Below are 144179 nucleotides of genomic sequence, written 5' to 3'. Positions count from 1 at the left end.
GAGCTGGGTGAGTGATTGGCCCATGGTTGACCTATGGTGCCGGTCACCTGCCTGGCAGCAGCTTCCGTTCATCCCTCCCCTCCCCGCTTCCTCCTTAAGCCATGCCAAGTCTCAGCATGCCTGCTAGTGCTGTAAATTGTCAACTGGATACACACCCCCACTGGCATAACCCAATGCTGAACTAGCCCCTGGTTGCACCTGACCACAGCACTCGGTGGGCCGTGGGCCCACACACAGACACTACGTGTGGTAATGTGTAGATGATGTGTAAATATTTTGATGTGTGTTGGGTTGCTTGTTGTTGTACATAGTTGATTTGTTGGGAGAGGGCAAACACGCATGCACACTGCTGGTGCCACCATGTGCCTGGGGCCCTGTATGGTTTCCAGCAAAGATGTGGTGGACCAGACACTCTGAGGCATTTCCTTCCCCACAGGCAAAACACATGCATTGCACACAAAGAGAAGAGAAGAACCAGGTTTGTGTTACTTTAAGTTCTCCTTCAGTGTGCTGGTGTATTTTTGCCTTGCCCCTCTTTCTTTGCAGTTTGTGTGCTGGGTTGGTTTTACTGCCTTGTGCCGTCTAGTTAGGTCTTGCTGGTTTGTGGCTGTTGTTTTGTAGTCTGTGCTGTTGTTTGGTTTAGTCCCCTTGGCTTTGCAGTTGTGTGGGCACAGCAGCAGGTCTGTTTCTGTGGTGGTTTTTTGGTTTCCAGTTGGTTGTTTTCTTAGTTGTGTCACTGTGTTTTGGTATGGTGGCCCGCTAGGGGCAAAAAACTGGGGTGAGTGGTGGACACCCAAAGCAATTGGACACTTCTTTGATTTTAGATTTTTTCAATTTTTGCATTTCTCCCATAGGGAATAATGGGGATTTGAGGTGGCCCAGCCGGCCAATTCTCCCTTTGGGGGGTGCCAGGGCACCCCAAAGTGGGTCTGGGGGCACAGTGGGTTGTACCACAACTCCCCCCAGGCAGCCCCAAGCCAGTGGGGCCCATGATTTTCCCCCAGGAATTTTTTCAGTTACTGTCCTTTAAACAAGTCTATCTCTATCAGAGTAGCTTCTCTGGTGCGTGTGTGTGTGTGTGCGTGCATGCGTGCGTAGAGAGAGAGAGATATCTTGATAGGGATTCATTGAGAGAACTCATATAGCCACCAAGAATCCAATTTGTGTTTGGACTTGCTGTGTATGAGTTCTCTCAATGAATCCCTATCAAGATCTCTCCGGACTAGAGAAGCTACTCTGATAGAGATAGACATGTTAAAAGGACAGTAACTAAACAAATGTTTTTTTTGGGGGGGGGGGACCATGAGCTCCATGGTGGCCCTGGCACACCCCCCCCAAAGGGTGGGAATGGGGCTGCCTCAAATCCCCATTATTCCGTATGGGATAAATGCAAACATTGGAAAAATCTTGAAAATTTCATTAAACATCGCAGGAGTGTCCGATTGCTTTGGGGTTTGGTGAGTGGTTGGCAGGGTGCATACCAGCCACCCTGGTTTTGGTGCCCTAGGTGCTCTACATATGGAGTAATGGGCTGGTTTGAGTCCCCATTATTCCCTATGTAGAACCTTTTAGAACTGGTTCAAACTGGATTCAAATTCAAACTGAACCGGGGGGGGGGAATTCCAGCAAAACCAAACTTACCCACCCTGGTTCAAAACTGGTTCAAATTTGAACCAAACAGGCCAAGCCAGTTTTGTGCAAATCCCTAGTCCATGTCATGTTAATGATTGTACTTTCAGTCAGTGCAGACAGTACTAAAATGGATTGACCTATAATCTGACTCAGTATAGGCAACTTCCCATGTGTGTGAGGATTAATTTAGAATATAATTTTACTTGGAACTACGATTACTGGCAATTAAAGCTGAAATTAATTTGCTTCCTAAAAATTTTCTGTGTGGATTTTGATGCTGAATATCCACCAGGTGCTAAGTCTAACTGAATATTGTGTTAGTACCTTTGGCATCCAATCTTATATAATTTCTGTATTTGGTGCTGCGCATGCATTGTGGGACTCAAGTATGGCACAATCTTTTATCTAAATAAATATCCCTCCCTCCCTTAAGTGTTTTGAGAAGGCGCTTCCAAACAATGACACGTTCCAACTTCATGACATATTCCAACAATAAATAAAATGAGAAATCCACACCGCTATGTCACACAATATTCTCAGTGTCATCTGCTGGCAATATGCAACCATCTGCGGATAAACGTTTTCCCCCCAAATAAAAATAAAAGGAGTTTTAAAAGGCACAGTTTATTCATGGAATGCCACAGATTGCCAGCAGATGGCACTAAGGATATTACGTTACATCCTTGTAGGTCATGTGGATTTCTTGTTTCATTTATCATTGTAATTTGTGAAGTTGGAATATATCACTGTCTGGAAGAGCCCAGAGAGAGGAGAACTTCATGAGCCCATAAAGAATTGCTAGATCAGGAATCTTGTTTTCCCCTCTTATAAACGATTTGTTCTGATATTTAGCTGAGAAATGTTGCAATAGCTCCTGAAGAGTCTCAAAATATGACCCACATGGGATACTATTGATTTCAATTTCCAAGCAGCAGTTCATTAGATAAAAGCAATAAAACTGATTGGTTAAAAATAATCTTTTACTGGGAGGCCTTTGAACCTTAGACTAGGTTTTTTTATTCCAAAGTTTTCTCCCAGACAAAGCTTATCTTTGAAAATGTGATTTTGAATATCCTTCAAGCAAATGTTCATGTTTTAATCTTCTGAGCAGAATAGGTGGGGTTTTTAAAAGTTAGAAATTTAGAGTTATCATTTGAAAGGAACAACTTGCACCTTAACATAGCAATATGTGTTTTCAAAATTCCACCAAATCCATGAAGATTATCTTGTGGATACTCTTGATTTTTATGATTTTAGGCAGAGGAAATTATGTGATTTAATTCTTTAGGTGCACTTCCTAACTTCTTATTACACTGAACATTTTATTTGGCTCCAGAAGTCTGATATAGTTATACATTCAAACAGTTTTCATCTTCAAGAATTTAAAATACATGTTTTTGATCTCTGATTTAGGAGTGAGGTTGTTGGTTTGTTTTTTCCATTTACTGTTCATCATTCCTAGTTCAAGTCAGCTGGAAACCTTTCATACATGTTAAATCAAACAGTAGTACAAACAGTGCCCACCCACCTCCAGGATAGGATACCCTGGGGTGGGTGGGGGGATAGGGCATCAGTGTAGAAAAGGTCTATCACTAGTTTTCCCCCAGAAGGTTATTCATCCATCTCCTGTCTCTACTTTTTGGGGAAAACTGGAGGAAGCAAGATGGTCCCCAAATCCTATGGAACTTGTGTTGTGGTTCTCATTCATTCTCACCAAGGAACCCTGCTCACATATTCATGTCTGCTATGAGAGAGATGCACTTATACATGGCATTGATTTATTTCATACCACAGAGACTCTTGCAGTATTCCAGTTTGATTTAAATCTGTCCTTCCTAGATTACTTGGATGCAACCAAGATGTGTGATTCTAAAAGTTCACATAAGGTTTCTAATTTTGTTTAGGAATTAGATGTGCGTGAGAAGGATTTCTAGACAAAATAATAAAGGACATTTTTTTGCTGCTCATTTTTCCAAAATAGCCACAGGCACTTGACCATATTAGACTTACAGGAATAAAACAAACATCTGCTATCACTGAAGTACTTTGCCTCTGTGCATGTGTGTGTGGTCTGATAAGTCATAGACATATCTCAGGTTGATATTACAGTTTTGTAGTTCAGGCAGAGGTTTTGTTGCAAATAGAGCTATCTGAAGGCCAAATTGTGAACACATGGGAAGTTTTGCACGATATATTAGCCAATGCTAGGAAAGTAGAAAGAGTAACAATAGAACTTACTCTGTTATTTATGGTAGAATGGATATCCAGTGACTCCTAAGCCAAATCCCTAGGAACCTATATACAAGCCTTTGAGATAGTCTGTCATGTGCCTTATTGCGATCTGTGTACTTAGATGGCTTCTTGCGGATACCATGTGGCACATCTAAATAATGATGACCAATTGACCAGTGTTCTCTGTAACTACTCCATGGCTTTGGAATTATCTTTTTCCAGAGGACTGACAAATTCAAAGCATGAGTATCTTCCATGTCTAAAGGATCAAAAGAATTGGCTGTTCTTGAATGAACCTACCAGCTCTCTTGAATTATCCCTTCACTCCCTTCTCCAAGAGCTCCTGCTTTCAGGTTAGGTGGGTCATGATTGGAGACAGGCCTTTTTTTGTGGTGATGCATCAATAGCATGGTACGGAATTTGATGTTATGGTTATTAATGCCAGCTGGAAGCTCTCTAAGAGCTCATTTTACCGACCTCGGAAGGATGGAAGGCTGAGTCAACCTTGAGCCCCTGGTCAGGATCGAACTTGTAACCTTCTGGTTACAGGGCGGCAGTTTTACCACTGCGCCACCAGGGGCTGGCCATTTCACTGGCTATTTATCCAGGAGACCAAATCACTGGCTATTTATCCAGGAGACCAAATCACTGGCTATTTATCCAGGAGACCAGGGGATGCTTCCGAATGTGACATTAATGGCTCTGAAGTACTCTGAAGTACTCTGAAAGGTGGGGGGAGCCATCAAGAGTCTTGCAAAAAAAACAACAAAAAAACCATCACCTATCCCTCATATGATGCAAGGGGCTGATGTGAGAGTGTGAGATGACTCATCCTTCCTTCCCTCTCTCCATACCACAGACTAACTTGTGGGTGTTTGATGAGTAGGGTTGCCAACTAGGGACTTTTATAGCGGACAAGCAACTATTTTGCAAGTGGGCTGCTATCTTGCGGCACCTCTTCACAAGAGCAGCCAAGGCAGTGGCAGGGCCTTTCAGGGGGAGGCCTTGTCATTGCCTGGCCTTAGCCTCCTTAAATGTCCCAAGACATTTAGTGCCCTTGCTCCTGCTGATCTGTGCCCTGTAGTGGGTGCAGGCAGCATGTGTAGGGTCACCATGGTGGAGCACAAAGTGGCCCCACACCATGCTGCCAGCAGAGCCAGTGGTCTGGCTCCATTTCGGTGATGGTGGTCCGAATGGGGCTGCTGGTTCCTACTACTCCTCGGGCGCCCATCTCCACCACCGCCCTCGGTCTGAGACTGAGAAGGTCCAGGACGTGCGATGTCTTCCTCATGCTCATCCTCAGTCTCAGACCAGGGAGACATTGCACTGTCAAGGGGAACTGGGGAGGATGGTGAGAGTGATCTGGCTGAGCTAGTAGCAGCCAACACAATTAACTCCCCCCCCCCCCCCGCATTCTTCCACAGCCACTGACACCAACTGCACTGCAGGAACACCCCCCCCCCGTCCTCCAAATAGAAGAGCCTGTGATGGGAGTCAGCGATGGGAGCACTAGGCCCCCCTTGCCCATGCCCACCCCTCCCTCTGCCTGCTGCTCTGCTCCTTGCTCTGTTCTGCACCCACCTGGGGCTTTTAAATCAAAGCCCTACCTCTGTTGTAGGAGGAGGAAACACCTTTCAGGTGCGTATTTTAAAAGGGAGTGTGGGGCCAGGGAGTGGGGAGTCTATTTATGCTGTGTGTGCCACACACAGTGCTCTCTATAGCCCTGTAGAGCACACACAGAAGCTAGAAAAGTTTTTTAAAAACCCATAAAGAAGCAAGCTTTATTTAGTTGGGGAGGCTTGGGCAGGGAGGGGAGCAAGCAGCAAAGGGGTAAGTCTAAGAGAAGGGAGGGAGAAGGGATTACTGTGGCTTAAGCTACCCTCCTAGCTCTGCTGCTCTATATAGTCCTAGGACCTAACTACCTACCTAAATCTCTTCCCCCAAAGTAGGCCCTATTTAGAAGAAGGAACTCTAATCTAACCAAGGGGGGTTGTCAGGGGGCTCACCAATCCAACGTCATCTTCTTTCAGTGTTTTCAGCTAGAATCTAACCAGGAGCGAGCACACACTGGTACACAACAGCTGTGGGGAGGGTAGATGGAGGCCAGCAGGTGGGCCATCCACCCCCAAAATCAGAAAAGAACAGAAAAGCTGGGGGATGGGGACCACCACCAGCAGCAGAAGAAAAACCACAGCAACCAGTTAAAGTCATGGAGTGCTGCACTGTTCCCTCTAATAGGGATTTCCAGATGTTGTTCACTACAACTCCCAGCATCCCCAGCTGCAATGGCCTTTGGCTGGGGATTATGGGAGTTGTAGTCAACAACATCTGGGAATCCCTGTTAGAGAGAACACTGGCTGGGCTGCTAACTTCAGGAAAAACAAAAAGAAGCTGGTACTGCAGAAGAAAAAGGAGAGAGAGAAGCGGGGGGCAAGGCTCTGTCTCTGTCTCTCTCCAGCATCAGGCCCAACAGTGTCTGCTGCAGTGCAAAGTAATTCAGCTAGCTAGTGAAGTGATTCAGCAAGTGAAGTGATTTCAGTTCTGCAGTGATTCAACAGCTCTTTGGTGATTCAGCACAGCAGCCTCTTCCTCTTCCAGATCCAGAGGCAGTGTCTGCCTGGGCTTTAAATACAGTTTGAATTGAAACTCCCTCATTTTGGCTCCCCCCTCCCCCCTCCCCCAGCCAATGGAGGCAGAGTTGCCCTTGCAACACTTGATTTTGAATGACAACAAGCCAACCAAGAAGAAAGGAGATTGCAAGCTAATTAGAAGGCAGTGGCAGAAAATCAATCAGCAAGGGGAAAACAAGACAGCAGCTCCCCAGAATGGCACCTGGGGCCACCACAGCTGCTCAGACCATTGAACCAGTTTGCTTCTAACCAGGTTTGATTCTGGTCAATCTCAGCCCCCTTCCCTGAACCGGCCCCCTTTTCTGAAGGGCGGTCTGGTTCACAGCCCTTAATTTTATACAATTAAGTTGGGGAGGTGGGGCTCAGCCCCCTTCCCTTGGGGGCAAGCACAGACTCTATGGCATCACTCATGAGAACCATCCAGGGCAGGAGGGGAAGACACAGGGAAGTGGAATTGCTAATGATATATGACATGCCCTTCTCCCAAGGATCGCTTTCTCATGTGAGTGAAAGGCTGTGGAGACACACCTTTGGGAAGGACAGCAGCTGCTGCCCAGCCTGGTTGCTCAACACAAGCAAGCCACAAGGATGGGTACCCAACAACACGTTTCCCTCTTTTGATGACTGCTGTGGTAAAGCAGTCCAAGTAGTGCCTCTGCCAGTCTGGGCATCCATTGACACATATCCATGTTTGTTTTTGCCCAGTACAGCCACCCTACTTTCCCAGGATCGCTGATAATTTGGGCTCCCCTCTCCCTACGGTGGCCAATCTGCATATTCCACAATGTTGGTCCAAACCTGGGAAATTTGAATAAGAGCAACACTCTGTCCCCGGTCCTGGTGTTTCCCTAGTCTGCCCACCCGGGACCTCCCGGACACATGGAGTGGTCACTAGGGAGTATGAAAGAGTTTCCTGGAGAGGAGGGGGTCATGGTGTACAAGTTATATTATTTACCAGAGAGAATGGGGAACCCACACAAGTGGGGGCCCCTTGATTTGGATGGTCTAACGCACGAGAGTGCAGTCCGATGGAGGACCATAGTTCTTGGAGCCTCTGGTCTTCCCCAGTGGACTGGCCCTCTTATGAGAGGACTCATTCCTGATGGGTAAGCCAACTTGGGGGCAGGAATGTGTTCCTGGACTGCTTTGCTGGGGTATGCCATCACAAGAACACTCTTGGTCACAGTGAACCAGACCCCAGGATCCTTTGCCCTCACTCGTATACACATTCCTTCCTAGTAAGTCATGATGCCTTCCCCAAATAACAGAAAAATAGTGTCCCTCAGCATCCCCTGTAGTCAGAAATTGTGCTTGTGCAAGACTCTTTTGGTCTGGGCTCTTATGAGGTCATTGATGCAATTGCTGTCAAAATAAGGGCTTGTGTGCCATTTAAAGGGATTTAAATGTCCTTTCCCTGCCAGGGGTGGATGGATCACACTGGGCCCCTTGAAGATCGTGGCCAGTGGCTACTGCCCTGCTGATGTGCTGACGTCTTGCCTTATAGGGATATGCATGAACCTGTTCGGAGGCCCTTTTACGGGCCTTTGAACAGGTTTGAACATTGGCCAGTTCAAATAGTTCTACAGTGGGGGTGGGGTAACTTTATGTTGGAAATGGAGTTCCGGTGCATTGACCTTTTGCACCAACTATCCTAATGACTACTAGGGGCATTGGGAGTAGAGACAGTAAGTAAGGGTCTCCCTATCTGTCTCTGCTCGATGACTCCTGATCTGTTTCTTCAGCACTTCCTGTGCTGAGTCACAATTCTTCCTTTCCTCTTAGAGAGTAGATGGAAACATCTCTCCCTCCCTCCCTCCCTATTCATTATGTAGTCCTTTAGATTAGGATTAGGTCTTTCCTATCCAAATGTACTTAACCAATAAATACTTAGTATTTAGTTCGACAAGGATCTCCATGTGTTTTCTCTAAATAGCTGCAACAACTAAACCATCCTCTGCTACCTACTCTGTAACTGGAGTGTGTGTTCTCTTCCTCAGTGCTCTGCTGTTTACCTACTGGGGGTAAAATTAACAACCCCCAACACTTTAAAGGTAGAGGAGGGTGCACTTATCCCTCCATCTGCTTTTCCCCACTGGCACTAGCTGGAAAAGCGGTCCAGTGGAGCAGCAGCATACCTTCCTGCCGCTGGATTGGAAGTAGGCGGAAGTAGTGAGCATGCATTCGTACGTCGGCATGCGTACACACACACACACACCCGACATGCGCATGCATGCTCACTACTTCCTCCTACTTTCAGTCCAAAGAGCAGATGGGGCAGCAGGGAGGTATGCTGCCACCCCGCCAGACCACTTTTCTAGCCAGTGCCAGTGGAGGAAAAGTGAAGGGAGGGGTAAGTACACCTTCCCGCACCCTTAAATTTACTCCACCCCCACTATCGAACTGGCCCCTGCTAGTTCCATGCACATCCCTATTGCCCACATCTGCACAATGTGATTCACAGTTACAAAAATTAACCTTGGGTTTATCCACTCGCAGTTTGTTGTTACATGTAAATGAGGCCTCTCTCAGTCAGTAATATTAAGGATCAAGCAGCTTCCCTCTCTGGTGCAGCAGCCATTTTGGACTTGTCTACAAAGTTACTGAAGTCATCAGGATTGGAATGGGGTGAGACAGAGGGATGGCCACCTCTTGGTGACTCCCCTGTCCTTTAATGTCTGGATCAATTCCTACCACCATGTATCCCTTTGCTTGACATCAATCCAATGGTGGCTACCCCAAAGTAGCACCCCTGATTCCGTTATCCATGCATTTTTCAGAGAACAAAGTAATAAACATGACATCCCTGGTTGTGCATCCCAGGCCAATGGAAGGGAAAAAGATGGAAGGCTAAAACCAACTCTGACCTGTGCTTAAGAAGGTAAAGACAGTCAGAATTGGGAAAAGGATAGTCTCCCATCTACCATCTCCTGCCCCTGTGTCAAAACAAATAATAACTGTATGAACCATAGTGACTATTTCAGGAAGTGGGTTATCAAATGTTAATAGAACTGCCCTGGGGTGTTTAGTCAACACCCCAATGTTCAGGCTTTGTGAGGGAATTAGCTCTTAAAGGGGATCAGCGCCACCAGTTTTAATTTGTGCAAATGTTTGGACTCAAGAAATGACTGGATTGAGACGAGGTTATAGTTTCAAAATAAAAAGATATTTATTGTAGGAGGGGGAACAAAAAGAAAGAAATATATGGTTAAAGCAATATTTCTATCAAAAATGCATTTAACTGCAATGAGGCATTTTAACTTAAAGTCCTAATTGTGTAAGTTCCCAGGCAGGCAAGAGAAAGAGGCTTGCGAGAGAGATAATGGGTAACTTAGATCCATGAAAGAGATAGAGAGGGCCCAGTTGCAGGGCAAACATTCACCTTCACCTGATCTGGATGACGGGACCTCAGGACTCCAGGAAGGGCTCCAGAATCTCATCCTCCAATACAGCATGATTGGGAGGGTTCCAGAGGTTAGCAGAGGGAGAGGTGCCCACGAGAATGGTGCCTCCATGGGGCCAGCTTCCTACGGTGTCTAGGCAAGCTGGATGGATCAGCAGAAGGACCAATCTGGAATTTTGCACAAAAAATTGGACACCCCTGCTTGCAACGGCAGGTGCACAGCAGATTGCCCAAGCTGCTAGTGATTTCAAGCTCTTTGTAGGAGTTTTCAGGAGAGCACAAGGAATGCTCAGTGGAATCCCAAGTGTAAAGCACATGATGGAGTATACAGGGAAGCACTAGTTGGAGTCCCAAATAGAAAACCCAAGGGAGCACACGATGGAGTCCCAAATGTAAAGCACAAGGAATCACGAAGATCACAAGAGGCACTTGTTGGAGTCCGGAGTTGGAAGTACAAGGGAGCACTGTGATTCATAGAAGTGGGGGTACTTATATCTCAAAACATGCCTTGCGGTCAAATTCCTCTTGCCCTTTCCTTCTGATTAGAAGTGCCCAGGATGGACCTGCATGGAAGGCATTGTGTCTGATTGCTCTTTCCTGGGTGAAACAATGTGGTAATTGCCTTCTGTGTGCAAGGCTGATTGTGAGGAAAATCAGAGTATATAGGTGCACAAAAGAGTATCCATGCCTAGATGGGCTCTCTAGTAATCCTAGCAATAATTTCAATAGATACACCTCTAGGTATTCATCACTGATTCATCTTCTTTGTGATGGGGAGACCATTGCTTCACCACCTTATCTACTTTTTCTTCCTTTTGGCATAATTGGCTCGTTAGCATGTTGCTACCTCTTGTGAGAGGAGGAGGGGAGTTAAGGCTGTTCACTCTGAGTTTAGAGTGGCCTTGGATGCCACTCTACAGCAAAGTTAACTCACTGTAGTTAACTTCTGGAGTCTGCTTAGCTGGGGCTCCCACATAGGGAGGGGGCATGCATCTTGATCCCTGTTCCAAATTGCTTTGTTTGTAGCCAAATCTAGGGGCGACTAGCCCATTACCAACTAAGTGACCTGTCCCCCATGTGTACCATAAATGGAGAACTCACATTGCTGTGAAGCTCCTAAGCATATCCAAAGTGTAATCTCCAATCTTGGAGATGCAACTGCAAACAGGGAGGCTCCTCGGAGCTGGACAGAATAAGCACAACTAGCAATACACAGTAACCATGTTTCTAGGAGAGGAGAGCTGGTCTTGTGGTAGCAAGCATGACCTGTCCCCTTAGCTAAGCAGGGTCTACCCTGGTTGCATATGAATGGGAGACTTGATGTGTGAGCACTGTAAGATATTCCCCTCAGGGGATGGAGCCACTTTGGGAAGAGCAGAAGGTTTCAAGTTCCCTTCCTGGCATCTCCAAGATAGGGCTGAGAGAGATTCATGCCTGCTACCTTAGAGAAGCTGCTGCCAGTCTGTGTAGACAGTACTGAGCTAGATGGACCTATGGTCTGACTCGGTATATGGAAGCTTCCTATGTTCCTATGGGTTAGAAGGCTTAGACTGGTGATACCAAAAAAGTAGGAAATCCACTTGGCTGGAGAGACTAGCCAAGAACAGTAAGAACACTTAAGCATGAACAAGCAAAACCATTCATAAGTTCATTGTTGCCTAATTTCATTATAGTCTGATGCATCTGCATGCATCAAATAGATCTGGCGGAAGCATTGGGATTGTTTTCAGACAACTAAAATCATTTTTCCCCATGGCTGAGTGTCGAGCAACATATTTTTAATGTGTTAATAATGCAAAACTACATGGATTTTTCAGTGTTTAGTCTTTGTATCTCTTCTTGCTTATTGCATCACCCAATGAAAGCTAGTTCACAAAACTACTTGCTGCCTTTCACAATGTTCAGTTTGTCAGGGTGGACTGTTCTGTACCAGTGACCAATTGGCTCTCACAGCTAGGACACTAATGCTTTTGAGGCAGTGGGGTGGAGGTGGAGTTGAATATGGCAAAGGGGTAGCTTCCCAGAATTCAGTGTGGTAGTGGAGAAAAGAAGTCAGAATCCCAGAATTAATTAGTTTTGAAAGGAACTTGCAAAAGGACACCACAAGAATATACTAGATACTCCAGCATTTGTTCTGAACTTGATTCAATGATACTTAGGGCCAAACCTCAAGTGACATTAACCATGTCATTGCCCTTTGTGTGTGTTTTTCAAGTAGAAATGGCATCCATGGGGGCATCAAGACTGAGCCTGCAGTGACTGGGAAAGGGTTTTAAAAAATCCTTTATTGTGGTCCTGACAAGAATGCCATCCTGAAACTGCTATTTGCCAGTTGGTACTATTAGTGTAAATGGCAGCTTCCTTCTTGAAGCAAACAGCCAAAAAGAAGGCATTTTCATTGGGACTGGGTATTGGGAGTAAAAGAAGAAGAAAAATATCCATGGTCCCAGTCCACCCTATGGTTGCTATTTCCACTTGAAAACACACACACAAGGATGGTCACCTTAAGTGGCGCAGCAAGTAAATGCTTGACTAACAAGCAGAAGGTTGCTGGTTCGAGTCCCTGCTGGTACTATATCGGGCAGCAGCAATATAGGAAGATGCTAAAAGGCATAATCTCATACTGTGTGGGAAGAGGCAATGGTAAACCCCTCCTGTATTCTACCAAAGACAACTACAGGGCTCTGTGGGCGCCAGGAGCCGAAATTGACTTGACAGCACACTTTACTTTTACCTTACTATTAGTGTAAATGGCAGCTTCCTTCCTGAAGCAAATAGACAAAGAGAAGGCATTTTCATTGGGACTGGGTAAAAGGAGTAAAAGAAGAAGAAGAAAACTCTCCATGGTCCCAGTCCACCTTATGGTTGCTATTTCCACTTGAAAACAAACACACACAAGGACCAGTGACATAATTAATGCAACATCTAGTGTGGCCCTTAGTCCATGTCTAAAATATATCTACATATACACCCTGTGTAAAGCTTGCAGTCTTCAGTATAATTTAATTTATTAATTCATATTTATTTACATTTATATTTATATACTGCCCTTCATCCTAAGAACCCAAGGTGGTTAACAACAAGATAAAACAAAAAAAAAATCAATAAAATATAAAAACCAGATGAAACAATAAAACTCAATAAAAGCCATTAAAACATAACAAAATGTATATAAACATTTTAAAAGAGCAGGGGCAGCTCATTAACCCAAAGCCCAAGGGCAGTCTTCACTCTCCTCCTGATCTGATGCAGCCTAGGCATGTACTAACACAAAGATAATTTAATACACTGTCTTTGGGAGCTGGTTCAGACAAAACAGTTTTGAGTTTCCAAGCCCTGTGCTAGTTTTGCCCTGTGAGATCTGTTATTGGCTCCCCTGTGGACAGGAAGATTCTAAGAAGCTTCCCATCTGAAGCTGACCTTGACTCAGTATCAAGATTCCCTTGGTCTGATGTGTTTGTCCAGTTGCTTTTCCTGTCTGTTTGGCATGACCTCTGGCTTCTCCTTGACTCCTGATTACTTGCTTGACCTTTTGGCTCCTGACTGTGGATATGGCTTGACTCCTGGCTTAGTCCTGAGTCTCAGCTCCTGTCTAGATCTGCTGGCTCCTGATCATCTATCAGGCTTTTGACTCTCCATGTGTTTTTGCCTCTCTAATCCTGGCTTTGAACTTGCACTCCCTAGTGACTGCTGCCCACAGCAAAACTACTTGACAGTAAGCTTTCTTGACTGTCTGTTTCATTGTACCGTTTGCATTACAGATATGCAGGAGTATCATTCAAGGTCCTGTAGAATATTTTAACTGAATGGTTACTTAGATAGAATGCATCACTACTGCAACTATGATTACTAATGCCATTTTGTGCATAGTTAACATTCACTAAGGTGGTTCTCACAACTGTTACTGGGGAGGGGAGGGTGGCAGTGTTCCCTATAACAGGGATTCCTAGATGTTGTTGACTACAACTCCCAGAATTCCCAGCTGCAATGGCTTTTGCTTGGGGATTCTAGGAGTTGTAGTCAACAACATCCGGGAATCCCTGTTAGAGGGAACACTGGAGAGCGGGTGGTGGGGGAAGCAGGGTTGAACTCTCCTTTCCCCAGACAATCAATTGTCCTTTGTGGGGTGAGCAGCTTGTGCACCCACCACACAAAAGCTGCTCTGAAGGTCAGGAAAATGAAGCTTAGCTTCCAAGTATCCCTAAATGCACAGTGTGAGGAGTGTGGTGCAATGAGGGATTTCCCTTCAATTGTCTGTTCAGGCTGTGTGTAGCTCAAGCATACACATGACCCCAGACCTGGGTAAAAGGACATGCTTGTGTCCAGGGTGGGTAAAAATGCCGGGCTAGCTGGGAAGGCAGCGCCAGGATCAGCCTCAATATGAGTGCTTCACACAAGCAGCCCTACCCAGGTAGGACTGCCCAAGCCTATGGGTTGCCCATGTGAACAGGCTCAATGATGTCTTCTAGGAACTGCACATAATATAGAAGTGGCACAATATGAATATGTACCCAGTGGGAGACAGGGTAGGAAGAGGAAAGAGATTAAACATTATGATTAAGATTGAGCAAAATGATTGCAGTCACAGAAATGATTTCTTGTTGCTTCAGGCTGTGGTCTTCCAATGAATGTTGATTGTGGAGTCTGTCATGCACTGAATCCCTTCAGACAACTGGTTTCTTCTTGATTCATAGCACTAAATTGTTGTGAAAATCAATATTGGTTGAGAAAATACTGACTCTTGGAATTTATCCTATGCCCCATTTCATACTTTCTGTCAAAGGAGGTGCTGAAATAGCACAACGAAGGAATGACAGTCATAAATTGGGTCCTCCATATGAGTGCTCTGCTGCCTACAGGCCTAGTCATGTGATTACTCCCTTCCTGTTTGAGAGAGAAATTGCACAAAGTGGGCCTCCACATGTAGGGCCTGGTTTTCACAGAAGGTCATCCATGTGGTGAAAGGATAAAGGGTTTGCTCTGCTCCTCCATTGTTACCTCTGGCAGAAAGTATGAACGGCAGCCAAGTCTCAAACAGCTCATTGCAGATTCAGAAAACAAGCAACTGCAGTCTAATACTTCGTGCTAAAAGGGCACTGCGTTTTCTTAAGCTATTCATCTTTACTGTATCTTTCATATTATTCTACAAAATCTAGCAGCATCGACAGATAATCTAGTTCTCGCAATTATTTATGGAAATGAAATGAAATGTTTCTTTCACTTGCATCATGAAGTCTTACAACATGGCATATCTATCTTCAGTTCATAAGTGTAGCTCTCCAAAAAGGCGGGGGGTGAGGGGGACAACACTGCTTCAAAGTAGGAATTTTTGATAGAAATTTCATGATTCCTCCATCCTCAGTTAACTTCACATTTCAAGATTACCTCTGTCTTCCACTTTGGGTCCCCAGATGCCCTCCACTTGTTCATCTTGTACGATGCATTCTTCTTCCATGTATTCCACCTTTGTTTCAGCCAACACATTTTCAGTTTTGCTAATCCAAGCCTAAGAGATTGAAATGTCAGCATCACTACATCGCCTACATTCATTTTTCAACATTGGCTCTTCCTATAGGGCTTGGAGATCTAGCAAGTTGATATAGAAAAAGTTGGTGACTGACATCCATATCAATCTTGCTCTGATGCTACAGGGAAGGGGCCATTTTCAGGGGAAAGTCATGCAATCCTTGGGGACATATTTTTGGGGGGCACAGTAGGCTTCAGAGAAAGGGGAAGAAAACTCCCCCTTCTCCCATAGCACCAGTGCAGCCTTTGTCTGGACATCAGGCTCAGTTTCTAACGAAGGGCAGTGCAAGAGAAGGTCAGTTGTTCCTTTGAAATGAATTCAACTTAAGGTAATATTAGATGTCACAGAAGTATGATCAGTATATGCAGGCCATGCCAACTTCCTATAAAATGGGGCTGAAGGAGATGGAGACCATTTAAAGTGCAGCCCAACCATGAAACTTCCTCCTGCTGCCTTCCCCACCAGCAAACCGCTTCTCTGCAGTTAGGTCATTTTTTTTTAACTCCTGGCAGAAGTTACTTCTGCTCTTGGAGTCCCACCAGGAAAAATAAATGGATGGAGAGAGTAGTTTCATGGATAAATCATAAGTACAGATTTTATTTTCCATTCCAGAAGGCAGGGAGAAGAAAGTATAGAGCCCTCACCAGTCTATGGGTACTATACTTTAAATAGCTCTATTCTCAACTCTTTTCTTAACAGGAAATCAGGTTGATCCCACATAGCGTCACATGGGTCCTGACACCATAATGTCTGGTTTGGCTCTCAGGCAAGCAGTTAAATCCCTTTAGTTTCTGTAGGACCTAAAATTCATGTTCATTTAATATTTTGTATTCAGGTATGGATACCCCTGGATAACTGAAGGAATGCCTGCTCCCAAGGGTTTCTGCCCATTTGACAAGATCATGGGTGGGGGGGACTCTGCTCCATGTGCTGACAGTGAAAGAAGATTGGCTGTCAAGCACATGGGACAGGGCCTTCTCAGTCATTGCCCCCAGGCTTTGGAATGCACTCCCAGTCAGCATCCCTCTCCTCAGCTTTCACCACCATTTTTAGAAAACAAGTATGGACCTGGCTCTTAGCCCAGGCTTTTAAATGAGATTAATTTTTACTTCTGCTGCTCTGTGTTTTGTGTATTATTGTTTTATATAGGTTTTTAATTTTTTAAATAGAGATGATTTTTCTATTTATATTAATAGCTGTACTTTCTGTAGTTTAATTGTGTATTGTTTTAACTATGTTGTAAATCGCTTTGAGATTATTTTAATGAAAAGTGGTATATAAATTGAAAAATAAATACATAATACACATATATAATAACATAAAGCTCCAGCTAGATTTGAAGGGCATGTATGCATTCAATGTATCACATTTCTTTAAAATACTTAGAAAACAGGGTCCTGGTCATTTCTTACTCGCTGCTCCAAAGTATTTGATGTTTTGATTTATCTGTTTATTTCTTTGTCCTATTTATAAACCTCCTAACATGGGAATTTCCAGGAGGTGTAAAGGTAAAGTGTGCCATTGAGGCGGTGTTGACTCCTGGAGACCACAGAGCCCTGCAGTTGTCTTTGGTAGAATACAGGAGAGGTTTATCATTGTCATCTCTCACTCAGTATGAGAGGATGACTTCCTATATCGCTGCTGCCCGATATAGGTGTTTTGCATAGTCTGGGAAACATACCAGTGGGGATTCAAACCGGCAAGCTCTGGCTTGCTAGTCAAGTTATTTCCCCGCTGTGCCAGGTAATGTACAACCATTTATTTTTGTGCACAAATAAAACAGTTAAAATTATAGCTTAGTTAAAATTTAATTAAAAAAACAATTGAAAGCAATTGAAACAGTTTTAAAATTGTAGCAAAAAAGAGAAAATCAGAGTAGACAATACTGTGCTAGACTGACCGATGGTCAAAAAGTAGCTTAATTTTTTTTTTTTTTGGTTTGGTTTGGTTTTTTTGCTTTTGTGGGTGGGGGAAGGCCTGCAGTTCAGCCATAGAGTGCCTGTTTTGCATGCAAAAGGACCCAGGTTCAATCGCTGGCATGTCCAGGGAGCCCTGCTTCAAACCCTGAAGAGCCACTGCCAATTAAAGCAGGTCAGGGTGTACAACTTGGCAGATAGACCAGCAGGCTGTCGCTCTATAAGGCAGCCTTGTTAGTGAACTTTTCCAGCTGTGGACATGAAGTGTGTCTACCATTTTCATTTAGAAAAAAAGTTTGACCTATCTATCAAAAGCTTGGTAAATACTGTTCTAGGACCAATCCTCCTTACCAAGAATATTGGAAGAACGAGAGGACTGGGCAAGTGCTGCAGTCTGTCTCCTTCCTGGAATCTGAACACTCCTTACAGACTTCGCACAGGCCCTGAATGGGGGTGAGCCTTAGAATGTCCTCCTCTACTTTACCACAGAGAAGATACCTCACCCCTTGATCTCTATGTAGGGACCACCAGCAGTTTTGCCTAGCAGACTCCCTCATAAGCCACCATTGGCCAGACCTTGCTTATGGAACGTTCTGAACACCTAGACTCTTCTAGACTCTTCTCTGTGCTTCGTATCCTTGCATTTTGTGCATAGAGGACGCCAAACAGAAATCTGTTTGACCTCGAGAGCCAGCATGGTGTAGTGGTTAGAGTGCTGGACTAGGACCGGGGAGACCCGAGTTCAAATCCCCATTCAGCCATAAAACTAGCTAGGTGACTCTGGGCCAGTCACTTCTCTCTCAGCCTAACCTACTTCACAGGGTTGTTGTGAAAGAGAAACTCAAGTATGTAGTACACTGCTCTGGGCTCCTTGGAGGAAGAGCGGGATAGAAATGTAAATAAATAAATAAATAAATAAATAATTCTACAGCATCTGTGGGCCAAATGGCCAAAGTGGTATACCAATGTTTTTCAGTTGTTATGGCAACTGCTTTGTGTGTGTGCTTGTTCAAGAAACATATGCATTTCAGAACTGAAACCTGGATGTTAATCTGTTCCTTCAACTGGTGTCTTTTCTTTGTCGTTTGAATTAATGGCTTTGATTGCTTGATGTAAATCTATACAGCCTACTTTAATGTCTGGCCAGTAGATGATTTTTTTTTTTAAAGTGCATCCTATACTGATTTTTTAATTGGATACAACACTCAGGGAAATTGAGAAAGGTGTTTTAATATTTCCTGCACAGTGCGTCAACCAGGAAGGAAATTAAACTCACTGCCACAGAATTGGGCAGAAGATCAGCAGCATAGCAGGTTTGCTGGTGAACCAGAGATAGGCTGCTGCCAGCTGCCACTGCCGCCACCACAACCACCTGTGCATATCGGCCATGTCCCTTGCGCTGTCAACACAGGGGCCATGGCTAACACCAGGAAAAGGGGGAACATGCAGCCCTTCAGTCCTTCGCAGACAGCTGGCACTTTGTTTGCCAGCTGCGTGCTTCCTTTCTCTCCCTCACTTGGAGTCAGGGAGCAAAAGAAAGCACCCAGCCAGCAAACAACATGCTCACTGGCTTGAAGGGACCAGTGTTCCCTCAAACAGGGATTCCCAGATGTTGTTGACAACAACTCCCACAATCCCCAAGCAAAAGCCATTGAAGCTGGGGGTTCTGGGAGTTGTAGTCAACAACATCTGGGAGTCCCTGTTAGAAGGAACGCTGGAGAGGACAGACAGGCCATATCCACAACAGTGAGCACTTTGATCACTGGCTGGCTGTTTTCTCTTCCTAACTTGGAGCAAAGGAGGGGAAAAAAACACCCAGCTAGTGAACAAAGCACATGCTCACTGGGAGTGGGTGAGGGGCTGAACATCCCATTTCCAGCCAGTAAGAGTTTCATTTGCCATCTGGATGTGTGAGGATGGTGAGAGGTCACTGTGGCAGACCCCCCCTCCACTGAATGCAGCAGCCCAGGGATATTTGTCTCCCTCCTCTCGTCCAATAAAAGCCACACCCCTGCTGAAGATGTGCCCCGACTTAATCTGGTTATCTTAAACCAGACATGTTCTACTAAGAAGGAAACACACAGCTAGGCAAACACTGGCAAAATATCTCAAAGATGCTTTCACATGTGACAAAAGGTCCCATCTCCACCCCTGCCTTTGGGAGTTCTATCCATTATGTAAACTAGGACTATTGGATCAAAACAGGCATGTATCATGGTAATATTGCACAGCATGCCTAATACCAAAAATGCAAGTCCTTTGTTACAACAAGACACACTCATTCTTCTAGATTTACCTCATCTCACAGTCATCAAAATCTCTTGGAGGCAGAAGGTACTACAAATCATTGTAAATGTGTAATTCAGCACAGAAGAAAGCATATTCATTTCAGGTGAGATAAAAGTCTATTAAAATATGAATAGGAAATGAAAACATTAGGGAGAAACTCTTAAGAAAATATTTGATACTTTACCTGGAAGTTCCCATTGTGATCACTGAACAAATCAGAATAAATGTGTTTTGGATCTGGTATATCAGGCATTATAGTCTTCCTGATTCTGTAGAAATCATTTTAAAAATTAGGACAAAAACTCACTAAAAGAGAAAAAAGAAGAAAACTCTGGATTCCAAAAATAAGTTATATTAAGATTTAATGAAAAGACTTCAAATGAAAAATATTCCACATTTAGAAGTCTTATCCTCTAGCTCACTTGCAATGTCTTTTTTTTTTTTTAATGAGCTTATTCTAAAATTTAAAAGGCATATGTAGCAGATAAGGTAGAATTGGGGGTGGCATCTTTCAACTCATGAGGGAGAACACAGAGACATGGGGAGACTAGGGCTTAAAGTCCAAGGTCAGGCATTTTAAGAAGAATTAGTGCAAGCAGTCCATCAAGTTTGCTTACAGAAAGGCTGGATGGGGGACAGAATTGATAGATTGACATCCAGACAAAATACTCAAGCGTAGTCCCATTTAAATTAATGGGACCAGTTAGTCATTACTAAGGCTGCACAACTTTGGCCCTCCCGTTGCTGTTGTGCAACTCCCCAGCCACAGTGGTTAGAGCTGATGGGAGCTGTAGTCCAACATCTGCAGGAAGAACAAAGTTGTGCAGCCCTGGTCACCATGGTCAACTTCGGTGGGATTACTCATGAGTAGTTTTGCCTAGATGTCAGCTGGGCAACTCATTTTAGAAGCTGGCAATGAAGCTGCTACTTCAACATTGTCCCAGACGCAAGTGCTTGGTGTTATTTCATATGAATGAATGGCACTCGGGGCCTTATTAGCTAGGAACAGGGGTCTCCAACTTGGGCCCCCAGATGTTGCTGGACTACAACTCCCATCATCTCTAGCCACAATGGTGGTGCCTGGGGATGATGGGAGTTGTAGTTCAACAATATCCGGGGACTCAAGTTGGAGAACCCTTTATTACTTATTACTTCAGCAGTAGTTTGACAACAGCTCTACCTACTACCTAAACATATATTTTATCTACTCATTAACCACATTTTAGAAGACGAACTACTATTTTTTGACTGCTTTTGACTACTCAAAACTAGTTGAGTAGTTTTAACAGCATTAGCCCCTGCTAACTTGGCAAAGAGGCACCTTTTAACGTGGTGATTCTCTTTATTTAGCAGGGGGAGAGTAGCTGGCCCTATTCAGCCCCAGTGCAGTACCTCCAGTGACTGTTGCTGGTGTCTATCTTATGTTTCTTTTTAGATTGTGAGCCCTTTGGGGACAGGGAGCCATTTTATTTATGTGTTATTTTTCTGTGTAAACCACCCGGAGCCATTTTGGAAGGGTGGTATAGAAATCAAATTAAATTAAATTAAACAAACAAACCAACAAACAAACCTCCCTGGGTTGAGAATTAAAGCATTGTGTTAATAGAGGGGTACACAACACAAATGCCCTAGTGGGCCAGAAGCAACCATGACAATTTTCAACACATTAATTATTACATTCAAATTATTTAAAATATTAATGAAAATGTAGGGGCAATGGGTTGGAATTGGGGAAAGGTGAGGGGAAAGAGGGCTGATGTCAGTGGGCTCAAGCCTAAGAGTTGGGGGCACTCAAGGGCCAACTGCATTGAGCTGCTGCCGCTCATCAGCTGGACAGGCCAGGAGATGTAGCTGCAAGATATTTCTACCTGGGGGCCAGCCAAAAAAAAGTCCCTGTGGGCCGGATTTGGCCCCTGGGCCTTATATATCACAGGCCTGTGTTAATGGGCCCAGAGCAGGACTAAACAACTTTGGCCCTCCAGCTGTTTCGGGACTTCATTTCTCATCATCTCCAGCCACTGTGGCCAATCATCAGAGATTGAGAGTTGTAGTCCAACATCTGCAGGAGGGCCAAAGTTGTGCAGCCCCAGCTAGAGTCTGCAGTGTGGTTTATTGTACTAATCCCAAGGATTTATTTGGTACCTGATACACCTAAGACTCAGGGCTATATATTCTACCATTTCAAATTTCATTTCTTGAGACAATCACATATCCCCATGATCCAAAAGAATAACTTATTTTCATAAATGTTTTCATAAAAATCACAATAGGGCCAAAAGTACCATTTAAACTACTAATTTAGCACTCTTGCCCATCCCCACTCCCTGTGCCACCACTTGGTAGCCTAAATGCCATCAACTAGCACCCCATGAGAAAGATGTAATACATCTCTGCGTCAGAGTACACACAGCCATGCAATGGATCCACAGAATGTATAGGCCTTTCCTCCACACATATCCTGCCAATCATCATGATGGACATTTTGGCAGTTATTGATAAAGAGCTGTCAAAAAAAGAAAGAAAGTACTTACCTTTCCAACCTGCAAACACCCACCAGAATGACAAATATTACCAGGAAGGCAGCCAAAACTGAAGCTAAAATGCTTACAATGTTGGACTCAAGTTCTGATACATCCTTAGCACAGGAATCTTAGAGGAATGACAAGAACAAAAAGTTGAAAGTGATTCCAATATATTGAAAAGCAGAAAGTTCAAATTCTTTTAAGCATACGACACTGGAAATACCCTTATATGTGTGAAATAAAACAATGGTTTTTGCTTTTGCATATACTGGTATGTGGTTACACATTTTCCTGCATGGTAGTTAAATAGAAATAGCTTATACTGTCATGTGCACCTTAACCACAGTTCTAACACAAAGTTGTAGTGTACTGGAATAGAAAAAAATGGGGATGATGTGTCAAAACCAAACTATCACAGACTTGCTTTTTGGGAGTGATTCATCTCTGATATTAGCCTTTAGCCCTCTTCAGGAATTAAGGAACCATATATACTATATGCAGTTCCAATGCCTCCCAGCTACATCAACGTGCTCCACACAGATGAGGGGTCTCCGAATTTTCTTTTAAAAATGACTGGCTAATAATTTCAAATTTTACATAACTGGGGAAAGCAAAAAAACCCCAACAACAACAACAAAACCCCACCCCTCTAAATCAGACATGATTATTCTGATGAGACAAAACAATGTTTAAATGGCTACGGGCTACTCATTTATCATATTGAGTTTATACATGTGAACATTAAATGTACAGAACCTGTACATTAAAACTTCTTATAAATGCAAAGAAACAAATCATAATGTATTTTCATTTAAAGGTATTCCTAATGGGAATAGGCTTATTGCAAGATAACTATTTAGTTTGATTTTTCGTTTCTCATTGCATGTTCTAGATGCTGGGGAGGAAGGCCTCATGCAGAGGCTTCCAGAGAGACATTGCTACTGTTCTACAATTCTGCTGGATGCTACTTCTGCTAGATGAGTGTGAGCAAAGGAGAAATGATGGTGTGGCAGGGCAGGGTGGGGAGAACCTAGCTGACAGGGTGGCTGTAACAAACCTCAGTACAAGTCATATTTGGATTTGGAAGGGGCTCGCCTCAACTCAGATTGAATGAGATTATTTGAACTGGGAAAGCTGATATACAACAGTCACCTCCAGTGACTGTTGCTGGTGTCTATCTTATGTTTCTTTTTAGATTGTGAGCCTTTTGAGGATAGAGATCCATCTTATTTATTTATTATTTCTCTGTGTAAACTGCCCTGAGCCATTTTTGGAAGGGCGGTATAGGAATCGAATGAATAATAATAATAATAAATATACGGTACTAAACTTCCTCAGTTTTCAACTGGTATCTTCATGTTGCCTCCCGCCCAACCCCCGTTCTGTGTTCCTGATAGTTGCAGTGAGGGCATCAAGACTTGTATGGTAATGGTTCACTCCTTGCAGTATTTTCAAAGGTTACCGCAAAAAAGGGAATCAGTCACCATGAAAAGCCATTGTTTTGTAGCATCTTCATAGAAAATATAAAGTGTGCTCCATCCCTCAATCTCCTCCATAATTTCTATCACTGAGACAGCAGATAGGTTCTGCTGTTTCAGTGAGGGGTGTTCTCACTTCCAAGAGACTGAGGTGTGGGGTGTCCCAGTGTCACATTTCAGGTCAAGAGGCAAGACCGATCTTTCTTGTAGATTCAAGGTGAGGAACAAGGTTTTTGATCCAGCTTCCTTTCCTGGTTTAAATAAACTCCAGTTCATGTTCCTGAAAATGGGTAAGCCGCACGGTGGCTGACATGATGTGATGTGCAAAGTTAAAGAGCCATAACACTGTACTCCAGGACTGCTGCAGAGTCCTGGGACAGCCCCAACACCGTTAGGACTGGGTGGTTGTGCAAGGAGGCCTTCTGCAGTGACAATGGGGAAAACTGTAGAAGTGCTGCTAGGACCAATACCCATGCTTAACAAAGTTGGGACTGCTTTAGGACTCTGCAGCATAGTGTTACAGCTCCATAAAGCTGTACATCATGTCAGCCACTATCAGTGTAACCTTGTAACAAATGCTGAGCTACTGAACAACATTATCTCTGTTTTGCAATGTAACATTCACAGAGTTGTGCAAGAGCACTATTGTGCTACATGCAAGAATTGTGCAGAAGCACGTGTGCAATTGCCAGCCTTTATTTCCATTGGCCAGCAATTGTGCAACTCTGTGAAATTCTTGCATATAGTGCAACAGTGCTCTTGTGCAACTGCATGAATGTTACATTGTAATGCTCATTTAACATTGTGCAGTATGTCAGCCAACATCAACAACAATAATACAGTTTTTACCCATGCGAGTGCCATTTTCCCAAAATGTTTCTTCTCCCCATTCACTGGAATAAGGAACAAGATTGCATTCATCAGCATTCAGTCTGAATCGAAACGAATAGCACTTCACTGGATCAAACCCTCGGTCTCTAATCAGGCAACATGATTTTTCTTGGTCTCTGTTGTCCCAACATGCTTTGTTCCTGGACTGAATGGCAAGAGGGTCAATCATTATTTTTGTTGTTGTTGTTCAATGCACATTTTTAATCTTCCAAATTATCCTAATTTGATACTGTAGCAACCAAGACAGATACCAAAAGTTTGGTTCACAGCAGAGATTCACCATTTGTAGTCAGCTGTGCCAAAAGCCATTAACAGATTAAACCAGACAGGGTAGAAGATCCATAAATCAACGCCAGAAGTAAAACTTTGGCTGCACAGCCAAATCAGACCTCTGACTGGGATGAATCAAGGCACCCAGCAACATTCAAATGTGCTTGGAGCTGCTCAAGGCTACTTAAAGTTTAATAACCATTTCCCCCTGATGGGAGATCCAATCCAGGGAAATCGTTGGCTGAAAACATAACCAGGAGTGGCTTCTTGAAAAGGGCTAGACAGCTAATGACTTCAAGCCATCAACTACCAATCTTTACATTTTTGTTATATATATATAACTGCAGTGAGGCAGAACTAGATGTTGTACTAAATATGTGTAACAAAAACCTTGGCAAATACTTCTATTAGGGAGGAAATGGCCAGGGCATTATTTGTAGTGGATAATCGTTCCTCAACTGCTGCTCTCCCACTGCAACTTTCTCTCCAGCCACTCCCAATGCCTCCCCCCCCCCGCCAAACACACATAAGTGTCCAGCAAACAGTAGACCAGAACAAGCTGTGCTGGTATGCTGAAAGGTGGCTTTGTTCAAAGACCCTGGCACAAAAGTTCAACACATTTAAAATAAAACAGCAGGTTGTGTGAAATTTGCACACAGAAATGCTTTGCCTGCACTTCTTTACAGTGCTACAGTGAACATGGTTACAGTATACACAATGTACACAATCACAGGGTCAGACTGTCCACTAAACAGACCTAGGCAGTTGCCTAGGGCACCAATTCTTGGGGGGGGTGCAGGTGCCACCTCCAACCCACCCAAGTAAATTAATCAAGTTTTGGTGGACCTGGGTCAGTGCCATGTCACCTATGCCACAGTATGCCAGCCAACTAACCAAGTTGGGAGGTGCCATGCTTTCTCACAATGAGTCCCTATGAGGATTCATTGCACACCTTCATTTCTTCTGTTCATTTTGACTGTCATTGGACAGTGCCAACTGTCAACTGCCATGTGTCAACTACACCCCAAGCACCCCAAGCACCCCCACATCCACTGGGATACTGTTTATTTTTTAGGAATTTTTGAAGTATTTAGATTCTTTGATGTCTTCATTACATACCTTCATTTTTTCTGTTCATTTTGACCCCATTGCTTTATGGGTGGGGTGGGGAATTAGTGGGATCCCATGTGCCAACTAAGCCCCCCACCCACCCACTGGGTACTCAGTTTATATTTTAGGGTACTCAGTTTATATTTTAGGTATTTAGACTCTTTGGTGTGTAATGAATTCTCATAGGGATTTATTATGAGGAAAGGTTATTAGAGACCAAAGAGCTTGGTCTCTTGAAAAAACTGGTTTCTTGGTCTCTTGGTCTCACTTGAAAAAATTCCTAGAACAAAAACCTGAGTAGTACCCCCCTGCCTTACGGGTGGGAGGGGGGGTAGTTGGCACATGGCAGTTGACAGTTGGCACTGTCCAAAGACAGTCAAAAGGAATAGAAGAAATGAAGGTGTGTAATGAATCCTCATAGGGATTCATTGAGGAAAAGTTATTATACACCAAAGAATGCAAACTCTTGAAAAATAGTGGCCACACATTTTGCTCCATAACTCCACTTCAAAAAGGGCTAGAGCTTAGCATTTGTTTGTTTTTTGTTAAATGAAAGCTGAGAATCTGGGGAAATTAATAGGAGAATTCCGAATCTCAAATCGATTCAAATGGAATCTGGTGTGATTCAATTTGGTCCTGAAACTAGCCAATGGACCACAGGGGTGATTTATTCTGTCCCCAAATCACCTGAATCAGCTAGATTTAGGTACAAATTGATTTGTACCCAAATCTTTTTGCACATCCCTATTTAATAGGTCTCTGACTATATAACTTGGGGCTGACACCACTGAGCTTCAGCAATCCATTTCTCATCAGGAGCGTCTCAGCCAAACATTTTTATAATGTAAGATAGTATTTTCTTACTGCTGTCCTCACAAAAACATTAATTCCCCAAGAGATTTATCAAGTGTACATTAAATGGAAAACCCAATGGAAATCCCTAACAAGCAAACTTTCCCCCCCTGTACTATGGAAGAAAAATCACTTTCCATCTCCACTTTCCGCCTATGTAACAGAAAAATGCAAAATCTTCCTACCTGCCATTCATTGTCAAATGTGCTTTTGTACTGAAGTCCAAAGTTCAAACAATGGGAAGAGTAAAATTTCAGTGGGTTGCACCATCGTGTAGTTACTTTGTTATCTTTCCATTGGAAGGTTACATTTTCAGGTGGGTTGGGCTTGACTGGAAAAGATAAAATCAACACAAGTTGCACACTTCCTAGTTACAAGTGGGCTCATTTTAATTGCTTATCTTTCTCAGTATGCTTGTTACATTCTACCAAAACATGTTTGAGCAAATCCAAAAAGTTTCATTTCTCTTGTACAATGCAGTATTTTCTTCTTCCATACATTTGAAAAGCCATATTATATTTTAAATTATATGTCACAAGCTACAGTGTAGCAGCTGGAGGCACACATATAATAAAGCATGCTCACTGGATGCTCTAGGAAGCAATGCCATTTGAAGCTGTTGGCCTAGCTGAGAGCCTTGCACATGCTAGGAGTGTGCTGAACACATTCGAATTGAACCTGGTTCGATTAGAACTATCTTGGTTCAACTGGTTCAAACGCAAACTGAACCAGCCTCAAAAAAAAAAAGAAAAAAAAAAAAAGGCAGCCATTCCAAGTTCGAACCAAACCTGGTTTGACCTGGTTCGAGGGGCTATGCTTGTAAAGGGGAATCCAATGGCATGACGGCAGCGTGGTGGCAGCTCCTTTAAACCCTGTTGCTGTTCTCCCCGCAGCAAGCAGGTCAGCAGAAGCCCGGTTCTAGCCTCCACACATGCTGGGGGCAGTGCTGCCTTTGAGGTTTAGAGGAACTGCCACCATGCCACCATTATGCCACCGCCGCAGCTGGTGCCCTCTCACCACCACCCCGGCCATCCTCAAAACTCTTCTAAAGGCAGGATCCTTAGTGGATTCCCCTTCACAAGCATCGCTGAACCGGGTTGAACCGGGTTGAACTAGGTTGATCCGGTTCAGCCGAGCAGACTAGACTGCCAGGGATTCGGTTTGAATTTGAACCGAACCGACAAAACAAGTTCCGTGCACCCTCCTAGTGCATGCTGCAGTAAGCACACGGAACCAGGAGTGTAGCAAGGGGAGAATAGGCCCATTTCCACATAGTTAGGGTTGCACAGTGAACATAGGCAGTCTTCCCACTCATGATGTTGCCCTCATTGTGTCACACATGCTCATGCACACAAACACATTTATCCGACCACATTCACTCCCCCCTCCAGCTGAATGGTTGCCTGCCTGGCTGGTGCCACCACTGCTGCCAGCCGCCGCTGTCTTCACCTTCTGTCACCCAGCTCCCAGGTCTGCTCTCCTTCCATCAGCCCATTGGGACTGCATGTGCGCCATCTTTCCATTGGCTGGGATGAATGGAGCCCAACCAATGGAAGCAGGATGGGCCTGGGAGCTGGGCAAGTGGCTGAAAAAGGCAGCTGGTAGCAGTGGCAGGTCATTGGTGGCAGCAGAGGCAATGGAGGGAGCTCGGCAGCTCCTCCCAGATACTCAGTGGCTCCCAGACGCAGGGAGCAACGGGTTTTTTGAATTTGTCTGCCCTATTACAGTGGTACCCCTGCACAGAACTCCTGCACTCACAAGCTATCCTATTAATCTCCACAGAAGGAGCAGATCTGTGCAACCCCTGCTAACTTGGCAAAGAGGCACCTTTTAACATGGTGATTCTCTTTATTTAGCAGGGGGAGAGTAACTGGCTCTATCCACCCCCAGCACTGTACCTCCAATGACTGTTGCTGGTGTCTCTCTTATGTTTCTTTTTAGATTGTGAGCCCTTTGGGGAATGGGATCCATCTTATTTATTTATTATTTCTCTGTGTAAACTGCCCTGAGCCATTTTTGGAAGGGCTGTATATTATTATTATTTCTTGTTTACACAGTCAGACAGGTGTTGACTGGTTTGTTTTATCCAGACATCGAGTCCTTCCCAAGGACCTGGGATGCCAGAATTTTATCATCAATACTGTTGGTTATTATAGATACTGTTGGTTATTATACTGTTATTATACTGTTGGTTATTATAGATATCATCGCAAAACATAGGCTATTATTATTATTATTATTATTATTTCTTGTTCACACAGTCAGACAGGTGTTATTGACTGGTTTGTTTTATCCAGACATCGAGTCCTTCCCAAGGACCTGGGATGGCTGAATTTTATCATCAATACTGTTGGTTATTATAGATATCATCGCAAAACATAGGCTGTTCCCAGTAAAGCTGCTTTTTGTAATTGGCTGATGGTGATTTCTGTGGCCCCTATGGTGTTGAGGTGCTCTTCAAGGTCTTTTGGAAATGCACCCAGGGCGCCAATTACCACTGGGATTATTTTGGTCTTCTTCTGCCACAGCCTTTCACTTTCAATTTGTAGATCTTTGTATTTGGTGATTTTTTTCTATTTCTTTTTCTTCTATTCTGCTATCCCCTGGTATTGCTATGTCGATTATTTTGACTTGTTTTTCTTTCTTCTCGACTACAGTTATATCTGGTGTATTGTGTGGCAGATGTTTGTCTGTTTGTAGTCGGAAGTCCCATAATATTTTTACATCTTCATTTTCAACAACTTTTTAAAATAATAATAATTAATTTATTATTATTATTATTATTATTATTATTATCATCATCATCATCATCATCATTATTATCATTATTATTATTATTATTATTTTACACAGTCAGACAGGTGTTATTGACTGGTTTGTTTTATCCAGACATCGAGTCCTTCCCAAGGACCTGGGATGGCTGAATTTTATTGTCAGTGTTGTTGCTGTTGTTATAGATATCGTCGCAGAATATAGGCTGTTCCCAGTAAAGCTGCTTTTTGTAATTGGCTGATGGTGATTTCTGTGGCCCCGTTGTTGTTGTTGTTGTTGTTATTGAGTCATGAGTTCCAATTCTCATTCAGCCATAAAGATTGCTGCATGACCTAAGGGCTGGCACTCTCTCTCAACCTAACCTACCTTACAGGATTGTTGTGAGGACAAAGGACAGGCCCTGTATGCTGCCCTGAGGTTCTTGGAGGAAGGGAGAAATTAAAATATCAGCTGATATCCAGACTAGGTTATTCAAGAGTACTTCTCAGAGGTTACTCATAAGGTCTATTTCATTTCAATAAGACATCTGTCCAGTAATTTAGTCAGGATGCTAGATTAAGTCAGGTTCCCAGCCTGACTAAATTATTTGTTTCATTATTCAGTTTTTGAAAGAATAATTTTGAATTCAAATATATAATTGGCTTTTTGGATGTTAAATTTTTGCCACTGAACCTGAAATATGCATGCTTTTAAAAAATGTAGTATTCATTTATGTATTTATTTTATTACACTTCTATACTGCCTCATACTTATTTCTTGTGGCAATTTACAAAAGACTTGTTTCCATCTCTTGATTATTTTGGCGGCTTCAAATATAAAATCAGAGACATATGTTTTGAGCGGTATAAAATATGTTAAATAAAATAAAAGTAAATAAGCTGTCAGATGCCAATTTCTCATTGCATGTTATCTGTCTAAAGCTATAAGATGAAAACTACCACAAGGTGTCAATTATCAAACACCACAAACTATTAAAAGGCACCACATGCCAATAAATAAATATTTTTAAATAGGATGCACCCATGGTTTTTAAACTTTCTTCTAGGAAATTCTGGGATTCCTCACAGGTTTAACGATGGTCTTCAACAAGTAGTTTACTAATGGCAAACAGGCCTCCCTGGAAAGTAATTTGTCCCTGCCCACTGTAGACTTTCCTCTACAGTAATGAGAAGCTACAGGTGAATGTACTGGGTATGTATTAATAATCTTCACACTCACATTGGGTTAAGATGGGACCCCAAACAGCTCTGCATGAGCTGAGTGTGTACCCTCAAACTTTCACCACAATCTTCTCAAACATTCAACAATTCTAGACAAGTCAATGAGGAGAATATTTGCTGAAGGTTAAAAAATCGAAAGGCAGGTGATACAGCCTGAGAATCATTTCTCAGAATGAACAGATATTAAATACTAGGCCTGTGCACCCCCATGAGTTATTTTCTTTAACTTTCCTTCTAGGATCTGTGAGTGATGCAGGTGCTTCTGGGATTGGTAGCTTTTGGTAGATAAGATATGCTCACTTACAGAAATCCAAGCTGGTTTGTTCATCAAAGTAAAGCTCTTTCCCCCCGGTTGTATCCCGGATGGAAACATGAAGAACTTCCCCTCTGGTCTCAAAGAAACATCCAGTGTTGTATCCTCGGTCAAGTATATATTGGGGGCACTGCTCAAATCCACTTTTATCAAATCTGTAATTGAAATAGTGATTACTAAATAAGGAACAGCACTAAATAATGCGGCACAAAGGGATCTTGTTAACCAGGGCATTTGGGAATGCTCTAAAAAATGATCTGTGCTCATCCACATGCACAAGATTGATGGCTGGTCCCCTCTATGGAGGGACATAGCAAGGTTGGAATGGACCCTGAGACAAGAAATTAAAATTGGCCCCTGACCCTTGTCCCCACTTGCCTTCTTCCTCCCATGCCTTTGCTGCAGAAGAACTATAAGGATGGTGAAAAGCAAAATGTTTTTGACAACCCCTTTTTCTCATTGCTGTGCAAATAATATCACACATACCCCATGCATGAGAAAGAGCAATCTGTTGTCTAGCCGGGGGGGGGGGGCTCCTCAGGGGCCCAGGGACAGCCGCAGAGCCAGCCGAATGGTGGCCTGGGTCTGGCCGTGCATGGTGGCTCCCTCCAGTTACGCCCGTGTGTGGGATGTCACGTGCACAGGGGCGTGGCTTGGGCTCCAGAGGAGCCCAAAACAAACTCTCCCCTCCCACCTGGGCTGCCAAGAGCCCGGGCAAACTCTCTGTTTGTTATTTCAGGCAGTGCCGGCTGCCCGATAGGACATTTTCCCCTTTCTCTCCTGAGGGAGAGAAAGGGGAAAACGTCCTATCAGGCAGCTGGTGCTACCTGAAATAACAAACAGAGAGTTTGCCTGGGCTCTCGGCAACCTGGGCATGGGAGTGGGGAGTTTGCTCTGGGCTCCTCTGAAGCCTGAGCCACGGGGCTTTGGTGGTCTTTTATTGGCGACCCAGGTTCTTTGAACCCATTCGCACAAGGGTGGCTACGCCCCTGCCCAGGGACATTTGGCCCATCTTGTTCAATAATAGCTACACCCTGGCCTGTATGAAAAGAAACATACAGCATGGCCTTCAGAGATGTACAACAATATAGTATGCTGTCATCATTATTCACTATGGGCAGATTCACCTATAGTGAGGAACCTGTGGTCCCCCCCAGCCTGAGATATGGAAGGAACCTGAAGTTGGCCCTGCAAAGGGAGCTGACTCTCCTGGAATGAACCACAGGTTTATTTAGAGTGTGGGTTCAGATTTAGCACACACCTCAAGGGGAGCAGCACTAAGGTTGACAAGCCAACTTCAATTCTTGGTTACACATCTAGGTTTCTCCCCCACCCCAGGAAACATGCGGCTCCTGCAACCATGTGCATTCCACGACTGCAGACAACTCGGTAAGAGAGATTGCAAAGAGGCTCCATGTGCTGTCTGGACCCACCCTGTCTGTTTAGGAACAAATACGGTTGACTGCTTCTCTACCTCAAGTTTAAGTACCAATGGGCTGTCTATGTTTAATAAATTTAGGAAGCCACTTCTACTTTCAGATTTTTACTTTCTCAACTCAGTTAAGAGAATCCATTTTACATTATGTAGATAATCTTCTTTGCTTGCTGGTTCTGTGTGGGCTGCCCTTTAAGGATACCAGATAAGGATGTGCACAAATGAAGGTCTGTGCACTGGTTCAGCAATGTTGGGAGGGGATTGGAAGCAGGATCTTTTAAAAAGATAATAGCAGATCTTTATCAGCTCTGCACTGCTGCATGGAGCTTTCTGCTGTGACGGCACTTACCCCAAGAAACCATGCACAGTGCCAGCACACATATGGTGCTCGATTGAGCCCAATCCCAGCACTGCTGTGGCCTCAAGCCCGAGTTTTGTACCTGGCCTTTTACTAGGGTTAGAGGGCACAAGTGCACCCTCCACCCTGGGGCTGGAGCACATCGTGAGTGTGCTCAGGCTGCTTGCCTGAGCATGCACAGAGTTGGGCACCTAGAGCACCCAACTCCTTGGGGATTCCCCAAATGCATTGTGCTCACCCTGCGGTGCATTGTGGGATATCCAGAGGCCGGAACACATTGTCCTGGCCTCCGGAGATTCATGCTGCTCCAAGTAGAGCAGATTGTGTGGGCAGGTAAGCTCACACAGCCTTCCCATCACCGGCCTGCCTGCCCGCCCATGTGAATAGCCTCAGCAGATCCACCCACCCCCAGCAACAATTGGGTTTGCATCTTTTGCAAAACTTTAGATAGCATACTGAGGATCTGGAAACATAATCCTTGGGGATTTTATAAGCTAAAAACTGAGGAAATCCCCTGCTTGCCAGCTGATTGTTCTGACTCAATTTTTCATTCATTGTGGTGATTACTTGCCCATGATTAGGATTTATCTGCATGAGCTTTCTTTGCAGAGATCATATATGCATTCATTGCTCTTCTTCTGATCCACACACTGCACTTCCTGTGCTGATAGTTTGCCCTCCTGATAAAGATATAATTGCATGCAGTAGAGAAAACCCACACAGAGGCAGAAGTGATGACAGCATAGATTTTGTTCACATCATGTCATTTCAATTCATAGAGGGGTACATACCCAATCTTCTGCTTCTCCAATCCAGTAAGGATTTCCCTTTACAAAAAAGGGGGGATCCCTAGCAACTAAAATGGGGTTGAAAAGGGTGGGGTGGGTGGGAGGTCACTTACTTACCAGATTCCCCTTTACAAGCCTCCTGAACTGGTCGAACTGGGCTGAACTGCTGGTTTGATCCAAACTGGGCCTGGTTCAGCTTGCACTCTCTTTTGGTGTGCCTCCCTTTTGGTGGGGCAGTCCAGTTCAAGCTTGAACCGGTCAAATCAGGCCAATTCAAACTGAACCAGGTTTGATTTGAAATCATTCTGCACAATCCGATTGTGCTCTTGAGAACAGGGGTGTCCTTAGAGAGCTGCAGCAGGGTGTAGGGCCTGGGACAAATCAGCCAGTGCAGGGGCTTCTTCCAGTTAATTTTAATAGCAGCCACAAGAGTGGGGCCCGAGCCATTGCCCTGCTTGTCCTGCCCTAAGGATAGCCCTGCTTGAGCAAGACCCCTGGTGTTACCTTGGGAAACTGCAGCTGTGTGGGCAGCTCAGAACCACCTGTGCTACTGCAAAATGTGGACAGTTGCAACCAAGTATTTTCAGTGAACTTGTTGAGGTGAAGCACGTTCCTAAATAAGGTAAGAAGAATATAGAATCCATCCAGTCCAGTATTCTGTTTCTAACAAGATATGGCTGCGCTTCCCCAAGCTTTCCTTGGATTACTGTAGCTTTCCCATGGTCATCCAGCCTGTGTGCCACTGAGTGAGGCCACACAGAGAAAGTGGGTGTCATGTGCCTCTCATGGGTCTCAGAATTGGAGCGAGGTGGCTGTGTTCACCATCTTCTCCCTTCTCCTGCAGCTGAGTCTCTCTGGGTTTCTTAGGCTGAGGTCTTCGAAGGCATCACCAGGTTCAGTAGCATTTCCCAGCCCTCTGCCTCTGACCCCTCATTATTGGCCCTCTTATCTTTTAAAAGGGCCTGACAGGCTGGACACTCCCGGTGGAGGGGAGACTCCTGGCTTGAGAGACTGTCCCCTCCTGCAGCAGCCCCTGTTCTCTGCCTGACTCTGGACTCCCAGTCCTACCTTCCAAATGCCCAGCTGGCTCATTTGCCAGCATACATCCCTCCCCCATAGCTGCACTTGTGATTAAGGATGTGTGGATAGGGCTGGTTTGAGGGCTCGCCTGGTTCAGCTTGAGGTCGAGCCAAAGCCCCCAGGCGAGCTCAGGGCTGGTTTGGGGTTCTAAATTAAAAAAAAAAAAAAACAAACACAAACCCTTACCACTGAGTCCAACAGCCTCCAGGAGGTGCTGCTGCAGCCACGGTAGAGATGGTATCCAAAGATAACCCCTCCCCCCAACGGGCCTCCCCCCTGAAATTCTATGGGCTGGTTCAGCCCATTTTGGGACTGTTTCTGCCCTTTCTGATGTGGCGGTGGCCATTTTAGAGGCCCCTGTGCATGAGCCCTGGTCATTTGTGTGGCCAGGTCATGACTTACCCGGGCAATACGTTTTTTTAAAAAAATCTATATGTTTAGAACTCTGAACTGGCTTGAATTTGAGCCAAGCTGGGGTTCTAGTTAAGGGGCACAAAACCGAACATGCCCGTCTGGTTCAAGTCCGGTTCAGACTTGAACCGAACTGGGCAAACCAGTTTTGTGCACACTCCTACTTGTGATAGCTGGCATGTTGGGGATCAGCTTCCTACCCTAGTGGTGAAGCTATGCACACCTGCTTTTCTTGGCACATATCTCTAATCCACAACAGTGGAAAGAGACAAACATTTTCACTCCCAGCGAGCCAGATGCCTTTGGGTGCTCATGGGCAGAACATGAAAGTGATGATCCTGTTACTTGTTCCCAGAATCATCCGATGTTCAGAGGTGTCTCCGCTTGTGAAGTCACATTTAGCTGAGGATTTGCAATCTGCTTTTCACTCAAATGAGTTCTCAAAGCAGAGAACAATATTTTAAAATACATTCTTCTTATATCTACGTGATGGAATATATTGCCGGGTGAAACATTTTTCTGCTGACTTCTTCCCACTTTGCATCATGCTCCTTTTCCTATTTTCTCCCTTGCCACTCTGACTCCCCTTTCATAGTTGGAAATAATGACAGGACTTCCCACCATTTCCTCACAGGAGGTGTTCTCACTCATATGCATTTGTACAAAGCAAAAAGTGAAGGCCAAAGTAATCTTCCGATTGCATGATTGGGACCTGCTTGCAAATAATGGCTGTACAGGGCCCCGATTCAATCCTGATCCAATGCAGTGTAGAAAGAATCTAACCCTTTCCCCCTACTGTCCCTATCTGGATTTTCCACCACCACTTTGTGGCTGCTTTTGACCTTTGCAGGGGGAAATGCCTATTGGTTCCAATGGGAGATTATTATTTTTTTCCCCTTTGTCAAATACCAGCCACAGGAAGGCTGTTGATACTGGAGGGGAGACATTTTCCTCCCTAACACTATCTTGTTGATGTGGATCAGGCTTGTCCATGTGCAGCCCCTTCCTTTGATCTGCAGGCTCGTCCATGTCCAGCCCTACCCTGTCCTCTAAGCCCAGGACTATCTTTGACCCTGCACAGGCGGTGCGGAGATTCCTGCCTGGGGTCTCCCTGTCTCCACTGCCACTGGCCCTGGAGCACAGCTGTGCTCCAAGCCAGCTGGGGCCTCACAGTGTGCTCTGCTCAGCTGCATGCAGTGGCAGCTCTGCCTGGGCTGATCTCCTCTCTGGGTCGCTCAGCTCCACCAGAGCCACCGCCACATGCAACTGCGCAGAGCATGCCATGGGGACTGGGTTGGAGTGCAGCTGCTGTGGTGGCGGAGCAACGCTTCAGGGCCAGTGGTGGTGGGGACAGGGAGACTCCAAGCAGGAGGCTCCACCCTGTCGCCATTTTGCCTCACCAGGGCCCAACACTGCCATTCATCCTCGGCCCCACATCCCCCTATGGCCAGCCTTGCCCATGCAACTGCTATTTACACTGGAAAAATCAAACATGCAGGCCCCATGGCTTGATCCTTACTATCCCATCCCATAATGGAACACCTCAGTGGTCTTTTGCTGTTTGAACAGAACAAGCAGGACAAAATGTGGCATTGACTCCCCAGCCTTGTTGCCTGCAAGGGATGTTCCTCTAAACTGTAAGAGTAGCAAGGAATCTGCCAGACCTCTCCCAAGTTAAGAGAGTCTGAGAAGGAGGGGAAGCTGTTGGAGCCTAGGCACTAGCATGGGATATTTCTCCACTCTTTCCTCAGCTTGGAGAAAGAGCAAGGAAACCTCCTTTGCTGGTCTCCACACTCAGAAGCTCTTCAGAATAAAAGCTCCTTACCTTGCAAGGCTTCCAGAGTCTGGGTACCAGCAAGGCAAAATGCTCTGGTTTTTTCCCAAGCCACCAGGACTGTGTGGAAATTTCCCTTGCTGGCTCCAAAGGCAGAGTAAGAACTTGCATTTACACTCTGCCTTCATGCAGAGGGGTTCCATACTTCATAGTCTTCTTCTTCTTCTTGTTTTGGGGGAATGTGGGCCCCTTAATGGGTCTCAGTGTTGAATGCAATATACTACACCGAGGTTCCCTAGATATTCAGAAACCTCCCTTCTGTTGGTTGGTGGTCCCATTTTGCTTCCATACCAGCAACACAGGGCAACTGACTTTGCTTTTAGAGGGAATCATGTTGACTCCTTTATAGTCCCTTCTCTGTAGGCTGGTTTGGATGATATTTCCTTGACCCATGCACTAAAAGGGGGATGCGTCAAGAGCACATCTATTGTGATGTCTTTCTCAGACATCCCAACACTCTCCTGGTGCATCCCTTTATCACATGGGGGTGTGGTGTTTGTCCAAATGGAAGCTCTACACCTGATCAAGATACTGGTTTAAACTAATAGTTGGGTTGCATGTAAAGCTGCTATTTAGATGAAAGGACCCACCCCACATGATAAAGAAACATGCCAAGAGGGCATGCTGATGTCTTCAAAAGACATCACAATTGAGCAAACTCTTGGTGTGTCCCTCCTTTAATCACATGGAAGAATTACTGAAAGTAGTCCCTTTGAAATTAAAAGGCATCACCTAATTTGCCCATTTAGTTTCCATGGGATTACTTTGAGTAATTTCCCTCTTCCTATCAGTCACTAATGCCTTAAAAAGCATTTGGTGAGGGAAAGGAGGTGAAAGAAAGAATATTTTACATGGAACAAAAAGAAGATTGGGTGCCAGGCACTACAGGAAAGTCCAACAGTAACAATTATCAAGTTTGCAATTTAGAAATGAAAGTTTGCAACTCTAAATCCCATTTAGCCTATAGGTTGATAAAAGCATTATGAACACAGAATTTTCAACAGGCAACACAAACATACTGTCTGGTTATGTGGCATAGAATAAAACAGGGCTGTACAACTTTAGCCTTCCAGCTGTTTTTTTGGACTACAACTCCCATCATCCTCCCCAGCCACAATGATCAATGGGGATGATGGGAGTTGTAGTCCAACAACTTCTGGAGTGCCAAAGTTGTGAAGCCGTGGAATAGACATTGATTCTGCATATCAGAAGAAATTCTTCAAGAAAACAAGCCTAATGCTCTCAGCAATGTTGGAGTTACACTTCCGTAAGTAAAAGAAGGCTTGTCATTATTTCCTACTTTAATTCCTTCTGGATACCAGAAAATGACAGGAGAGGGGAAAGGGAGGTAGAGGAGAAGAACACGTTTTATTTGGAGTATTGTTTCCTCTAATTTTAAGGAATTCAGTCATTCAAATTCAGAATCTCAAAGCTAGTACAATTGTTAATACTTACTTGTAACGCATTGTCACGTTCATGTCAGGAAAATTCTTCCTAGCTTCCCATGAGACCTCCATATGCTTGTTATTCAAATTTATTATTGTGTATTTTATCTGAGAGCCATTTTTATCTTCCAAATCTGAATAATTGTAATGAAAAAGAAAATATTGCATCTGTAAAATAACGTACTATTAGCGCAATCCCATTTAGTTCTCATAAATGTATACATTTTTGCCACACACTGTGCTAGTAAAACCAGAATATGTTTTCAGAATTCAACATTCTGTGCATGGAGCAAAGAGGAAAAACATAGAAGTGGATCCAAGGGGATGCATGGGGTTATCCATTGGTTTAGGAGCTCTGGAAACTCCCTTTCCCATCTCAGTGCTATGCCATGCCATTTGCCACTGTCAAAACTCATGGGAACTTTGTCATGGTTTTGGGGGGGGGTGACACAAAGAACTATGGCTGGAAAATAATCAATGAAGTCGAAATGCACATCCAGAAGAAATTGCACATGCCTGAGAGTTCTATTGTGCTCAACTACCATAGAAACATAAAGAGGTGACTTGCACGTCCCATATGCCATCACAAATCAAATACCACAGTTAGCAATAGCAATAGCACTTACATTTATATACCGCTCTATAGCCAGAGCTCTCTAAGCGGTTTACAATAATTTAGCATATTGCCCCCAACATTCTGGGTACTCATTTTACCGACCTCGAAAGGATGGAAGGCTGAGTCAACCTTGAGCCCCTGGTCAGGATCGAACTTGTAACCTTCTGGTTACAGGGTGGCAGTTTGACCACTGCGCCACCAGGGGCTCATCACCACAGTTAGAACAGTCATATGAGTTGTACCCAAAGAAAGTTAGTCATTAGGTCTTGAATGGAGTGCCACAGAGCTCTGTTTGAGCCCTGTGCTGTTAAATATTTTCTCAAATGTCTTGGAAGAGGGAGTAGAGGGGATGATGCCTATCAAATATGCAGATGACACGAACCTGAGCAGTTTGAATAGATCCTAAGGGGACACTTTAGAATCAAGATACATCTGATCTGGCTTCGATAGTGGATCAAAATCAACAAGATTAAGTTCAACTGAGTGAAACATAAAGCCCTGTATTTGGGTTAGGAAAACCAAAATGCACAACTACAGGATGGGGGAGACCAGATTTGACAGCAGTATATGTGAAAGGGACCTAGGGGACAACAAGTGGAATATGAGCCAACAGGACAATGCACCTGCTAAAGAGTCTAAAGCAATCTTCAGCTGCATTATCAGAGGTATATAGTGTCCAGATCACCAGAGGTAATTGTGCTACTCTATTCTGTGCTCGTCTGCCTTCTCTTGGAATCTTGACTCACATTGAAAGATGTTAATAAACTGGAATGGAATAAACTGGAAGAGGAGAGGAACGAAGATGGCAAGGAGTCTGGAAACCAAGTTCTGTGAGGAACTGTTGAAGGAGATGGGGAGATGTTTCACCTGGAGAATAGAAGTTCAGGGGAGAAATGGTTGCCATCTTCAAATAGCTGGAGGGCTGTCCCATTAAGGAGGAGCAGTTCTTTGTTGCTCCTGTGGACAAGACTAAAACCAATGGGTTCAAATTACAAGGAAGCCAATTTAGGTGAAAGGTTAGGAAGAATGTCCTCACTGTGAGAGCTGTTTGACAGAACAACAGTCTGCCTCATGCAGTGGTGGGCTGGAGGTTTTCAGAGAGTAGCTGGACAGTGTCAGGGTTGCTCTGCCAGTTTCCTGAACTGAGCCCAGAGTTGTATTAGATGACCTCCAAGGTCCCTTCCAACTCTAAAATTCTGTTATTCTAAGTCCCATTGAAATCAGTGCAACTTAAATCAATCACAATTAACTCAAGTCCCATTAATTTAAATGGGATGTAGTCATGACTGCCTTTTTATGGATACAACCCAATATTTTTCCATAGAGTCCGTTCACACATACAGCAGCTAATCATTAACTGCTAAGTGATCAAATCAATGATGCGAAATCAAGTGATATGCATACAAGTGTGACTCAGCCCCAGTTAGATCAAGCTTCTGTCTTTAAAAATTGTAAAGTTGACATGGTGAAGACTGAATGAAACAGAGATACGCATGAACCCCATATTGTAGATTAATGACAGAGGAAATTTGTTATACTGGATAATGTGCTGTGCAATTCAGGATATTATCCTTTCTGTAGAAATGTTTGCTTGTAAGTTCCCACCCTGCAAAACCCAAACAGATAAGAATGCATTTACCTTTAATCTAGTTCAGTAAAATTCTATTTTCATGTTACAGGTCTCTGATTTTGTTATTCCTTGTCACTTTTTCTACTGAATTCTGTCCAGAAAGTTTTAACTTCTCATTTGATAAGTTTAAGTCCTGCTTACTTGTCATTATGCTCTAAATCAGGGTAGGCTACCTTGTCTACATCATCATCCCCAGCTACAATAAATGGCAGCTGGGGATGATGGGAGTCATAGTTCAGCAACAGCTGAAGAGCTAAGGTTGACTACCAATCCCATTAATTATTAAATTAATATCCCATCTTTAATGCTACTCATATTCAATTCAATTACATTTTTAAAGACAGTCTAAACTCATAGTTGTAGTAGTGGTCAGAAAATCATTGTCATGTTGAAGATTAATACAAGAGCCAATTTTCATTAATGTTTTGCAAGTACAAACACTTGAATAAATAAAACCATTACAGAGTTGTTAATCATGGCATTTGTAACAAAGATTCATATCATCCCCCTTCAACTTACATTGTGCCCATGACAGAGAAGCCAACAGGTTGCTCCAGAGAAAGACGGCAGCATAGGCTTGAATATCCATCACCACACTCCGAAATATGGTCTATGATCAAATGATTATGAGTGTAAGTTACAGCAATACTTTTCTAGAACTAACTTTAACTACTGGGTATTTCTATTTTGTATCACACACCCCCAGAAATCTAGAGGAAATGACTATAGGAAACCTCTGTGATAGTGAGAACATGACAATAATATATCCTCATAAAGCTAAACGGTTGTTCATGTAGGCTCTCCTTTTTCCAAGTGGATGTGGCTCATCCTCAGAACTACAACCAGGAAGACGTCATCACTCAGTCATCCACATCATTTATTGGGTTGTATCCTGACCCTGCATGAGTGAAAGGAAGCTTGATTAGGGAAACTCCCCAACCCCTCCTTGCCAGAGCAGCCTCACAAAAAGGCTAACCTTGGGGAATAGCAGACCTGCCAATGCCAGAAGGGGATGGAATAGAGAATGCAGTGGGAGGGGGAATTCTGTTTAAACTGGGCAAAGGTAGGTACTTTCCTGGAATTGAAGCTGACAGGTATCAGAAACATTACTTTTTCCTACCTAATTCTTGTTATATTTTCACTGTCTAACTGGCCAATAAAAAACTATTGGGGGTTGAAGAGGATTAACATATTCCACAACTGATTTAAAATACTGAAGCCAAAGAGATATGCACAATATCTTTTGACCTTTCTACATGTTCACCATATGTAGCAGTAAAGTCATCTCTCCCCACATAAAACGTGGAGAAACTGAATCATACAAATATCTGGAGGCAGTGAGTTTAATGATAAGATGCTGTCAAATAAAATAGATGGAGATATGAGGGGAAAGTTGTAAATTTTGATTTAAATAAGAGATAGGTATCAGAAGAATGCAAAGCTATAGAAGAGCATGGTGATGTCTCACCCTCAGGTTCTGAGACGTTAATCACCCACTGCTATCTGAGCCCTCAGGTCTCTCAGGGTGCCGCTGTGCCACCTTTGCACCACTATTCTTCTGTCCTCATGTGGGATCTGAGAGAGAATAATGCCACTCAGGATAACCAACAAACAAGGATTTATTCTTGTTTGAACATAAATATAACACGTTGATCTTTATCACAGAGCTACTATCCAGCACATCTTCCTACCATTAACAGATCAAGTCTAACTCTCTCTCTGACTCAAACTGACCTTAACTGTCATAGACCTTCTCTCACCCAATCTGCATATGGAATTCGCACTGCCCAATCACCACAGTACTTTTGCTGCCTCCTTTACCTTCCATACAAAGTCTCCAATCATATATTTAATACACTAAGTTCATACATGGCAAGCCCCGCCCACACAGTGCTTTTCCAATTGGAGGTAACAGAACAGAAGCGCCCTGGTGGTTGGGCAGTGGGAATTCCATATGCAGATAGGGAAGAGGAGCAGGGAAGGGGCAAGGGGGTGAGTAAGTGGGGGCAAGGAAGTAAGTGAGTAGGGATGTGCATGGAACCGCGGAGGCGTGGTCTGACATTGGGGGGAGTGTCACTTTAAGGGCGGGGGGGTAGTACTTACTCCTCCCGCCACTCTTACCCCTCCGGCGCTCGACTTTAAGGTAATGTTTTTGGGGAGCCAGGGTTCCTCCCTGCCGCCCCGCCCCCATCGTTGGCTGCAAAGCTCCAGAGCAAGCAGAAGATGGCACCACGCATGTGCCCATCATGGTGCGTGTGCGCCTGTCACCGCTGCTGGCGCACGTGCACCGTATATGTCACACATGCGCACCAGCGACGGGCGTGCATCGCAACGGGCACATGCATGGTGCCAGCTTTTACTTGCTCTGGAGCTTTGCAGCCAATGATGTGCGCAGGGGTGGCAGGGAGGAACCCTGCCGTCCCAAAAACATTACCTTAAAGTCGAGCGCCGGAGGGGGAAGAGCAGCGGGAGGAGTAAGTACTACCCCCCCGCCCTTAAAGCGACACTCCCCCGCTGCCGGACCGCCGGACTGGCCGAATTCCGGTCCAGTCTGGAGGCCTTTTGCATGGCTTCGAACCGGTCCGGGCACACCACTATAAGTGAGCAGCAGCAAGGGGTTAGTGGGTGACTGAGTGGCAGTGAGGGAGGCGTGGAGCCGAGCGAGCAGCAGAAAGGGGGCAAGCATGCAAGTGGCAGCAAGGGGGCAAGTAAGCCAGCAAAGAGAGGGGGAGTGAGTGAGCGAGTGAGCAAAGGGAGTGAGTGAGTGAGCCAGTAAGCAAAGGGAGGGGGCAAGGAGAGCAAAAAAGTCCTAGTGCACAGATGCTCTGTGCAGGATAAGCTAGTTCTTAAGACATTTATTTATTTGTTTATTTATTTATTTATTTTATTTTTACACCTCCTGCTATGTACATCTCTAGGAGGTGTACAAAATTTGTACAGATTAAAATACATGAAACACAATAAAAACAATAGTATAAAACAGTTATAAAAACAAATTATTAAAATTATTAAAATTTTAATTAAAAGCTTGCGAGAACAGGAGAGTCTTGAGGGTCATCCTGAAAACAAATAGAGAAGGAGACACTCTTATTTAAGCAGGGAGCATATTCTAAAGCTCTGAGGCAGCCACAGAGAAAGCCTGGTCCTGGGTCGCCACCTAACAAGCTGGTGGCAACTGTAACTTGAGCCCTCCAGAAGATCGTAACAGGCAGCAGTGTTTTTGACAAAGGAGATGCTCTTTTAAACAGCCTGGATCCAAGTCATTAAGGGCTTTGTAGGTAATAACCAACACTTTGTATTTCACCCGGAAACATAATGGCAGCCAATGCAGTTCTTTTAAACTGGTGTTATGTGGTCCCTTCGTGTTGTCCCAGAGACCAATCTGGCTGCTGCATTTTATAACAATTGTCATTTCTGGACTACATACAATGGCAGCCCCACGTAGAGCACATTAGTAGTCAAGCCTGGAAGTTACCAGCATATGTACCACTGTTTTGTCTGTGTAGACAATACTGAGCTAGATAGACCAATGGTCTGACTCAGTATATGGCGGCTTCCTATGTTCCTGTGCCTCATCTCCCCACAGTCAGTACCTCTGTCTTATTTGGATTCAACCAGATTGTTATCCTTCATCTAGCCCATTACTACATCTAAGCAGGCATTTAGAGAAGATATGCCATTTCCTGATGAGGTAAACATGGAGAAGTAGATCTAGGTGTCATCGGCATATTAATAACACCCAGCACCAAACCTCCTGATAATCTCTCCCAGCGGGGTTCATGTAGGTGTTAAAGAGCATTGGAGACAGTATGGAGCCTTGTGGAACTCGACACTTATGTTCTCGCTTTGCAGAACAACAGTCTCCAGGCAATATCATCTGGAATCTACCAGAGAGGTAAGAGCGGAGCCACTGTAAAACAGTGCCACCCACCTCCACCTCCCTCAGGCAGTCCAGAAGGATACTATGGCCAATGGTATTGAAAGCTGCAGAGAGATCCAAAAGGATCAGCAGAGTCACACTCCCTCCATCAATAGCCAGTTGGATATCATACATCAGGTCGACCACGGCAGTCTCAACCTCTTAGCCCACTTTAAAGCCAGTTTGAAATGGGTCCATCATCCCAAACTGCTTAGAGCCACCACCCGTCACCTTGCCCAACCATGGAAGCTTAGAAACAGGTCTGTAGTTAACTAACTCTGAGGGATCCAGTGCAGTCTTCTTCAAAAGTGGTCTAATAATGGCCTCTTTAAGACAAGGAGGCGTCCTGCCCTCCCTCAGAGAAGCATTTATAATATTTACCAGACCCTCTCTGATAATATGATTATCAGATGAGATAAGCCGAGTCGGGCAAGGGTCAAGAGAACAGGTTGTAGGGTGCACTGTCTGAAGCAGTTTGTCCACTTCCTCAGGAGTCACAAACTGGAAATGATCCAATCTAATCCCATAAGAGGAGTTGCTGGACACCTCCACAGTAGACTCTGCAGTAACTGTGGAATCCAGCTCAGCCTGAATCTGAGAGATTTTATCGGCAAAAAAAAAAAATTAAAAATGTCACAGCAAGTGACCGATCAGTCACTCATGTGTGTTAGATCATCACTAACACACATCCTTCAGAAGCTACTGCAGGGAACCTATTGCAGAATAAATAAATGTCATCTTCCATAAGTAGATAAGATTCTTCAACCATGTGCAAGTGCAAAAATTGATGAAATATCACACAAGAGTAAATCTATTGTTTTAAATGGACTTACTCTTGTGTAACATAATTTGCACAACTTGCACGCACACAGTGTTACTGGACTGACATACCCTTGTGTGGTATGTCAGCCATTGTCTTTTATATTATATATATTATATATCTCCTTTTATATTAGCACAAGTAGCACAACAGAAGTAGATAGCTTTAAAAAGTTTGCCTTTAAATTTCATTCCCACTTGATTAAATTTTTCCGTCACTGATTAAAATTGGCTCCTAGTAATTCATCAATTAATGCCTTCATAACTAAAAATTACAGATTCAGCTGATTATGGCTGCAAGCTATGTATTTACCTGAAGGTATGCCTCTTTGAACACAATGAGACTTACTTCAAAGTCAACTTGCTTAGGACCAGTATTAATATTGCAACCCTAATAGAAGGTGTTTTAAGCTGAGATAAACAGTACCTACCAGGGGTATAGCTATAATTGAATGTATGTGTTCAAAGAACCTGCCCCTCTCCAGCTCCTGGGGGCCCCCAGCTCCACCTCTCCCACTCTGAGGGGCTACCGGGGAGGGTGCAAACACGGGGCCCCTCTCCCCTAGCTACGCCCTTGGTACCTACTGTAGCATGGTTCGTGACTGATTCAAACCTGCTCTATGTGAGATAAGAACTGAAAGAAGCTAAAGGAAACATCAGTGATCTCTGATAAGTGCATGTGTGCACCCCAATCATGTAGAAGATCTCCAGAAGACTCGAATTATGCTGATTGGTATGTTTGAAAGCAAAATAGGAAACTGATAAGCTGTTTTTTCATGGGGGAAACATATTCTCAAATAAAAACCAAATTACTGATATATGAAAAGCTGCATCAGCTAACGTAAGACTGAATCTGCTCTGCAAGTCTTCGGCTAAAAACATGGGCATGACGAAAAAATGCACATAAAGACACACCCTATTGTTCCTTGCGCTAACATTTTTCCATTTCATTACAATTAGATTTAGCACTATTATTATTATTATTACTACTACTACTACTACTACATTTTATATCCTGCTCTTCCTCCAAGGAGCCCAGAGCAGTGTACTACATTCTTAAGTTTCTCCTCACAATAACCCTGTGAAGTAGGTTAGGCTGAGAGAGAAGAGACTGGCCCAGAGTCATCTAGCAAGTATCATGACTGAATGGGGATTTGAACTTGGGTCTCCCCAGTCCTAGTCCAGCACTCTAACCACTACACCACGCTGACTTCGCATGAGTCAATACAAGCATGAGTATTCATGGAACAAGATTGTGTGCTGAGAGTCTTCCCTTCATTTTCCCATTTACTAAATTTTGTTGTCCACATTAGAGTTAATCTCTATCACAGTTTTTGAGCATATGTCCATTAGAGGGCTAACTATAGTACAAGTGTACAGTTGTTCACCATTCAAAAATATCACCAGATTATAGGAGTTAAAAACAGTGGCTGACATATTGTGCAAGAGTATGTCCAGCCTAGGAATCTTGCATTTGCCTAAGTTACCCAACTTGCTCAAACACAAAACCACTGTACATTATGTTGCACAAAAGTAAGCCAATTGAACATAATGGGCAGATTCTTGTGTAACACAAAGTACACACATTTTGTGTTTGTGCAGTTTACACAAATGCAGCATTACAAGGCTGGTGTACTCTTGATCAGTATGTCAGCCAGTTAAAACAGTCATCAAAAAATCTGGTTTAAAAGATGTGTTTTTTAGAGATCTCTTGAAGGCCATTTCATATATTGGCTGGGAGCATATTTCAGAGTTTGGGAATGGCTACAGGGAAGGTCTGACTCCAAGCTGCCATCAAATAAGCTGGCAGCAACTGCTGGTGGACATCTCCAAATCACCTTAACAAGTGGTTGGAATCATGTAGAAGAAGGCACACGCACTTAAATAACCTGGACCCGATCCATTTAGGGCTTTATACGTAATTACTAGCTCTTTGTATTCAACACAGAAGCATGCCAGAAGCCAGTGCAATGCTTTCAAAACATGTGCAACATGGTCTCTCTAAGCTGTCCCAGAGACCAACCTAGCTGCCACATGTTGTGTCAAATGCAGTTCAATGTAAGCAAGTGCAAAATTAATGCTTATTGGGTTTTTTAAAAACACCAACTTCACATGTACGTTGATAGGGACAGAGCTGTCAGTGAATGACTAGGAGAGAGATCTTGGGGGTCGTGGTGGACAGTTCATTGAAAGTGTCAATTCAGTGTGTGGCAGCTGTGAAAAGGGCAAATTCCACGCTAGGGATAATTAAGAAGGGGATTGAAAATAACTGCTAATATTATAATGCCCATTTACAAATCTATGGTGTGGCCACATTTGGTGCAGTTCTAGTCACTGTATCTTGACATTGTAGAACTGGAAAAGAGGGAAACCAAGTTTATCAGGGGCCTGGAGCATCTTCCTTATGAGGCAAGGCTACAGCATCTTGGGCATTTTAGTTTGGAAAAGAGGTGACTGGGGGGGGGGCATGATAGAGGTGTATAAGATTGTGCATGGAGTAGAGAGAGTGGACCTAGATAATTTTTTCTCCCTCTCTCACAACACTAGAACTGGGGTCATCCTAAGAAACTGAAGGCCAGGAAATTTAGGGCCAGTAAAATAGCACATAATAACAGCACATAATTTTCAGACAGCACATAATTAATCTATGGAATCTCTGCCACAGGATGTGGTGATGGCCACTAGCTTGGATAGCTTTAAAATGGGCTTAGACAAATTCATGGAGAACAAGTCTATCAATGGCTACTAGTCTGGTGGTTATAGGCCACTTCCAACCTCAGAGGCAAGATGCTTCTAAATATCAGTTGCAGGGGAGCAACAGCTGCAGAAAGGGCATGCCTGTGGGCTTCTCAGAGATATCTGATGGGCCACTGTGTGAAACAAGATGCTGAACTAGATAAGCCTTGGGCCTGATCCAACAAGGCTGTTCTTATGTTCTTATGGACTAGCCCCTTTAACTCTCGTTGACAGCTTCCATTCAGGCTGGATGAGAGTTTTAGAGGAGCAACTCTGGAATTGCAGACTCCCCACTCCCCCCGTCCTGCTTCTCTGGGCTATTCAAGAGCAGAGACTACCGTAAAACAAGGGACATGGTTTTACAAAGGGACAGGTGTCTGGCCTCCTGTTGTTTGGAGGTTGAAAACATTAGTAAAGATTTCTCCCCAGGAAATACTGGAGAGCTTTCACCTTAGCTCAGCTTAATGCGCTGCCATCAGCTGTACTGGAAGGGAGATACCTTCAAGTTCCTTATGCAAATCAGATTTGTCATCGCCAGGTGGGGGAGGTTGAAATTGTGAACCTTATAATATTATATTGCCAGTTTTATAGACATTCATTTTCTTTTTATAACCCCAATTTTAAAGAAATTTCCAGGCAGGTCAGATAAATTTTATACCTCTGGTCTTTCAGACTCTAACACAGGCATTACTCTTAACGTTGCAAAATTTTGCTCCAGGGCCTGCTCTGTTAGGAATCAGCTGGTTAAATCTGCAGTTTGATTCCCTGGGGAAATGTTGGTCTCTGAGTATTGATTTACTGTATCTGCGATATTGTAAATGGATGAGATACAGCGATGAGCTGTATTAGTTTTTCTGTAACTCTACATTTCCCCGCCCCATTTCTGTTTCTGCTTATTTTCTGGTCTTGGGCTGTAATAAACTTAATCTGAATCAGAATACAAAGGCAGCCCTACATAGAGCTCATTACAGTAGTCAAGCTTGGAGGTAAGCAGCATGTGCACCACTGTTTTAAGGTCATTCTTTTCCAGGAATGGCTGTAGTTGGCATATCAGCCAATGCACATAGAAAGTATTCCCGGCTGTTGTCTCAGTCTGATAAACCAGAGGGAGATTTAGAACCAGGAATTCTCCTGAACTGCATAGCTGTTCCTTCTGGGGGAGTGTAATCCTATCCAGGACAGGCAGTTCTATTCCATTTCTCCAGTTACAACCCCTTAAAATGAACACCTTTCTCTTGCTCAGCTTCAACTTCAATTTATTATCCCTCCTTCAGTTTATTATCTCAATTTATTATCCCTCCATTACTGTCTGTAGGCAGACATTTAGGGAAGCTATACCACGGCCTGATTATCACAGAGAAATAGATGTGGGTCTTATCAGCATAATGATAACACCCAGCTGCAAATCTACTGATCATCTCCCCCAGCAGTTTCATGTAGCTATTAAAAAGCATTGGAGACCAGATGGAGCCCTGAGGGACTCAGGACAATAGCTCCTGTTCTGAGGAGCAACAATCTCCCAGTGATACCATCTGGAATCTGCTGGAGAGATAGGAGCAGAATCACCACATGGCAGGGCCACCCACTTCCATCCACTTCAGGCAATTCAGAGAAATACCAGTGGCATAACCACTGTGGAGTGGGGCAGGTGGGGGAATGGGCTGTTCTGGGCTGCCCAAAACAGATGATATAGATAAATGATATAGATGATATAGATAAAGAGCCCCTGGTGGTGCAGTGGTAAAACTGCCGCCCTGTAACCAGAAGGTTACAAGTTCGATCCTGACCAGGGGCTCAAGGTTGACTCAGCCTTCCATCCTTCTGAGGTCGGTAAAATGAGTACCCAGAATGTTGGGGGCAATATGCTAAATCATTGTAAACCGCTTAGAGAGCTTCGGCTATAGAGCGGTATATAAATGTAAGTGCTATTGCTATTGCTATTGCTAAATGCCATGCCAGACTTGTAGATGCTATATTGCATCTGTATCATGTTGAACAAGGGTCAAGAGATATGTAGAACTCTGAAGAATTAGCCTTCTAAATACACACACGCATACAACAAATATTTATAAACCACTTTTCAACAAAAAGCTCCCAAAGTGGTTTACATAGATATAAATAGATAAATAAAATAAATGTGTTTTTAAAACAATTGGTTTCTATTTATATTGTAACAATGCTCAACTAGAAGCCTGACATTCTTACATTGTAAATCAATGGGGCTGTGCACTGTTTCTACATACAGAAACCTCTATAGAAAGAGCATGCTATTATAGTTACTATTATTTATTTATTTATTTATTTGATTTATATACCACAGTTCCAAAATGGCTCTGGGTGGTTTACAGCACGATAAAAACAATTAAAACAAGTTAACAGTTAAACTATGAAAACAGAATAAAACCAATTAAACAATTCAAACAGCTAAAAACCCTTGGAAATCAGGGCAGCAATTTAAAACAATTTGTCAATCATTTAAAAACCAAACCAAACAGAAAAGTCTTAAGGGCTCTCCGGAAGGCCAATAATCTATATTATTAATTCTCCAAGACGGGCCAAGCATGGGGACGTGGTAGAAAGGAGGCAATTGGCTGACAGAGTTTGCAAGCAGAAGCATCTGATTGGGCAGTGGGGATTCCATATGCAGATAGGGAGAAGGAGCCTGTGAGAGCAGAAGCACCATGGTGATTGGGCAGAGGGGATTCCATATGCAGATAGTGGGGAGGAGCCTGCGGCACTGTGGTGATTGGGCAGTGGGGATTCCCAATGCAGATAAGGAGGAGGAGCCTGTGATGGTTAAGGTCAGTTGGAATGCAACTGTTACTGGTCCGAAGATGTGCTTGATTGTAGGGAAGAGGAACCTCTCTATCTATCTATCTATCTATCTATCTATCTATCTATATGGATAGCAGCCAGGAGTCTGCAAAAAGACGGGTCATGAGGGAGGAAAGAGCCCCTTCAGGAGAAGGAGGCTGCTGTTGTGTGAATTAAATGAGGAAACAAGATGAACGAAATCTTTTAACTCAGGGAGAGAGGGAGAGAGAGAAAAACATGAAGGGAGGGGGAAGAAAGAGTGGGGAAGAGCGAGTGGAGGAGAGAGAAAGAGAAAAAGAAGGGAGGGGGAAGAGAGACAGAAGGAAGGGCAAGGGACTGGCCTGAGGGGAATGAGCGGCCATGGCAGCACTAGCAGCAAGGAAGGGCCCAGTCGACCACTGCTGCTGTTTGGGGCTACTGAGGACATTGGCAGAGGGAGGCAGGCAGGCAAGGGATGGGTCTGGGCCTGACAGCAGCCTGAGGGGAATGACCGGCCATGGTGGTGGCAGCAGCGAGGAATGGCCTGGCCAACCACTGCTGCTGCTCCTGTGGGGAGGAGCAGGAGTGGGGCTCGGGTGAGTGTGGGGAGGTCTCTGGGGATAGGGGGTTGCAGCTTGGCCAATAGGGAGCAGCAATGCTGCAGCCACGACCAAGAAGAGTGAGGGGGATGGAAGCAATGGGATGGAGGAGGAGGAGGAGCAGGAGTGCAGCTCAGGTGAGGGTGAGGAGATCTCTGAGGTGAGGGGAGCTATCAAGTGCTAATGCACAGATGCTCTAGAGCAGGCATCCCCAAACTGCGGCCCTCCAGATGTTACTGAACTACAACTTCCAGCATACCCAGCCACCAAAAATTGTGTCTAGGGATGCTGGGAGTTGTAGTTCAGCAACATCTGGAGGGCAGCAGTTTGGGGATGCCTGCTCTAGAGCATGCAAGAGTTCCAGCATTGAAGCAAAGAGAAATAATGGTGGTGGTCAGGATGCAGAGGTGGAGGGCTGGCAGGCGAAACCCCTCCGGCCGGAAGAGGTGGGTGGATGATGGGCGAAGCCCCGCCGACCAGGAAGAGGAGGCGGTGGTGGGGAGAAATAATGGCGGTGGTGAGGAGGTGGGCAAACGGCCGGAAGGAGGAGGTGGGAGGCGGCGGCAAGATGGCCTGGCCCTGGCCTGCCCAATGGGGAGAGAGCTGCGGGGGGAGAGCGAGCGAGCAAGCTGCGGGGGGGGGAGAGCGAGCGAGCGAGCTGCGGGGGGGGGGGAGAGCGAGCGAACGAGCTGCGGGGGGAGAGCGAGCGAACGAGCTGCGGGGGGAGAGCGAGCGAACGAGCTGCGGGGGGAGAGCGAGCGAACGAGCTGCGGGGGGAGAGCGAGCGAACGAGCTGCGGGGGGAGAGCGAGCGAACGAGCTGCGGGGGGAGAGCGAGCGAACGAGCTGCGGGGGGAGAGCGAGCGAACGAGCTGCGGGGGGAGAGCGAGCGAACGAGCTGCGGGGGGGAGAGCGAGCGAGCAAGCGAGCTGCGGGGGGGAGAGCGAGCGAGCAAGCGAGCTGCGGGGGGAGAGCGAGCGAGCGAGCGAGCTGCGGGGGGGAAGCGAGCGAGCGAGCTGCGGGGGGAGAGCGAGCGAGCGAGCTGCGGGGGGAGAGCGAGCGAGCGAGCTGCGGGGGGAGAGCGAGCGAGCGAGCTGCGGGGGGGAGAGCGAGCGAACGAGCTGCGGGGGGAGAGCGAGCGAACAAGCTGCGGGGGGAGAGCGAGCGAACGAGCTGCGGGGGGAGAGCGAGCGAACGAGCTGCGGGGGGAGAGCGAGCGAGCAAGCGAGCTGCGGGGGGGAAAGCGAGCGAGCGAGCTGCGGGGGGGAGAGCGAGCGAGCGAGCGAGCTGCAGGGGGATGCCACAGGCTCAGTGCACAACTGCACAGATGCTCTTTGCAGGGTCAGCTAGTGAATTCAAATTACAGATTTCTGCTGGGAGTGCATTCCACAGCCCAGGAGCAGCTGCAGAGAAGGCCCGCCTCTGCGTCACCACCAAACGAACCAGTGCTAACTGGAAACAGACCTCCTCACAGGACCTTAACATTCAATGGGGTTCATGTACAAGAAGGCGCTCTCTTAGATAACTCGGACCTAAGCCGTTCAGGGCTTTAAAGGTAATAACAAGCACTTTGTATTTTGCCCGGAAACATATTGGCAGCCAGTGTACCTGTTTCAAAACAGGCATTATATGGTCTCTCCGGGTTGCCCCAGAGACCAGTCTGGCTGATGCATTCTGAACTAACTGAAGTTTCCGGACTACGTACAAAGGCAGCCCCGCGTAGAACACATTGCAGTAGTTGAGCTGGGAGGTTACCAGCTGATGCACCACTGTTTTGAGATCATCCTCTTCAAGGAATGGGTGCAGCTTTCAAATCAGCCAAAGTTGACTGTAAGCGCTCCTGGCCATGGCCTCCACCTGAGATTCCAGGATGAGGCCTGGGACCAGGAGTACTCCCAAGCTGTGCACCTGCTCCTCCTGGGTGTATGTAACCCCATCCAGCACAGGAAGATCTAACTCACCCCTCAGATTCTGAGCCCCCACAATGAGCACCTTCGTCTTGCTTGGATTCAGCTTCAATTTGTTCCCCCTCATCCAGCCCATTACTGTCTGTAGACAGGCACTTAGAGAATGAGTGCCATTTCCTGAAGATGAAAAGGAGAAGTAGATTTGGGTGTGCCAACCAAGCACACATCAGGCCAACCAAGGCTGTCTCAACCCCATAGCCAGTTCTAAAGCCAGTTTGAAATGGGTCTAGATAATCTAGCAATTTTTTGATTGCCTAAGGATATGGTGCCAATTATAGCTAGAGGTTTGAGAAAGCTATAAGCTTGCAACAGACTGGAGTCCTGTTGAGACAGATAGGGCCAGCGGAGTTGAAAAACCTCTGCAAATGACTGCCTATTAGGGGTATATGAACCAGTTCGGTTCTAACCCCAGGTCGAATCGAACTGGCACAGTTTGAGTGATCCGAATTTGAACTAAACCAGCCCCCCAAAAGTGGGTGCCAGTCTGATTTTGGACCAGACCAGCCCCAGTTTGAACTCGATCAGTTCAGACTGATTCATGGGTCTACATGTAAAGGGGAATACAGTGAAGATTCCCCTTTATGAGTAAAGGGGCTGAGAGGCTTCAGGGTACTGAAGGGGAGTCAGGGCTACTTACTACAATGGTTGGCAGAGGTTTGCGCCTCTGCACATGTGTGGAGGCCCAAACCAGGCCAGAGAAGGCCCCAACCAGGCCGTAGCTGGCCTGAGTTTCCCTGGAGGAGACTGGCAGGACTCAGGGGGAGCTGACACCACCCCCAATGCAAACACCAACGCCAATGCCAAATATTGCAGTAAGAAGCCCTGACTTTCCTCCCACACCTCTTAGTTCTAGGAACCCCCCTTGCCCCTTTACTCACCGGAGGCGGATTCCCCTTTATGAGTAGGCCCCCGAACCAGTCCACAAACTGGTTCAGTTCAGTTTGGCAGTCAAAACGGATCAGGTCTGGTTGAGCAGAACCGGAACTGAATCAGCCTGGCCAGTTCCATGCACATCCCTACAGGCTGTCTAAAAATCTGGGCATGTAGATTGGTCAACAGGAATTATGTCTGGGGAGATTGGAAGGAGGCCCTCAACATTTCAGCAAGAGGACTAGATAGAGGGCTAGAGGGCCTCTGCAGGATTTGAGAAGGGTCATGTGGATCATTCATTGGGAGATACTGATTTTAGGAAGAGAATTGAAGATAGTGTCAGAGCTAAAGAAGGCAGGGTAGACAGAAAGAGTGATTCAACTGGGAGCTGAGTAGTTTATATCTCTAGACATAGTAACAACAACAACAACAAATATTTATATACCGCTTTTCAACAAATGTTTCCATAGTAAATAATATTCTTTGGCCACTGTTGGTTTTCCTAATATTCTTCACCTGGGCAGGTCGGGGCGGGGAAGGAGAATGTGCAAGGGAATTATTTTCCAATTCACAAAAACTCACCTCATTAATTTCTTGACACAAGAAAAAATCACATATCCATAGATGGTTATGACTAGCAGCCTCCAGAAAATCTTAAGGAGTATACTCAAGAAAAAAAATGAATTGAGACTTCTATTTTTGTTTTTTGTTTTTTACAGTATGCACAAGCAGCTGATAGAATCTATTTAATTTTATCACCATTTATGAACAAAAAACAATGTCCCTCATTATCTTGATAAATCTTACTTTCTGTAGGCTAGAGTAGAAACCTGTTGATTTGCAATTATAAAGGCACCTGAGCAGTTGAAAATTATTTTGCAAACCAAAAGGAAGAGTCATTAACACTATCAACCCCTCTTGTGTCTCTCCTTTCATTCAGTAAGGCCTGTTGCTGAATTAAGCATAAGGTAAATGTAAAATGTGCCGTCAAGTCAATTTCAACTCCTGGCACCTACAGAGCCCTGTGGTTTTCTTTTGGTAGAATATAGGAGGGTTTTACCATTGCCTCCTCCCATGCAGAATGAGATGATGCCTTTCAGCATCTTTCTATATTCCTGCTACCCGGGGATTCAAACCAGCAACCTTCTACTTGTTAGTCAAGCATTGCCTCACTGAGCCATTAGGTGGCTACTGAATTAAGCATACGTACATACTAAGCACATAATGAATGTAAGGCTGCATTCCACTCTGCATGAAACTAAGTATGTCCCCTGTTGTTGAGCATGTGCAGAGTTATAAGCCTGTTCATAAACTTGTTTATAAAATTAAACCAATTTGATCAGCTGCTTGTGGAGTGATTGTCTTGCCTTTTAATAGAAAACAAGCAATAGTCCAATAAATTTCAGTTTTTTCTATCCCCCTCAGCCATGACGATTGGTGACTACTTTGATTTTTCTTCATTTTTCCTTCTGAATAAGGATCATTCTGTGTGTGCGCGGGGGGGGGGGGGCGGTATTTCTGGAAAGTTGGCTGCTGCAATGAAGAAAAAGACCCTCATGTGAAATTTGGAAAATATTTAAAAGTTCAGTAGAAATTCCTTGGGGTTTTGACCCCCTCATATTCTTGCTCTGAAAAAATTTGGAGAATATTTGGGGGGCACATTCTCCTCACATCTACTTGCATCCCTTTGGGAAGAGAGTTCACCAAGAAAGGGAGCCATTGGTGGCCTGGATGAAGGCTAGCAAGCAAAGAGAGAACCAAAATGAAAACTGCAGTACTTCAAACAACCCTTTGAAGACAGCGGGTGAGCTGAACAGAACCTTGAAAGCTAAGGATCCACTCCAACTGATAGAAGGCAGCCTGAAGCTCTTAAAGGAACATTTGTATTGTGGCATAATGTGAGCTGCACTGGAGAGAAGAAGCATTACGGGAACTGGTTATAGGTTTGGACAGGGAATTCCACTAGTTTAGCTACATCTCGTACCTTAGTAACCCCATGATAAATAAGTGACAAAGCTTTATTTATTTTAGAACCGTTTCTTTATTCATTCAGCAAATATACCATCAAACATGATCTTTTAATAAATAATAATAATGTAAGCATCTAACAAGTCTCTGAGTTAGAGTTTACATTCTTATAAAGCCTTAGTCTATTAAGGGGAAAGGGACAGGTTTCTTCCATTTTCACTGAGATGAGTGGGGTGGGGGCATGTTGGAGGTGATAAGTAGTTCAAAAGGAAACAAAATAACCTCTAGACATGGCAAGTGAAGGGAGGATATTTATAGTCCAATCCACTACAAGGGTGCAGATCTTGCATTATAATCCATCTTAATTTTTTTTAATATTTCTCTGTGTAAACCACCCTGAGCCATTAGTTGGAAATGCAGAATAGAAATCAAATCAAATAAATAAATAAATAAATAATGACACACAGGTGTGTTATATGACAGGTGGTCACTGAGGCATCTACCATACACAGAAGACAATAAAGTTCAAGGGGAAAAAGAGACTCGGTTTTCAACTTCAGCTTTCTACTTCAAGCTTAAATACAATGTGGATTGTGCTATTTCCTGGAGTGTGTGTGGGAGGGTCATGTGTAGGTAACATTAGGCATGAACTTGTGGTGTGGGCTAACAGGAAGGAAAAAGAAGTAAGAAATCAGTGGCAACTGTAAGGATGAATTGCTCATCAAGCTTAGTTGCAGCCTTTCTCACTTCATTTTACAAATATTCCCTCCCACAGACCCCTAGAGATATGAAACTGCTTGCTACTCTTTCCTCAGTTCTGTGGAAAAATTGACGGAGAAGCTACAGCTTCAGTAAGCGTCGCTGAACTTCTCACTCTTTTCATCTTTGTCACCGGGTGCTTTGATTCCTCTTCATCTCTGCATCTGCTCCTGCAGTACCATCCGGAGTGTCAGTCCCTACAAGTCTCTTTTTATCACTTCTGAGTCATTCCCAGCTGCGAGTAAGTGACAATAAGTCAATTAAGAGGCTTTTCACATCAGCGCCTCCTTTTGATCTGAAGGATCTTGTAATATTTCTGAATAGGATGAAAAAGAAAAGACAGAAAGGAAGGAGTCTGTAAACGCCTATAAAATCCCTGGAAGTTAAGTCAACACGGTAGATCCAGGGAAGGTGTATTTTTTGTTAAAATGACACGGGTAGCATATTGTTGGGGCGTTTATCTCTGCAGGGATGGAGATGGAAAGCAGAAACCAAAATTTGAAAATTATAATCACATCTGGAAATCAGGCCAGTATTGTTGAGGGGTGTCAGGAGCAGCAGAAAGAGGAAAACTGGTCTTGTAGTAGCAAGCATGACTTGTCCCCTTAGCTAAGCAGGGTCTGCCCTGGTTGCATATGAATGGGAGACTTGATGTGTGAGCGCTGTAAGATATTCCTCTCAGGGGATGGAGCCACTCTGAGAAGAGCAGAAGGTTCCAAGTTCCCTCCCTGGCATCTCCAACATAGGACAAGATTTATTTATTTTTAATAGGACAAGATTTTTTTTATTGAACCAACAAACTACCAAAGCATACAGTACGTTGCCAAAGCACAATTATATACAAAGTAGTTGTTTGTACATCATATATCTACAGATTTACACACAAGGATTTGGAGACCCACAGGGTTATAAAGTATATGCAGGCAGTACTGTACCTCGGGGGCTGAGAGAGATTCCTGCCTGCAACCTTGGAGAAGCTGCTGCCAGTCTGTGTAGACAATACTGAGCTAGATAGACCTATGGTCTGACTCAGTATATGGCAGCTTCCTATGTTCCTAGGAACTAAACCAGAATATCTGGCTTAAGGACATCTTGAGGACAGCTAACGAGACTATCTTGAGGACAACTAGCTCCCTATTATAAACAAGAATCAAGGCTGCTTCTTATTTTTCTGTGTTTAACAGGGAAGAACACTGTTCATGAAAGAGTGAGTCTTATCCAATTCACTCTTATCCAATTCACCATTAATTTATATTTTTTTAAAATTCATACCCCACTTAATCTATTATGGAAAGATACAAAGGGGATGATGTTTCGTCTTTTTCTCCCAGATAAGAGTATCCAAAGTATCGCAGAGCTCTGTCTCTGGCCCATTGTAATGCTTTATGCACTGCAGTGTTGGAAGGAAGGTACGAAGGAATTCCATATGAAGAGTGGCTTCCACTGCATCCTATTTTTTTTAAAGAGAGCACATGCATCCAGAGACCTACTGCAATGCACCTGTTAGCAGAAACAACACTCCTACTTCATTGCCTTCCTCCTTAATACACCCTGAAGTGGCAGTGGTGGCGGCAATGGTGCCACAGGATAAGTGAAGAAGCAAATACTTCTCTCTTCTCTATCCTCTGTTTGCTCCAGAGTGGTAGCAGAAGCGTCAATGCTTTCTTTCAGCATTGATGCTTCTGCTACCACTCTGGAGCAAACAGAGGATAAGAAATATTACCCTCTTCATTTATCCTGTGGCACCATGGCCGCATCCAGAAAGAGGGGAACAATTGCTTCCCCTCCTTTGCAGACTCTCTGTCAGTCATGACATTGCCATGGCTATAGAAAAACAGGCTTAGCCAAAGAAGATACTTTCTTTCTTCAGACCACCAGTAAAGGCTAGTCTGCCTAATGCAGCTGTCCAATTGATGTGCACTTCAGTAGTTGCTAGTAAAAATATGTTGTAGATTGCACACTAATTCTCCTGCGTTGCAGTTTGCTTTTATGATGGTTGGGGTCGGGGGACATCTTGGCAGAAGTCATCCCACTGGCTAAAGCAGGATGGCTTCCATATGTAGTAGTTTTTTATTTGCTTTCTAACAGACTATCATATGCAAGTATAGGAAAATGTCCAGGAGGGGGGAAATGCATTCTGCTTATTCACAATGATTTATATAATCAGCTTAGTCAAATCAAAAACACAAGGTGATAAAAACAATACTGAGGAATTATTCAACCTTATTGGCTGGGAAACCTCCTTGGGATGAAAAGATAAGAGGTCTCTCTCTCTCTCTCTCTCTCTCTCTCCAGTTTTCAGGTTCCACAAAGTCTGTTTTATAAAGGCCTGGTAGATATTATAAATGCGTCTCTGAGGGAAGGCAGGATGCCTCCTTGTCTTAAGGAGGCAATTATTAGACCACTTCTAAAGAAGCCTACCTTAGATCCCTCAGTTGAGCAACTACAGGCCTGTTTCCAACCTTCCGTGGCTGGGCAAGGTAATTGAGAGGGTGGTGGCCCCTCCCAGCTCCAGGCAGTCGTGGAGGAAACGGATTATCTTGACCCATTTCAAACTGGCTTTCAGGCAGGCTATGGGGTAGAGACTGCCTTGGCCAGCCTGATAGATGATCTCCAATTGGTAATTGACAGAGGAAGTGTGACACTGTTGGTCTTTTTGGACCTCTTGGCAGCTTTCGATACTATCGACCATAGTATCCTCCTGGAGCATCTGAGGGGTTTGGGAGTGAGAGGCACTGCTTTGCAGTGGTTCCACTCCTACCTCTCGAGCAGGTTCCAGATGGTGTCCCTTGGAGACTCTTGTTCTTCAAAATCTGAACTTTTGTATGGTGTCCCTCAGGGCTCCGTATTGTCTCCAGTGTTGTTTAATATCTACATGAAACCGCTGAGAGAGATCATCAGGAGATTTGGTGCAGGGTGCTATCAGTATGCTGATGACACCCAAATCTACTTCTCCATGTCAACATCATCACGATAGGGCATAACCTCCCTAAATGCCTACCTGGAGGCGGTAATAGGCTGGATGAGACCTAACAAACTGTGACTGAATCCAGAGAAGACAGAGGAACTCATTGTGCGGGGTCAAAACTCGGGAGATGAGTTTGATCTGCCTGCTCTGGATGGGGTCACAATTCCCCAGAAGGATCAGGTACACAATCTGGGGGTAATTCTGGATCCAAGACTCTCCCTGGTCTCCAAGGCTGAGGCAGTGGCCAGAAGTATCTTCTATCAGCTTTGGCTGAAATGCCAGCTGCATTCATTTCTTGAGATAAGTGACCTCAGAACAGTGGTACATATGCTGGTAACCTCCAGACTGGATTACTGCAATGCGCTCTATGTGGGGCTGCCCTTGTGTGTAGTCTGGAAACTACAGCTGGTTCAGAATGTGGCAGCCAGGTTGGTTTCTGGGTCATCTTGGAGAGACCATATTACTCCCATATTGAAAGATCTGCACTGGCTGCCGATTAGTTTCCAGGCAAAATACAAGGTGCAGGTTATAATGTATAAAGCCCTAAATGGCTTGGGCCCTGAGTATTTAAGACAATATCTTCTTTGTTATAAACCGCACTGCCCATTGAGATCATCAGGAGAGGTCCATCTGCAGTAGCCACCGGCTCGTCTGGTGGCTACTAGAGGATGGGCCTTCTCTGCTGCTGCCCCAAAGCTTTGGAATGCATTCCCTGCTGAAATAAGAGCCTCCCCATCTCTGACAAATTTTAAAAAGCCTTTAAAGGTGCACCTATTCACCCAGGCTTTTAATTAAATATTGTTTTAATGGTTTTAACATCATTTTAAAGTGTTGTTTTAAATTTTAAATTGTTGTAATGTTTTAACTTTTACCATTTCATTTATTTTGTTTTAATTACTGTGTTAAGTTTTCTGTTGCCATTTATTTTAACTAATGTTTTAACTTTTTGTTTGTTTTCTTGTTGTAAACTGCCCAGAGACGTGAGTATTGGGCAGTATAGAAATATGTTATTGTTATTATTACTACTACTACTAATAATAATAATAATAATAATAATAATACAGCTTTAAACACAGGTAATAAATTCTGAAAATGGCCATCTGCCAAGCGATCTTCTTTTTTGAAGTGCTGGCAGGCTTCCAAAGATAAGGAAAGCAACCCTTCTCATGTCTGTCTAACCCAAAAGAAACCATGGTGAGCACATCACACTGTATTTAATGTGTAATTCTGAAAGCTTTTATGATTCAGCTAATCAGCTGTTTTATCAGTTTATCTTGGTACATAAGGGTTTCAGAAACATTGTGTTCATGCTCTTCTAATGTATTCAAGCAGGGAACATTCTGTACAAATTGATTAAAGTGAATGCATTCTTAAACTAGACAAATTCATATGACTTCAATGTCCTGTTTTCAGACTTTTCTTGTCATCATTCTTAGGCTCTATATGAACCAATCTCCAGCGTTTTTGCTAATGCTAAGGTTCCTTAGCCTTTTGGGAATACATTCCATGTCCTTTGGGGGACAGCATTCATTGTCACCATCTTTTAAAAAGGGCAGCAAGAATGAACTGGCCAATTACAGGCCCATAAGCCTACTCAACAAGATTAGCAAGCTCTGTGCGAGACATCTACACTGGAAATGAGGGGACTGGCTGGAGCAAGAAAATCTGCTGGAGGAGGAACAAGCTGGCTTCAGAGAGAGCCGTTCTACAATTGACCAATGCCTAGTACTCCAGCACCTAATTGAAAAGTACTCTTCGTGCAACACAACCTCCCTCTATGTAGCCTTTGTTGACTTTAAAGCAGCTTTTGAATCTATCTCAAGAGTTAAATTATGCGAGAAACTAGAGGCCTCCTCGACTGACCGGTGACAGCTATATTTAATACTTATGCTTCACACCGACACTTGGCTCAAGATAAGGTGTAACCCTCAGGGACATCTCACAAACGTTATTGATACACAAAAGGGTGTAAAACAAGGCTGCATACTGGCTCCACTATTATTCAGCTTTTACATTAATACCATGTTGGGACAACTTAACAATGTAGATTTCCATCCCCCTAAACTCACAGGAGCCCACATTTCCACCCTATTATATGCAGATAATGCAGCAATACTCTCAAGGACCCCAGTTGGTCTTAAATGTGCCCTGAAGGCTTTAGCCCAGTATTGTAAGGAAGATCTGCTGGAACCTAACTATCATAAAACCAAAATTATGGCCTTTACTAAAAGGCACAAAATCTGTTCCTGGTTTATATAAGGGCACAAGATTTGACAGGTCCCTTGTTTTAACTATCTGAGGATAGTCCTGAACTCCACGGGTTCTGGGAAGACACATGGGGACCATGCAGCATTAAGGGCACAGAGCAGTGCACTCTCATTTCCTCTCATTTCCGCTCTCATTTCCTACCAGAGAATCAACTCTCAGAACACCTCAGACATTGAAAACAACAAAACCAGGTGCCCCATGGGCTTGTCATTTTGGAGATAGTTGGCACCCTATGTGCACTACATCACAACCCATTTCTGGGCCACTCTGGTGCCCCCTAAGTGGAGTTATGGGGCTGCTGAAATCCCCATTATTCCCTGTGGGGGAAAGCTTAAAGACAGGCCAGCTTCAAAAAGTTTTTAAAAATCACCCCTTTGCCCAATTTCTTTGAAATTTGGCTGGTAGCTTCCATCATTGGACACTACCGCCCACCCAACCCTTGTGCCCTGGAACCTATTTTATATACCTGAATCAATTCAGATTCAGATCCAGAAAATTCAAGTACAAATCAAATCTGAGGTGATTTGGGGGCAGATTCAGACCCAAAACAAATCATGATTCAATTTGGGCATAAATCAAATTTAAAAAATTGATTTGTGCACATCCCTATTGGAAACAGTCAACTATGAATATAATATTGTCCCTGGGCAATATTTAACACCACCTCACTTAGTTAACACCGGCTTACTTAGTTAAAATGGGCTATGATTTGGCCAAGGCACTCATCAAACTGCCTATTACGGATATAGAGCGGAAATCTGATATAGGGAAGCCCCTGAACTTCCTTATCAGTGAAGAACTCAGGTATGCCATCTCCCCTATGCCATACCTAACGTAACTGGAAGTCCCAAAGAACAGGAAGTCTGTCATGCTGGTGTGTTGCCGTGTTCTTCCCTCAGCCATGCTTGAAGGATGCTATAGGAAGATTCAATTTTCAGAATGTCAATGCCCCTGCAGATCAGGGCAAGTAGAAACAACAGGCACACCCTCCTGAAGTGTTTGTATTACAGGGACATCCGTGCCTCCCTCATCTTACCACTATCACATGGCTATCCTGATCGTACGGACCAATTTTACACCTCTTTGCTGTTTTCTGATAGCAACCCTGCTACCACCTACAGTATTGCCAGGTTCTGCGTCGCAGCGATTAAAATCCAACAGACAATGACCTCTCATTCATGCCGTCCTTTATGAATTAGAGTGCAGCCTTGCCTGCTGCCCAGAGAGTTTCATGGCAGCCCAACATCCTATAGACTCACAATTTCTTGTCTTTTATTTTGCCGGCCTATAGTTGCCCCTAGATTATTATCTCTGGATTATAATCACATTCCTATGAACGTCTATATCTCCAATTTATATGTTATCATTTTATTGCATTCTTGCTACTCTCCTTTTATGCCTCTTTTTAATGATGCCTTTATAATTTGATATGTCCCTAGGTTTACGCATGTCACTTTTTAACCCTCTCGGTTATGCCTTTGATTGACTGATTAAGTGCCGTCAAGTTGGTGTTGACTCTTAGCGACCACATAGATAGATTCTCTCCAGGATGATCTGTCTTCAACTTGGCCTTTAAGGTCTCTCAGTGGTGCACTCATTGCTGTCGTAATCCAGTCCATCCACCTTGCTGCTGGTCGTCCTCTTCTTCTCTTTCTTTCAACTTTTCCCAGCATTATGGACTTCTTAAGGGAGCTGGGTCCTCACATAATGTGTCCAAAGTATGTTAGTTTGAGCCTGGTCATTTGTGCCTTGAGTGAAAATTCTGGATTGAGTTATGCCTTTACCCAATGTCATTTTTGCTTGGTCATAGAAATGTTACTTCTATTACTGATTTATGATTGTAGTATGTGTTAGGCTTTTAACATCTACTGCCACTTTGGTTTTAAAATGTAATTTGTAATCACCCCTCTTACTTTACTTTACTACTGTTACTTTGCTTTCAAACTTCTATTACATAATCACCCCTCCTACTTTATGCTGGTCTATGACTGTAATAAAGATTGATTGACAGCAGTAATTGGATAAGGGGACAAGTACATGTGTGGACTGGTTGAAGGACAGAGGGTAGGTATAAATGGAGAGTTTTCACAATGGAGGGAAGTAAGGAAGTAAGAAATTGGGGTCCCCCAGGGATCTGTACTCCATCCTCCATCAGACCAGTACTTTTTAATTTATTCATAAATGATCTAGTTGGGGTAAGAAGCAAGGTGGCCAAATTTTCAGATGACACTAAGCTATTTAGGGTAGTGAAATCCAAACCAGACTGTGAGGAGCTCCAAAAGGATTTCTCCAAACTGGGTGAGTGGGCGACACAATGGCAAATGGCAAATATTTATGCATGAAGTACAACAGGGGCCAGCCCCTTCAGATATTCTATTAGGATGACAGCAAACAGTAGCCCAGAAGAAGCTGTGCTGGTATGCTAAAAGTTGCCTGCAAAGACCCTGGCACAAAGGTTCAACACATTTTAAATAAAACAGCGAATTGTGTGAAATCTGCACAGAGAAGTGCTTTGCCCGCACTCCTTTACAGTGCTACAGTTCTTATGTTATGTTCTTAAAGATGTATATGTTCAAATAGGCCAACAGGCTCTCAGGGGCCCTGCTTTGACTGCTGCTTCATGACAGTGGCCAAGATAGGGAGATGTGTTGCCAGGGTACCCATCCCCATGGCTTGGTGCATGGAGCAACCAGGCTGGGTGGCATCTGCCATCCAGCCTGCATTCATTTCTCTATGGCCTAACACTTTCGTGAGAGAGAGATGCATGAAAGAAGGGCTATCTTTGCACATTTTTAGTGATTCTGCCCAATCCCGTGTATGGTTCCTCTCATGAGTTGTGGAGAGAGAGAGCGGTCTGTTCAGGAGCAGCATCCATCCTTATCACATATTTGGAATATTTCCTTTCATTGGAGGCAATTCTGATCCTGCTACCCAGCTCGTCCCATGAGTAACCCTAGGGACCACATGCATTAACCCCTTCCCCAACATCATTGTACAAAAAATAGACCTGAGCCATTCCAGAATTCCTGGGTGGGGTTGCCTTTTGAACCCAACCCTGGGTATTGCCATCTTTATCGCTTCATTTTTAGAGATTTTAGAGATTACAATTTGGCCATTAGAGGATGGAGAAAACACAGGAGTTCTCTGACAAAAGCTGTTACTCTTTCGCCATGTTGGCTCCTCACATAATTTTCAGAGAGCAAACCACTTAGTGTCCATCTTGCCATCCCACCCCCCGTTCTCTCCTGATTGACAGGAGGGGGGAACAAGAGACAGAGTGGGAGGAAAGCATGCCCCTATGTGACTTTCCCATTTGACAGGCTTACAAACTTGGGATGGGACATGGTGGTGTCCCTTTTGCTGGGCAACTGCTTTATTACATCAGGGACAGGAGGGTGAGGCAAGTGCTTGGAGAGGTAGCCAGCGGGAAGCATCACAGGCATGGAGTGGCCACAGTCCTGGGCAGCTCTGGGCCATCCTCTCTATGATTATGGTTCCAGAAACAGCACAAAACGGTGGTTATGGTGGTGTCTGCATTTGGACATAATGCCACCACCATGAAACCTCCGATTGGGGTGGCAAAACTCACTACAAACCAAAGGTTCCAGTGGGAGTTTGGTGAGGGAAACCACTGATTGCTTTTGCTGTGAAACTGCATTTGGATGTACACAAATTATGCATTTGGATGTACACAAATTCCAACCTCTGCCCCATTTAACTGTGGTTTTGTATTACGTGAGAATTCAGCCAGTATGTACAAGCTGTTATTAGCTAAACTTGCTTTAAGTTTGGCAAATAATAAAATATTTGTTTGATTATTAACACACTGAGACGATTCTCATGATCACCCAAAAGCGGGCTAAGGGAGCCTAGCCAGCTTTTGGCTGATCGTGTGCTGCAACAGGAACTGCGTGGCTCCCGGCAACAAACTGCCCAAAGAACCCCTCCCCTAAGACGAGGTTAATGGAGCGAGCGCTCCATTAACCTCCTCTTTTGTATCGTGTGTTACCGCGGCACGTGGCAACACATGAGTAGATCCTCAACCGGGAGGCTGCAAGCAGCCTCCCCAGCTCAGGGGTCTCTGCAGGATGCCCCATGCGCTCGGGTGGGGCATCCTGGAACTTCCAGGGGGGCCACATGGCCCCTGATCCCCACAGCCCCCGCCAGCTCTGTGACAGAGCCGGCAGTCATGTGGGTAGCCAATCTGGCCGCCCAAGGCTGCAGGCTTGATCATCTGCGGGGAGAGCAGGCTAAGCCCGCTTTCCCTGCTAACTCTCTTACAGCTCTTCTCACTGATCGTGAGAAGAGCCTCACTAAATGTTTGCATCCAAGGCAATAAAATATGTCTTTGAACATTTACAAAAGGAGGGCTATTGGAATTCTAATGTGTTGTATCCAAACAAAAGCAATATTTTTGTTACATTTGTATACCAACCTTGCATAACAGATTTATTTCAAGGTAATTCACAGCACATGTATTAAAAGCCATAAAGTCGTTAAACTGACACACAGCCAATAAAATCACAAAAGCATCCCTTCGCATTCAAAGGCCTGGGTGAACAGGCAGAACTTTACCTGCCTCTTAAGGACAGGGGGAGGAAAACCAAAGAGCAGATTACGCTGGGAGAGCATCCGAAAGTCTGGGGGCAATAACTGAGAAGGCCTAGTCCAGTTATAATGAAATCAATGATATAAGTTAGTCATGACTAGCTGCAGTCCCATTAATCTCAGTAGGGTTCCATCACTACCAACTTTATTAAGAGTACCCTGGATTGTATCCAAAGACATGCCAAACGACTCTAAGAATTTACCATTGAGATATCGCATGCTACAATACTGCATTTTGCATGTCTGGAGAGCAGAATGTGGAGTGGTTTCTCCTAGGGGTCTAGAATAACTCTGCTCCCTCACCATGTGCCTTTGCAGTGCACCCATAAGACCAGTGGGGTGCAGTGGGCCAGGCCATTCTCTTGAAGCAGCGTTCTTTTGGGCCCTTGCTTTAGAGTATCTTGCTGCTCATTCTTGCTCATGTCCTGGACATTGTTTCACTTTGGTTTCTGTTGTGAAAGCCTCTGCTGTGGTCAGAAGCTTCTCAAGTGACCTTCGCGGTGAAGGACTGAGCCGTGCTAGTGCAGTTTCCATACCACAGAAGCAAAGAGAGAACCCAGACTTACAGAGTTCTCAGCACCCTCCCCGGACTATAATTCCGAACAAAGGAAGCTGCCTTATACCAAGTCAGACCATTGGTCCATCTAGCTTGTATAGTCTACGTGGCAGCTGCTCTCCAAGGTTTCAGGCAGGACACTCCAAGCCTACCTGGAGATGCCAGGGATTGAACCTGGGACCTTCTGTATGTAAAACAGATGCTCTACTATTGAGCTACAGCCTCACCCCCAAAGGGAATATTCTACAGTGCTGACATGTAGCCCCTCATCCAAATGCAAACCATGGTGAACCTTGCTCATCAAAGGGGACAATTCATGCTCACTACCCTAAGACCAGTTCTCCACTCATAGAGCAGCCAAGGTTCTCTGGGGAAGCCATGACAAGTAGTAGTAAACCAAGATAGTTTTATAGAGTGTGTATACCCAGTGACTTCCCTAACACCGCGGTTTGTTGTGATGAGCATATAATAGGAATTGGGCATTTACAGCTTGTAACTACTAATGCTACATTGGTAGCACATCTAATCAAGCCTCTCTGTGTACTATTACAAAGAAAAGGGCATACTGAAAACTGAGTATGCTGAAATGGGTAAGGAATTTCATTGTTTACACCTGGGTTATAGTGTATGTATATATGTATTTGTTTATTTTGGCCCAAGGCCAGCATAAATACAAGACAAAGAAGGGAAACAACAACAACAATAACAACAACAACAAAATAGATAAAATACATAAAACATTAATACCTTCAAATACAGATTATAGTGAAACTTTAAATGTCATATTTCCAGCAGGTGGCAGCAGTGGAACACAGAGACAAACCACATACTAGTGTTTTTGTTTTGTTTTGTTTTTTAAAAATCTCTTTTCAAGCTTTGCTTCTTCATAAACAGTGGTCTTTTTTGTTTAACATTTTGTAAACAGCAGAAAGCAGTGGGCAAAAAAACTTTGGCTGACCATCTATGCCCTCTGGTGGTGGCTGCTGAAAGTGCAAAAACTTAACATCTAATATATAGATGGCTTTAGACATCAATGAAAGATTTATCATTATCAAATATCCAGAACTGCTTTTAGAATTTGAATCTACACAGAGTAGAGCATGAAATACTTTTTTAAATTATGTGCAAAAGCAATGTGGACTGATGCACTTTGGGACAAAATATGAGTTATACGCTGATGGGGCCCTCTACACAGTACACACAAATATGTCTATTGAAGAAAAGCTGCTTTGAGAGAAGCTGATTGAAAATCTAAGCTTTGTATGTGTAGAGAGTTTAATGCTTTCCTTAAGGATGTACACACATTTGAAACCCTGTGAGGGGGGAAATCACTGAGTAGTGCGGGGAGGGGGAGATTTTTGAGGAGGCAGGGAAAGCCTATAGCAGCCTTTCTTTCTTTGTAATGGCATTATGAGCCCCTGATGGCGCAGTGGTAAAACTGCCGCCCGGTTACAAGTTCGATCCTGACCAGGGGCTCAAGGTTGACTCAGCCTTCCATCCTTCCAAGGTAAATGGAAGACAAATATAATCAAAAGTAACTTCAGTATTTTTGTTTGAAAGAGGAAAACTGAAATAAAAGATTGTAATATGATTATTGTTGAAGTTTCTGAGTTTAGAATAGTATTTTGTGGGGTTTTTTTTAAGGTCTAGGCTGTAAAGACATTCTGTGAAAGGAGGAAAGAGTCCTTCTCAGAATTAGTTTCTTTAAAAGTCGTGATTCAGCACTGTGGAGTAAGCTCTTCCCCTGTTGCATTAGAATCTGGGCATTCACCAGACAAAACCACAGGGGAATGCAGCCCATTTCTGTTTTCTATGAAATGGTCTCTGCATGTTTTGTGAGAAAAAGAGCAAAGCCGCAGAAAGAAGGTTTTGTAAAAGTCTCTCTCATTGTCTATGTCCATTATATCTCTCCCTCTGCCTTCCATGCACATACATTCATCTCCTGTCATTTCATCTTCTACTCTCTCCTCTTTTTCACACTCCCCCCCAGTGTATTCATCAAGGAAACCTATTACTTTAGCAAGGTACATTTCTTTGCTTTACACTTAATCCCTTTCATTGATTCCATGACTTCCCCTTTGAAATGGCTCCATTATATTTTACTCCTATTTGGTATAGTAAAATACATTATTTTCACTGGCTCATAAATCTTTGCACTCTACTAAAATTAAAACCTCAATTACCTGGGGCAGCTATTGAATCCCAGTCCAGGCTCTGTTCATGATGCTATTCATTCCAAGCAGTTAACTTTGAAAAGTAATTTCCTACCCACCTTCCTACCTAAGGTGTCTGGAATTTGTTTACAGTCAGCTGGCTATCAAGTCCAACTGTTCCTCTTACAGAGTGGGAAGCACGTCTTGAACAAGAACTGCTTTTCCTGATGGTGACATACTGTAAGTTTGAACAATAAAGTTAGTGCTATTTATTAGCAACCATCTAGATATCTCACACTTCTGTGAATGCAGAAAGTGGTAAACTGGAAGATCAGATAAAAAGGAAGAGAGTCTTGACTGATAATAGTAGGGATGCGCAAGAATCGATTTTAAAATTTCAATTTGTACCCAAATCAAAACACCTCCAGTTTATTTTGGGTCTGAATTTGACACACACACACACACACACACACACCCCGTGCCCAAATCACCCCAGATTCAATTTGTACCCAAATTTTCCAAATCTGAATACGAATTGATTCAGATCAAAAAAAGGGTCCCGGAGCCAAAAGAGTTGGGGAGGGGGAGGTGGTAGTGCCCAATGGGTGCAAGCTACCACCCAAATTTCAAAGGAATTGGGCAAAGGGCTGATTTTTAAATGATTTTTGAACTTTACACATCTTTAAGTTTTTCCCCATAGGGAGTAATGGGGATTTCAGCAGCCTTAGTCATAACTCCCCAGGGGAGTGGCACCAGGGTGACCCAGAGCAGGTTGTGGTGGGTGGTATTGCCCGATGGGTGCAAGGAAGCTACCACCCAGATTTCAAAGAAATTGGGCAAAGAACTGTTTTTTAAAGGAGTTTTGAAGTTGGCATGTCTTTGGGGCAGAAAGGAGGTTTTGGGGGCAGAAGAGTGGGTCAGGTGGTACTGCCCCAATGGGTGCCTTCTACTATCCAGATTTCAAAGGAACTGGTGAAAGGAGTGATTTTTAAAGACTTTGTGAAGTTCGTGCATCTTTAAGCTTTCCCCCCATAGTGAATAATGGAGATTTCAGCAGCCCCATAACTCTACTTGGGGGGCACTAGGGTGGCCTAGAGCAAGTGGTGGTGTAGTGCACAGAGGGTGCCAACCACCAACATACCCACAAGCCCATGGGGTACTAGGTTTTGTTGTTTCTGAGGTTTTCTGAGAGTAGATTCTCTGGTAGCAAATAAGAGTGGATTCATTTTCAATGACAAACAATGCCCCGCAAGTGGAGTTATGGGGCTGCTGAAATCCCCATTATTCCCTATGGGGGGAAAGCTTAAAGATGCACAAACTTCACCAATTCTTTAAAAAACACCCCTTTCACCAATTCCTTTGAAATCTGGATGATAGCAGGCACCCATTGGGGCACTACCACCCGACCTGCCCCTGAAGCCCCTTTTCAGCCCCCAATCTGCCCCAAAGATGCACAAACTTCAGAAATTCTTTTTAAAAATCAACCCTTTGCCAAATCACTCTCAAACCTGGATGGTAGCAGGCACCCATTGGAGCACTACCAACCAACCCACTGCGGCACTCTTAGGAGACAGCCACAGGCAGAAATCGGCACTGTCTGTCCCCATTGTCCCATAGGGTGGATGCAGCACACATCAACAACAACAGCAGAGCTTTGCAAAGAACAAGGTTTCCAAAGGTCACACACATCCACTGTGTCATTCACCACATCTGCTGTGTCCCCACTCCACCCCCACAGAAATGTAATTGTTCTACACACAACAGTGTGAAACAACAACAATGAAATGCACTGCCCCATGCACCCCCTCCCAATGCAAGGCAGCAGCAGCAGCCAGCAACAAGCAAGCAAGCAAGCAAGCAAGCAAGCAAGCGTGATGTCACAGATGCAGCAGACTAGGGCAGCAGACTAGGGCCAACAACAGCATCAAAAGTGCCCTGCCCTCCCTCCCCCAAGCATTTTTCATCCACAAGCAGCAGACACAGCTACATCTGTGGCACCCGGCCATAAAAGCGGGTTCAGTAAGGAAGGGTGCAAAACATGAAAACAACATTCTGCCAGTGGAACAGCGAGGTTTGTTCCCCCTCCCACCTACACAAGTAAAAGAGTGGTGATGACAACAATGGCACACAATTTAGGGACACATTTTTTATTTTTTATTTTTTGACATTTCTGCAACAGATTGGAGCCTGTGTCACCAGCACAACCTGTTGTAGATGCAAGCAATCTAGTCTGAATAAAAATGATGATGATACTAGAAATCACAATATGACCCAAACTTCATTGCAAAGAAGTCCACTGAGACAGAGAGAGAACCTCTCCTATGCCCATCCATGAGGTCCCCAAAATACAGGCACAACAATAAACCATCCAAGGCATTTAAATTGCACACACACACACACACACACACACACACACACACGGTTAGACTTGAGATTATGTAGTGGGGAAGCATAATATACCTGTGCGTGTGTACTCTGCGAAGGGGTTAGTGGGTTTAGGGTTAATTTTTGCCATGGCCTCAGAATGCTGCAGTTGGGAGTGGGGGGTAAATGGGCACAGGGAGGAGGCTAGAGTTTGTGCCTTCCTGCCCACTCAGAGCCTGTGGGCTGCTGGGCAGAGAATATTAATACTGATATATTATGGGCACAGAGGGCTGGAGGACAGGCTTCTGTTTTTTAAAACTGCCCAAAAAAAGATCTTTGGAATGAGAAAAAAGACAGAATTGTTTTTTAAAACCACGAGGCTATGCTACCCTTCTAACCACCTACTAATACTAGCTAACGGGGATCCCTCCCACACAGAACCCCTGTTTAAACTTCTTCTAAACTAAACGCACAATTTTTTAAATTCAATTGCAACCCAAAACCTCCCTCCAAACAGGAAAAAAACCCCAAGAATACACAATTCTAGAGGTGTGTGTGTGTGTGTGTGTGTGTGTGTGTGTGTGTGAGAGAGAGAGAGAGAGAGAGAGAGAGAGAGAGAGAGAGAGAGAGAGAGAGAATGATAAAATGGGTACACTCAGTCAGTTTAGGGCTTCACCCATGTTGTGTGTCCAGTTGTCCACTTCTGTGGTCTGGTCTCTGAGTCTCTTTCTTCTTCAATCTTCTTCTCCTTCAGTCTTCAGAAGGGGGGGCTGGGGCAAAAGCCTGGAAAATCTGGGGGGGAAGGGGGTGGCTGGCCAGGTGGCCAGTGGCCACAGGGGCTGGGGCTGGTGGCTGGCACAGACACAGCAGGCACAGGCAGGCAGTGATTCTCTCTGCAGCAGGAAGGGGTGAAAAAAGAATTATCTTCTCAGAAACAAAAAAGCAATGCAGTAGTTAATCAATCCCCAGGCTGGCATGCAACAGGGGCAGGCAGGCTGGGTGGCAAGGCAGGCTGGGCTCAGGCTGGCAAGGCAGAAGGCAATAGGCAAGGCAAAGCAAAGCAAAGCAAAGCAAAGCTCTCTTTCTCTCTTTCTCTTCTCCCATGAGGCAGAAAGGCAGACTGGTGGCTGCTGCCTCTTTAAATCTAATTGAAAATCCCTCCTTGAACTCCCCTCCCCACCTTTGCTCCTTCTTCAACCCTTCCCCTGGCCAATGTGGGGTCAATCAGGAGTGTCAAGAGCCAAAAGAGCCAATCTGGAACCAAGCGGGAATTGTCAGCAGATCAGCCCATGCTTTCGTTCACTGACCTGAAGCTTGGAAGGGCGGGAAATTCAAGTAGACATCAAACACAAAATGGAGACTACATGGAGATAGCCACAAAATGGAGATCTGAAACAATAAAACATTCTGCTCCAAAATTTGGTTAATTTGTTTTGGAGCTGAATCTTTTGGGACTTGCAGAAGGGCAATTTGTTTTGTTGTGTTGGTTTTGGGGGGCAATTTTGAACTCACAATAAAGCCTCTCAGTAAATTCACGGTAAAGCCTGCTGTGTAAAAAACGCCCAGGAGCATCTTTTATCAATAATATCTGTAACTCCAGAAAATCTCTGGAAAAATATTTGGCTCCTGGTAAGATCATCTATGTCACCTTAAGTGGTGCAGCAGGGAAATGCTTGACTAACAAGCAGAAGGTTGCCGGTTCGAATCCCTGCTGGTATGTTTCCCAGATTATGGGAAACACCTATATCGGGCAGTAGCAATATAGGAAGATGCTGAAAGACGTCATCTCATACTGCACAGGAGGCGGGAATGGTAAACCCCTCCTACCAAAGAAAACCACAGGGCTCTGTGGGCGCCCGGAGTCAAAATCGACTTGACGGCACACTTTTCCTTTACGATCATCTATATCTTTGTCACCTCAAGGACTGGGGGGTTGGGGGGGCTAGGGGGCTGGTGGGTTGGGGGGCTGGGGTTGGGTTGGGTTGGATTGGATTGGATTGGGTTGGGCCAGGCCTTTTGCAGATATGTGTTTGGGCTCTCTTGAGGGGGATGGTGCTGGGAGTGTGCCCAGCATTTCTGGGGCAGCTATTACTGTTGTGGTGGGGAATAGAAGAATTGGTGCTGGCAGAGCAGCTGGCCATTACCGGGGAAGGGACATTAGTAATTTAGTAACTGTTTCCACTTCCAACTGCTCTCTCAACTCTCAGGCCTCGGGGAGCAGCCCCAACGACCCACAGAGTCTGGCCTTGCTCCTGTGTAATGCCAGGTCAGTTTGGAATAAGACCGAAATTGTCCACGATTTGATCGTGGATGAGGGAGCTGACCTGGCATGTATAACTGAGACCTGGTTGGGGGAGGTGAGTGGTCCTGTGAGGGCTCAGGTTCTCCCACCAGGTTATTCTGTCGTGGAGCAGGCTAGAGGATGTCGGCGGGGGGGTGGAGTGGCTGTGGTCCATAAGAATACCATTTTCCTTACCAGGGCCCCTGTGAGACAGCTGACTTATATCGAGTGCATATTTTTGTGGCTGGGAACTAGGGATAGATTGGGGATTCTGTTGGTGTACCGTCCACCCCCCTGCCCAACTGACTCCCTAACTGAGCTGACAGAGCTGGTCGCAGAGTTGGTGTTGGAGTCTCCTAGACTTTTAGTGCTGGGGGAATTCAAAATCCACTTTGGGGCTGGCTTGTCTGGTGCGGCTCAGGAGTTCATAGCGGCCATGATAACTATGGGCCTATCCCAATTAGTTTCTGAACCAACTCATGTTGCCGGCCACACACTTGATTTGGTCTTTTGTTTGGATCAGGAGGGTGTTTGGTGGGTGGGGGATCCTGTCATTTCCCCATTGTCATGGACAGACCACTACCTGGTTAAGGTTGGTCTCACAGCTGCAATCCACCCCTGCAGGGGTGGTGGACCTATTAGGATGGTCTGTCCAAAAAGGCTGCTGGACCCAGTGGGATTTCAAAAGGCTTTGGAGGATTTTGACGTTGGTGCTGCCGGTGATTCTGTCGATGCCCTGGTGGGAACCTGGAACAGGGAACCCATCAGGGCAGTAGACATGATTGCTCCTAAGCGTCCCTTCCGACCTGCTGCAAAAATGGCCCCTTAGTATACTGAGGAGTTGCGGGGGCTGAAGCGGTTAGGTAGGCAACTAGAGTGCAAGTGAAGGAGAACTTGGTTTGAATCTGACAGGATACAGCATGTGACCCATTTGAAAAGTTATGCGGTCACGGTGCGTGCGGCAAAAAAGAGTTTTTGCTCTGTGTGCATTGCGGCTGCAGGTTCGCGCTCAGCAGAGCTATCCCAGGTTGTGAGGAGTTTGATTTCTGCTCCTTCTACCTCAAATCAGTCCCCAGGGTCATTCTGCTGTGATGCCTTTAATGGCTTTTTTGCAAACAATATCTCCTGTATTCGGGCCGACTCCACTGTTTTTGCAGGATCTATGGAGGAGGTGTCCAGCAATCCCTCTTGCAGTATTAGATTGGATCAGTTTCAATCTGTGACTCCTGAGGATGTGGACAAGCTGCTTGGGGTGGTGAGGCCTACCACCTGCTCTCTGGATCCTTGCCCAACTTGGCTGCTTCTATCTAGCAGGGAGATTGTTGGAGATGGCCTAGTTAATATTATAAACACATCACTGAGGGAGGGTAGGGTGCCTCCTTGTTTGAAGGAGGCATTAATTAAACCTCTCCTAAAGAAGCCTTCTCTGGATCCCTTAGTGATGGAGCTGACGCCTTCTTCTACATGATCCCCACTGCACGTTAAGATCATCTGAGGAGGTCCATCTCCAGTTGCCACCGGTTCGTCAGAGAAGAGGCAGGTCTTCTCTGTAGCTACTCTTGGGCTGTGGAATGCACTCCCGGCAGAAATTCGTAATTTGAGATCATTGCTGTCCTTCAGGAGAGCCCTTAAAACCTACCTATTTGGCCTGGCCTTCAAGGGTTTTAAATGATTAACAGGCCAATCTCCCTTGGTTGGGCAAAGTGATTGAGAGGGTGGTAGCCAACCAGCTCCAGGCAGTCTTGGAGGAAACTGATTATCTAGATCTATTTCAAACTGACTTTAGGGCTGGCTATGGGGTTGAGACAGCCTTGGTCGGCCTGATGCATCCTTTACTGGGGAATCGACAGAGGGAGTGTGACTCTACTGGTTCTTCTGAATCTTTCAGCGGCGTTCGATACCATCCACCATGGTATCCTTCTGGATCGCCTGGGGGCCTTGGGGATAGGGGGCACTGCTTTGCAGTGGTTAAGCTCCTATCTCTCGGGTAGATTCCAGATGGTGGAGCTTGGTGACAGTTGCTCCTCAAAATGGGAGCTGCTATATGGAGTTCCCCAGGGCTCCATTCTGTCACCAAGCTTTTTAATATCTACATGAAACCACTGGGTGAGGTCATCAGGAGATTTGGTGCTGGGTGTTATCAGTATGCTGATGACACCCAAATCTACTTCTCCTTTTCATCTTCAGGAAATGGCTCTCATTCTCTAAATGCCTGCCTACAGGCAGTAATGGGTTGGATGAGGGAGAACAAATTGAAGCTGAATCCAAGCAAGACGGAGGTGCTCATTGTGGGGGCTCAGAATCTGAGGGATGAGTTAGATATCCCTGTGCTGGATGGGGTTACACTCCCCCCAAAGGAGCAGATGCACAGCTTGGGAGTATTCCTGGACCCAGGCCTCACCCTGGAATCTCAGGTGGAGGCCATGGCCAGGAGTGCTTTCTATCTGCTTCAGCTGATTTGACAGCTGCGCCCATTCTTCAGAGAGGATGACCTCAAAACAGTGGTGCATCAGCTGGTAACCTCCCGGCTTGACTACTGCAATGCGCTCCATGTGGGGCTGCCTTTGTACGTAGTCTGGAAAATTCAGTTAGTTCAGAGTGTAGCAGCCAGGTTGGTCTCTGGGGCCACCCGAAGAGACCATATTATGCCTGTTCTGAAACAGCTACACTGGCTGCTGATATGTTTCCGGGCAAATACAAAATGCTGGTTATTACCTTTAAAGCCCTGAACGGCTTAGGTCCGAGTTATCTAAGAGAGCGCCTTCTTCTACATGATCCCCACTGCACGTTAAGATCATCTGAGGAGGTCCATCTCCAGTTGCCACTGGTTCGTCAGAGAAGAGGCAGGTCTTCTCTGTAGCTGCTCTTGGGCTGTGGAATGCACTCCCGGCAGAAATTCGTAATTTGAGATCATTGCTGTCCTTCAGGAGAGTCCTTAAAACCTACCTATTTGGCCTGGCCTTCAAGGGTTTTAAATGATTAACTGTTTTAAATTGTTGCCCTGATTTTCAGGGCTTTTAGCTGTTTTATTGGTTTTATTGTGTGTTAATAGTTTTAATTGTTAATTTATTTTAATTGTTTTTATCATGCTGTGAACCACCTGAGCCATTTTGGAAGGGCGGTATATAAATCTAATAAATAAATTAAATAAATAACAAAAGCAGCATGATTTGAGAGCGGCTCCCCCACTGGTGGAAATCATCTGATAGGTCCCTGTTCTATATTGCCACTGTACAGGAGATGAGAATGATTGTGGCAAGGAATGAATCCTTTACAGCTCTGGTCCTAGGCAGTGGAACAATATCACACACAAAAAGGGTGATAATGGTTTGATGGCTTGCCAGATCTTTCTTGACAGACTTAATTATTTGCTTCTGTTATGCAGTCATTGCATGATTTTATTGTTCATTTGTACAATTTTAATTACATTCTAGTTGTTGTAACCCACCTCAAACATCTAGTAAAGTGGTGTTAAATAGTTTTAGAATGACCAACGTTTGTTTATCTCTCAGCCTAAGAGGATGTTTTCTATTATTTGAGTCACATCTTCACTCCATCATGCCTCCAACTTCTCAGAAAGAGGAAGAAGTTGATTTGGATCTGTCATAATTAAGTAACATGGTGAGGTTAACATACAGGCTGAAGTTTCATTTACTTGTGTGTGGGTTGTAGAGGGAGTAGTCCTACAAGAAGAGGAACTTGGTTTCAGTGGCACCAGTTTACCATGAATATACTGCACTTTGTCAAACTGTGAAGCAGTCTTGTGGCACCTTTAAAGGCTTAGGGCTAAACTGGATGTGGCAGAAGAGATCCATGAATGGCAGGACCAATGCCAAGACACTATGAGGCAGGGGGCTGGGGCAGCATCTTGCATTGCCCTCCCACACCCATGGGGTATCTGCCCTGCCCACACACCCCTGCCATTGTTATAAATTCCAGTCCCGATGGTACCTGCTCCCCAACCATTTCCATGATACTCTGTGTTGTTGCTACTGCCAAAACTCCCTGTGTAATTCTTCACCCACTTTTGCTGTTTGCTATATACCAAGATTGTTTATGCCAAGGACTGTAAAAGAGGAAGATGGCTCAAGGTATACAGCATGCAGAATTCACTGAAAGAGCTTTCAACGGCCTTGTGAAATTCCAGCTGTGGTTTCAAAGAGATTAGAAGAGAATTTCCCCTCCCTGCTAGTTACATCTTTATATTAAGGCCTAGCTTCGGAGAAATCAGTTAGAATATTATGCATTCTTATGATGCAAATTTGCAAGGCGGTGGAAGGCCTTTATTATTACTATTGCCCCATTCCCCTCTCCTCCCCCCTCCCCCCTCCCACAATAATATGGCAACTGAAATTTGCCATGGGGGTAGGAAGAACAACAAACAACCATATGGACATTTATTGTTTATCAATCAAGGCCCAAGATCAGGATGACAACACCTATCAAAAACATCTTGTATCAGCAGTGGGGGTTATGAAGATAAGGGCTGTCATAAAGAACATCATGGAACCAGAGTGTGCGAATGGGACAAGAACTTCGAAGAATGGAGTCTGGAGGGCTGGCAGCAGGGATGACCTGTTTGTACCCCTGACTGACATGGACCCTCTTGACCATCAAAGGCCAAGAAGAGTATAAGACTCCAGGGTCCAGGTCAACTAATCAGAGGGTTTGGTCCAGAAGATGCATCTTCTCCCTCACACAACAGATCAAGCCATGTAGATAGTCAGGAGCCAGGGGTCTAGACAAGAGCCAGGAACAAGCCAAGGGTCAAGCCTGCAGTGGGACCCTGCATGGCCTGGATCATGATCCAGCCACACAAGGTCCCACTGGGCAGGTGCGACAGCTTCCAAAATGGCCACTGTGCCAGGGAATAGGCCTGGAAAGAGCTGAAGATGCCCAAACCGGGTGATTTTTAGGAAAGGAAGGCTGGCAGGGGGAGGGGGAATAGTGGTGTGCATGGAACCGCAGCGTTCCGGTTTGCAGCCGGGGGGGGCTCTTTAAGGGCGGAGGAGGGTGCACTTACCCCTCCCACAGCTTTCCGCCCACCAGCGCTCCATTTTTGAAAAGCTATTGGAGTGGCAGCGTACCTCCCTGCTGCCCCTGCGCCCGTTCCTCAGCAAAAGGCTTCAAAATGTGCGACTGCGTGCATCTGATGTACACATGTGATGCGTATACATGACACGCGCACACACTTTCGCACATTCTGAAGGAGGAAAGCTGTGGGAGGGGTAAGTGCACTCTCCTCTACCCTTAAAGAGCCCCCCCCCGGCTGTGAACCATGAACCGCCCCGCCAGCAAACCGGTTCCAGGCCTTTAGAATGGCCTGCAAACTGGTCCATGCACATCACTAAGGGGAAGCTCAATGGATGACCCCTGCCACCTCGGAAAAGTCCCCTGGAGGGGGTAAGTTTAAAAAAAGGGGGAAGAAATTTTTCAAAAAATTGTTTGTCAGAAACCCGAATTTTGTGTGTGTGTGTTCGGTTCGGGGTTGAGCCGAACCAGGATGGTTTGACTTGACCCCGAACCTCCAAACCAAACCAGTTCAATGTTGAACCGGTTCGGATTCAAACCACTTTGCACACCCCTATGAGTAAGTACCCAGGAGCTAAAGTATCAGGCTGGTAATTAGAAGTCAAAGACAAGCTGAGGATCAAACCATGCAACTAGGAGAGCCACTGAGAACTTGATACTAAGGCATGGCCTGCCTCAGCCAGGAAACATCTTATACCATTTGCTAGAGGAAAAGGCCAATAAATGGTCCCAAAAGGTTGAGCCTGTCCAGGGCTTCAGAAGCCCAGGAGTGGGCTGGCCCAGGGGGCAGGGCCAACCAGACAGCACTTTGCATGTTATCCCAAGTGGTGACAGGCAACAAGCTGGTAGTATCTCTCCAAGACCTTGGGCAGTGGTGATTCCCTTTTGACTGATGATGCCAAAGACTGAATCGAGGACTCTCCAGCCACACATTAGCTATGCTTCGAATACTATTCCCAGCATCTGAGAACAGTACTGCAACCCTGTGCTACAGATTCTTAAATGTAATGAGAGATTATGGGACGTACAGCTAAACTGGATGTCACATCTCCTTGTAAGATGTCTTTTTAGTAGAAATGTGCAGTCTCTCTTTCTGCCTATGCAGCTAGAACCAATCCACAGAACCACCAAAGATCAGAGGCATACAAGGGGGGCAGGGCCCTGTGTTCAGCCCTGTCCCTGGTGGCCCTGCAAAGTCATAACTATCTGGAAATCCAGCAGTGCGGTCCTGTTATATCCAAGGCAATGGTCACGACTCTACTTCCAGCAATCCAAAGTGGGGGGGGGGGGGACACACTAATTAGGAAAGGAAGATGACTGGAGACACAGCGAGATGTAATGATAATGATAATGATAATAATGATAAAATTAATAATTATACTTATATACTGCTTCTCAACCAAAAAAAAAGTTCTCCAATTGGTTTACATAGCAAAATAAAAATAAAACTTAAAAAAGGAAGAAGGATAAGAGGGGAACTGAAGGGAAAAATGAGACGAGATTCCCCACTAATCAGATATCCCCCTGTTATCTCTCTTTCCTTGACAAAGGAGAAAAGAAGGAAACCCCCAGCATTTTCCATTCCATCTTGTTTCGGGAGACTATATCACCATCTAGCTCCCTGAAGTCATTTTTAAAGTCATTTCCCTCAGAAACTGCCCTCTGTCCAGAGTCATGTCCTCAGATCATAAGTGCCTGCCCAGCATCAGGGGCGTAACAAGGCTGGAGTGGGCCCAGAGACAAAATTTTAAAATGGGCCCCTCGCTGATGCACACACACTTCACAATATATAGTCATGTGACTTGCCTCATGTGACTTGCCTCTGGGGGGCCACCTCGAGGCATGGGGCCCCCCAGGCAGCCGCCTCCCCTTGCCTAATGGTAGTTACGCCCCTGCCCAGCATCTTGACTTGGTTCCCTGACATTTTTATGACTTTGTCAGGTACACCTTCAGAGGAAGACCATCTTTTATCGTCTATGTTCCCAAAACTGCAAATCATGAAGCTAGCAGCAGCTGGTATCCTGTCGCCTCTTGAGGCAACTTGCGATGGAGCATCCCGTCCATCCTCCTGCTTGGCCCCATCACCTGCTGGGCAAGCTTGGCACTGATGCCTCACCGGCAACACTGCCCCTTGCTTCATTGGCTCTGCCCCCAGCCACTGGACTCACTGCTCCTGAGCTAGAAGCCCAGTGCTGATTGGCACCTCACTTCCCTCCACTGGTTTCTTCAGTGGTGGTGTCTCTGTTCTCTGACTAGCATCTATCACTGCCAGCCAGTCTCCCTTGTTCACTGTGGTGCTCTCCCCACCCACCCCCGGCACCAAATTTGTCCAGTTTGTTTCCTCTTGAAATGGAGGAGGGAGAGACAGCATACAGGAACAGTGGTGAGGGAGAGAGACCAGTTGGCAATGCTGAATGCTGGCCAGTCTCTCTCACTTACTGCTGTGCTGCTATTTCAGCTCTCTATCTCCCCTCCCTCACCCCCCAGCAAACCTGTCCACTTTTTCCTCTACCATTTTGGGAGGAGATAAACCAGACAACTTTGGTGATGGTGAGGGGAGAGAGATTGGTGGTAAGCAAGAAATACTGGAAGATTAGATGCTGGCTGAAAACAGAGCGTTCATGCCACCACCAATAAAGTCGGCAAGGAGAAGGGAGGTGGTCACGATTGTTTGGCTTCTGATCCAGGATCAGGGAATCAGGTGGCTGGGGGGCAGGGCCAGAGAGGCAGGGAGTGGGGCCGACAAAGCGGGGGGGGGAGCACAGAGGCGCAGGGCCTATGAGAGAGGGGTGCAGGGAGTACATCGTACCCGGGCCCAGGGTCCAAAAGGGGGCTTGAGAGCCAAAGTATTAACTGTAACCTATATTACATGTTATTGCAACAGTTAATAGCTTATGTACTTTTAAAAGAAACATAGTATGAGATTCAAGAAAGATTTCTCAAGTTTTCAGATTGTAGCAACAAAAGAGGGGAAGAAATTGCTCAGTTGATAACTGATACATTGAAAGAACATGCTATTCCTCTCAGTGATTGTAGAGTTCAAGCCTACAATAATGGGGCCAATATGGCTGGAAAAATACAACAGCGCACAAGCAAAAGTACAAGAACAATGCTCAGCAGCAATGTTTTCACCTTGCAGTTGTCACACACTCAACTTTCGTGGAAATGATGCTGCTGAATGCATACCTGAAGCAATAACTGTTTTCAGAACAATTCAAACTGTGTACCACCTGTTAAGTGCCAATCAGATCATGTAGAATGTGTAAAGCCTTTTGCAGCTCACTTGCCTGGCATTAAATTGGCAATGGAAGACCTCCTAGAACTAAATTTGATGACCAAAACAAGAAATGAAGTCCATGGAGTGTTGTTATATGTGACATCTTTTGCCTGTGTGTTAATGTCAGCTGTGTGGTACAAAATATTAGCTGGCATAGATATTTGCAACAAGGTCATCCAAGCTAGAGGTGCCACACTGGATGTTGAAGTAGCAAACATAGAAACTTTCCTCACAGATCTGACAAAACTTTGAAACAACTGGAAATGCATGTGGAATGAAGCCAAATTGGTTGCATCAAACCTGAAGATAGAAATAAAACTCTCCCATAGATGTGGTGGAGTTAGGTGCAAGAGGGCAAGGCCGCATGATGACAGCACATCTGATGCGAACTTGGAGGAAATGAATGACACAGATGATACACCAGAAGAGGCTTTCTTCAGAAAGTGTGTGTTTTACATTTTGGTAGACAATGTTATAGGAGGATTAACTGTCCGCTTCAAAGCTGTTAAGCAGTTGGCAGAAAAAATTGATTTCTTGTGGAAATATCTCACCATGTCTGAAAGTGATGAGGAGAGAAAAGCTTTATCTTTATGAGAGCAATATCCTGCTGACCTTAATGGTGATGATTTTGGAAAAGAAATGCAACATTTACTTTCACTACACAAAGCAAATTTTGTAAATGCACAGTTAAAGCCATTAGATCAGTTGAACTTGTTAACAGAGTACAGACTTGGTGACCTGTTTCCAAAAGTTTGTGTTAGCTTAAGAATACTATTAACAATTACAGCAACAGTAGCTTCTGCAGAGAGGTCATTTAGCAAACTCAAGCTGATTAATAATTATATAAGGTCTACAGTGTCTCAGGAACATCTTGTGGATTTGGCCAGGCTAAGTATTGAATCAAACATTGCAAGAACAATTAATTTTCATGCTGTGATTCAAAATTTTTCACCAAAAAAGGCCAGGAAAGCTCTTTTTAAAAAGTAAATACTAAGCCTATCGACCTTCTTTTTAAAACAAAACAAAAAAACCCCACCTTTTTACTAATAATTTTGTCTTCTGATGATCTGATCTGCATTGAAATATAAAAGGATGTTTCAATGTGAATTCTTTCTCCTTATCTGTATTGTAGCATAAACAAAGGTGTTCAGATCAAATGTGCTTTATTCTCTCTTATCCTCTTTTATTTTATTTTATTTATATTTATCATTGAGGGAGTATAGGAGCATAAGGCCTCAAATGCAGAAAATCAACAGAGTGCTCCATTCCACCCCTCTTTCATCTTCCATACCTTTTTGGCATTACAGGCTACAGCTCATGGCATAAAACTGTAATCATAGGCAGAACTGGGGAGGGGCAGGCAGGGCACGTGCCCTAGGCGCCACTGAGGTGGGGGAGCCATGCCAGTTCCTGCCACCCCCACCCCATTGCCCACCTGCCCAGCCCCAGGGCCCCTCAGCCACTTGCCTCCAGCTCCAGCTGATCCGCGAGGCCTAGGATCTGCAAAGCCTGCAAACTGCAGAGCTCTTCTCTCCCCACCTCTCAGATGATCGGTGGGTGGGCGGGGCTTCCAGAGAGGCCTCCGAGTAGGCCTCCTTGAAGCCTGTACTCAGCAGGCCAAGCAAGCCAAGAAGGAGGAAGCAGGCAGAGTTCTCTGCAGCAGCAGCAGCAGACCCTCTGCCCAAACCATCCAGCACAGCTTTTGCCAGGAAGGCTGTGAATTCCTTTTTGTGGTCCCCCCGCCATAGGGCTTTGATATGTGGGGTGGGGAGAGACTGAGAAGTCTCCGAATATTTAATTTAAAACAGACTGGAAAATGTGCTGGCTTTAAAAACAAAAACTATCTAAAAAGGCCTATAAGTGGCTTGTTTCAGGGCAGAAAATTACAAAAACTTCTTGAACAAGTATATTTAATTTATTTTCATTCATTCATTCATAAATGCACTTATGTTCAAGTTGTTTTGCAACCCAGAAGGTCTGAGTGAGAACTGTGAAGCATGTGTTGTGCTTTTGTTTTATTTTATTTTATTTTATTTTATTTTATTTTTCTTGTGTGTGAACTTCTCTCCAATAACTTGCAGGGACTTCAGGGTAAATCTGGCCAACATGTGAATGCAGCACCTCCATTCCAGAGGAGATGTGTGTTATAGGGCTTTAAAAGCCTCCTGTGAAAAACCTCCTGGAATCAAACTTTACTGAATTTGTTCAGAATTCTGAGAAAACAAACATAGGCTCACCCTGCATGGTTGAAAGTCTCATTTGCTAATCTGCAGCGAGGGGGCCATTTTAATAATTAGTGCTGCTAGTGTGTTCTAGGCATTAAAAGTAGCACAAATATATAGTACTCAATGTATATCACTATATACTGTGAAGTGTGCATGTATGCATTTAGTGAAATGTATTTCCAGGCAGCATACTTATTTTCAAATATCAGACTTAAATCCTTGAAGGCCTGGGGTGTGTGGAGGGTGGACCTTGAGGGGCTGGGGGCCCATTTTTAAATCTCATCTTGGCCCATTCCAACCTTGCTATGCCCCTGGCGGTCACTACACATGGGTTTCTGCACAACACCTGCACAGAAGAAACCTCCATGTAGAAAATGTGTCTCTTGTAAACTGACCCTGAATTTCCCATCCATGACTGGGATATCTGAGAGTTAGATTCAATAATAAAAGAACAGCACACTGCTTGTGATAGGAAGGGGCAATTTACAATGATTTCTTAGTCTGGCAGGGGCTGGTTTTGGCCCTGGCAGAACTTGGCTGTCTGCTCCTGTTGCAAATTCCTCTGTCTAGTGTGGCAAACTAATGTATCCTCCTCCCTCTTGGTGTCAAAGTAAGCACTAGTGTGGTGAATGCACATATACCAAATCATGAGCCAACAGTCATCATACAGTAAGACAAAGGCTGGCAGGAATCATTCACTGGTTTATACACATACACACACACACACACACACACACACACACACCTCCACCACCACCACCACCACCTTCTTCTTCCCCTATTTTGCTAGTGGCTATTTGGGCAGGTGATCCTTTAGGACAAAGTCATGTTTTTAAAAGAATGAGATGAGACAGAGAAAATGACACTTGGAATCCTTGCATAACTCCTGACTGTTGTTCTAAGTCTTTTACAGAGATGGCTCATGTTTTCAGGTTTTGACCAACAACTATGTCTAGATGGTACAGTGTTCCTTTTAACAGGGATTTCCAGATATTGTTGACTACAAGTCCCATCATTCCTGTTTGGACAGGGGCGCAATTTCAGTGCTTCCCCTTGGCGCTATTTTCCCTAGTTACGCCTCTGACTGTAATGGATAAAAACAGGATGACTAATGGAGAAGGGAAGGGGGCCCGAAAAAAACTTTGTACCCCCTGATAAAATTCCTCTCAGAGGCCCTGCAGAGGTGGAGGCAGCAGCACCTTTGGTTTGTTAGGCCTGCAATTCTTTCAGGGGCAGCAGAAGTTTAACAATGGTTAAAGAAGGATTTTGGCATGAAATGATCAGCACAAGGCAGCTCTACCTAACCTTCTGTCTCCTGATGCCAACTAATAAGTTATACCATTGGTTGGATTTGACTTCAAATTGCAACTTACCAACTATCATATCAGCACAATAGTATTTCTATTGTGGTTCTTTTACAGATACTAGGGGGGAGTTATTACAATGGAGTCATGACCACTGCAAGTATCTCTTTTCACAAGTTGAAATTCTCAAAGTGCTAGGTATTTGGTGAAGAATTTTTAAAGTGCTATTCAGTGCCTTTATCCCTGAATTTTGCTTCTCCAATTGCTCTTTATCTTTTATTTTCTTTCGTGTCCCATTGAAATTTCCTTGGAATTATTACTAAAAGAAAACCCCACACATTAATAATTAAATCAGTGAAGTAAGGGAAATACCATAGAATTGTCATCATAGCCAATTTCGGTCACCTAGCTGCCTCACCAAGAATAATCATTTCCTCTCTGTATGGCAGTCAGGTGTTTCCTCTTTTTAGTTTCTACTTCTCCAGTTCTCCTCTTCCCCAGTGAGAATCGCAGTAGTGTTTAGGCTGCTGAGGTTTTTGTTATTAACAGTCCGTTGTCCTGATGTTAATTAAGATGAAACTATGGTCGCTTTTGAACATAATGGCAAAAAGCAGGTTCAAGGGAGCCGAGATTTATCCCCTTTCCCCCTGCCACACTCTCAAACAATCCTGGTCTGGAATCTGGGAGCCTGAAAGTGGGGAAGAACTGATTGCACGGGCTTCCTCCTTTCCATGAAGGATAGCTGAGGCAGCCAGTCAGAGACGGAGGATATTCTTACCCTCAACTCCAGTTTCAAACAGCGGCAGCCTTCGGACGACATGACACTGCTTTCTGATTGGAGGTTTCAGCAGTGAAACTGAAGAGCAACTGGGCGTACAAATTCAGGTTTGTGGTTGGAAACACCGGGTCACTTTTCTCATGGACCTGTGGGGTCCCGCATTCGGATGACCACAAATCCAAACCTCTGGCATGGTTGCCTCCGGTTTGGCATGATGTCTGAAGGCAGCCTAAGGTTCTGTCCTCTTTTCCATCACCTTATCTCAGTATGAGATTATTCTAAAGACTTCAAGAGGGAGAGTTTCATATTTACTCATTTGACTGCAATGCATATATTCAAATACAACTGTGGTGATCAGCTGGTCCTATCTTTCCTTTTATTGGACATTTTCCTTTACGGACTGCTGAGCTCACCCAATTAAACAACTTACTGCCACCATCTCACTTCTTTGTCAGGGGGTGGGTGGGGGCTCCTTAGCTTCTACATTCCTCATTTTCACTCAGTCCCTTCCTTGTAGCTTTCTGCCCTTGCTACAAGGCAGCCTTCTTGATAGTGGTGGCTTTAGGTGCAGATGTTTTACAAACCAGAACTCCACACTGATTTAAACACGTAATTGGGTTCTACTGTTTTGCTAATGGTGTATTTGTACAAATATGTATTCTCTAATACTAGTCACTGCACTGAAAATTAACAAGCAATTGAGGTCAGAGTTTTTATGAAATAAAACAAGAACAAAACACATCCAGACCTAACTTTCTAACTCGTACTCTTTTCCATGTCTTACCTGGCTCTTTCATAAGGCATAGTTATACTTCTTCAGAGAAATCTTCTTTTTCTTTTCTCAGATAGTCAGGCTTCCCTGTTTTTATATAATCATCCATTCCTTACCAACAACCTTTATAAGATCATCTGTCACATCTGTCCCTTGTAAACCCCACTGTCCCTCAGTGTTGCTAGCACTGGGCACAAAGGGGCACATGCCCTAAGTATTTGGCTAAGTGCCCCAAACCTTTGCCTTTCACCCCCACCAACCTTGTTTGGAAGAAGCAGGAGATGGTGGATGAGGGGATGCCCTGGAATTAAATGTCTCAGGCCAGAAGGTGCTTCCCAACACTGCCTCCACTGTCGTTGAACCTCCACCCTCCCTGCTCCAAGTGATTATAACGGAATGGGGGAGGGAGGGACCCGAGTGCTTGCTCCCCATTTCCTCTTCTGCTCTCTGCCCCTTCCATTTCTATTGACATGCAAATTGGAGGGGAAGGCAGTTGTACTGGATACTTGCTCTTTCCAGCCCAGCAGCAACCCAACTCCCAGGATCAATGAAGGGGTGGCAGGTGGCCATTGTAGTAGCAACACAGCTGCAAAGCTCAGTGGAGGGGATGGCCATGGCCCATAATGCCCAGCAACTACCCAGCAGCCAGTCTCAGTGAGGGCACAGCAAGCAGCCCTTGTGCCCATGAGCAAAGCAACAGCTGGTCTCAAAGGATGCAGCCATGGTGATGGCCCAGGAGAAGGAGATGGGTAACCATGCCTTAAGAAGTACTGCTAACCCCACAAAACTCTATTTAAAAAAAAAAAAAAAAACGTGCCGTGGCAAAACCGCTGCAAAAGAGAGAGAGAGAGAGAGAGAGAGAGAGAGAGAGAGAGAGAATGGTTGAGGGGTGAAATACTTATGCACAGGAAATTTCATGGGCTGGCAAGGCCTCCACAAAAAGTGATTGCAAAGAGACGGAAACCTTGAAAATAAAGCAAGTTCTGTGGATCAGGGACCCAGTCTTAATAGGCCCTAGCAACATCCCTGGCCAAAACACGCCAGATATATCAAGGATGTGCTAGTAATTAATGGCTTCAAAAACTTGGAAAGAGTGTTGGGCTCCTTTCTGGAAATGCTTAATTATCCACATGGGGATGAGGGAGGCTGTGGAGGGCACTGGATCAGCAGAATAGCAGCAGCATGAGCAGCAGCAGTGAGAGAGACCGACCAGCAGTGCTGGAGAAGACCTCCTGCCTGCAAGAGCAAGTGGCAGCGCTAGCTGGAGAAGAGCAGTGTGCTGCCAAAGAGGCCAGTGAGGAGCAGTGATGGGTCTCTGGCCCAAGGAGTGTGGCCAGTGAGGCGGGGGGCCAGCAAGGGAGAAAAGCAGAGAGCATGGCTGGGGTGGCAGCAATGGCAGCAAGCAGGTGCAAGGATGCCCACAGGTGAGTAGGGCCCCCACACTCACTGCCTGAGGCCATCAGCTCACTTGGCCTCATGGGGGAGCTGCACCTGAAGTCCATTTATATGATTAAGTGTATGCATTCCTTATTTTATTCCGTTCCTTAATATTCACAGGGAGCCATTTAAGAGGCTGTTCCCATCCCTCCCATCTCCAACCCCTGGGGGAAAAACTGTGTAAAGCCTTTCTATAGCACAGGAGCTGGGGCAGTTTTCACGAAGAACAGGAAAGACCTGCAAGAGAGTGAGAAAGGCTTCCACTTCTTTTTTGTGTGTCTGTGAACTGGAAGTGAAAGTCCTCAGGAGGAAGTTTATAAAAGGGAGTACAAGACTTATGCAATACTGCATGAGTGGGTGGAGAGGGTGAAATAGAGAAGAAAGTATAAAGCCGAGGGGGGGATGTACACTTGCTTTCTCTGGAATACACTTTAAAGCTGCACTGCCACGCCGTCCATCAAGCATTGCTGTGCTCCTTGGGCTCTGATAAGAAGGACAGGTAAGAACACCTCACAGAATTTTAAAGTTGGGAGGGACCTCTGCTTTAGAAAATTGCTACAGCAGTGCTCTTCACTGCTGCTGCTGGCTTGGGAGCCAGGGGCATTTCACATTGGCCCTAAATGTGGCTCCCTGACTAGTTGCTTATTAGGCCTGTATGAAATTTTGGCCAAAGCTGGATACTTGGCACAACTCCGCTGGCACTGCACAGAGGTGACCGTTCCCACTGGGCACTGCTGTGTTTTGTCCAGTGTTGATTGGGGTCATTTAAAGGCAATAGAATTCTTTTGTGTTCTAAAGCAGGGATGTGCCATGCCCGGAAAAGTGGTGGGGCAGCGGAGGAGCAGGTAAGGACCTGTTTACCTGCTTTTGAAAGGATCCCTGCCCCGCCGATGGCTGCCCGAGCTGGTTCAGGCACATCCCTATTCTAGAGCCATCTTAGAATCAGAAAGTCCTGATGTTCACTGAACTATGAAGCAACAAACAAGGCTTGCTATGTTCTTCCAGTTCACTGCATTTCAATCCATGTTGGATTTGCACAAAAAATGCTTAAGGGGAAAAAGTGCTGGAGATAAAGATTCATTTTTTCTAAATACAAACTCTTCTGCACATCAACTACCCAGAGGCACTCTTACCCCTGGATTTTTGGGCTGAAGTCCAGGGCCCCCACACCCACTGGGGTCCCCTAAATCCCCACTATTCTGTCCCAGGTGGTGTGGGCACCACACCACGCTGCTGGCCAACACTGCAGCAGGAGTGACTATGACCTGTGCCACGCAGCCATGTGTGGCCTCTGCTTTAGAGACAAAGGGGGAGTGGGGAAAGAAATATGTGGGATGGGAATATGCTAAGTTGCATGTTGAAATGTTTCTGCTAATGCATATTTGTATAAATATACCTGTTTTAAGTTGTGAGTCCAGTTGCTGTCTGTGCCTTCAAGAACCCATGTGTTAAAAATACTCCATGTGTCACTGTGCGTGTGTGTAGGGGGGTGATGCTTAACTTGCATTTGGGGCGGGGGTCCAACGGCCTTTAGGTCCAGGCTCCAAAATTACCTAGGTGCACTTCTGCAACTACCAACATGTGAAGGAAGGTCATTATGTGGTGCAGGAAGAACACTTGCAACCTCCAAGCCTGTTTTACGTGTGTGTGTGTGTGTGTGTGAGAGAGAGAGAGAGAGAGAGAGAGAGAGAGAGAGAGAGTAGGTGCTTGGCCCTCACTGACTGTCTGATTCATCCAGTGTCATGAAACTCCCACCCAGACTACCAAAAATATGGAAAACCCTGGAAAAATGCGTTAAGTTCACATCTTGCAAATTGCAGCCTTTTTATGTGTGTGTAGGAATTCCTATATTTATGGGAATGTATGTATATATACATAAACACATATGTATTTTATATCTGGGTACTGTTTAATAGATTCAGAAGAGAGTGTAACAGTGTCTTTATGTATTCTAAAAACCACGTTACTGTAATTTAAAAAACAAACAAACAAACAACTATTAGCAAAGAAGGTTTAACCTGGGGACCTGTATGTGTTGTTTCATAGACAGGGGTATGTATTTGGTAAATCAGCCTCACAGTGTAGGATAATGCTAAAGGAATACAGAATTCTCTGTAGTTTTATTTACAAAGCTTAGCATTTCTTTCAGTCCATTAACTGCAGTGTGTGTGAGGGTTTCAAATTAGGGGTGTGCAATTCGGATTTTCAGTGTTTCGATTTGGATCCGAACCGAAACACCCCTGTTCTGTTTTGTATCTGAATATGGCCCATCCGAATCACCCCTGATTCGATTCGGATCCAAATTAATCCAATTAAAAAATGGGTCCCAGGGGCAAAATAGTGGGGTGGGGTGGTAGTGCCCAATGGGTGGAGGCTACCACCCAAATTTCAGGGGGATTGGGCAGAGGGCTGATATTTGGTGAATTTTTGAAGTTTTAGTGTCTTTGGGGCAGATTGGGGACAGAAAGTGGGATGTGGGGCAGAAGAGTGGGGTGGGGTGGTAGTGCCCAATGGGTGGAGGCTACCACCCCAATTGCAGAGTGATTGGGCATAGGGCTGATTTTTGGTAAATTTCTGAAGTTTACGCATTTTTAAGGTTTTCCCCCATTAGGTATATTGGTAGCTTCAGGTAGATTCCTTGCCCCTACCCGGCACTACCACTAACCCCACACCGCTCTAGGCCACCCCTTTCCCCCTGACGTGAAGCAATACACCCTCCATTATACCTAATGGGGGGGAACCTTAAAAACGCGTACACTTCAGAAATTCATCAAAAATCAGCCCTCTGCCCAATCACTCTGCAATTGGGGTGTTAGCCTCCACCCATTAAGCAATACCATCCCACCCCACTCTTTTGGCCCAGATCCCATGTTATGCCCCCAATCTGCCCCAAAGACACTAAAACTTCAAAAAATCACCAAAAATCAGCCCTTTGTCCAATCCCTCTGCAATTAGGGTGGTAGCCTCCACCCATTTGGCACTACCACCCCACCCCACTATTTTGCCCCTGGGACCCGAAATTTGAGCAGACGTCACATCAGACCTTTTTGCATTGAAGTCAATGGGAGGCAAAAAGGCGGGAAATTCAAATAGACATCATTGCTCAAAATGGAGGGGGGAAGAAGGCCACAAAATGGAGCTCTGAAACATCCGAATATTTTGGATCTGAAACAGGGGTGATTCATTTCGGATCTGAAATTTTTCGGAAATCGTCGGGGGTGATTCGGTTCGGCTCCGAATCACCTGAAATTGGCTGTTTCGGGTACAGATCATTCTGTACCCAAAACGTTTCGCAGATCCCTACTGTAAATGGAGTGGTAGCTTCCTTGGACTTTGCTAAATAATCACAAACCCCCTACATAGAGCTGTAGTGCGGTCTGTGAGAATGACCATCCATACCTGTCCACCTGTGTTGAATGGTTAAAGTGAAACTATAAATGCCACTGTGAGTCTATGGAGTTCAATGGACATCTTGTGTTTAGAAATGAAAAGAGGGGAATGAGAACAGACTGAACAAAATTCTACAAAATCATTAGTGTTACTGGGGAGAAAGGTACGTCTCTTTTTGCTCTGTCATATCTGAGAAAGCAAACCCTTAACAATTACTAAAGTGAGAGAGATTTACAGAAAATCTAAATGCACTTTCTTTCATTTTAGGATCCATTTAGGATGTATTCCTTTCTATTTATAAAGAAAAATAGCATGGTAACCACTCAAGGATTTGCTCACACAATTTGGCTCATTGTATTGTGTTTTGTACCATATGTTACTTTATCATGTGAAAATGGTAAGTATACCCTTTCAAGATATTCTGAATTAGTTGATTTACAGTGCAATACAATCCTATTCATAGGTATACCTGTTGGGAGAAGACAGGATTGCAACTGAATTCCCTTGCCCTAATGGGACTTGAGTATGTGGATTTATACCTGCATCATTTTATGCCAGGATAACAGCTATGCTGGTGTCACACTTCAGCACAAGGAGAACAAATGGATGGATGGGATGGGGGGTTGTTGGCGAAAGAGTGAGGCTTATTAAGTATCCAACTCCCTCAGAACTTGGTTCTGCCTCCCAATGATGGTGTAATGCTGGAAAATGAGGTGGTATATATATTAAAACACTCTCATAAAGTCAGAGCTAAAAAGACACTTATCCTCCATCTTGTTTTGCTTACACAGCTATGATGGAGCTACGGATTCCAACTAACTTTCCAACCAGTCACAGTACACCTAGAACAGAACATAAACCCCTGCCAGAGAACTCCTAACACAGGCCTCTGGTCTCCTATATAGCACACAAAAGTGAATGTTGGTGATAGGAACACTGGGCACTTGTGCCCCAACAGGGAGTTCTTTGCACAAACAGTCTGACCTCGCAACAAATTTAGGAAGAACATACTGACACCTCTCAAAGCCCTTACAAGTACTCCATCTCAGGAGTTCAAACAAAAATCTCCACTCTTCACTTGCAACTTGAGGTATAAAGAGTGATTAAGCACCCATGCCTACAAGCATTCAGAAGGGGGCCCATGCCTACAAGCATTCAAAAAGGAGCATATATCTAAACAATTGGCTTTATTTAGCAGAAGCAAGCATGAGATGCTTGCAGCCCTATGCCCATTGGCTTGACACACCCCACCCATGAAGGCTAGGACTGCAAACTGGGTTTAATTCATTGGTTAAGGAAAACTTTAGTGGATAAATCTGTGAGACATTTTAATAGGTGGGTCGCCCCACCAAGAGTGCTAGCAATCTCCTGTCATGAGAAGATTGAGGCTGAGGTCTCACAAAATATCCTGACTACAGGTCAACTGCACTCTTCTAAGAGAGGTAAGATGAACGACTCTACTGAATGGTTCAGTTTTCAGTGCAGTGATTTGCTTGCCAGGCTGAGGGGCATATATAGGGAATATAGAGCTGGTTCCAACCAAGTGCTCCCTCCAGAATATTTCACAACAAAGAAAGCTTATTAAAAATGTGTGAGGTCCGCCAAGTCGCAGGCACAGGAAAAAATCTGGAGGAGAATAATTTTGGCCACTCACAATAAGGATAGTGGTGCCTTCTGGCACATTATTTCAGGTTCTACCTATCCTAGAGTGCTTTCTGTAGTTCCTGCCCATTCTTGGGTAGCCCATCTTCATGCTCTTTTTAATGGAGCTTCGGCCCCTTTGAGTAATGATCCCTTCACTCCAGAGAGATTGCCCTTGTGGCCACCTCTTACATTGGATGATATAGCTAATCTAGTTAAGGGTCTAAAGAAAAGGAAAGTGCCTGGTTCTGATCTCATCTTCCCAGAGACAGTATTAGGTAGCTTTGTTTACCTTGATTAATAACACAGGTGTTATTCCCGCCTCTTGGAGTGAGGCCATTGTGGTCCCAATTTATAAACATGGCTCCCACTCCGTCCCTTCCAACTATAGACCCATTAGCTTGTTATCGGTGATGGGCAAACTTTACACCCGTTATCTTTTGGCTAAGTTGGAGGGTTGGATGTAGGATCATCATATCTTAGGCCCCAAGCAGGCAGGATTCAGGGCTGGTCACTTAATGCTAGATCACTGTATGGTATTATACCATTTGGCATGCAAGTACACAAAGACCACTAAAGGTAAACTCTTTGTCTCATTCATGGATTTGCGAACTGCATTTGATTCCATACCAAGAGAGCTACTATGGGCTAAACTTAGTGAAACATCTATTGATAAAAGGCTCTTATTCCTAATCAGAAAACTTTATGCCAATTCCACAATCCGAGTTAGATACAATCCCTCAGGGGCTTTAACTGAGCATATTCCTACCACCCGAGGAGTCAGGCACCTGCACTGTTTAATTTATTTATTAATGACCTGGTCCAGGTTTTGGAAAAAGTGGATGCCCATTCTCCTAAATTGGCAGATGTATGAGTACCAGTGTTGTTAAATGCTGATGACATGGCGCTTTTATCTCAGTCTCGGCTTGGTTTAATGAGACTTTTGGAGGCATTTGCCCAGTATTGTAATACAAACAAACTTTCCATTAACTTTGATAAATCAAAGGTTTTGGTATTTTCGAATTCTAGGAAAGTTTATAAATGGAGGATCAACCAGACCGGTACAGAACAGGTCACCAAGTTCAAATACCTTGGGATTTATTTCAATCCAATTTGAATTGGAAATCGCAGCGGCTACTCGCTATTTCCCTGGCACGTAACACACTATATGCCTTTTTGTGCTTTTTTAATGGAACAGGTGGCCAATTTATACCTATAGCCTTGCGAGTGTTTCGAGCCAAGATTGTGGCTCAAATGCTCTTCGGAGTTGCTATCTGGATCCAAGAGACCTATTCGGATATCGAAGCAATCCAGTCTAGATTCTTTAGAGCTATTTTTAGAGTCCCCAAATGTGTTTCTTATGCTGCATTATGTTTGGAGACCAGTTCCTATCTGATTTCCTGTTTTGCTTGGGAGGCCTCATTGACACACTGGCTTAAACTCTGTTTGGACCTTCAGAGACCTTCATATGTCATGTATATGTGGAGAGACACCTTCCCTAACCCATGGTTGTCCGTTGTCACCAATAAAATGTTAGGCATGGGGCTTTCTCCCTCTTACATTTTCCCCCTGCGATTTGTAAAGGTAAAGGCTATTGTCATTCAGCACCTAAAGGACATTGAGTACCAACACCTGGTTGACTTTGGAAATAAATGTTGTTCCCCTTTATATCTTGGCACTTCTCTTCCAGCTGGGAACCAGGCTGCTAGATATCTAACCACTCTTCATTTTTTTAAATTTAGGTCAGCCTTTGCTAGGGCTAGGCTGAATGTACTACCTTCAGCTTTGCTTCAAAGGAGGTTCTCTAAAGAACCTCCTGTTTCAGGGTTATGTCCATGTGGGGAGGGTAGCTTGGAAACAATCACTCATATTCTTTTATACTGCTCCCTCTATCATGATTCTAGGAGTCAATTACTGTATCCATTACTAGAGCAATTCCCTGGTAGGCCTGATTCCTTTTATCATAACTACTGCTTGGCTGATACTAACAATGAAGTCACCAAAGTGATAGCCAAATTTATTCATGGGGCAATGAGACAGACATCCCGCCATGGTCTTTTATAGGTTTGATTTTATGGTAGTTTTAGTTTTATCTGTATATGTATTGTTATATTTACTCTATTTATTGTAATTCTGAATGGTTGTGTTATTGTCATTTTTGTTTCTGTTTGGCCTACAGTGGCAATAAAAATCTACTACTAATAGGTGGGTCAGAAACTGACAAGCATAAATGTTTTTAATGTGTTAAAAACTTTTTAAAAATTAAATTACAATATCAATGTAAGAAGGAATAAAAAGAAAATAGCAAATAAGGGATTTTCTTCTAACAGGAATGGCAGTATTTGACTATAAAATTTCATTTTCCATGGTTCCATATTCTCAAAAAGGCCACTGTGTTGCCATTTTGTTAATATAAAAACATATTTGAATTCAATGGACATAGTTGGCTGGGAATGATGGGAGCTGTAGTCCAAGAACATTTAGGGACTCATTTGAGAAATCCTACCTTAATAACATAGATTAAAAGTCAGATGATTGATTAATTTAAAATTTTAGACTGATGGACAGGTGGGTGAATCAATGACAGGACTTTTTCCTCTGTCAGCTTGAGCTGTTTTTACCCTCTTCTAAGAGCAGAATAATTATGGAAGTTATTTAAAAATCAATCATGGCTGATTTTTCATTTTCAGTTATATCTTATGATATTCTGTTTTCAGAATATCAGATTTTTGAGCGGGGGACAGATCTCTGGAAAAGAGTAGTTCATCAGGGAATGTGTTTGTTTTATGATGAATAGGAAATTTAACCAAACTGAAACCATTTGGTCCAATTTCCATTCATTTCAAAACAAATGCCTATGAGGTCCAAATGGCCCATGGTCTGTTTAGCTCATTCAGTTCCTATGCATTTTTATGAAGAATTGCAGTGGGGTGGGGTGGTTTTTTTGTTTGTTTGTTTGTTTTAAGATAGGAGGCTTTCCCCACTTTTCTTTCAACTCTTTTTAAAGTTTACAAGGAGTGTCAGAGCTCCTCTTAGTGGCTACCTCCTGGAGGTCAGCATGTTTTAAATCTCCTCAGAGCACCTGGATATTGTCTCAGTCAGGAATATGCTCGGGAGCAAACAGACCCAGGAGGCAGTCTTGAAAAGGAATGCTGATGTTCCTTTTACACTCTAAATAAATATTTTTAAAAGCCTTCAGCTCTGCCATGCTATAAATTAATCCCCCTCTACTTCTGACATAAAATGAAAGAGGAACAAAAATGGGAAGAATTCATAATGCAATTCCAAGAAATGAATACCTCTCTGAACAAGGATTTTAGTATTAAAAATGAAAGCGCCTTGTACACTTTAAAAAGGCACAAAATGATTCCTCCCCCAGCCATGCCCCACACACTCCTAGTTGTTGATTAGAGTGGTTAGACAGTAATTTGCTGAAACCCTAATAGAAATTTCCCATGTTTAAAACTGTGGTCTTGCACACTGTAGAAGGGGGACTTCAGTCACAATGAATTTCAGTAGCTACCTTCAGATGTAACACAGAACTGTGGGTCCAACTGACCCACAGTTCCACACACACCCTTCCCCAGCTCTTCTGTCCACATTTGGAAGTTCGGAAGAGCTGACTCTCTGCCATCAGCGAGACTACAGAGAGGCGGGGGAGCTGGCTGTTTGGGCTTCCTTCTTGACAGAAGGACAGCCCACACAGCCAATCAGGCTGCAGTGCGGGAGGAGCTTCCTCCTTCAACTCTGGCTCCATGGGGCCAAAACTGTGATGCCAGTGTTTGGATGTAATGCTGGTGCTGTAGAAATGGAGTTTGAAACAGCGAAATGAATACGAATACAATACAACGAATATTTATATACTGCTTTTCAACAAAACTTCCCAAAGCAGTATACATAAATATAAATAAATGAATAAAATGGCTCTCTGTCCCCAAAGGGCTCACAATCTAAAAAAGAAACACAAGATAGACACCAGCAACAGCCACTGGAGAAATGCGGTGCAGGAGATGGATAGGGCAAGTTGCCCTCTTCCTGCTATATAAAGAGAATCACCACTTTAAAAGGGTGCCACTTCGCTCTGTTAGAAACTGCACTCTGACCAAAGGTTCAGAGTGGAGTTTGGGTAGGGAAACTGCAGGCCCATTTCCACCACAAACTCCATTTTACCAAATTTGGACATGCAGATGAGGAAACTGGAGGTGAAATGACCTCCAGTTTCCTGTGACTTTTGAGTTTGACTAGTCTCAAAAGAAATGACAGTACTCCTGAAGTCTTTTGGTCCACACCTAGTAAACCTGTAGCTCTTGTAACATAAAGGAGATAATGTACAGTATACAAAGTATTTGTTAACTGCCCAGAGATGAAAGTTTGGGCCGGTGTACAAATTTGATAGAGAAAGAAAGAAAGAAAGAAAGAAGTCTGAATGTTTCAAATGCACCATTTGTGTACATTACAATGTGTAACTCATTTTTTTCCAGGTGTGGAAAAAACAACTGTTGGAAATCTCACCATTGGAGTCTACAATCTTTCTTCTTTGAATTGCACTTGGAAAACTGGCAGACATACTTCAAAAGATACACAGTATTTTCTTTACTTACAAAACCGAAAGTAATTTATTTCATTTGCTAAACTGATAACATCAATTTGAGAGTATAATTTCTTAACAAATCTGCTTGTATTCTAAATGATATACTTTGGCATCTACAGGGGAGAACAAAGAGAGTGTCCATATTACACAAGTAATGAAGATGGACAGCATGTGGCATGCCATTTTCCTCATGTGACTATAAATGCAGACAAAGTTGCGCTCTATCTGAAAGTATTGATCAACAAATCACGGACTGAGTTTTATAATAAGACTGATGTAGTGCTATATGAATATGGTAAGAATATGGGTGCATACTCTTTAAAATATTCATTTTTATTTTTACTGCTAAAAATAATACATATCTTCAAATATCTTATATATAAATAATGTGGTCAAGGAGAGTGGACTACCACTGAAGACCCTCCACAATAGGCCATCCCCAGGGCTAAAGCTACAGATGACTGTGTGGGTGTGGCCACTTCAGAGATATTCCCCAAATTTTCAGCTTTCATTTTTCAAAAAAAAATCTTTAGCCTTCTACTTGTAGAGATATAAGGAAGACAGTATTCTACCCAATCGCTCACTAAGTAGTTGGGCTGTTTGTCATGTCAGATCTGACATTGCTTGTGTCAGAAATTGTCAAATGAATTCTGACATGACTCCCATAGAGTTCTATTGTGTTAGAATACTTTAGTGGTCGCATTCACACGTAATGCAAAACCGGAGGTTGACAAACCTGCAGTTTCAATTTGAAACCATAAATCGCATCGCAGACATTCTTCCAACCATAGTCCAGCAACCTCTGATTTCAGGAGAAGGGAGCCCCTTCCTGTTCCCTGGACACCAGGGCCATATTCCAGGCACCTGTGCACCACTTGCATCACCAGACTGAGGGCAGGGCTTCAGCATGTCATCCAGGCAGCTGCCATTGGCCATGACTCAAAAGGGTGTGTGTCGATTGCACCCGGCTCCTTTCTCAGGCCAATAACAGTTTAACCCCATCTTCATTGTACTTCCAGCCATGTTACCTCAATAAAACTGCAGCAGAACATTGGCTTGAGGTCTTAATACTTAACAGCAGAGAGGCACATTCTCATGGTGAGGTGTAGGCTGGGCACTGGTGAGGGCACTGTATTATTTAAAGCTCTGTGCATTCTGCTGCATGTGAGTGGCATTGGGGTTGGGGGCCAGGGGGAGGGCTTCTTGCAAGTTTGCCAAGTAACTCAGTTTCCCCTCCCTCCACACCCTCTGCTTTCAGAACATGGAGACCCATGGGCCACCAAACCTCCAATTTGAGCAAAAGCAAGCCCCTAGTGCAGTCTGTGCTGAACACAGCAGGTCTTGGGGTGGGGTGAGAGATCCCATGTCCATCCCTGTTGCATCCAAGCCACCAAACCGCTCATTGACCTCCCCAACACTGGCTGTGTGTGTGGGTGTGAGAGCTCCACACTTGCATTTGGAGAGAAACACAATGGTTTAATATAGAATGCTTTAACCTTATTTGGCACTAGCACACTGGCAGTCCTATCATTGGCAAGGTGGGAACAGGTGTTTGCAACTTCTGATCCCGCTGCTGGCATAGGTGTGGGTGATGACCCTGTGCTAGAATCAACAGTTTTAAGGGTGGTATGCCCTTTCTTGGTGGTGGGCCAGAGGGAGATGCTCCCAGGCATGTCTAGCAAAGGTAGCTCTCACCCCCAGTGCCTCCCTGCTGCCATCAACGACTCTCAGAACCAGGGCCAGAGCCATGGGGCCTGCCGGCACAGCATCCCTGTCTCCACTGGGTGCTCCTCCGCCACTGCCCTGGCCCTCTGGATGTGTCCACAAGCTTCTCCAACAGGACATAAGAACATAAGAACAGCCCTGCTGGATCAGGCCCAAGGCCCATCTAGTCCAGCATCCTGTTTCACACAGTGGCCCACCAGATGCTGCTGGAAGCCAGAGGCAGGAGTTGAGGGCATGCCCTCTCTCCTGCCATTACCCCCCTGCAACTGGTTCTCAGAGCCATCCTGCCTTTGGGGCTGGAGGTGGCCCACAGCCCTCCAACTGGTAGCCATTGATAGATCTCTCCTCCATGAAGTCATCCAAAGCCCTCTTAAAGCCATCCAGGCTGTTGGCTGTCACCACACTCTGTGGCAGAAAGTTCCACAAGTGGATCACATGTTGTGTGAAAAAGTACTTCCGTTTGTTGGTCCTAGACCTCCTGGCAATCAATTTCATGGAGTGACCCCTGGTTCTAGTGTTCTAGTGTGAGTGACCCCTGGTTCTAGTGAAAAGAATTTCTCTCTCTCCACTTTCTCCACACCATGCATGATTTTATAGACCTCTATCATGTCTCCCCGCAGTCGTCTTTTTTCTAAACAAAAAGCCCCAGGTGTTGTAGCCATAAGGAAGGTGCTCTAGGCCCCTGATCCTCTTGGTTGCCCTCTTCTGAAGCTATTCCAGTTCTACAATGTCCTTTTTAAGACGTGCTACCAGAATTGTACGCAGTAGGAAGGACATCTTCCTTTGTCTCACATATGTTGTGCAGGATGCACCTTCAGCACAAGATCCTCCTCTACATCCAGCAAGGTGTAGAGGGCACACTACCGGGCCTTCAGCCTCTCAAATGCCTGCTCCACCACAATCCACACGCTGCTGTGCCTGTGGTTGAAGTTGCCCTCCCAGGCATGACAGGAGGTGACCAATCACTCCTGCAGGCTGTGTCCTTGTTCCTCAAATATCGCCGGCTTAGCCTGTCATCCACCAACGTCCACATGCACAATGTTCACCCATGTACAGCTACAGAGAATGGAGGTGAGTGGAGAGTTCCAGAAAATGGCTGTGCTCCACACGTGTGCAGTCTATACAGCTGAGGATGCCTGGGAACCCCTCTTGCTGGAACCCAAACATCACCTCCTGTGCATCAGCCACGCGGATCACATCTTCCAGGAATATTTCCAACAGGAGGTCCACCACTTCCTTGGCTACTTCACAGATGGTGGATATGCCAAGCACAAACAGGTTGTTCAGGGCCAAGTAGTTCACGTTGGAGGCCAGCTTCTAAATGGTTAGGGCAAGCTGCTTGTATGCTGACACAATGTGGTGCATCACAGTGTCCTGTCAGCGGAGCATGGGCTCCATCTCACTTGCCAGGAAGTCTAAGGTCACCTGGGACATCCTGAAGCTGTCCCAAAAGTGCTCGAAATCCTACTCATCCACATCCTCCAAAATGGTCCATTGACCTCCAGATGCTGTCGTACCTTGGCATCACCCACCTCCTTCCCGCTGACCAATTTTCATCCAGGACATTGGAAGCAGAGGAGACGGCCTCCAAATGTCTCTGGGCTGCTTCAATGGCTGCCCTGGAGTGCACTATCAGCCCCTTGAATCTTCTGGGGACCTCTAAGAACCTTGCTGCCTCGAAATGGGCAGCTGCTGCACCCTGAGGCCCCCAACACCAGAACCTGAAGGAAGCAGCTCCTTTGCTGGAATCTGTGTATTGCTTCCTTCTCTGTGGTGCTGAGGACCACCTGCATCATGGTGTGGACTGTGATGCTGGGTGCTGTCCCTGCTAGGGCAAAGCTTTTCCTCTCTCGCTGCAAGGGAGAGCAGCTGATGGCTCATGTCCTCTTGGGAGCTTCAATTGTGCATCCCGCTCGGAGGTGGATGTGAGTGCCTGCTCACCTAACTCACCCTCCTGCAGGAAGAAGGGTTCCAGGAAGGGAGGGGGCTTCCTTTCTTTGTGCCCTGCTGGATAACACACTCCAGCAAGGAGGTCTTGAAGAGGTGGGTTGGGGACAGTGGTTGCAGGTCCCCTATCTGCATCTCATCATTGTCATGACTCATTAGCATATAGGCCAGAATGGAGTGGATGTCCAGCAGAATCCACGGACTGGACAATCATGGGTTCCCCATGGCCTCTGGCATCCCTTTAGGTTTCTCTTGCCATTGGCACTTCTGTCTGCTTTTGAGTGGCAGCATGCGCACATGAGGGGCCAGGAAAAATGGAGATTGCAGACACCTCAAGTGCCATGGAAAGTGTGGCAGACATGTGAAGCTGGCAGGGTACCACAGTTGTTGCCACTAGACCACCAGACAGGGCAGAGGAGGATGCAGTCCCAAAAAAAGGTGTGGCGTGCTGTCACCCCAGGACCCAGGTGCAGCTAGGGACTTCCCTGGCAAGAGCTGGAAAAGTGCGGATGGCTGCATGGGGCACCATGGATATGGCCTCTGTTAGCACTGAGGCAGGGGTGGTGGAGTTGGTGGCTGGTGGTGCTGGGGCAGTGGCTGTGGTGGCAGATGGTTGAGCAGGCCTGATCCCCCCCTGCATGACTTCTGGACTTCTGGCTGACCCTCGGCCTCCTCCCTGGTCTTCGGCCACCTCCCTGGCATCAATCCCAGCCATGGCCTCCAAGGTAATGTCCCTCCTTTCCAGAAGGACCAATGCAAACATATCATAGTGGGTCATGGTCCTGCGCTCCACTCTGAAGAGCTTGTTGAGCATGGTCATCTCTGAATTTTTTTCTTGAGGTGCTGCAGCCTCTCCTTGCACTGGTTTGCAGTGTGATAGTACCCCCGGGAGCCAGCTGGTAGGAGATCCAGTCGTAGGTGGCCTCATTGCAGAACTGGTTCTGCAGTTGGGCCTGCACCCCTTGCTCGTCTACAGTTCCAAAAAGACCCCGGTCTCTGAGTCTGTTCAGAGCTTCATTTGAACCTTTCTGGAGGTGTCCCCAGCTTGACCACTCCCCATGGTGCTGGCAGTGCCAGTACCAATAATAGATGTTGTGGCAGCAGAAGATTGCTGGGACTCCATGGCTGTTTGGAGCAGCTAGCTGTCCAAGCGAAACTAGAGGCTGTGGGCCACCAAACCCCTGTGGTCACACGAATGGCAATTGGGGGAGATGAATGCAATGAGCCATCCACCATGTGCACACTCATGCAGGACTGGACATGTGTGGGTGTGGCCAGGCAACAAGTTCCCCCATAGTAGGATAAGGACAGGTGCAGGGACATTGGACTCATGCCCTCGAGGTCCCATCAAGGGTATCTACTGCAGATATTCCCCGATAGTGCAGCAGAGCACATCAAACAAAGGGGCAGCTTTTCACAGCAGCAAAGTCTTTTGTTCTGCTTCTGGAGAAGATATGCTTGCTGTGGGTGCATTGGCACCCCATGTCCACTACCCTGGCAATGGTGACTGGGACCCTGGCAATGGGACCCTGGCAATGGTGACTGATGCGGTAGCACACCTGTGCAGCAGGTAGCACCTTTCCTATGTGGGCAGGACAACTGCATGTGTTGTCTTGCAAGGGGCATGATTGTGTTAGGGGCAAAAGGACAGAGGAATTTTTGTCAAGTGCCACAATCAGTTAGAGAGCACCCTACTGGGGTTCAGTGCTGCACTGCAGCACTGTGTTGTATGCACCCATGTTTCTGCATGGACGGCCACAAGCTTGGCTGCAGCAGCAAGACATGTGCAGGCACAGGTGGGATTGCTCCCCTAAACTGTTCACCATCCCCATCTTTATCCCTCCCAAAACTGTGGTGGGGGAAGGCGCCCAGTCCCTCTTGACAGCAGCAAGAAGCCAGGAATAGCCTAAAGGGTAGCACTTACATTTATATACCGCTCTATAGCTGGAGCTCTCTACGCGGTTTACAATGATTTAGCATATTGCCCCCCAACATTCTGGGTACTCATTTTACCGACCTCGGAAGGATGGAAGGCTGAGTCAACCTTGAGCCCCTGGTCAGGATCGAACTTGTAACCTTCTGGTTACAGGGCGGCAGTTTTACCACTGCGCCACCAGGGGCTCTTTACCTCTCAAAGGGTAGTGTCTCTTTAAATACTCCATACACATCACTGTTGCCAGGCACAATGGGGAAGAGAAAGGAGGATAGTGGGGGCATGGCACTTTTGCTGAGAGGCAGCCATTGAGAGTTGCAGCATGCATAGAGCAACCATATCCCTGGGCAGGTCTGGGTCACCCTCTCTATTATTACAGTTCCAAAACGGCATGAAACCGCAACTATGGCGGTGTCTGGGTTCAGATGTAACATTTCAGCAGCCAAATCACAGGTCTCAGTGGCAAACCGTACTGCAAACTGAAGGTTCAAATTGGAGACAAGGCAAACTGGGGGTTGTTTTTGGCTTAAAACTGCAGTTTCTTGAATTTGGACATAATAGAATTCCAACCTCTGCCCCATTTAACTCTGGTTTCACGTTACGTCTGAATTCAGCCATTTTGTCAGATTTATGTCAGAATTAAAAACAGTTTTAAAGTTTCTGGAAGCCAAGCCAAATCATAGCAATTGCCTTTTTTGAACAGGCTGAAAGAGAAAGGGGGAGAGGACTTTTGAGTGATAGATCAAGCCAGCCATTTGAAATGCATTATGTCAAATAGATCCCTGTATTATTCTTGCTCAGCTACCAATCTTGGAATTCCAGTTTTACAGACCCATGCTTATAAAAATATTCATGAAAAATCAATGGGTGGACCAGTATGCTTCAAGCTACACACACTGAATGCTATGGCCTTGTACTACCACCACAACAGATGTGACAACTCTGTGCTCAGCCATTTTGGAGTTATAACATACGGTGCCCAAAAGGGGGTACTTTCCTCCAAATAAGTCATACTTGATGTTCAGTTGGGGGATTCAATTCCCACACTTTTTGTAACTTTCTACCATGAAACAATGCAGTTATGGCACTTCTAAAAAGTTTTTTAGACTTTTAAAAAAAATCTTTAAAAAACCAACAGGTGGCCTCATCTCCTTTAAGTGCTACACACTTAATGCTTTCATCCAGTACTACCACTATGTGAAATCCCAGAGTGTTCTGCCCAGCTATTCGGGAGTGATTAGTTTTTGGATGCTTTCTACTGATCCCTATGGGTAATCCAGCACTGGATACTACCAACTAAAATCCAACATGCTCCTACTATCCAACAATTTTAAAGGGTTTTCACTGCTATTGTGACAAATTTTCATGCTGGATTGGATTGTTTCAGATTGGATCTGACAATTCTTCAACTTCACATGTCTGTCTACTAAGCAGTAAAACCACTCTCACTTTCCAGTGTTCTGGACCCTGATGCAGATTGATTGTTTACTTTATTTACGGTCAATGACCAAAAGAGAGATATACAGTAGTAAATGACATAAGATAGCATAAAATCCTTAAAATAAATGTATACCTAAAAATGGCAATTTTAAAATACACTCATAACTTTGAGACTCTTATTTTAAAAGCACATAACAGTACTTAGCAACTATTCTAGAAATTACTGAATCTTCATCAGCTAATAAATGTTTTACAAGGAAATCCCTGGTTTTTCCCTTCAGATTATTTAGCAGGGGATTAATTAATTGGTGTCTTACATCCTGGTAAAGTGGGCACTTTAATAGAATATGGGCTATTGACTCAATCTCCTAGCCGCAAGGACATATGCGCTTTTCATAGGGCAATTTGTTATACTTTCCGTATAATAGCGCTGATGGGAAGGCATTAAACCTTGCCCTAGAAAAGGCCCAGCTATGATTACATTGATTAATCGTAAACAAATAAGAAGCTGGACTTAAATCTGTCTTAAGCTGTACAGATTTATAAAATTGTGGTAAAATAGCCTTCTTATTTTGTATTTCTATATCGACCAGTCTTTGCTGCCCCAATTTGCGAGCTGTAGTCACACCAGCCTCCAACAAAAAAGCGGGAGATAATCCACAGCAGGAAAGCTTATGCATTATTTCCTTGCACCAGGATGCTTGTGGTTCTACTGACAATAATTTGGGGATTAATCCTGTCAGGAAAAGTTGCAGTTTTATCCAGTAGTTTATCGATAACATCCATGCCTTGGACTCCAATTTAAGAATCCCCACCTCTGAGCGGATCACCGCATTGGACACACAGTTGGGGGTGCCAAATAGCTTCCTCAAGAAACCCGTTTGTATTTTTTTGAGTTCGCCAAATTTGGTGTACATCCCCAATTGGGCTCTGTAAAGTAATTGAGGAACCACCTTGATCTTATAAAGTTTGATTGCTGCCGGAATATAGTCCCCCCCCCCCCCCACTTAGACCAAAAAAATCTCTGTATTGCTGCAATATTACGCTTAGCCACATCAGCCATTGAGCTGATGCATTTGGATACCTGGCAAGCAGGTCTATGCTTCAACAATATTGAAGCTGAATAATCTGCAACTTTGTGCAGGTATTTCATGGAAGTGTCTTCTTGTGCACGTGTCTCTGGGCAGTACTGCATACTTCTGATGCAGAGAGGACTTTTTTTTAAGAAGGAAACTAAACTCTGCCCTGCCCTGGTGGTGTCTGGGATGGTGTACAGGGTATGCACAGTGTGAAGTATGCACAAGGAGAACTGGAAGGGATATTCGTTCCAAGCGTTTCCTCCCATACAGCCCTTTGGAGAACATGCTTAGGGGGACTGCCCCTCACAATGCTCCCTGTGCACACTTCCCTCCACATGCCATCCCTGCCATCGCCAGGGAGCCATGGGGCTTGGTTTTCTATACAGGAGCAGCCACCACCACCACCCTGCATGCACACATACTGGAAGTGCATAGTACAGTGTGAAGACAGCTGCTTCCACATGATACCTGTGCAGTTGTGCAGAATATTATGCTTCATTGCTGCCAAAGTTGAGACCCTCTGGCAAGCAGTAGGTTCTTATTTTTACATGTTTATACACTGTAATAATATCTAATAAAGGTTTGGGGTTTTTTTTTAAATGTTAACACATTAGGCTCCCTGTAGAGAGGTTGTGGCTGCTCTGTATTTATTTATTTATTCATTCCTCTGCACCCTGGAAACTAGGCCTGTGCAAATAGGCAAGCATTTGATTCAGTATTCAGATTTGTTATTTGGAACATGCGCTGTTCAGTTTGGTCCTTCAAATATGCTTCAGATGCTTCTTGCAATTCAGATTCGGTTATTCGGATCCAAATATTTGATGCATCTGAACATTTGTCCGTAGGATATATAATACAGAGAAACCCCAAAATGCCTCGAATATCTATAGTTCGTTACAGAATAAAATAAAAAGAACCAGGGTGGTAGCACCTTAAGTAGTCATGAAGTCCTCACAATTTCAAAGAAATAGGTGAAGTGGAGAGGGGGAAGCCTTATAATCAACAGTAGCATGAAAATAGTAGGTAACTGGTAGCCCATTTTGAATGCATTATGACATTTCAAGCAAATAGGTGGAAGGGTTTTCTGTTAAGACCAACAACAAGCTGAACATGTAGGCTGACATCCTGGTTGTGGCAGCACACGTGCATCAAACAAAGCATGCACACAGTGGTTGTGTTCAAGACTAAAGCACATTGCATTGTATGTTATTTTAACCAGTCTCCCCTTCCCTCTGAAGTGCTCTACACTAGGGGTGTGCACAGAACCAGCTGACCTGGTTCGGTACAGGTGCGAACTGCACTGTATCCGAACCTGACTGAGCCAGTTCGGTTCGGCACCCCCTGAAACCCCCCACCCCCGGTTTGGTCCGGTCTGGGGGGAGGGGTTCGCAAATTAAAATTTAATAAAATAATAATAATAATAATTATTATTATTATTATTATTAATATATTTGTTTACCTGTAGCCTGTTCGGGGGGCTTCCTAAAGGCCGTGCGGGGGGGTGTCCACAAAGGTTTCCCTTCCCCCCCACCGGCCTCTTAATTCACCACCGCGGCCCGTCCCAGGATGGTTTTCTGGCCCTTTTGGGCCAGCAAAGATCGGCACGGCAGCAATTTTTGAGGCCGCCGTGCATGCTCAACTGGCTCTATTCAGAGATAGAGCAACTGACAGAATGCCCTTTGGCTGAGCAAGCATAGCTTTCTACACCCCTTCCCCAAAGCTCTGTGACTGGAAGGTTAAAGAGAGGCTGAGCAAAGTCATCTTTCCTCCAGCTTGAGACATCACTGCCAAAGGACTTACTCCCACTCGGCATTTTTGGTGGGAGGAAAGCCTCTGAATGACCAAATTTCTATGCATCTCTCTGTTGAGTCTATTCAGAGAGATACAAGTTGTATTCAGATGTAATTTTTTTTAAAAAAGAAGTTGTACATGAGTACAGCCATCCCAAAATGCTCAGAATGTCCAGCCCCAATGTATCACTCACCCCCACCCCACCTGGGCTCTTCATAGTTACCATGGGATTCATCTGAAGAGCAAATGTCCCAACTGTGATAGCAGGCATTTTTATGATTAGCAGGCTTGGGCACCCTCCATCTAGCTATTTGATTTGGATCTTGCTTTTCGATTCCCTGTTTGGTTGAAATCTCAGCTTCACAATAGCCCTACTGCAAAGCAATCTGAATAGCAATCGGAAGCCTCACACAGCCCTTCTGGATATCCTTAGGCCTCCTTCACCACAAAATCATGACTACAGGTCTGGCCACCACCACTCCCACAAATGTATGTTTTTCTTTCATGCTTGGGAGGTGTTGTGGAGGCACACCATTTAAACATTTATGGAATTTCACATCATATATACTACTGAAAATTTCATTCCAGAAAGGCTTGGTCCTCCACAGAATATCACTGTAAATTGCTCTTCTGGGCATCCATCAGAATGTAGGGTACAATGGATGTACCCCCCACACAGTCGTAATCTACCGAGTGCTGCTCTATCTGGCTGCTTTGAATATGCAATAAAGGTAAGAAATTGGTCTCTTTTTGTACATTACAGGGCTTTGACCACCTTTGCTAATCCTATGTGAATTGTCTATGCAGAAATTCATATCAAAATTAAAAATTCAAATTTTGAAAAATTGCCAGATTTCAAATTTATATTATATGGAATCTGGTTCCAGGGCTATTCACCAAGTTCCATCTCTACCTGAACAGATAACTATTATTTCCTCCCTTTCACTGGACAGATTTGTATGCAGAGTAGAAATTGAATCATGTACAGTACTTTCAGGACTAAATAAAGTACTAAAAGTAAGCAACAATCATTCTCTTCTAGAACCACATCCAGATGAGCAACAAATCTTAATTTGTTGAAAAGGCTAAATGTCACTTGTGGTAGCCTCTCTTGTCAAATAACACAGAACCTCCTGGCTAAAAAGCTGATAGAATGCTCCCTGAATGCAGCTAATATCTGTAGATATTGAATGAAAAGACAAATAATCCAAACAGCAGTAAGAGGAGACAGGTGAAGAGTCCAGTGGGGCCTGGACAAGTTGTAGGTGGATGAGTAGAAACAACCTCTTGCATGAGGGTGATCAGTATGAGTAGAATGTTGCGTGGAGAGCTAAATGAGAGAAGACAGTAAGATTGACTGGTGTTGCTGTGGGACTGTTAAAGTAAGCAAGGCCCTGCAGGATTAAACATGCTGCAGCATCAGACACAGTCTATCTGACAGACTGTGAGAAAAGGGGCTGGCAGGTTCAGGACTTGTAAAGAAGGTGTGTCCTAGCAAAATGTCTAGGGCCAACACTGTTTGTAATATGCATGTGGGAGGGAGGAGGGATTAGAGGAAAAGTTAATATGGAAGTCAGTTTTTAATATACCTTTAAATGCTTGCAATGCTTGCCTTCCTGGATGAGGAAGACACACAACTCAATTTGCAAAAGCAAGTACAGTTTAAGAATTTAGAAGGACGATTGGATACCAATGCAATTAACAATGCCATGTTTTTTATTTCAAAGGATGAAACCAGAAATACTACTACATGTGTAAGTATCTTTAGTTTACATCAACACAGGATATGCACACGGTTTTTAAGCAAGCACTATAGTATCCTATGCTCAGAACATCCTGAAATAATTTAATCAATTTATAGTCTAATCTATTGAGATACCCACATCTGCTTCAAAATGCCAAATGATGCTGAAAACATCCCAAAAGCTTCAAGATGGGTGTACAAATGTGTGGATGCACACAGAATGGAGCCCATTTAAAGGGAAAAGAGAAAACCTGAGTAAAGGTGAGAGGAGGTGCAAAGGCAAGACAATGACCAGGATAATAAAAACTGTAAAACACCCCTCCACATGAGGACAAATTCTTAAGAGGCATGCAGTGAGGGACTAAGAAATCTGGAAATATATCATGACAAGAAATGGCAAGGCATTAGATGCAAAAAGTCTGACTTTGTTATGGCTCCAAGTAATATATTATAATCAAGATATCTAAATTACTGCCATTACTAAGGCGGGCATTTAGAGGTCATGCGCTATAGTTGCTGAGATAAATGTTATGCTGCATTTACCAAACTAAATGACAATGAATGCTTAAACACACACATTTCAAAGGAAAAAATGGACTACAAATTTGGTTTAGGAGTATAGATCTAATTACCAGCTTTATTTGGTATGGTACAATAGTCATGGAATGTGATGTTACTACCACATCGAGTATGTTGTATGCATGGATTGAAAAGCTTTAAAAGATGTCATGACTGTAAAGAAAACTTATTGGCTGACATGAAGGAAATTACTCAAAATAGTCCCATTGAAATTAAAAGGACCAGTTAGACATTAAATTAAAGGACTACTCTGAGTAATTTTTCTTAGCCATTGAAAATAGAGACAAAGTGTTGCTTGAATTGTAAGTTTATTTCTGGGCTTATTCCTTTAATTTTTGGGTGGGTGAAGAAACATATGGCAAAGAGTGTTAATTAATGTATAATGTAAAGCAACCAAGAAGCAATGTGCATTCAAAGGAGCACATTGCATATCATAACCACGGTATTGTGGGCACGCTTGAGATGTTAAGATGTTTAACAGGATCACATAAACTTGGTTCAGGGCACAAGTCCACCCCTGTAGATGTCCAGGAGAAACAAAGTGTTGCAAAAACTTGGCCACAAAAGGCCAACTTGTTTTGTTTGGGGTTTTTTTTGTTTTAAAATGACCTTATTTTAGTCCATGAGTCAGGCCCGCAAATGTTGGCCATATCAGGGGATGAATTATCATTGTGATATTTGGCAACGTCTACCCCACTAGAGAGTAGACATAGGTGATAGCATCGCTACAGATACAGATTTGTGTTTTATCACCCCTTCTTCATCCCCAAATAATCCAGGTAACATTGCAGTTATTTTTGCACAGAGTAAAAGGTCAAGGTAAAAATGATCCAATTGTTGTACTCTTTCCATGGAGTAATCCCTGGGGAACATTCCTCCAACTTCACTTCCCTACAGTAGTTTTTGTGTCTTTCCATGGAGTAATCCCTGGGGAACATTCCTCCAACTTCACATTGGAGTTTTTGTGTCTTTAAAACTTTTAAAGGCTTTTAAAACACCAAATGTGGTTGCTGCAGGACCAATGACCAGGACAATAAAAGTATGATAACACACTGAAAACTGAAAGTATCGCAATGCTATTGCCTATTTTCCATCTTTAGGGTTGTAGACCTTGTCAAAAATCACCATGAGCATGCATCCCACCCAGATGGCAACAACCACCCCAGCTGGCTCATGCACCACTTTCATTCTTAGCATGGCCAGTTGAAGCAAACATGGGAATTCTATGCTGATGGAGTGGGTGGGGTGCACTGACAATTGCTTGGCTCCCAGTGAGAAACCAGTGCAATGAGAAGGAAAAACAAAGGAAGCCTTTGCCAAATGGGAGACTGTTTATCTATTGATCTATTCATTCATCCAATTTGTATACCACCTTCCATAAGACATCCTAAGGCAGTTTGCAAAAGTTCAAATACGGCAAAACTCCATAAAAACCACACCTACAACCTTAAAATGAGTTAAACAATAAAAACTATAAAACACAAACACCCCATAAAAATACAAACAAGCAGAAAAGCTGAGACACCCAGCAGCCCCTAAGGGGTAAAAACCTGATCAAATAAAAAGGTCTTTAGCTGTTGTTTTTTAAAAGCAGCCACAGCTAACAAAGAGCAGACATTCCCTGGGAGCATTCTAGAGCCTGGGGGCAACAACAGAGATAGCCCTGTCCTGCATGCATGACAATTTAGCCCGGCACACTGAGCAAAGGCCCCTCTGACAACCTTGGGAGCAGGCAGTCCTTCAGGTATCCAGGACCCAAACCATTAAGGACTTTAAAGGTAACAACCAGCAACTTGAATTGGATCTGGAAACAAATTGGCAGCCAGTGCAGCGCTTTCAAAATAAGTGTAATATGCTCTGAGCGAGCAGTTCCAGAGGGAACTCTCGCAGCTGCATTCTGCACCAACTGAAGTTTCCAAATATTCTTCAAGGGCAGCTCCATGTAACTCACATTGCAGTAATCCAGCCGCAATGTGACTAAGGCATGGGCAACTGTGGCCAGATCTGCCTTCTTGAGAAAGAGCCACAGCTAGTGCACTAGCCAAAACTATGCAAAGGCTCCCCTGGCCACTGCTTCCACCTGAGCACCCAAAAGCATAGCCAGGTCCAGCAATACCCCCAAACTGCACACTTGCTCCTTTTCAAGGGGAGTACAACCCCATCCAGAGCTGGCTGAAGCACCCTATCCCAGTTAGCTTTCCTACTGACCAGCAGCACCTCTGTCTTGTCTGGATTCAACCTCAGTTTGCTTGCCCACATCTAGCCCATCATCGCCCTTATTTCTAGATGAACTACTTAGGATCATGAGGAGTCTAAATAGTTCTCTCCAAATTAGGTGAGTGGGCAACAGAATGGCAAATGTGCTTCAATGTACATAAGTGAAAGGTGATGCACATTGGGGCAAAAAACCCTGAATTCAGATATATTCTGATGCGGTCTGAGCTGTTGGTGATTGACCAAGAGAGGGATCCTGGGGGGATCGAAAATCAGTGTGCTAATGTTATAAAAAAATCTATAGTGTGGCCACGTTTGAAGTACTGTGTGCAGTGCTGGTCACTGTATCTCAAAAGGGACATTGTAAAACTGCAAAAGGTGCAGAAGAGGGCAACCAGCATGATAAAGGGCCTAGAGAATGATCCTTATGACTACTGCATCTGGGCCTTTTTAGCTTAGAAAAAAGATGACAAAGGGGGAGACATGATAAGAGGTTTATAAAATTATACATGGTGTGCAGAGAGTGGATTGCATTTTCTCCCTCAGAACACTAGAACATCCCATGAAACTGATTGCCAGGAAATTAAAGACCGACAAAAGGAAGTACTTTTTCACACAGAGCACCATTAACTTATGGAATTCTCTGCCATGGGATGTAGTGATGACCATCAGCTGAATTGCTTTAAAAGGGGCTCAGGCAAATTCATGGAGGACAGGTTAATCAATAGATACTAGTCTGATGGCTATAGACCACCTCCAGGCTCAGGGGCAGGATGCCTCCAAATATCAATTGCAGGTGAGCAAAAGTGGAAGAGAGGGCATGCCTTCATCTCCTGGTTGTGGGCTTCCCAGAGGCATCTGGTGGGCCACTGTGTGAAACAGGATGCTGGACAAGAGGCCTTGAGCCTGATCCAGGAGGGCTGTCCTTGTGTTCTTATGGGTTCTGCATTCATTATTAACCTGCCCTATATGTAAAGTGAAACTCTTGTGAAACTCTGCCACTTACAAACAAATAAAGCAGACAACTATTTTGCTTTTAGACAACTAAAGAATACTACATTTGCTCTGGAGATGTAAAACACACCTTGAAGTTACGTGCACGTGGTGGAAAATATTGTCCCATATCAAAAATGTCTGGTGAATGGAGTGACCCAATTGTATTTGGTAAGAATACTGACTTCCCAACTTGCTTGTGTCTCCTGTTCCTGTCTGTCTAAATCGTTCTTAATTTCCTGCAAAACAAACAGACTCAGACTTGTTTTGCAAATATATGGAGATAACAAAGATTCTGACAGCTCCAGCTCAAACAGAGATATGCTACTTCAAATTTTTACATCCCTTCCTCACCAGTCTTTCAGACATGGATCGAATAGATTTGCACTGTTAAATGCTAACATGAAACTACTGAAGGAGGTCATCTGGAGATTTGGACTAGGATATCACCAGTACAGAGATGACACCTAGCTCTATCTCTCATATTCATTTTGCAATCCTGGGAAGGCAATGGAAGCCCTGAACTGGTTTCTGGATTGATGTCTGCAGCAGCTTCAGAATCTTCACTCTCATGCATAATTGGGACTTAACCCAGATAAGAGAGAGGTTCTGATGATATCAGAACTAGGTGTACAGGCTCTTCTGGACATGAACTGACTCCTTTGGAGCGTGCAACCAATTTGGGAGTACTCCTCGATTCGGATCAGCTCTTCAGTGCTCAGGATTGCCTTTTGCCAACCTCATCTTATGTGCCACTTGACCTCAGCTCAGCCATTCATCCTCCTTTCACCTCCTGGTTAGATTATTATAAAGAGTAATGCAGCTACTATATTCAGACCCAACCCTACAAAGCCAAATAGAGCTTTATGGGGAAAGTGCTGGAAAGGGCTCCACTTCTCAGTAGTCCCTGTGCACCTTCCCAGATGTCACTGAGAGTCTGGCACAGCTCTGTTTCTTTTTAAGGGGCTCCATTGGCACTGGGAAGAGCACCGCACTGCAAAAAGGTGAGCAGTAGTCACCTCCACATGGTGCCAGGGCCGCTGTGGGGATTGAGCTGAATATTTACACAAGCCTAGCGGATACTTTGGTCCTGAAGGGCCAGCAGAGTGGATCATGGAACATCTATCAGTTTCACTCTTTTTTGTTGTTTCTAGCCTCAATTCAAGGTACTGGCTTTGATCTTTAAAGCCCTTATTGACCTGAGATCAGAGTTTCTCCCATAAAAGCCTACCCCCAATAACTTTCCACTTCTGATGCTCTCCTTTGCCTTCTCCCATTAAATGCATGGTGGTAGGCTTTATTTTTATTTTTATTTTTTTAACAACAGGGCCTTTTTGGTTATAGTGTCCAAAATATGGAATAGCTTCAAATGATGCCTGGCCTCCGCATTGTTTGGTTTTAGATGGGCAGCCCAGATAGTTCTTTTCCAACAGGTTAGGGTTGTTGTTGTTTTTAGAAAACTGGTCAACATCTTGACTGGTATGGCATGTGTGGTCCAAATGCCAGTCAATGCTAGTAAGGCACTCAGTGCTAGTCTCATGCTAGTCCCTGCAATAAGAATGCAATTATTTCAGAGCAATTATTTCTCCCTGGATTTGCAGAATCAGAAGCATGTCAACAGATCTAGAGATTATTTTGTTGGACTGCAGGGCACAGCAGCATCCATTTGCCAATCCCTATGCTTGTAATTGGCATAATATTTTGTGGCTTTTTTTCAGGCACGGAACCCAACAGATTCCCCACACTTCCTTTTGTCTGTGCTGTACTTGGAACCATCATAACAATCTTGCTCCTGGTTTTTCTTTGTAAAAGGTAAAATGCCATTTTATATACATATATAAAAGCTAGCATTTTTTAATTTGTCTTTGTTTCCACATTTAACAAGTCCGTTGTCTTTGCTGAGGTTTTAAATATCTGAACACCTAATTTAAATTTGAAAACAGACCAGTGTTCTGTCTCAATCTGTAATTAACCAGATAAGAGAAGCATGTTGTGAAACCAAAGGTTTCACATCCTATTGCAGAGCAGGGGTTCACAAAAATATGTCTCCTTCCTCTACTACTAGTGTAGAAAACACACTTTGATCCTAATTGCTTGATACTCAATAAGAGATTTTGCATTGGAAATAAACATGCAATAGCTTTGATAGCTGTGATTCAGTCATGCCTTGCTTGTGGGCTTCGTGGAAGTATATAGCTGTGGAAAGGGAGATGATGGACTAAGTAGATCTGTAGTCTGAGCCAGCAGGCCTCTTAGGTTCAGTATAATGAATATAAGAATCTGTCAAAAATGTAAGATAACATGAGTATGACATTTTCTATTTTGTCTACAAATTAATTTTACAAGCGTCTTTAATTTTAAGGCGTACAGGAAGCAGAGTCATGTTGTTACTAGAGTAACCAAGAGGAAATCAAGAAAAGCAAAACATGCCAAAGTACACTCCAACTTCAGAAGTCTGCAGATTCAGAACCAAAGGCATTGACACTGCAAAGGCATTGGTGGTGGATCATTTAGAACCTCTAAGGGCCAAACTATGAGGTCATGAACCTGGGGAAGGTGGGCTGGGGGTAGGGCAGGTCAGCTGAGGAGAAGGCAGGAGTTCACCTGCTTTCTCCGGCAGATGAGCGGCCGCTGTCCTCTCCTCTGCCACGACGCACACCAACACAAGTGGTGGTGTGGTGAAGGTAGACGCTGGGAGTGGGAGTGGCAGCTGCTCCTTCTCCCTGGGTTGCTGCCGCAAATGGCGGTGGGCCAGGGGGAAGCCATTTAATTCGGCGGCAATTGCCCAGACAATTGCTGGCTGAGGTTAAGCAAACCTTGCCTAATTGCCAGGTATGAAAGTAGGGCTTGGTGCGGGTGCAGCACTGGGAGTGATCTCATTCTCAGTGCTTCACATGCACAGTCTAAGCCAGGCTGGGCTGCCCTAACTAAGGTAAGGCTGCATGTGTGAATACCCTTTACATGTTACTTTAAGCCTGTAATTAGGGCTGACATATTAATTTGTGGAACTATGATCCAGATCAAGACCATGGCATGAAGGGAAGGAGAGCTTTAACCCTTTGCACCTGATCCTCATGGCTATTTGCCCCAGGAGGTAATCTCCCACAGGTGCCAAATAACAGACTTAAGGTAATGTGCTCTTTAGCCCCAAGAGTCAATAGAGTTCATGCCTTCCCAAGCAACCATCTACTACCTGACCTGCCTTTCTTCAGTGTTTTGGAATGAAACGGGAAAATGATATATAGAAATGGACACCAATATGCACAGTAGACAATAACATTGAACTTACAGTATTCCTGGACACTTCCCCCCCCCACCGCCCCGAAAAGCTGCAGTAAACAGTTCCTTAACATAGTTTGATAGTTTAAATCTAAGCGTTCTGCTATTTGTGGAACCCAAATCCATGACAAATTGAGGTTGTTCACATGACCGGGCAGGAGGGGCAGTGGGCGGGGGAGGCTAGTTGCACTCACCTCCATCCCAGATGAGCACTGGACTCCTGGTGGGAGTGCAGACCACACTCCCAGATGAGCTGCGCTGCATCCTGGCCCCTGGATATCCACAGTGCACCATGTGTGATGCATTGGAGGATTCCCTCAAGAGATGGGTGCTCTAGGTACCTGTCTCTGTGACCACTGGGGCTGAACATAGTCCCCATGAACTCACAATCCTGGGGTCAAGTTAAGGGCTCGCTTAGCTTTTAACCCTGGCTAAGAGTCAGATTTCAAAGCGGGGCTAGGCAGGGCTGTGCCCAATCCCAGCAGTTCTCACATGCAGCCTAACCCAGGTTGGGCTTTCCTAGTGTGGGTTAGGGTGAGAGGCTATTCACATGGTCTGCAAAAAATCTGGCTAAGGGAGCCTAGCCCGATTTTTGCAGCCCATGAGAACCACCGGGCTCGGCTGCGAGCCCAGTGGTTCCTAAGCGGGTCACCCACTTCTGTAGCCTGGTGCTTGAACCGGGTTTGTGGAGCGAGTGCGCCGCAAACCCAGTTTTAGCAATCGTGAGTTGCCGTGGCGCAGCTACTCACGAATAGACCCCTGGAGGGAAGGTGAAAAGCCGCCTCCCGATTCCGGGGGTCTCTCCAGCATGCCCTGCGCACTCACGCAAGGCATGCTGGATCTTCCGGAGGCTGATCGGCTCCACTCCCCCCAGCACCTGCCCAGAGCAGACTGCCCAGAGCAGACTGTCTGCTCGTCCGCTCGCCCTCCCCAGGCAGGTCTCTGTGATCATGAGACCCATCTCCTTGTCTCAGAATAGCCCCAATATTATGTATTTTATTTATTATCATACCGTTTCTGCAAGGAACAGACCACAATATTCATAAACCTTCTCTTCTGCCCCCAGAACAACTCTGTAAGAGTAGGCTATGTTGAAAGGAAATAACTGGCCAATGGTTGTCATCCAATGAAGTTCATGGTCTCCCTAGTGAGATTTACAGTAGATTGTATGCATGCTGTTGGATCTCTGTAGTTCTCCAATACATGCAACTTTCCATGTACAGGAGGGGAGCGTTTGGCAAGACACTGGAGCATGACTAGGAGGAGAGTTGGACTTGTGGTAGCAAGCATGACTTGTCCCCTTAGCTAAGCAGGGTCTACCCTGGTTGCATATGAATGGGAGACTTGATGTGTGAGCACTGTAAGATATTCCCCTTAGGGCAGGCCTGCACAACATAAGGCCCGGGGGCCAGATTCGGCCCGCAGGGACTATTTCACTGGCCCCCAGGTATCCAGCAGCAACACAGGAGTGGGAAACTGCCTTATAGCGCCATCCTGTGCATGCTTTCTCATAAATATCCTCCATGGTGTACCCAGTGAGGCTTACTCCCATGTAAGCAAGCCTAGCATTACAGCCTGAAAGCAACAACAACTTAGGGAGAGGAGAGGACTTAGCATTTGTTTGGGGCTGGCATGCACTCCAGGGGCCCCACTGGTTGAGCAGGGATGGGACCTATTCTCTGGCCACTATCCCTGGTTAAAACTTTGGGTCCATTGACAGGAGGAGTAGATCCACAAGTAACTAATAATATATATATTTTAATTTTAATGTAATCATGTGTTAAATGTCTGACCTTGTCCCCTGCACACCAAGTTGTGGATGGTTCTGGCCCACCAGGGCATTTGAGTTGTGCAGCCCTGCCTTAGGGGGTGGAGCTGCTCTGGGAAGAGCAGAAGGTTCCAAATTCCCTCCCTGGCATCTCCAAGATAGGACTGAGAGAGATTCTCCTTGGTTCTCCTGCTACCTTGGAGAAGCCACTGCCAGTCTGTGTAGACAATAATGAGCCAGATGAACCAATAATCTGACTTGATATATGACAGCTTCCTATTTTCCTATAACTAATTATTTCTTCCAACAGGTACAATATTTGGCAAACGCTAGCTGCTCCAATTCCACAACCAAAAATCATTCTTTATCAAGATGAAAAGAATATGGAGGTGAGCTCTGTTGGTTTGAATATAATGATCTATTAAAGATCTGTTAAAGATAAATAAAAAAGTGAATAGGATTTTTTAAATTCACAGATTAATTGTGACTTACATGCTGAGTGCCATTAAATAGCTGGTCCTGCACATCTTGCATTGCATTGGCATTAATGATGTGTGATGGTTAGTACAGATTAAGGGTAGAATTTTGTCTAGACCAGTGTGATGTTTTCACAAAGATCTCTAGAAAAATTGAATCTATCCAGTGCTATGTGAATTCTATGTACTTTTTAAGCTCCCAGAAACTTTCCAACCTTTTTTCAAGCCTATTCTTTCAACTGTAAGAACAAATATATGCAAGATTCTAGCCTTTGGGGCTGTGAAATACACTTGGAATACAAGCCAAGATCCTCTAGGTGCTGAATTCTGCAACCCAGAACAATATTTCTGCTTGAGTGCAGACTGGCCTGATTATATAAAAAGTACCTACATACATGTCATGCAAACAGGAATGTTAGCCTGATGCTCTTAACAGCCTTGAGAGTCTTTAAGTAAAAGATTTGATACATATATCTATTAAAATATGTTTTAAAACATTTCCTATTATCCTGCTTTTCCCCAAGGAGCTCATGATGGGATTCAGGGCCTACCCTCCCGCATTTTATTGTCACAGCAAGCCTGTGAGGCCCATGGCCAACACGTGAGCATCAGTCTCTGAGTTGGGAATTGAACCCAGATCTTCCTGATCCTAACTGGGTCAATATACCTCCTCATCTACTTCACAGAAAGACCTAACATGTCTTCCCTGCCTTTCCTCCTAGACCCTACTAATTTTATTAACACTCTAGTGGTAAGAAGAGTTGCTTAAAGAATTATCTTCTAAAATAGGAAGGTACTTTCATATTAATATAACCGGAAAGTTTGAATCCTAAGCTGACATTCAGAAATAGGGCTGCCATCAAAGCCAAAAGACATACATCAAAGGCAGACTGTCAACTCTCACATCCTTCATTTTCTAAAGGGTTAATAAGAGAAGATCAATATCCCAAGCGCTTTGTTTCTGCTCAGAACTGGAGAAGCATCTGGTGTGGGCCACTGTAGGAAACAGGATGCTGAACTAGATAGGTCTTGGGTCTGATCCAGCAGGGCTGTTCTTATGTTCTTACTACTGTGTATGTCAGTAGAATTCTTTTAGGAGCTGTGATAGAAATGAAGTTGAAATTGTTATGATGCTGAGAATTAAACTAAGATTATTTATCTCTCCCACTTTTTTTTTTTTTTTTTTAGAAAGCATATCTGGACCCAGTAGCAACAGCAGATGAAAAAATAACCGTTTTTGAAGTCATAACAGACAGCTGCAAAAAAGCATGAGGCATTTTCCTCAACAAGCTACACTCAGCAAATTAAATAAAGTTATATCTTTCTGTATCCCTTCCTCCCAAACTGTGTGCAATGCAACACAGCAAGGAGTGGGCATCCTATGCAAAGAACATCTGAAGGCAGCAGCTGCTGTATATATATTCCCCCCTGCTTTGGCATGTGGTCAACAACAGGAGTAAGCCATACCCCAGCACAGCATTTTTCCAGTGGCTGTTGCTGGCTTCTCCCTTTTGTTTCTTCTACCTGGAAGCCCTTTGGTGACAGGAAACCAGATTACTACTGTGTAAGCCATTAAGAACATTTTCAGGGCAATACAGTATATAAATGATAGAAGATGTGTCTTCTTGTTGCACACACAAATGGGAAGGACGAGAGAGAGAAGCAGCAAGATGTATACACTTGGGCATAAGTGGTGGTTGAGCACCACTACCCAACAGATTACCTGGTGTGGGTTGGAAGAGCTCCTAGCGAGGAAGTTTAGAAGGGTAAGTTAAAACAACACTGAGGGAGACTGCAGGGGTTCCATGGTCTTGTGACTGGAAGGCATTTCCATACAGGCGGGGGCACACTAAGATAACTTGGGCAACCAGACCACCCAGCCGTGAACCCCCTTCCCCCCCCCATGTGAGGCCCAGCAAAACTTCCTTTGGGGGGCCCGACCTGCCAAAGCTCATGGTCACACTGGTGTCACGGGCTTGTGGCGATCTCTAAACTGCACAGGTGTGCCTCGTAGTTGTTTCAAGATGCTGGCCCGAATGAATGGGCTCAGTGTCGTTCCTGCTCACACCCCACCGCCACCAGGGGAGGGGGAGAGAAGGGAGGACTGCTTCCCTCCCCACCCCACTCCCAGCCACCCCTCAGCAGTGGCCATTTGGAGGCTCCACTGGACCTTGGAGGACAGGACCGGGTCCCCAAGGTCTGGGGGGTTAGTGCGCCTTTGTATACAGATAGGGATCAGTGCTCAAAATACAGGGGGCCAGGCTTTCTTACCTTCTGTGCTGACCTTCAACAAGCTTTCAGAAGACTACAGGGCAGGGTAACTTAAAATGAGGTGGGATGGGGGCACAAGAGGTGGGGCCTAGATTTCACTTAGGGTCCCTTCCCTTTTCACTTCTATTTTGAGCGCTGACGTAGGGGCTGATTTTGGACAATCCTCCTTTGTGCTAGAACCTGTGGCGCATGGCAGCTTGTTTCTGGGAAGAACAGATTTTTCAGGGGGATACAAGTGGCTGCAGAAATTTCATTATGTTCACAAAAGGGAGACCTAAAACCCTGATTTCTAATGAATTCCCCCCCCCAACATAAAGGTAAAGTTGTACTGTTGAGTCAGTGTTGACTCTTGGTGACCACAGTGCCTTGTGGTTGTCTTTGGTAGAATACAGGAGGGGTTTACCATTGCCATCTCCCACGCAGTATGAGATTATGCCTTTCAGCACCTTTCTCTATCGCTGCTGCCAGATATAGGAGCTTCACATAGTCTGGGAAACATACCAGCGGGGATCCAAACCAGCAACTTCTTGCTCCCTAGGCAGGTTACTTACTCCCTAGGCAGGTTACTGCGCCATGCTTTCATGCTATTCAGTGTAGAAATTGTTTTCTGAAGATAAACACTGTACCAGAAACAAGTTGCTTGTTAGCAGAGTGATGAATCACACGTACTTAGTGAGCCCTTTCTGATGATTGTGTGAGATGGCTTGAGGGCGGGAAGGGAAGTTTCTGGGAGGGAAGCTCGCCTTCCCTGCAGACGATCGGGGGGGGGTGTGTCTGGGCGTGCAGATTGCTCCACGAGGTCTGGGCACCCAGTTGGTACGGGGCTGCCATGGGCAGTGCAGAGGTGCAGGGGATGGAATGCATCATCCTGGCCCCCGGAAATCCCACAATGCACCGTGTAGTGTAGTGCATTGTGGGGGTCTTCCAAGCACAAGACGGGCGCCCATCAGTGATTCAGTGTCAGCTGAAAGCAATCCTGCGAGTGCTGACATGCAGTCAGGTGAAAGAGGTTAAGGGAGTGCTCGTTTAAGAGCATGGCTTCTTAGCCGGGTTTGCTGCTGAGGCACTGCACAGAGCCAGTCGGCTCCCAGCGGTTTCCATGGGCAGCCAAGCCTGGGCTTATCTGCCCCAGCCCAGTCTTGGCTGCTCGTGAGAACAGCCTCAGGAACGTAAATACAAAACTACATTAACTCTGCTCACGTATATATACATCTGAATTTCTTCTGCAAACCAGAAGTGTATATGTAATCAGCAAACAATCCCACGGCCAGGTCTCCACTCCCCCACTATGTTTTGTATGTGCTACTCCATATGCTGAAGTCCCCTACTGGCAACCCCACAGTGAGGATCAGGAAGAGAGGGACTCACAGGATTGCTGGGTATACTTAATTGCATGTATGAGGAATGACCTAGATTGTACCATTATCTTTAGAAGGAAAATGTATACAAAAGGTTTTAAAGATTGGCTTGGCGACTATTAATAAGAACACTGTATACATAACCAGATCTGTCAATAAAAGGGCTACAAAAGCTGTTTCCCATATTGTACCGCAGTATGTAAGAGCAATTAGATAGCAAAGTAGATGACTGCAGGATATACATACTTTTCCTCCTGAAAATAAAAATACATTTTTGAAGTAGCTGTAGTTCAGCTGAATGCTTCCTCTCACTGAAGTCTCAGTTTTGGTGGCACTTTCCCTACTTATGAACCAGTGCCCCCTACTGGGCAGATTTTTAGTCATATAGTAGTCAAGTCATCTTTATTGCAGCAACTCCTAAGTAAACACGGCACAGGCACTCTAATTAGGTCCTTTATGTCAGCTATATTACCCAGAAGCCAAGGCATCTATTAGTTGTAAGTTTCAAATAGAAAACACTTAATGCACCATTTTCCATCAGTCTATAGTGTTTTTCCAGAAAACGTTATCAAGCTCTAAAGTTTGTATGTAGTTGTTGAGTATGGCTAAGAGGATATTAAGTTTGAAGTAGGAAATGTCTTCAGGAAAAATGGAAAACAAATGCATGCCTCCATTACATACCAAGTGCAGCTTTTCACTACAGCAAATATTTCCAGGCACAACAGCTGCACAGGGATTCATAATCTTTTGAAATTACAATATTCTCCACTTGCTGGTTGTTTGTTCTAGGTTTTGTTTTGTGATTAGACCATTATCTGATTTTCATTTAATCTTCTTTTATACATAGATGAGCATGTAGCACCTTTTTGGCTTGGCAGACAAAGCTTGTATATTTATAATATTTCTATACTGCCTGACATGTATCCCTAGGTGGTGTACATAATCCACCTAGGGATGTACATTTAGGTATAGCCCAATGGCGTACATATACTTTGTTACGCTACAAAGCTAACCCTCCGCTTCCTCATTCCCTACTTTCAACATTGTTCTTCAGTCACAAGAGGTTTAATCCCCCATGTTGTGGCATGTTACCAGCGGTTACCAACATTACTACTGCATCGGTGCAACTCCGCACATGATAAAATACTCAGGCTGTAAGCCCAAGCATGCTTTCTAGTTAAGTAGACCCACTTCCAAATAAGTGCAGATCAAATTAATGCTCTTTCAGCCCAAAGTGTACAAGATATTTGGCATATTGCCAATTTGAGGTATACATCAAGGCAATGAGGGTTGATACTGAGCCCTTTTCTCACAATCAGCTCGCCTCCCCCACAGACAATCTGGCTGCTGGGGCTGGGAAAGTCAGGGCACACGATCCCCCACATTCAGACAACCAGCTATTTTCCTGGCAGCAGCAGGCTCAGGACATGTTGACTCAGCCCCCGGAACTCCCACAAAGCACTGTGTGCCACTGTGTTGGGAGTGGTGCTCCATTGGTGCTCCTCTGACACCAGGAGCCACACAGCTCCCAGTGGTTGTCATGCGCAGACAGGACTGGGCTTGGCTGCATGTGAGAACAGCCGCACTATGCAATGCAGTATTCCTGTTCTATTATTATGAGCAAATAGAATAGAATCTATCATTGTTTTAATGTTTTAACTTTGTTCTTCATCTGTGTTTTATTGTAAACCGCCCAGAGATGAGAGTTTTGGGAAGTATACACATTTACTAAACAAAAAAATGTTTATTTACCTCCATTTCATAAGCTGTAAAAAAGGACTTCAGCTAAATGCCCTGACACCAATATACTCTTTAAGACAATGCAGAAACCTCCCCCCGCCCCATTAATTCCCACATGCATTGACCTTGAGGCAACTGGTTCCTATCCCTGAGGCATTAGTTCCTACAACAAATATGCATTTTTCACTAAGTGCAAAATGTGATTTGGTCTTAAGAACGTTCCTCCCCCGCTCCTCAGCAGTACGCTAATACAACACAATTCAGCTAAAAGCTGCAATTTGAGAGAAACCCACTTAGTGTGGTTCTGAGCTGTTCCAAGTCTTAATACTATAGGACTGAGTGTGCCTACATTCCAAATTAGACACTTTATAGAATTTATTCAAACATATTCTTGGGTAGGTAGAAGCTACCTTACTTGCTTGCTTTTTTGTGCCTTAATGTGAAATCACCAAATCACAAGTGCTCATTTAAGGAGCAGCACTGGTAAACAATCAGGTTACTCTGCAATACTGGAGTCCAATTAACACAGACACTGATGCAACACTGGCATGCCACATTTAAGCCCTCTTCAGATGTCACTCACCCAAGCACCACTCACAGTTACAAAGCAGGTAGGCAGGAGGTATTGTCCTGGTGCTGTCACTCACCCCCTGGACTTCGCTGCTCAGTTACAGCAGTGTTTGTACAAAAAGAGAAGCGATGTTACTGTGATAGCTGCCACTTCCATTATCGGCAGTCCCAGGCAGTTATTTGGGTGAGTAAGAGGGCTTCAGTAAAACTGCAATCTATATGATGGTATATATCTCATTCTAGATGCTTATGCACTGACAAGCCAGTCTTAGGGCTGAACTACTGAGATGCTCTTTAACCCATTCACTCCATCAGTCATCCTGCAAGTGACCAATGTATAGAACTGCTAAACTTTCTCTGAAGCAGCTGAGAGACAATATTAGTAGCACACAGAAAAAATACTAACGCAACCCCTGTCCCCAGCTTTCTCATATGTTTTCAATAACATTTCATTGGGGGCCCAATCATCAATAGACATTATTTATTTATTTTATTTAACATATCTGCATACCAAGGTTTTAGGGCGGTTAGACATTAACAGAGGCTGCACTTGTGTACCGCCTCCAAAAATGAGGCAAAGGTCCCACCCAGTACATCACTTCCCCTGCCAGGTGGATCAGGCACATTTACAGCCTTCGTCTGACGAGGCAAAGGCTATAAAAAGCATGTGCCTTCCAATGAGCGGGAGATTGAGGTACCCCCATCTCACACACTCGCGTACAGTCTCTGTTAACATCTGAATGGGGCTAATGTCATTGCACGATTATACACACACACACTGCCAAGTCATGTTATTGGTATTTGGCAAGCTCTACCTTTTCCATTATTTGAAACTAGATTCTTTGATCTGTTTGCCGCCCCCCCACCCCACCCCACCCCAAAAAAGTAGCCAAGCCTCTTCCTGAGGACTGGACCTTATTCCAAAAATGAAAATTTGAGTCTCAAGATCTCGAAGAGGTCCCAGTGATCAAGTGCAGTGTTATGGTTTAACAGGAAACTGAACATGTACAGAGTTAATTATGCTTTATTGTTTCCCAGAATGCCCCAGATTTAAAAACACGTGCTAGATGTTCAGTTGTGCAAACAGTACATAGTGCTTAAGTACAAGTGGAAAAAACCATGATTTTGTTAAATGAGTGCTTCTCAAAACATGATTTTATGATCCTATAAGATAGGACTTGAAACTTCAGCTTGATCTCCAGACTAATATACATCAGCTGCCTTGGACCCAGAACTGCTACCATTACAACAAACACCAAAAACAGATAATCTAGTGAGCGGAATTGTCTGTTTTGATGCCTGCATAATGGTATCTCAGAATGCATCAGTTCACTAAGGGCTGTATATAGCCCTATTTAAACATGATCTGGCCCCGATAAATAAGACTGCACAGGAATTTCTTGAAGGTCAATGGTCCATAATGGTAAGTTACTCTACATGATTTGTCAATTTAACTTACAATTCTAGGAAGGATTTTTTTAGATGACTTTCTTGAATTCATCATACAATACAAGCACAAAAGCTCCACCCATGCCTCGAAGAACATTAGACCATGCTCCCTTGAAGAAAGCTTTTCCACCTTCATCTCTTGCAATCTTCTTCCAACAGTCAATAGTTCCAGAGTACATAATGTCAGCTGTGGGGGAAACAGGTAAACAACTCATTTGAAGCATTTAATTACAAGGGTAGCAGGACCATTAACTCTCTTTTCAGGTTTGAAAGCTGAATAGTGCTAATGGAAATACACATTTTAGGACTCATTCACACAAGTCACACAACAATTCCACAAATGTTACTTTGAACTAGAGATATATGGTGAAAGCTAGGATTGGTTCTGTTCTATAGAGCTGATGTTTTCTTACAATTTTAACTGCCTATAGTATTGATTTGCATGGTATATAGCAATGTTAAATACACACTCTTAACAGTGGAAGGAGGAAGAGATTAGTGTATAATAATCTCTGTTCATGCACAGGTTCGAATACAAACTGGTTCATAGTTCTGCAAACCAGTTTGTACTGGTTCAGCTGAACCACAAAATGGTTTGGTGGTTTGAGGGCAGCACCGTGGAGGGGGGAGGTGAGGGGCACCTTTAAACTTGGGTAGAGTAGGTCCTTATCTGTGTGCCGTTGCTCCATGCAACTTCCTGCTGCTGCAGGGCTCCTCGCAACAGCCAGCACTCTGCACTAGCATGCAATGACCTCCATGCATGCGCAGAAGCCATTTGCGCAGTCGGCATGGTCCAACAGCCGCACATGGAGCTGCTCTACTCACTTTTAAAGGGGCCACGCACCGTCCCCTCCCCTGGCATCACCCTCAAACCACCGAACCAGTTTGTGCTTCGGCTGAACCGGCAGGAAACGAATCACAGAACAATTGGTTCGTATTCAAACCTGTGCACAAACCGAGGTTCCCTAGTGTATAATCAAGCAGGTCTGTAGCCAGGGGGTATCCATCCCTTCCCCATAGGTTTCTCTTCCCACCCCCCAGCTGCAGATCACTGCCCCAAGTTTCTCAATCCCTCTAGCTGCGATGCTGCAACTAGAGACCTGACCCTCTTCTGCTTCAGTCTCTCTGTAAATTTGCAACTTGACTAAGGCAGATTGTTTAACAAGGAGTTTACAAATATATTTCAGTCTGTCCCCTATTATTTAATGTGACTGAGTAATGGCTGGTAGCTAAAGATTCTGCATTTCTTTCCTCTCTGTGAGACAAAGCATAGTAAGTGCTCTGTCTGAAATTTACTTTCAAAGAGCTTTGTGTTCAGATTGCAGGAAGGCGTGCAGAATACTTTGCTTACTTCCTGGGTTATATGGCCGGTCACTTGTGATGGGACACAGAGCCTCAGCCTATCCTGGTCACAGCAAGCAGCCATTCTTTTATTCTGGGTTAAAAGCTTCTACAAGTTTTGAAACCCATCTTTTCTACAATTAAGGTTTTTGATTTGTTCTGCTCTGCATTGGCATGTGTAAGTAGTTGTGTTTTTTTAATTTGATTTTAATGTCTCTGTTTAAACCACTTTGGAAAGGTGTTCCTGAAAAGTATGATATAAATAGAAATGATTAGTTACTAATCCCCCATGAATTCCTTCTGACTGCCTTGCTGTGTGTGAGATTCAGATCCCTTGTTTACCTTTGCTCTATCCTTCACCTTGGCTGCTGTATTTCTGATATGTGAAAGGGGCACATTTGTTCAAGAAGGTTTTCATGCTTAATTCAGAGGCAATATACCATTCACATACCTACCAACATGTCCCTACTTTCCCATTCACCTGATTAGGGAAAATAGGGACATGTTGGCAGGTATGAATTCACTGCATGCAAGTCACAGGGGAGCAAGGTAGGAGGGGGGGTCCAACTTGTGGGCATTCCAGCCATCATCTGGCTGCTCACTGTGAAACACAGAACAGTGCACTGGACAAGGCCTCAGCCTGCCCTGATCATAGCAAGCAGCCATGCTTTTAGACTAGGTTGAAAGTTTCTACAAGTTTTAAAACCCATCTCTCTCTCTCTGCAAAGGCAAAAAAAAGTTTGTTATAAACTATGAGCCAGGTCTCACGATCAGTGAGACCCGGTTTCAGGAGCTCTGCGGGGAGAGCGGGCTAAGCCCACTCTCCCCGCACATGAGCAGGGCAGGAGCCCTGGGTGGCTGGATCGGGCACCCACACAATTGCTGGCTCCATGACGGAGCTGGCGGGGGCTGGAGGAGTAGGGGCCGATTGGCCCCCGGAAGCTCCAGCATGCCCTGTGCAAGTGCGCAGGGCATGCTGGCAAGACCTCCAGAGCCGGCTTTTCACCTCCCCTCCTGGGGTCTCCTCGTGAGTAGCCGCGCTGCAGCTACTCACGATAAAAAAAAACAGGTTTGCGGAGCACTCGCTCCACAAACCTGGTTTTAGGGGAGGGGTACTTAGGCAGGTTAACTGCCTGCGAGCCTGGTGGCTCCCACGATCAGGCAAAATCAGGCTAGGCTCCCCTAGCCCGATTTTGCCTGATCATGGGAATAGCCCCTATAAGTACTCCTGTTGTGGTTGCTTAATGAAGACGGTTTATGTGGATTTTAATTTGTTATAAATAAGCATATTTCCATTTTAATTGCTTAAGGAAACCCACTTACTGTTTTAACCATGTGAATTTTTTATTGAATTTATTAAAGACATTGATTTAGAAAATTGTAATTTCTGTTGACTTTTGCACTACTTCAGAAGTGCCCCAGGCTGCAAATTGTTTTTAAAAGGCCATAACACCTGGTCCTGTGATCCCTCCCCCACCCCAGTTTAGGCTGGCTATGGGTCTGTAATCAAGCAGATTTAACGGTTATATAACATAATCCTCAAGTCCCATGACTGCCAATAGGGTTTAATTATAAAGTCAGTCTGCCTACCCAGCATGAGGTCCTATTGCTAGAAGCTTAAAGTTACTGAACTGTTAATAATTCCACTGCAAACCATATAGCCTATTCAAATATTCACAGAAACTGCTACAGGTATTTGGGCTGGAAGTTGCAGAGATCTTTCATCCCAACACAGCTCAGCCCATAATCTGCTCAAATTAATGGGATTAATTAAACTTAAATCTCAGTACTCCACTTTCCAATGGATTGTGGGTCAGGTTGTAAAGCTTCAGACTTAAAATGATTAAAATCCAATACCATTGAAAACAGGTTTCCCAACTTTGCATGAATTTATCTGAAGTGCCACGTACCTCCTTTACGCCCAGACTGCATCATCATTCGACGTCGTACTGTATCAAAGGGGTAGGAGACCACGCCTGCTCCTGCAGTCACTGTTTGTGCAATCATCCAGCTTACCACGATATGAGTATTCCTAGGATCTGGGAGCATACCTGTAATGAAAGAAAACACTGCAGTTTCTGAAAATATGAAAAATCTCAAGCAAGGTGCTGTTTCCCATTATACCAAGTAAAAATGCAAGATACTTTTTTGCACTCAATCGTGATTTATTAATCTTGAGTGCACCCTCTGCACCACTTCCCCTTGTTTCTTCTGCTCTGTTGCTTAGCTTAAATCACAGCTTTGTGGCTTATATGTGAATAGGGGCCTATGCTTTAAAAGTCACAATTGGTTCCAAAGGGTGGCTTAATAGTTAAACTAGTTAAAGTAAAGCTCTGGATTTGGGCAAGCCACAGAGCTGTGGTTTCAACAAAACATAATTTTGATGACTACAAATGAACATAAGAACATCCCTGCTGGATCAGGCTCAAGGCCTATCTAATCCAGCACCCTGTGGAAGATGTTGAGAGGGGTGGGTGGGCAGTAAAAGTAAAGTGTGCCATCAAGTCGATTACGACTCTTGGAGCCCACAGAGCCCTGTGGTTTTCTTTTGGTAGAATATAGGAGGGGTTTTGCCTCCTCCCGCACAGTCTGAGATGATGCCTTTCAGCATCTTCCTATATAGCTGCTGCCCGATATAGGTGTTTCCTGTAGAAACATGCTAGCGTGGATTCGAACTGGCAACCTTCTGCTTGTTAGTCAAGCATTTCCCCGCTGTGCCACTTAAAATGACTTGGGTGGGCAGACTTTGATCCTATTCATGATTAAATGAACCATGATTTATTTGGTCATCTAACTCCATCCTACATCTACACTTTTCATAAAATGCACTCTCTTTAGTTCTGGTTTATATGCTAATACATTGCTAGATTAACACAGAAGATAAGATAGCTGATGAAAGCTAAAAAGTACAGCCGCTTCATCTGATTCAGCAACTAGAGCACAGCTGATATCCTTAATATCTAACCTCAAATACTAGAGAAGATATGTTTTCTGACTAACATTGCAGTCAGTGAGCCTTTTCTCATGGAGCAGAGAAAGGGCTCTAATGGGGCGAGGGGAGGAAGCCCTGAAAAGCTTACCTCCCCCACAGACAAGCAGGCCCTTGCCTCTGAGCGGGCGGATCGCCTGCAGACGATCACTGGCTACTGCCAGTTGTTCAGAGGGTCGGGATGTAAGGACCCGCCCCCAGGAGCTCCAGTAAAGCACCGCGTGAGTGCACAGTGCATTACAGTGATTCCCCCTTGGCCTCTGCTAGCTGCGGCTGCTTTCAGCCATGGCTGACAAATGTGCGGAAAAGCGAGGTTAAAGGAGCGCTCGCTCCCTTAACCTCGTTTTAAAGGGAGAATTCATAGGCAGGTTTACCGCCGTGATGCCATCAGGACCTGTCCTGATCCTGACCATAGGCGGAAGGGAAGACAGCTGTCTGGGGGCCCCACTGCCTGGAGGGCCCCCCCAGAAACACCTCACATGACTCCCCATTGCCCCCTGCCCAGCCCCCAGGCCCCTCAGCCACTTGCCGTGTTCACCCTCTCTCCTGCTTGTCCTCCTGGCCAGCAATCTAAGCAGCAGGCAAGCTGCTAGGAGCTTCTTTTCTTCCCACCTCCATGTAGGCCTCAGTGAAGCCTGAAGCTGGAGTAGGCCTGCAGGCCCCAAGTAAGTAAGGAAGGAGGCAGGCAAGGTGGCCCCCACAGTTCTATGCAGCAGACCCTCTGCCGCCCAACCCAGCCAGCCCAGCATTTGCCAGGTAGAATGTGAACTCCTTTTTGTGGCTACCTCCCCACTCCCACCACAGATATATAGGGATCTGCTTGCCATTGGGCTTTGATGGAGAGGCAGGAGACTGAGAAGTTTCTGAATATTAAATTTAAAACAGCTTGGAAAATTTGCTGGCTTAAAAAAACCCACTATCTAAAAAGTCCTGTAAGTGGCTTGTTTCATGGCAGAAAATTACAAAAACTTCTGGAACAAACAATATTATATTTATTCATTCATTCATTCATTTATAAATGTATGTATCTTCAAGTTGTTTTGCAACCCAGAAGGTCTGAGTGAGAACTGTGAAGCATGTGTTGTGCTTTTATTTTATTTTTCTTGTGTGTGAACTGCTCTCCAATAACTCACAGGACTTCAGGGTACATCTGGCCAACATGTGAATGCAGCACCTCCATTCCAGAGGAGATGTGTGTTAAAGGGCTTTAAAAGCCTTCTGTGAAAAACCTCCTAGAATCAAACTTTACTGAATTTGTTCAGAATTCTGAGAAAACATACATAGGCTCACCCTGCATAGTTGAAAGTCTCCTTTGCTAATCTGCAGCGAGGGGGCCATTTTAATAAATGTTTAGTGTTTCTAGTGTGTTCTAGGCATTAAAAGTAGCACAAATGTATAGTACTCAATGTCTATCACTATATATTGTGGTGTGTGTGTGTGTGTGTGTGTGTGTGTGTGTGTGTGTGTGTGTATTCAATGAAATGTATTTCCAGGCAGCATACCTATTTTGAAATATCAGACTTAAATCCTTGGGGGCCTGGGATGTGTGGAGGCCCTGGACTTTGGAGGGAGGGGGCATTTTAAAATCTCATCTCTGGGCCCACTCCAACCTTGCTACGCCCCTGATCCTGGCAGTTAACAAGCACATGCAAAACCAGTTTTGCATGCTCGTGTGTATAGCCTCAGTGTATATTTCCAAGTCTAGAATACTAAGAACCGCTTCACATGTGGATTTCCTTCAGGTAATCTGCACAGCTTCCCCACCAATGTACTCATGGCAAGAACAACATTCACTCTTTACTTTTTTTTCCCCTGCATGGGCAGGAAAAACCACCACATGTGAAGCAGTCAGTTTTAACTCAATTTTTAATCCCATTTCAAGTCAACAGAAAGAGCCACACAGTTATTGTAGAAGTCTGCAAATGTACCTGAACATCTTGTTTACCTTTTGCTGTGTCATAGACTCCAAAGTAGGCAGCTCTATAGATGATGATACCCTGGACAGAGACATTGAACCCCTGATATAAGCCACGCAGGCCATCAGACCTGAAGATTTTTACTAGACAGTCCCTCAGGCCAGTGAATTCTCTGTCAGCACCAGCTTTTCCAACATCAGCAGCCAGACGGGTTCTTGCAAAATCCAAAGGATAGACGAAGCAGAGGGAGGTAGCGCCCGCTGCACCACCAGAGGCCAGATTACCGGCAAAATACCTCCAGAACTGTGTGTGCTTGTCTACTCCTCCTAAGAACACTTGCTTATACTTATCCTTGAAGGCAAAGTTGAGAGCCTGAGTTGGGAAGTATCTAATGACATTGGCCAAATTCCCACGCCAGAAGGACAGGATTCCTTGCTCTTTAGGGATGCGGACTACACAATCAATTATTCCTTTGTACTGTTTATCCGCCGAAATCTGTTTACTTGCATGTTGCACCTATAAGAAAATGGTTTTTATTACTGCATTCCTTGTACAGAAGTTTTATGGATCCAAGCAAGCACTATCCACAAGGCAATTTTAATAGCTGGACTGAATTACAAATTAATTCAATCTTGAGCCTGTCTGCATTTGTGAGGTTTGCAAAGAGAACAGTTAAAATAGGTTTGTCTGAGTCTTCTAATATGTACTTATGAACTACTGTAGTTACCATTTTAAAATAGCTATTGCAAGGGTAAACCAACAAATGGAAGTTATTCTAAGTTTGCTTTCAAATCTGCCCTTCCAATTTTATCGGAAGGATGAAAATAATTCCTTCTAAAAAAAGACAAAAAAGGAATAAGCAAGAGGGATTCTCTGCAATTAGATCTTTTAAGCATGGTTAACTTCAGCAGTTCGCAGTTTATTCATTTAGGCACACCTACTACACAAGCTACATGGCCATAAGGCCAGGCCTTTAAAGGCCTACAAAGCTTGGGGTACCTGTCAGACCACATTCGCCCATATGAATCTGCTAGGGCCCTGCCACTAACAGAGATCCGGTTGGCAGGGACTAGAGAAAGGGCCTTTTCGGTTGTGGCCCCTCAGCTTCAGAACACCCTCCCTGAAGAACTTCGCCATGCTCCCTCCCTCAGTGTTCTTTTTATAATTTTCACTTTTAATTTGAACCTAATAATGATTGTGGTTTTTAATCTGACGACTTTTTTGTTTGTTCGTTTAATTTAGTTAATTTTATTACTTTTATTGTATCTTGTGTTTATCTTATTGTTGTGAGCTGCCCCGATCAGTAGTGCACTGGAGGGGCGGGGTATAAATATTTTAAATAAATAAATATATAGAGGCACCTTATTCATTCGTTTTGTAACGCATGATACTCAGAATGAATAATGCTTAATATTTCAGGCACTAACTGCAATAAGGCTGAAATCTAAGCTATTCTCATTTCTTTTAATGAACAGATTTCTATCCTGCCTTTCCATCATTCAGGTCTTCAAGATAACTTAGTATTAACACTTTTGTAAGTTATTTATAGTCTCAGCAGAGCCTGGCTTCTAGATATGTCTTCCACCCTAGAACCACCAAATCTATTTTGTCACCCAACACCTGATTTCTACTTTTTATGCAATACTCTCTAGCGTTACCCTCCAGTAGTCCCTCAGTGATAGCAAGTCAAGAGCAACCCTCTACCTAAAAGAGGAGAGCTGGCCTTGTGGTAGCAAGCATGACTTGTCCCCTTAGCTAAGCAGGGTCCATCCGGTTGCATATTAAAGGGAGACTAGAAGTGTGAGCACTGTAAAATATTCCTCTTAGGAGATGGAAGAGTATCTAGGTTCCAAGTTCCCTCCCTGGCTTCTCCAAGATAGGGCTGAGAGAGATTCCTGCCTGCAACCTTGGAGAAGCTGCTGCCAGTCTGTGTAGACAATACTGAGCTAGATGAACCAATAGTTTTACTCAGTATATGGCAGCTTCCTATGTCACAACACTAGATCAATCTGGAAGAAGAGGACTGTTTCTCCCTTCCTTTTCAGCTGACTTGATAACAGTTAGAATCCTTAAAAAAGGAAATGTAATGGAATCCTCCTCCTCTTTTGCCAGTGTCAGTGGTGAACCTGACTCTGCCTGAACAGTGGGAGAAAGAGGAAGCCCTCCTGTCCACCACCAAATGTTATCTGTTAACAGGGATCTATAGAGCTCCCATCATCCCCAGCCAAAGGCAACGGCAGCTGGGGATGAGAGATGCACTCAACATCTGGGAATCCCTGTTACAGGGAACACTGCCCATCACCCTCACCAATCCATGAGCAAAGCAGATGTATTCAAGTTGGGTGGTCACCCCTGCCACCAAGTTGTTCCCATACTGACGTAGCCTTCATTGAAACCAATGGACTTAAAAATAAATGTCAAGAGTGTATCAATCAAGAAACCAATATACCTTTTCAATAAGTGTCCAAGTAGAACTCAGACTTTATGCAGGTTTGTGTGCGAGCAAAAGAAAGATACTCTCAGGCTAAATAGATGATTAGATCACTGGACCGGAGCAATGTCGAAAACATTCTCATCGGTCTTGTTATTTTGAAGACCTACAAGTCTGTGCCCGTGTTCCGAAGAAAGGCTGCAGAGGGAGAGTGAAGGCTGGGCCACCTGCACGCTAGAAGTCAAGCAACCTATGTCTTTCGAAGACATTTCATCTTTCAGCCCCTGGAGACCAACAACCTCTATGCAGGACAAACTCTGCCCTCCAGCTTGGGAAAAATCACACGCTCTTTCCCGCAGTGCCCCGAGGGAAGGGCGGTGGGGGCGCGCTTCAACTGCAGCACCGGCGACGTCACAGTCACCTCACGTGCTCCGCAGGGGTCATTCTCCAGTCAAGTCGCACGACGAGAAGAGACGGGAGGAGGGAGCCAGCCGCATCCTAGCTGGTCTGACGATTGGCCATACGTCTGTCGCTGCGCCAGTCAACGACACGTCACAGGAAGGGAGATGGCGGCCGCCTCCCTCCTTCCTTCGACCTCTCTGTTTTCCCGCCCTTCCCTTCTGCCCCGCGTAAGAGGAGACCTAGTGGGACGGGAGAAAGAAAAGCACCATGAGGATGACCGCCGCCTCCTGGCTCAGCCACGCTCAGTCAGACCGCCCCCGCTCCCCCAACAGAATCCACCGGCCTGACAGCAGCCTCGCGCGTCCAGCCACGTGACCGGCGTCGCGAGCAGGCAATACCCGCGAGAGCGCTGCTGCTGCTGCTGCTGCTGCGACAGCCGCCAGCGCAGCGTGGAAGAACAGCCCCTCCGCCCTTCGCCGGCGGCCCCCATCCCAGGCTCTCCACTCCCTCCTCATCTGCCTGTCTGCCCACCCTCCTTTCCCAGCGCTGTTTTTTTTTACCATACCCGCCGCCGCGGTTCTGAGCCCTACCTGCAGCAACAGCTTGACCCGCTCGATGGGCGCCACCGCCGTCTTGCTGATGGCCGCGGCAACGCCGCCCGCGAGGAAATCCTTGGCGAAGGAGAGGGCCTGGTCTGCCATGACAGCGCTGCTGCTGGGTGGCACCGACGGGGGAGGGACAGGGAACTGAAGCGCAGCGACCACGGAAGCCGCAACCGGAGCGCGCGAAAGGAAGGGTCACCCCGGCGCCGGAGCTAAATGGCCGGCCCGGGACCACGAGGCCCGCCCGCCAGGCACCATTGGCGGGGAAGGCGCAGAGGGGCGGAGATCGCTTGCACGGCGTCGCTGGAAAGGGGCACTCAAATGTGTTTGTGTAGCCTGTCCGCTGTCTTCGTCCCCCGCCTCCCTGCCCGACCTAGACGTGTCTACTTGCTAGCAAACCCCACCTTGTGCTCTGGAGCTTTCTCCCAGGTAAATGAACGAAGGATCGCACGTGGGTGCCTTCAACACTCACCGAAGATTAGTTATTTGTGTGCAGAGGTAACAATCGCAATATAAGGAGCCGCTTATCTATCTATTTCGTCCAGAACGCAAGTCTCTGGGTGATTTACAACAGAGTGCAAATTTTTAAAAAAGCTTAAAGAATTACAATAACTTAAAATTTAAAAAAATGCAAGAACTATTAAAACAGTATCTAATTAAAAGCCTGGGTGAACAAATGTGTCGTGACAGCTTTTTTGAAAGTTGCAAGACATGGGGAAACTTTATTTCAACAGGAGACACTTCAAAGCCTCCGGGCAGTAACAGAGAAGGCTGGTCCCTGAGTAGTTCCCAGAGGAGGCAGTCGCAACTGCAGTCCAACCTCTCATGATCTCAAAAGGTGATGGGGCTCATAGCGAAGGTGGTAAGGTAAAGTGTGCCGTCAAGTCGATTTCTACTGCTGGCGCCCACAGAGCCCTGTAGTTTACCATTGGGGTTTACCATTGCTACCTCCTGGGTAGTATGAGATGATGCCTTTCAGCATCTTCCTATATCACTGCTGTCTGACCAAACAATAAACAACAATAATTCCTATATCACTGCTGCCTCATTCAAACTGGCGGCCTTCTGCTTGTTAGTCAAGCAAAGACATTCTCTTAAATACCCAGGGCCTAAGCTGTTTAGGGCTTTACTAGCTTGACCAGCAAAAGCATCTGTATAGTACTGTATTGCACTCCTCACCCCACGCCACAGCCCCCTCACCCCAGGGACCTCCTCACCTGAGCCCCAAATTCCTCCGTTCCTGCGCCTCCTCCTCGCAATTCTGGAGCGGCTCCCAACTGGATCTCCAGTGCCATCCCCACTCAGAGCAGCATTGCTGCCACCTCTGACTGGGCTTAATACCAGTGCAGCTCTGCCCTCCAGGCACCTCCAGTCAGTGTGCCACACATTACCTTAGTGCATTATACCTCTAGATAGGTTATAACTGGCACCACCTATTTTGGCCGGAAACTTATCGGCAGCCAGTGTCGCTCTTTCAAGACTTGATGGTAGCTCTTTCAACCGTCTTTCAGTGTAGCTCTTTCAAGCTGTGGTATCTCTGGGATGACCTAGAGACCAACCTGGTTGCCACATCCTGGACCAACTAGAGTTTCTGGACTACATACAAAGGCAGCCCCACATAGAGCACATTGCAGTAGTCAAGTCTGGAGATGACTAGCAGATGTACCACTGTTCTGAGATCATTTTATCTCAAGAAAGGCACAGCTGGCATATCAACCAAAGCTGATAGAAGGCACCTCTGGCCACTGCCTCAACCTGGGACACCAGGGATAGGTTTGTGTGCAGAAGCAACCTCAGACTCAGTACCTGTTCCTTCTGGGGAAGTGTAACCCCATCCAGAATAGGCATATCAAAATCCTCTCCTGAGTTCTGATCTCGCACAATAAGTACCTCCATCTTATCTGGATTCAGTCTTTTTGTTATTCCTCATCCAGCCCCTCACCACCTCTAGGCAGGCATTTTAAGGAGGTTGTGCCTTCTGGTTATGTGGACATGGAGAAAAAAGTTCGGGTGTCATCAGCATACTGATAACCCCTGCACCAAATCTCCTGCTGATCTCTCCCAGCAGTTTCATGTAGACATTAAACAACATCAGAGACAACATGGAGCCCTGAGAGACACCATACCAAAGTTCAGATTTTGTAGAACAATAGTCTCGGAAGGACACAAGCTGGAATCTGTAACCACTACAATGCAGTGCGTCCTACCCCCAACCTCCTCAGACACTCCAGAAGGATACTATGGTCGACAGTATTGAAAGCTTCCAAGAGGTCCAAAAGGACCAACAGAGTCACACTTCCTCTGTCAATTCCCAATACCTGTTGTTTAAATTTTTTTTAAAGCTTTCAAGCAACCTTCAAGAAGCTGCTGCCAATTTGTGAAGACAATACTAAGCTAGATTGACCAATGGTCTAATTCAGTATATGGCAGCTTCCTATGTTCCACTGTCCAAAAAGCAGTCAAAATGAATAGAAGAAATGAAGGTGTGTAATGAATCTTCATAGGGATTCACTGAGGGAAAGTTATTATACACCAAAGAATGCAAACACTTGAAAAATAGTGACCACACATTTTGCTCCATAACTCCACTTATAGAAGGGCTAGAGCTTAGTTTTTTTTTAAAAATGAAAGCTGGGAATCTGGGGATTAATAGGAGACACCTGAATCTCAAATCGATTCGAATCAGGCGCAATTCGATTTGGATCCGAATCTAGCCAATGGACCACAGGGGTGGTTTGTTTTGTCTCCAAATCAGCTAGATTCGGGTACAAATCGATTTGTACCCGAATCAGCTTGCACATCTCTACAAAAAACAGCCAGACAGTTCATATTGGAACTGTGGAGGTTTGTTTGTTTTAACTCTTTCCCCTTCTTTCATTTTCTCACCAAAATCCACCTTCCCAGCCCCTGAAAGCAGCTGCAGAGAGTTGTGTTGGAATTTTCCAAAGAATGTAAACCTTGGGGATTGTCTCTTAAAATAAACTGGGCTCCAAGTTTAAGGGCACATCCAGACAGCAGAGTTACATAAGCATATACAGTACAGAAACCCCACATAGCACCAAGTGTCAAATGCCAAACTACACTTAGCAGCAAACATCATAATTGCATTCTACAATATGTGAATTGAAATATTTTGGATGCTATTTTTCAGCTGACAAGGCAAAGGTAGTCACTGAACAAGAAGTCTCTTTGCAGTTAACCATGAGAATCTCTAATTGCTGATGCTTGGACTATTATATATTATACTATTATATATAGTCCAAGGAGGACAGGATGCCTCGTCTTCAGGCGTTTATCTGACCATTTTTGAAGAAACCTGCACTGTATCCCTTGGAGCTGGCTAATTACAGACCTGTTTCTAACCATCCATGGTTGGGCAAGGTGATTGAGCAGGTGTGACCTCAGCTCCAGGCAGTTTGGGATGATGCAGATTGTCTAGACTCATTTCAAACTGGCTTTCATGTGGGCTATGGGATTGAGACTGCCTTGGTCAGCCTGATGGATGATTTCCAGTTGTCTGTCGACAGAGGCAGTGTGACTCTGCTGATCCTCTTGGATCTCTCCATGGCTTTCAATACCACCAACTATGGTATCTTTGTGTATCACCTGAGGGGGTTGGGATTGGGTGGCACTGTTTTACAGTGACTACGCTCCTACCTCTCTGGTAGATACTAGATGGTGTCGATTGGAGACTGTTGCTCTGCAAAGCAAGAACTGAAGTATGGAGTTCCAGAGCTGGTCTTGTGGTAGCAAGCATGACTTGTCCCCATAGCTAAGCAGGGTCTGCCCTGGTTGCATATGAATGGGAGACTTGATGTGTGAGCATTGCAAGATATCCTCCTCAGGGATATCCATAAATGGGGTGCAGCCATCAAAAAGGCCTTTTCCCTAGTAGCCATTCACCTCACCTCGTTTGGCAGGGGCACTCAGAATAGGGCCTCCATAGATGGTCTTAAGGTCCTGGTCAGGAGATATGGGGCAAGGCACTCTCTCAAGTAACCGGTTCCCAAGCTTATCACATTTAGAATTGCTTTATGGCAACTTTTAACATTTAACACAATATACTTGACAGAAAGCAAGGACTGGTAGTTACTGATAAGATGAAAATGGAATATCCTGGCTTGTTTATAGAGTGTGGTTGTTCACCTGAGCAGGTGGCGGGGGGAAGGCTGGTCAAACCTTCCCCCGCAGACGATGGCTCCAAAGTTGCTTGCAGCATGAAGCATGCTGGATTAGGCTGCACATGAAAACAGCCTCAGTATGTATCAAGAGCTTTAGTTGTTGATCCAGTGATGCTCCCGATGCTGTCAGGTCTGTACTGTCCTTGCATGTATTTTGCTGGATCCTGGAAACCTTCCTATTTCTTCCATTTTTCTCCCTTGGAGAGCCTAGTGGTTCAATCTCAGACTTCCTCTACTAGGCATGGAAGAAAAACTGTCCTGACACTCCTTTTTTGTGTCTTCCAAGCCTCAAACTCCCTATTGTGGCTCTTGGCATTTATTAGAGCACTATAATTTTATATCAATTGATTGTTTTGCAGGGAAACCACACTATATTTACATTCCTACTTTTTAGCAACTGGGTGTTTTAACAGAATGTGTAGATTTCTAAATAATCTAGTATTAAAACCAGTAGTTTGTTAAAGCACTGCAGTTCATAGGATTAGGAATAAGGGTCCACAACCAACATGGAGCCATGATCTCAGCAACAACTAGAAACTGATGCTATTTCACTTTTGATTTCTATTTGCTGTGATAATATCAATTTAGAAATTTGCTGGGCTGTAAGTAAGATAGCTGGATTGGGGCTGACAGGTACGAATATGGCCAAGACCAGGAAATTCAAAGCAGACAGAGAGCAAGCAAACAGGGCATTTATTTAATAATATAATATATAATAATTATTATTATTTTTACATTTATAGCTCTTCTTCCAAGGAGCCCAGAGTGGTGTACTACATACTTGAGTTTCTTTTTCACAACAACCCTGTGAAGTAGGTTAGGCTGAGAGAGAAGTGACTGGCCCAGAGTCACTCAGCTAGTTTCATAGCTGAATGGGGATTTGAACTCGGGTCTCTCCGGTCCTATTCCTGCACTCTAACCACTACACCACCCTGGCTCAGTAATTGGCATATTACTGCTTGAATAGTGGATGATGACCAGTAGGACTGCAATGGCTTCCTCCTCCCATTTTACAGGAGACTGGACCAATGAAATCAGAGTAGACAAGCAGCACCAGGTGAACTCAAGTGAAAGCCAGCAGGGGCACTGAAAAGTGCAGATACTTGACCTCTGCACAAAGCCATTTACATGGATCTTGCCGGAATGGGGCCAGGACAAATTATAGGCCCTGGTCCGTTACAAGAGCCCCTGGAATTTTTCCATTTGCAAGGCATTTCTGTAAAAGCTGCAGCTCTTGCAGATGTATGGCAATGAGGTCATTCACACCATCAAAAACTGTGTTCCAGCCAGGTTTGGGAGCAGTATGTGGGAGCAGTAAATTTTTTAAGTGTTCAGATTCTTTGGTGCATAATAACTTTTCTTCATAATGAATCCCTATGAAGATTCATTGCACACCTTCATTTCCTCTGTTCATTTTGACTGTCACTGGACAGTGCCAACTGCCATGTGTCAACTACACACACACACACACACACACTCACTGGGGTCCTCAATTTATTTGTTAGGTATTTTTGAAGTGTTTAGGTTCTTTGGTGTCTTCATTATACACCATTTTTTCTGTTCATTTTGACCCCACTGCTTTGCAGGTGGGGGTGGGGAATTAGTGGCATCCCATGTTCCACTGGGTACTCAGTTTATATTTTATGAATTTTTGTGGTGTTAAGACTCTTTGGTGTGTAATGAATCCTCATAGGGTTAGGTTCTTAGATACAAAAGAGCCTAAGATAGCCTTAGATACAAAAGAGCCTAAACACTTGAACAAAATCCTAGAACAAACTGAGTAGTGCCTCACTGCCTTGCGGGTGGGAGGGGAGGTGTAGTTGGCACATGGCAGTTGACAGTTGGCACTGTCATGGGAGGAGAGCTGGTCTTGTGGTAGCAAGCATGACTTGTCCCCTTAGCAAAGCAGGGAACACCCTGGTTACAAATGAATGGGAGACTAGAAGTGTGAGCACTGTAGAATATTCCCCTCAGGGGATGAAGCCACTCTGGGAAGAGCATAAGGTTTCAAGTTCCCTCGCTAACTTCTCCAAGATAGGGCTGAGAGAGATTCCTGCCTGCAACCTTGGAGAAGCCACTGCCAGTCTGTGAAGACAATACTGAGCTAGATAGACCAATGGTCTGACTCAGTATATGGCAGCTTCCTATGTTCCTATGTTCACAAAGCTCCATACTGTCTCCAATGCTCTTTAACATCTACATGAAACCACTGTGAAAGATCATCAGGAGGTTTGGTGCTGGGTGTTATCAATTTGCTGATGGCACCCATATTTACTTTTCCATGTCAACCTCATCAAGAAATGGCATATTGTCCCTAAATGCCTGCTTGGAGACGGTAATGGGCTGGATGAGGGATAACAAACAGAAGCTGAATCCAAATAAGATGGAAGTATTGAGTGGGGGGGGGGGGTCGGGACCTGAGAGATGGTTTAGAGCTGCCTGTTCTGGATGGGGTAACATTCCCCCTGAAAGATCAGGTATGTAGCTTGGGAGTGCTCCTGGACCCCAAGCTTTCCCTGGTTCCTCAGGTTGAGACAGTGGCCAGGAGTGCTTTTTATCAGCTTCGGCTGATAATTCGGCTGATTTGTCAGCTACGTCCATTTCTAGAGGAGAATGACCTTAAAACAGTGGTACATATGCTGGTAACCTCCAGACTTGACTATGGTAATGTGCTCTACGTAGGGCTGCCTTTGTATGTAGTCCGGAAACTACAATTGGTACAGAATGTGGCAGCCAGATTGGTCTCTGGGACAACACGAAGGGACCATATAACACCACTTTTGAAAGAACTGCCCTGGTTGCCAATATGTTTCTGGGTGAAACACAAAGTGCTGGTTATCCTCTCTAATAAAACGCTTGGTGTCCGTCCGTGGACGGACACCAAGCGTGCGTTCGTGCCTGGCCTGTTCTGGGCATGCCCAGAACAGGGCAAGGGAGGCACGAACGGCAGGACCCGGCGGCCATGTTGGGGCCAGGAGAAGGAGAAGTGGCCGCCGCCTACGCCAGGAGGAGAGTGCGGGAGAGGCGGCGGCGCAGCCGTGGCCATGGCCAGAGGTGGCGGTGGCTGCGGCGGGGCAACTGGCGGCGGGAGTGCAGGTGAGGCGGCGGCGGGGCCAGAAGCGGCCGCCGCAAATAAAGGAGAGAGGCACCGGGGGAATAGGCGGCGGGGAAGCTGGCCGAGGTGGCGGCGGAGCCGCCGCCGAGGCCTGGCGCCGCCAGTAAAGCCGGGCGGGGGGG

General features: G+C 44.8%; 3 protein-coding genes, 1 long non-coding RNA gene and 1 other non-coding gene across 7 annotated transcripts; 2 read left to right on the top strand and 3 right to left on the bottom strand.

The window, feature by feature from the left end:
* Positions 1-12885: 12885 nt before the first annotated feature.
* On the bottom strand, positions 12886-42363 carry CRLF2 (cytokine receptor like factor 2). The gene is made up of 10 exons (XM_053304806.1): positions 42343-42363; positions 41171-41261; positions 38416-38539; positions 31046-31209; positions 26935-27080; positions 24476-24662; positions 22158-22275; positions 19811-19895; positions 15280-15400; positions 12886-14590 (listed from the first exon to the last, which is right to left on the bottom strand). Exons 1-10 carry the CDS (start codon positions 42343-42345, stop codon positions 14583-14585), a joined length of 1047 nt encoding a protein of 348 aa, XP_053160781.1. The 5' UTR covers positions 42346-42363; the 3' UTR covers positions 12886-14582.
* A 25270-nt stretch (positions 42364-67633) lies between these two features.
* TRNAV-UAC (transfer RNA valine (anticodon UAC)) lies at positions 67634-67711 on the bottom strand. The gene has a single exon. It is a non-coding gene; the product is annotated as a tRNA-Val (tRNA).
* A 21757-nt stretch (positions 67712-89468) lies between these two features.
* LOC128349198 (granulocyte-macrophage colony-stimulating factor receptor subunit alpha-like) lies at positions 89469-123521 on the top strand. Of its 2 annotated transcripts, XM_053305232.1 has the most exons (11): positions 89479-89601; positions 92585-92655; positions 92760-92889; positions 98615-98744; positions 98844-99019; positions 109228-109370; positions 110367-110393; positions 114217-114340; positions 115888-115981; positions 119527-119605; positions 120881-123521. In XM_053305232.1, the coding sequence occupies exons 3-11, from the start codon at positions 92772-92774 to the stop codon at positions 120962-120964; spliced, it is 975 nt and encodes a 324-aa protein (XP_053161207.1). In that variant the 5' UTR covers positions 89479-89601; positions 92585-92655; positions 92760-92771; the 3' UTR covers positions 120965-123521. The 2 variants fall into 2 exon arrangements, with proteins under 2 accessions (XP_053161208.1, XP_053161207.1); XM_053305233.1 differs by lacking the exon at positions 92585-92655 and having other exon boundaries at positions 89469-89601.
* Positions 123522-126639: 3118 nt separating this feature from the next.
* SLC25A6 (solute carrier family 25 member 6) lies at positions 126640-137008 on the bottom strand. Its single transcript, XM_053311127.1, has 4 exons — positions 136750-137008; positions 133356-133842; positions 130332-130472; positions 126640-127267 (listed from the first exon to the last, which is right to left on the bottom strand). The coding sequence occupies exons 1-4, from the start codon at positions 136858-136860 to the stop codon at positions 127110-127112; spliced, it is 897 nt and encodes a 298-aa protein (XP_053167102.1). The 5' UTR covers positions 136861-137008; the 3' UTR covers positions 126640-127109.
* LOC128351524 (uncharacterized) lies at positions 136191-139665 on the top strand. Of its 2 annotated transcripts, none has more exons than XR_008319824.1 (3): positions 136191-136530; positions 137496-137628; positions 138827-139665. It is a non-coding gene; the product is annotated as an uncharacterized LOC128351524 (long non-coding RNA). The 2 variants fall into 2 exon arrangements; XR_008319825.1 differs by lacking the exon at positions 136191-136530 and adding an exon at positions 137054-137190.
* The last annotated feature ends 4514 nt before the right edge of the window (positions 139666-144179 follow it).

Source organism: Hemicordylus capensis, chromosome 3 (genome assembly GCF_027244095.1).
Source record: "Hemicordylus capensis ecotype Gifberg chromosome 3, rHemCap1.1.pri, whole genome shotgun sequence".
In the NCBI taxonomy this organism is placed as follows: Eukaryota; Metazoa; Chordata; class Lepidosauria; order Squamata; family Cordylidae; genus Hemicordylus; species Hemicordylus capensis.
The sequence above is the reverse complement of the archived record's forward strand: the minus strand, read 5'-3'. Positions and strand labels throughout refer to the sequence as shown.

Bases quoted from the DNA above. Each gene is read 5' to 3' on its own strand.
- CRLF2 (XM_053304806.1), bottom strand. The intron at 24,663-26,934 runs GTAGGAAGATTT...CTTGCCATTCAG, and splicing joins CATTTGACAATGAATGGCAG to TCCAGGAACAAAGCATGTTG. The intron at 22,276-24,475 runs GTAAAAACTGTA...CATTCCTCTAAG, and splicing joins GGAAAATGGCACTCGCATGG to ATTCCTGTGCTAAGGATGTA.
- LOC128349198 (XM_053305233.1), top strand. From the start codon at position 92,772: ATGTATTCCTTTCTATTTATAAAGAAAAATAGCATGGTAACCACTCAA. The intron at 99,020-109,227 runs GTAAGAATATGG...ATTTCATTCCAG, and splicing joins TGTAGTGCTATATGAATATG to AAAGGCTTGGTCCTCCACAG. The intron at 115,982-119,526 runs GTAAAATGCCAT...TTCTTCCAACAG, and splicing joins CTGGTTTTTCTTTGTAAAAG to GTACAATATTTGGCAAACGC.
- SLC25A6 (XM_053311127.1), bottom strand. From the start codon at position 136,860: ATGGCAGACCAGGCCCTCTCCTTCGCCAAGGATTTCCTCGCGGGCGGC. The intron at 133,843-136,749 runs GTAGGGCTCAGA...ATTTTCTTATAG, and splicing joins GGGTCAAGCTGTTGCTGCAG to GTGCAACATGCAAGTAAACA. The intron at 127,268-130,331 runs GTACGTGGCACT...TTTCCCCCACAG, and splicing joins GCAGTCTGGGCGTAAAGGAG to CTGACATTATGTACTCTGGA.